A 144,179-nucleotide genomic window follows, 5' to 3' on the forward strand; every position below is an offset into this window, starting at 1 on the left:
TTACAAATAAGCAAAGAGAGGCTAGAATAAACCCTGTGATTATTAGAGTTGGAAACACTGGTTTAAACTCATATTTAATAGATAGGTAGATATGGATGGATGGACAGACATACAAAAAAGGCAAATAGAAAAATATTTATAGATATATGGATATACAAATGTTAATCTACAAACACATATTTCCTAGATGTGTTTGCTGAGTGGGCCTAAAAGCTGTAACATCCTAATAGATCTTCATTTCTAAATACTACTCTCCAACAAGAGGAACTATGCCTCCTTAGGGAAGTTACTGATTATAGTGCTGGGGCAGGGAACATGCAAGGTGAGCCTGGGATATCGTGTCTCAGAAAACAGTAAGTGTTCAAAAACCAAAAGGAAGGGCACATGTCAAAAGGACACACAAGAGCTCAGCTGAAAGAGCTCCAGATGTGTAAATTCAGACCAATTTGAATAACAAAAAAAAATGACATAGTATTGGATTATAACTCAAAATATAAAACAAGTCAACAAAAACAAAATGATATAAATATTGAAAAACAAAAAAGAGATACATCTTACTTACAAAATTCCACATAATATGTATACACTGCCCCCTTCAGGATGTATATTTTAATCCTCTTAATCCATCCCCGAGTGTGGAATGTTCTTAGTGAGTATGGAAAAAGTAGAAACTTTAGAATGGAGAGACCTGGCAGACACTATCTCAATCAAGTGATCAAGTTTAACATCACCAGTGGTGAGTCATGTTGATATCTTATTCCCCATTCTTTCATTGATACATCCCATGATGTGATGGGAAGAGAAGGACATTTCACCTCAGTGCTATTATTCCTAAAATCCAGTCAGTCACCCCAGACTAAACATGAGAAAGCTATCAGACACACCCCAACTGAGAGACACATCAAAATTCCTGACTGGTTCCCTTCAAAACTGTCAGTGTCACGGAAAGCAAAGAAAGATCGACAAACTGCCAAAATCCAAGGAGGCTAGGAAGACACAGATGACTAACTGCAATATGTCATCCTTAATTGGTTCCTGGGAACAGAAAAAGCATATAGTGAAAAAAACAAAAAAACAAAAAACTGGTGATGTTGAAATAAAACCTGGAGTTTAGTAAGAAGTTAGGTGCTATTGTTAATCTCTTAGTTTGACACATGTACCGTAGTTATGTCAGTGTTACTATCAGATGAAAGTAGGTCAATGGCATATGGAAACTCTCTGTTCCATCTTGGCAACCTTTATATACATATGAAAGTTTTGTAAAATAAAAATATTATTTAAACCACAGAAGAGTAATCTTTTTCTCTCTCCAAAGCTCATTTTCCATGCGTTCCATATTCTGTATATTATAAAGTGATATGATATACATAAGGAAACAAAAGTTATTTAAAAAGAAGATGTCTTTGAAATAAACTGAAATAAATTTGGCATTAAGAACATATATCAAACTTGTTTATAGGTTCCATGTAGTGGTGGTGTTGTCACACATACTGTAGTTATAGTACTTCTCTCCTATAAGTACACACTTAACCACGTGTGAAGGAACTTTTTCATTGTTCTACGTACTCAGGTGCTAATGTTTGATTTGTCTTCATTTTAAACGTAACCAGGAATTCTGTGGAATCTAAATTTTTGGAACCCTATCACATTTTTGGGTGGCCTGCATTGCTTCAGAACTTCCTGTCTATTTCCTATCCATAGGATTTGACACCTTGTTGGAAGTGTGGAAAAATTCTCCTTAATTCTTCAGCTAAAATATTACCACCCCAAAGCATGCCCTTTGTGTGTATTTACTGACCTCAGTTAAATGAGATGCTAGTGTTGGGATTTAAACACAGAGCCCATTGAGTCTTTAGCTGCTTAGAAAGGTGGCAAAAATCATGTACAATGCCTCATTGAAATAAAAGGTGGTCTAAGAAGAAACATGAGTGTCTGCAGATGCAGAACACACAGAAGTGCAGATTAACAGGAGCCCCAGGAGACTTCTTCACAGAGGTAGAGAATACACAGTGACAGCACTGCCAGGCTCGTTTTCTAATCTGTTCAATCACAGTTCAAGTTCCTTAGACAGCACATAAAAGTCTGGTCAGCAACTAGCAGGAAAGTGCAAGTTTTCTGAAAATTTTGGATTTTTATGCATTCTACCTCTTTTAGCAACTTACTTTATTTCACTTTAATAGTCATAATCAAACAAATCAACATTCACATGTTCTCTAAAGTCCAGAGAGTTGGAAATGGAATTTATATGATGATTTAAAACTTCATTTTGTTTAGTTTTACCAAGCATAGTCGCTCTATCTTTCTAAAAAGAAATCACCATCTCCATTTATCTTTTCTGTTGATAAAGTGTTTCTAGATGGATGATTGTTCTACTTTCCATCATAGCTGCATACTTGAAAACACCTCTCATCAATAAGTATGAGTCACAGTGGCCGATTGGCTATATATCCATAGCAAAGCTAAAGGTTCTGTAGAATCCTAATGAAGAATGGATTTTTGTAAAGTTTATTTGTTAACAATTATTATCTACAAGCATATCTTTTCTCTTTATCAGAATAGAATACTTATAAAAGAAACATGTGAATAAAAACATAAACTTTTATTTTCTTGTACCCTTCTTTGAAGAGATGTGATTTTTTAAGACAGATTTTCATGATATTTCCTGATGAAATAATCAGGAAAAAAATCAACCTGGTAGATTGCCACTTATTTTGATTATAGTTCTGAGATGTATCAAAGCATTAAATAATTAGTATTTAAAATAATTATGTTAATTTAGGTGAAAAGAACCAAGCAATTAATGACTCTTCCTATGGATTTCTAAATAGCCAGGCAAGATATCCCTGCAATTTAGGTCAGGATGAACCTTTGCATCAGATATTTTAGTTAATTGCGGTAGAATTTTTATATTTCTTAAAATGTTACTCAGTATTTTTCTTAAATAACATAATATATTAGAGTGTTGGTTTTACAGTTTGAAAACTTCAGATAGCACTTTAGAGTAGGAATGTCTGAACCAACCATTTTATTATGAAAGTAATCCAGTGACCCAATAAATCCTTTCATAGCTATATACTCTAGAAACTCTTACATGTGTCCACTGGGAAACTAATACATTTAAAGGAAATGACCTATGGATTCATGAATCATACAAATATATTCTACCTGGAAAAAAGCCAACCCTAGAATTTGAAGCCCTAGAGTATAAAGTCAGCCATTTTTATAATGACTAAATGCAAGCAAAACTAAATAACATATTATTTAAAAGTTACATAGAGAGGGCTTACCTGGTGGCGCAGTGGTTGAGAATCTGCCTGCCAATGCATGGGACACAGGTTCGAGCCCTGGTCTGGGAAGATCCCACATGCCACGGAGCAAGTAGGCCCGTGCGCCGCAACTACTGAGCCTGCGCGTCTGGAGCCTGTGCTCCGCAACAAGAAAGGCCGCGATAGTGAGAGGCCCACGCACCGTGATGAAGAGTGGCTCCCGCTTGCCACAACTACAGAAAGCCCTTGCACAGAAACGAACACCCAACACAGCCAAAATAAATAAATAAACAAACAAATAAATAAATAAATAATAAGAATAAAGGAATTCCCTTTAAAAAAAGTTACATATATAATAAAATTATTAAGGAGAAAAGCAAGAAACTGCTAAACAATTCATATTAGTATTTTTTATGTGGGATGATGCAAGGATGGTGACACCATGGAACATGGAAGAAACACAGAAGTCACTTCAATGACACTAATAATAGTATTGTTTTTTGCTCCATAGGTGTTCAATTCTATCTTATGCTTAATGGCTTTGATATATGTTACACATATTTTTTTGTGTATTTCAAATATTTTATTAAAAAATGTGTTTTTCAAAAGCCCTTGTTTATTGGATTTTCTATTCTAAATACTGGGCTATTAAACCAAAACACACTTGACCGCCAAAATGTATACAAGTGCTGCTTATGATCTCAGAGTTTTTAAAAAGGTTTCCATCATCTCTTCTACTTAAGAGGGGAGAAACACTCAGAGTGTACTTGTTCCCTTACAGGAAAGGATCTTCTTGTTTTAACACCATTATTGTTTTTGTTGCTGCTAATACTGTCATCTACCAGTGCACTCAAAAGGAGTTCTAACTCATTCTAACATCCTTTTAGGAAAGAAGAAATGACCATGCAAAATATCTAGAATGGCTACCTTTCTCAATGCCCTTTGGGATGCCCCCAGTCATTTAATTTTTAGGGAATAGTTATTTATTAATTTTCTATTCCCTGTCATGGGCCTCTTATTTTTCCTTCCCTAGTTTTCCTACTATAACAGATCAGAGTCCATTTGGATCATACCTGAGAAGGAAAAATGAATACTTATAAAGGAAAATACAATTTCTAAATAATCTCCTAGTTAATGAAAATAAAGGGTGGCAACTTAGAAGACTAGTCAATATTGGCATAACATTTATTAATCAGGAGGGTAATGGACAACTTTAAAACTTGACTTTGCAGTTTTATATTGTCATTGTTGCCTGTTCCACACTTCCACTGAGGTAGAGGTATTCATATTTGAGCAATTTAATTATCGTGTCATTGATCACAGTATAGCTGAAATTAACTATACTTATCTCTGTAACAGCTATGCTTTGCAAAGCCTTAATTAATTTCACACACTTGAGATATTAGATATGGATAAAACTGACAATACTGATGTTCTCTTGCAGGATTTTTGAAGCTTTACTTCTCTATTTTGGCTTTAAACATATACCTAGCAGCTGTCATTACACAGAAGACACTTCATCTAACCTTGTATTTCAAAATATTAAATAAGAGCCTAAAAGGATCTGAAAAGACTGGACGTCTCAAATATGTGAAATGAATCTTTATAAAATGTTTTATTCTGGGTTATTATAAAGACTACATACATTCACCAATGTCCCTACACATCCTAGAATTCCAAATCATTATAGTTCCCTGTCATTTTTAAGTAATAAAGAACGATCCACTTTATTACCATGAATGTATGTATTACAAGATTTCATGCAGGAATACAAAGAATATTTCCCTATTTTGGCGGGGGGGGGGGATTATTTTTCTGTAACCAGTTTGCTATAATTCCTGTGCAATTCAGTTCAGGTGGGATTTTCCACAACATTGAGAATCTTGGCTTTTTAAAGTGCAATATGTATGTAGTGATTAGAAGAAAGTAGACAAAATTGAAGTCTGAAGCCAAAGAAAGGTTTTGAATGTCAGGGGCTTTGGACGAATACACAGAGAATATTGTCATTGTTTAAAAAACCAACACCACCAAGGGTATCCAAAGATAGTTTAGTTTTCTCGAATACCATAAAATCAAGGAAGAAGAAATTCCTGGCATTTATTCAGTTATTTAAAAAGGTCACCAAGGACTCCAGCTATTAATATATTTCCCTTATGTTATCCTTAGCCATATTGGCTTCATGTTCACAACTGTTGCCTCATGGAATCAAGATGACTGCTGCAACTCTACACATTATGTTCCACAAATCAAGCAGAAGTATGGAAAGGTGACAACAGCTACGTCACTCCCATTTTATTAGGAAATTTTAAACATTCCCACAAATTTTCAGTAGACTTATGATTATATCTCATTAGCCAAAGTTGTCACAGAGCTGGTGCTACTGAAATGGTTGTTCCCAAATGAATACGTAATCAGTCCAAATATAATTTGTGACCTATTTTCAGTTACAGGCTTTTGTTTGAGATGGAGTTTGTAATGATTGTCAAGGAAAATAGTAATGATTGTGAAGGACTCAAGAAAGTATTTAAGCAGGTAAGAATCAGCTCTAGAACTGAGAGTGGGTAATATTAATCAGATAGTTTTGTTTTCGTTTGTTTTGTTTTGATGGCAATGATAACTTATTGGAGAAGTGGCTAGAGAAATGAAAACTAAGAGAAGGAGGAAATGGCAATTAATAGCTGCTAATAATTTAAATGATATGGGGGAGTAAGAACGGTAGGTGTTAAAACATATAACTACAGTTTGAGATTCACTGATTTGGAGCCTTGTTTGAGCAGTATTAGAAAAAAATAGAAAAGTTACAAAGGAAAGTTTTATGGGAAATGGTGACAGTGAAGGATGGAAAGCTTAGCTCATGAGAGTATCCCAGTTTATTTACAGTCATCTTGAAATGCAGAACTGGATCTTGGGGCAAGAGATGCTGTTCTATCAGCTGGCTGGATACAAATAGTAAGTGAAAGTGTGGCAACAGAAAATAGCCAACGAAGAGAGTATAGAAAACATGTAAGAAATTAGAAATTAAAACAATACTTGATATTCTAGTCTGTAGTTAGGGGTAGCAGAGATGAGGCAAGGGGAAAAAAAAGGAGGAAACACAGACCTTTTATGCAAAATTAAAGATTTATCACATACCTGCTCTGTGCCTAGCACCATACTAGGGGTTAGTTAAGCATGCCAAAAATAAGACAGTTTCTATCCTCTAGTAAGCTGCCCCTTAGAGGAGAAAACTAACAATTAAATGGGAATGACAATATAGTAGGATACAGGCTGTAACTGCAAAACTGTAAAAATATGGTGCTCCCTTGAAGTGACCTTCATCCCAATGTGGAGTCACTAGAGATGAAAAGTTTGTGGACTTAAAGAGGTAGTATCTTAGCTTTTAAAAAAAGATATAATCAAGTTCATGAAAGCTTTAAAGGTAATGTTAAAATTCAGTTGTGTATGTATACCACAAATTCTTTTTTCATTTATCTGTCAACATACAATTACCTTGTTTCCATATCTTGGTTATTATGAATAATGATGCAATGAACATGGGAGTATAGATATCTCTTCTAGATCCTAATTTCAAATCTTTTAGATATATACCCAGAAGTGGATTGCTGAATCATGTGGTAGTTCTATTTTTAATTTTTTGAGGAAAAAATTACTTTTTTCCATAATGGCTGCACCATTTTACATTCTCACCAACAATGTACATGGGTCTCAATTTCTCCAAAGCCTTGCCAACACCTATGTTTTGGTTTTTAATTTTGTTTATTTCTAATACATGAAAAAGTTATTTGCATAAACAATGACAATTATGAAAAAAGGGTAATGTCAAGAAGATGTGTCAATTGACAGAGATGCCAAGAAAATGAAGCACTTAATGGCGTTCCTGCAACTATACATGAATCTCGGAGCTCAATGATATTCCTCAATAAAGCATTTATGATTTGGTGCAGGGGGAAAGAGAATACAATGTAGGAAATATTAAGAACTGTGTGGATAGCAGGGGAATTGAGGTAGCAAATGAGAAGGAAAAATGTAAAGATATAAATGAGTATGGAGGCTAAGAATAGTTAATATTTCTAGGTGCAAGTGAATATTGCTTTGGATATTTAATATATTTCAAAAAAATAAATGAAAGCCTATATCTGCCAGTTTCTTTCTCCCTTATGAAACTTAAACTCTCAAATAACCAAAGCAATATCCATTTATTTTTTTTAACTTCCTTAAAGGTTGAAATCAATTCTATTTAGCATAATAGCACACATTGTAGAAAGTAATATAAATTTGTGCTTCCGAAGTACACAAGTTAAATACATGTGATTCAACAAAGGGCTAAGTGATGCCCCTCTCATATGGTATAGGTATAAATGGCATAGACCACTCAGCTTAACCTTGACTAGACTAGACACTAATACCTTGCAGTTCCCCTGGTAGTTTGGCAGTAACCTACGTGTAAGAATATTACATTTACTATAAGCAATATACATAAATTAAATAGTTTGAATTTTTGTTTGTTTTAAAAATTCTGGTAGTTTAATGGGTCAGGCTATTTTTAGAAAGTCTGAGATGTGTGTGTGTGTGTGCGTGCGTGTGTGTGTGTAGGGAGGTGAACCATGGTGCATGAGCCACATGCAGAGCCACCTGGTACATGCTTTTTTATAGCTGTCTGCCCCTGATTAAGGGCTGGAATACATCACTTGTAATACACTTTATTAGAGTTGTGCAAATCTATTACATTTTGAAACAGAGAAGTGCAGAAGTTATAAAATAAATAAAAAAGAAATTTAAAATACTTTTTACTTTCATTGATTTGCTACTTCTAGGAAAATGTTACCTGCAATATGTAAAGTTTCTATCTGACTTTCCCCCCTAGACTCCATTAACTTAATCAAATCATTGTAACTTGGTGCTTGCCACCTCATTATCATGTACTATGTAGTTGTCTTTAAATTCATTAGACAGAGACCTTCCATTTAAAGCACATTAGTTTCTCCACTCTTCTGAAACCTTTAGCCAGAGGTGGAAATTTATAAGGTCTAATGCAGTATCCAAAAAGAAAGACTTTTGACTTGGGATTTCATATTGGAGTAATAGCTGAAGCAGTTTTACCTATCAAATTAATGAAGCTTATTCTTTAGAGTTCCTCATTTTTCCTGTGTTTAATTTAAAAATTTTATTCTTTTAATTAAAGCAGCATTTCTCAACGGGGGCACTGTTAGCACTTTTGAATGGATAATTCCTTGTTGCAGGTGTAGGGGGATTTGGGCTTTGTAGGCTATTTAGCAGCATCAATATCCTCTACCCACTAGATTCTAGGAGCTGTGACAATAAAAAAAAAAGTCCAGATAGTTTCAAAATCCCCCAGCTGGGTGCCTGGGGATGATGACCATTTGAGAATCACAGACTTAAAGGCTCCCCTTCCCTCAAATTATATAAGCTTCAGCCACACAACACCTGCATCTGGCTTGGAGAGCAGTTATCAAAAAAAACTATCAAAGAAAGTATAATATTATTTTAGTTATAACCCAGAATATTATGTGTGAATGATTTTTTTAAATTTTATACTTTTTTTGACTTTTAACTAGCAAAATATCTTAGGATCTTGATTTGTTTTGTCTAACGTGTGACAAGCTTGCTGACTGGAAGTGATGCAGTTTAAAAAAAAATTCTTTTAAATAAATAGCACCCATTAAACAGAAAAATGTCATTAAAACGACTGTGGGGTATGAATTCAGACTACACACCATTTATGTGTTAGGTGCAATGAAGAGTAAGCATGTGACTAGAAGTGGATACTTCTATAATTGATGAAGTTAAATGTAAAATACTACACCCTTTGTGCTGTGTAACAGACTCTTTATGCCACAAAATGAAAACTTTATGAAGAAATGACAATTTTTGAACCTAATAGTACACTGTTATCAACGCTTTCAGTAGCAATGTAAGAAGATTATTTTTTCCCTTCTTAGAGAATTAATTAGTACCTAGAGATTCATAAAACAACGGTATATGTTATTTAAAAAATTGTTGATAAAAAGACATTTCAATACATAGGAGTTCCTTAATTTAACATGTTTGTAGTATTTTTTTTCTAAAAAACAGATAGCCATTGGAGAAGAAATAAATATTGTGGGACTAAAATGTAAAATATGGCAGGATAAAATAGCTAAATTATTTGCTTTTGAAATAACTGAAACATCAATATCAATGTCAATTTATATCATGATTTCTAAGTTTTGTTATAATCTCTAAAAAGAGTCAGAAAGTATCATTTTCAAACAGGTGTATGAATTTAAATATATTTGCTATTTAATTAAATAACTAATATAATTTTATAATAGTAAGTGTAAATAAATGTGTCTGGCAAATATACACTCTTTGTTTTAGATTTTCTGATTTCTCTTTCAATATAACCTAGAGTTCTCTTAACCTAAAATATCCATAAGACTTTTAAAATATTTACTTTTGGGACAATATATTGAATCTTAATGTCATTGGATTAAAATAAAAGTATCATTAGTTTAAAAAAGAAATGTAACCACAAAGTCTGATTAATGCTACTGTACTGATGAATATCAGCAAGAGTGTAACTGTTCCCTAGATGTCTCTCATTTAAATATATTTCCTGATGTCAAAGGAGACAATATCAAGGGAAGTCATTAGCAACAGTCAAAGATGAAAAAAAGCATCTTTCCACCACATTCTATGCTTGAGAAATGAACAATGCATTTAGGAAAAAGACCGTGCATGTGTGTGTATAAGAGAGAAAGAGAGAAAGGGAGAGAGACAGAGAAAGAGATGGAGAGAAACAGAGAGAACAAAGCACTGGGGTTTATGGGTGAAATATACTGTCCAGATCAGGGTTTCTTGATCTAGATTTCACTGACCTCTCTCAACCCCTCTGGAAGTTATATAATTCTAGAGAAAAGAGAGTGTCTAAGTGGTCATTAGCTCTTTTCTAAGAGAAGGAATTATCAATTTTTTTCTTTCCCCCAGCTTTCCAAAATATAAAGTTTCCTGTGTCTAGAGATGTAAATATAGCTTATAATGAACTGTTTTTGGTAAAATTAACTATGATGGAATAGTGTTTAGTGAAATAGAAGGGAAAAAATGCTATCTAATTTATAGTACACACGTGCTTAACTAGTATGCAATTGACCAATAGGTACATCTCTGAATCTAACATAATTTTGTTCCAAAAAATTTAGAGAATGATTCCTCAATACTTGTCATTATTTTCACTTGCTCTGCAACATGACAAAGATAACAAATATCATTTTCTGCAATAATTAATAGGTAATACTTATTGATAACTCACTGAATACTCAATGCTGGGCTGAGTACTTTCAATGAGATTTCATGTTTCTTTTAATCTTTCCAACAACCTAGTGAAGTAGGAACTATTATTATATGAATTTTATTGTTTGGAAAACATAAGCTTAAAGAGATGAATTGATCTCCTAAAGTTCAAAGCACTACTATATGAAAAGTAATATGTTTCAAGTGTGGGGTACTCACAAGTCCTACAGTGCTATACTTCTCTATCACTACTAGATGTTAATGTGGTATTGAATTACTAACTAAAGTGAGGTTAATCAAAGGGTACCATCAAAAAAATGTATTCAAACTTACATCAGCCATTGTGTCAACAACTTTTCACAGATACTCAACTATGCCAATAATTTCTGCCTTCTAGATTTTGCAGCCAAAAGCCGTAAAAGTATCTAAAAACGTGTGGAAAAAGTTTTTCTACAAACCTGCAACAAAGGTTTTTCTGTTATTGTATAGGATTCTGAGGAAGTCACATGCAGAAATACTAATCATTGAGCAATTGGCGCAACTGCCTTTAACATGCTGGAAGTAGACAAGAAACACTGGAAAAGCTTTGTAAGATAAACGGCATTTTTTCCACTCCACCCAATGAGGGAATTGGTTTCAAAGAACATCCCAATCAAACACTTGCTCTACATAGTAAATTGGCTTAAATAATTCACCCTTTGTGGAGAGCTCTAGCAGAATGTAGAGACAAATGGCTCAGGATCACCAAAATCTAAAAATATAGAGACACACCCAAACTAACACATACAAACACTTCAAAATTGCTAACAGACTAGATTTTAATTGTTCTCGCCATGGAAAAGAAATGATAATTATGTGACATGATAGAGGTGTTAGCTATTGCTATGGTAATAAGCATATTGCAGTATATAAATATATCAAATCAATATCTTGTACACCTTAAACTTACTCAATGTCGTATGTCAATTATATCTCAATAATAATAATTATAATAATAATAAAAACACTGCCAGGCAAGCACTTCTCTTTCAGAAGACTGCCTTGACTCAGCTTATTTTTTCTATGCATGTCACTCATTGCGTATACTCAAACTTTATCTCAATTAATTCAAACTCCCTTAATTTAAGTAAAATCTGTGTGAAATAGATAGTCTTTTCTTTACTTCGTATACATGGAAACTAAAGTTTAAGGACCAAAACACTTGCTCAAAACCTGTTTTCCTGATGCCATCCTCTCACTGTTTTTATCATTTGTTATAGCCTATCCTAAATTCTAACACAGCCATCTAAACAAGCTCTTAATATACTCTATCATTTAATATTGTAAATTGAATCACATAATTTTACAGTTGAATGTCCCTTTGAGAACATATAAACTGGATGCATGATAAAATGATGAAATCACCTGAACACCAAATTAAGATCTCCAAAGTCATAAGCTATCTTTTAAAATCATATGGAATATGTCAAAATGGACATATAGAAGATAAAACTGACTTTATTTTACACTATTGTTCTAAGTGTAAACTTAGAAGAGTAAATGGACTCAATGGGAAAACAGAGTTTGGAAGAATTTTCTAGTAGCCAAAAAGAAATTACTTTGCTTATGTGACATTTAGATGCCTCCATTTCTGGTGTTCCAGCAAATGCACAATGCCTTGGAAGACAGAATATGCAGTCAACTTCAGCGTCTAAATAATTTCTACTAGATTTTTTCAACTACTCACATTCAACTCAGATGTTATTTCAACCACTTTGTCGTTATTCTAATTCAATGAAATTTTAAAAAGACACATTCTAAAAAAGCCAATACAAATAATGTCCTATGTATACAAGAGTATTAGAATGCAAGTTAACCCTGATTATCAAGCAATCCAGTTAAATTTTTAATGTTTCCGTGCAAATAACACCAGAGATTAATCAAATCTTTGGCATGGAATACTTTTGTTCCCTGTCTTAATGAAGTTTAATGTCTTTAAATTTCCAAATCAGGTATTGCTTACTTTATGAAGACCTCTTTCACCCTCTCTACTGTCTTTTTAATCCTGGCTGAGGCAATCAACCAGGCAACCTTTCCATTGTAATTACTTGCTTCCATGTTTACCTCATCTACAGAATAATGTGCTACATAGAGAAGAAAATAAAAAGTCAGTTGGTCTTTATTCTCATCTGCCTAGCACAATATTTTGCAAGTACTAGGTGTCAAAAAAGTGTTTATTTTATAGATGAAGAAATTAATGATTGCATGAATAAAAGTCGTTTATTATTATATAATATGTCAGCCACATATAAGTGTAATAAGGTGTTTATATTAATTTAAGATTTCATAAAGACGCCCAATATTTTAATAATCTGTTCTAAAAGAAATAAATTATCAATTTTTAAAGAAGATATAGCAAGAAATTAGACCAGGAAGCATAAAACTTGGACTTCCATTTTTGTTTTATCCCTTAACTCGAGTCCTTGTTTCCTTCAGCTTTAAAGTGCATGTATGTTATGCCTGCATGTTATCTACAAATAGCCTTTAAATTCACACTGTACATTGCCCTTAAGCACTGAAAATACCTAATTAAAATTTCAACAGATTTAAGTTCTCTGGTTACAAGGGAGCATGATATTTCTAGAGTGAAGATACTATATTAATAGCATGCCATATGCTAGAAAATATACTTAAAGTATTAAGATTCAGAGAATAAGGTATGTTTACTAATTCATTTTCATACTATTAAAAATAATAATGTTATTAGCACATTTGGCACATTAAGATGAATTGTCTTGAAAGACTGTGGAGAAAAGAGTGACTTTCTTTTTCTTTTTCCCCTATATGTTGTAAACATTAATTCAAAATATGGGTATAATGTGTATACCCATATAGCCACATAAGCACAGGTTCAAAGACCTCATAAAACATTACTGATGAATCATAACAGGTTCAAACAAGTTGTTACAGCCTAGTGGGTTAAAACCTCTTTAATATTGATTTATAAAGCTGTAATCATTATTAAAGAACAAAACATGGTAGTATTTTAAAAAATTTGTTTACCTATCAGCTAAAAAATAGTAAATAACAAACATTTTCTAATAGTGTAGACCTGTGTGAAAAGTCTGTATTTCTATACATTACTGAGCAGATATAGCCATTCAGAAAGGGGGTAGTTTTATTTTTGTAGCAAAAGGAAAAAAACTGAGAAAAGATATTAAGGATTTGAGTTTTAAGTCAACCTCCTTAGCTTTAGTTTAGTATATTTTAGAATATATTTTCTTTAGATCAAATTTTTATCTTTGTGTCTCACCAAAGCACAGCTGAAGAAAAAAATATCTTCCATGTAGAAGACAAGGATTTTTAAAAAAATAACTTCTAAATTTATAACTAGGTTCAAAGATGGAGTTCTTAAATCAGGATATGGTTATAATTTTAGGAACATAATTTCAAAATGTCCTTAACTGTACTAAGTAAACTTCCATTTTAAGCTATACAAAGGCAAATCATATTTCCCAAAGACCATAATTTAGCAGCACTTTTTTTTTTTTTTTTTTTTTTTTTGCTGGAAACAGATACATCTTTTTAGAAAACAAGAGAAAAGCAATCATATTATGAGATCATTGCTTTTACATACTGTATGAAAATACATGTAGGATTTTGGTGCATTCAGTCCCATGTTTCTTATTTTTCTCTCTTGTGCAAAGAATTATACTCTTGACAATATATCAAGAAATACTCACTTTGGTTCTTAAATACAATCTTTCTTAAAATTATACCCTTGAAATATATGGACAAAATTTTTTGATTTTTCAGGAATTTTGGTATAAGTTTTACACTTCAAATTGTATATCTTTTATTTGGTAAAATTTGTAACATAAATTTAAGATTCTGAAATCTGAAATATAGTACTGCAAGACGTTTTAGGAGATTTTTGTAATATCACTAAGGTTTACTCTGAATCACTTTAATATCTCCAGATTTTCTAGTGTTTAGTTACTTTGAAAACAGTAAGATAGCTATTTGGGCAGCTAACCAGAGGGAGTTATTTCTATGCATTTTTTAAACAATCCGATAACTGTTAAGTGAAAAGGATAAACTAACCAATCTAAGTCAAAATGTTTTATAAGGTCTCTGGGCACAAAATAAATATTTTCTCTTTCTTTTGCTGCAGTTGAAATAAATTTTTGTTTTTACTCCTTTCATTTTTTTAATGGTTTATGTGTTTGCCCTTAAAAGTATGTGGCAGGTTTGCTCTCTACATCACCATGGTCTATATAGACATACTGCACTATATATATATATATATATGTGTATATATATATATATATATACACATATATATATATACACACATATATATATAAATATAGTGCAGTATGACCTGGTATGTACACGTCAATAAATATAATTCAGGAAATACTGTAAATTTACTAGTTTGCCTAATGGTCAGAGAGAATCAGAACTTTAGGCAATAAAATGAAAAGTTTATTTTAATTGGACATTTTGTATTTTGAGGAATTATAAGAGAAATTATAAGGAATTATAGGAGGAATTATAAGTAAAATAATTTTTTTCAGATCATACATACTTTTTTTTTAACTTGCATTTGAAGAAAGCTATTCTTTTATAATTTTATCCTTTTGCCCAGTGTGACTTTTTTTTTTGCCGTTAAAAAGCAAAGGGTTTTAAAATAATAATGATAAAGAAGTAAAGGCAAAAAATGTTTCAATTAAAAACATTAAAAAATGTGTTAAACATAAAATGTGTTTGTTATTGAGAGCTCTTCCTACCAGCTTGCAAGAATTAATTGTATTAGTTTGTTAATAGTGCATAACAAACTACCCCAAAATTAGTATCTTAAAAAGATACTCATTTTTTTAGCAAACAGTTCTATAGATCAGAAGTCTGACACGTTATGGTTGGATTCTCTTCTTAACGGTATAACAAGGTTAAAATCAGCATGTTGGCTAGACTAAGTTCTTGTCCTGAGGCTTCAGGGGAAAACTGGCTTTCATGCCCATTCTTATAGTTGGTGTTATGATCTAGTAAGTCAAAAGGATAAACTAATCCCCCTAAGTCAAAATGTTTCATAAGATGGTCTCTGCAGAAGATAGATATTTCCCCTTTGTTTGGCTGCAGTTAAAATTCTATTTCCTTGAGGCTGTAGGACTGAGGCCCACATTTCCTTGCTATTTGTCACCAGGTGCCACTCTCAGCTGCTTGAGGCCGTCCTTATCCTTTGACAGGTGGCCCCCTCCATTTTTAAGCAGCAATACTGCTTAGACTCTGCTTAGACTCCTTCTACTTCAAATATCTAACTTCTCATTCAATCAGTGTAAGTAAACTCTGTGCTAATAAAGGGCTCATGTGATTAGATCAAGCCTACCCAGGTAATATACATATCATAAAATGAACTGTACCATTTAACATAACCTAAATCATAAGAGTAAAACCCATCATATTCATTATTCTAGAGATTGTCCATAATTTTTACATAGGGTAGGGGTGAGAAATCTTGGAAGCCGTTTTCTTTTCTTTTTTTTTAAATTGAAGTATAGGTGATTTACAATGTTGTGTTAGTTTCTGGTGTACAGCAGAGTGGTTCAGTTTTACAAACACACATACACACACACACACACACACACACACACGCATATATTTTACGGTGGCCATTTTAGAACTCTGCCTACTACCATCCTCCCCCTATATCCTCACAGGTGCAGAATACATTCACACACTCCCAAAGTTTCCAAGGTTCTCATCCATTACAACATCAGTTCAAAGTCCAAAATATACATTTAAATCTCTTCATTGTAAAAGGTCCATAATTTCATTTTCTAAACCATCTCAGTCAGAAACAGATGAGGCTACTGAGTGTAACCTATTATTAAGTATAACGCCTACATATAATTTAATCTATGAAACTAATGACAAATAATCTGAGCTGAACATTTCCAATATCCAGTGGAATGATGAGAATAGAGTAATATTTTTTGACATTCTGGTTCAAAAAGAAAGAAAAAAAATGAATGGTTAGAAAGGGTCATCAGATCAAAGTAGTTTTGAAATCCAGACAGGAACTCAACCTGTATTTCCTTGATTAGGAGTTAAATCCTGGGAATAATCCTCTATTAGCTTTTGGATCCACCCTCTGACCTCTTGGCTCTGCCATCTGGAATTTTGGTTGTGCATAAATGGTAGCAACTTTTTTTTGAGTCTGAGTTGTATCAGCCTGGTCACTGTAGGTAGAATCTTTGGGTTTTAATAACCTTCTTTTATTTTCTACTTTCTCAGTTCCTATCAGTCCAAGTTGCCAGTGTTGTTGCTTATATAATTTTCTTAAAAACCTTATGGGCCTTTGTGGATTTCACTGGTTTTCATTAGTAGAACAAAGCCATGTCTACAGATCTGAGATAATCACTTTGGTTTCTACAGATATGAATTAGGAGCAATTCCTTTAAATCTCCTACATGTCCTATGGCTTAATCAAGACTCTCATGATGAATCTTTTATTTTTTTCCCCCCTTTTCCCCTGGAAGCAGGTCCTTAGCATTTTCTCCCTATGTAATGTTGCCAGAAACAATTTCTGAATGTTAGCATCTTTGCAATTTGGATAGGCTGAGAATTTCCCAATTCACCAAGACTTCATTCATTTGGTTTAAAAGTTCTTTCTTCAATTTACCTCTTTCCTCTTACACTTTACTAAAAAAGAAACCAGGGCACATCTTCAAAATGTTGCTTAGAAATCTTCTTAGCTATATACCCAGTTTCATCACTTATGATTTCTACTTTACCCAAAACTACAGGACATGACTTTGCTAAGTTTCCTGCCACAACAAAACAAGAATCACCTTTCAGTTTCCAACAACATTTTTTTTTTCACTTCCCTTGGAGCCTTCATCAGCAGTGTTTATGAAGTTCATATTTTTACCAACATTCTATTTATAGTGATTTAGGCTTTCTCTAGTGCTATTTAGAATTTCTTTGTAATGCTCTTTACTTTTTTATGAACCCTCAGCTATAACATCTTTAAAAATCTATATTTTTACTAACAATCTGCTTAAGAAAATCTAGATTTTTTCTATCATGCACTTTGAAATTCTTCTGGCCCTCTCCCACTGTCCAGTTCCAAAGCCATTCACCCATTTTAGGGTTTTCCTAAGGAAGCACCCTACTTTAGGTACCAACATCTGTTTTAATCTCCTATTGTTTTGTAACAAATTACCACAGACTTACTGCCTTAAAAAACACCCGTATAAAAACAAAACAAAACAAAACAAAAAAACACCCGTTTATTAACTCACAGTTCTATAAATCAGGAGTCTGGCACAGCATGACTGGATTGGATTCTTTGCTCAGGCCATAACAAGGCTGAAAATAAGTTGTTGGACAGGCTCTCTTTTCTTCTGGAAACACTTTTCAATAATTTCCTTCCAAAATTAATCTTGTTTTTGGCAGAATTCATTTCCTTGTAGTTTTAGGACTGAGATCTCCATTTCCTTAATAGCTGTCAGCGGGGGTTACTCTTAGCTGGTTGACGCTACCTGCATTCCTTGACTCCTATCCTCAAAGGAGCCACATTGCATGGAATCATTTTTGTGCTTCAAATCTGACTACTATTCCTTTTTCAGTTAGCCTAAGACTCTAACTTTAAAAGGCTCATGTGATTAGGTCAGGTCCACCCAGATGATCTCTTTATCTTAAATTGAACTGTATCATATAAATAACCTAATTACAGGATTAAAATCCATAATGCTCATAGTGGTGGTAATTATGGAGGTCATTACTATCAGAAAATCACGCAGCTGTCTCAAAATTCTGCTTACTGCCACAAATTGTTACATTTTTAGGAAATATATGAGCTATTTGATGTTACTTTGATGGCTTATATCTGCCATTGTGATAGTATTTACACTATAGATATTGGCAGCAGCTAAAGATCCAGGCTTTTGTTGTTGTTGATTATTGTCTTGTTGAATTTGTGTGGGTGTATAGAGGGCTTACTGACACAACATCAGTTTATGTATGTATGAGATAACTCTGTTCATCTATATCTATCTATAATAGATAAATATATATAGATAGATAATTACATAGATAATAGATTGAAACAGGTATACTGATGGACAAGTTGAGAAAAAATACCACACACTACTCAGTATCCTTTGTCTAGATTCACCAAATACAACTTTTTGTCACACTTGCTTTATCTCTCTCTTGCTTTCTCATATGTGTATATCTGCATATTATTATTACAATTCAACAAAAAATGGTTCTTTCCTTGCTTCCCTAAGCTTCTTATTTGCATGTCACCTTTTTGATTGCAAAAACCCTGGCTCCTACAATATCAGTACATTTAATCATTTGTTCAATTCCACAGTACTCACATGAACACAAAAATAGTTTCAGATATCTATGCCCATATCACTACAACAAACAAAAATACTAAGTAGAGTTCAAAATTAGTATACAATTCATTTTATTTTTATTTGGCCAAGGATATATAAGCAAAATATTGAGTTTAAATTAATTTAGATGCTTTATATGCTTATTTATTTATAGTACAGTTAAATTTGTTTATGTCTGTATTCTATTTGAGCAATACTTCTCTCCATCCTTGTTAAATTAAATTTCATTTTTGAATATATGAAATATTAACATGTTTATAAAAGTGAAAATTATCTATCTATATATATACATACACACACACACACACACACACACACACACACACTGAGAAAATTGTCATGCCTTCTTCCATGCCATCCTCTCCGTTCCCACTCATCCACTCCTCTAAGTATTGCATAAGTTCCTGGTTACTTTTTCTGTTTTTTACAATTACTCAAAAGCACAAAACTATTCATGCTGTGGTTGTTTTTTTCCTCTTTCATTATTTTACTTAATATTAATATATCCTAAAAGTCACTCCATATCTGTTCACAGTTTATTCAACCATAATTTATTTAACCAATTTTCTATACAAGCAAGTAAGGTTTTTATTTTCTCTCTGTTATGCAACAATAAATAATAGCACAATTAATCAGATCATACATATATATTATAGTAATTTTTGAGGTTTATTATCTTGGTAAGTTTCTAGAAATAAGATTTCTGAGTTGAAGGGTAAGGGCATAGATACTAATAATACTGCCTAATTCCCCTCCAGAGGAGATTCTATCACTCTGCATTGCCACAGGCAATGAATGTATCAGAATGCCTGTTTTCTCAGAGCATTGACAATCAAAGGTATTGTCAAGCTTTGGAATTGTTGCCAAACTAGTAAGCTAATAATATGTATTTAACTGTGATTAATCTACATGATCTATGTAATGCAATATTTTTAGCATTTATATGCCTTCCATGAATGTTAAAATTTGAACTATGAAAATACAGTAAGTCCTATATACGAACATTCAAGTTGTGAACTTTCAAAGAGGAGAATGAGCTACTACCCAGACATCACTGGATTGTTTTTTCAGAATGGTAGAACTGAATCCAGCAAGGAGCCAGATTCTGTGCCGTCAATGTCAGGTGTGAGCGAAATTGCAGCTTGCCCTCTGTCTCTTAATGCTGATGATCCTTCAGCTCTACCACCTCCCACCTCCTCTCCCTCCTCCAGTCAGTAACTCTTCTTGCCTGTTCACTCGATGCCAGCCCCGTATGCCAGCTATTGTATTGTACTACTGAACTTTCCAAGGTACTGTACTGTAAGATTAAAAATGTTTTCTTCATGTTTTGTGTTTTTTTAATGTATTATTTGTGTGAAAAGTATTATAAACCTATTACAGTAAAGTACTATATGGCCGATTGTGTCAGTTGGGTACCTAGGCTAACTTTGTTGGACTTACAAACTGGACTTACGAACACGCTCTCAGAACGCAGCTCATTCGTATGTAGGAAACTTACTGTAAACTCATTCTAAAGAAATATGCGTGCATACATATTGCTCATTTAGAACAAAGGTCATATGAAAACTTTAGGCTGGCTGGTATTTAACTAGGCATGTAAATGTACTTTTAACATGACCTTTTGCATCAGAGAAATCTTACTAGCAATAGACTTCATGTTCTATAGATAATTAGTATATGACGCTCAAAGACTGAGTATGTGAAGTTTGTTGGAGAACGCACCTGTAGAAACTTCACATAATCACTGACCATCATAGAAATATATGTGTGTGTGTATATATGTAGAGATATATATATATACATATACATAAACATGTGTACATATATATAGTGGAAGTAGCCCCCTTTTCCTTCCTGCCTGACTGCTTAAACTAGGACACTGCTTTTCTGCCCTTGGTGCTCCTGCTTCTCAGGTCTTCCAATTTGGACTGTATGACACTACTGTCTTTCGTGGGTCTTCAGCTTACAGACGGCAGGTTGTAGGACTTCTCTGCCTCCATAATTTCGTAAGCCAATTCTACTAAATCTTTTCCTATAATATGTCCTAGTGATTCTATTTCTCTGGAGAATCATGACTAATAATCCTCCTAAGACCGTGGTCACCAGGAGATTCTCATTTTCAAGCTAGCTCACAGTTCATTCTCCATAAATTTATTAAAATGATCATTTAAGTATTCCTCTAACTTTATGGTTTCAGCAGCTTCTGCTCCAGGCAATCAGATCTTGGCAGTGTCTCTCTGCATGTTCCAGATCTTAAAGCCGGATTTTGGGGTAGTTGTTTGCCCTGCAACCTCAATTCTCTGAAGAAATTGAGAAAAACATTTATTTCCAGCCTATTCAGCTTTTTATTCTTTACAGTTGAGAGTGAGAGCGATGTGTTTCAAGATCTTTACACGATAGAGGTGAACCTGGAAGTCTCACAATATTCCTTAATAAACTAATTTATTAGCGCTCCATACAAAATACCTATTATGAATGTATAACTGAATGAATAATTACAAAGTAATTATATTTGCATAACCATGACCTAGATGAAGTCATAGAATATGAAGAGTACTCCAGAAGTAGCCCCATTTCCACCTCCCAATCACTATGCTATCTTTTCTCCTCAAAGGTAACCATCATACTGACTACATTATGCTACTGCAACCTTTGAACAGTATTGCTCATTTTTGTAATTTATATAAGTGCCATCACTCAACATTTATTATTTTATGTCTGACTCTTTCATTCAGTCATTTATTTTGAGATTTATGCATGCTATTGTATATAGCAGTAATGTTTCTATTTTCCTTGATATATAGTATTCTACTGCCTAGAGATACCAAATCAAATACTTTTTACTATTCAATGGCAGTTTATTCCCCCACTCCACAGTTTTTAATCTGTTTCAGTACTACTGATCATTCTTGAATATGTTGTTACACATATACACACATATAATTTGCTATTATTTAGGAGCATGATTTCTAGGTCAGTTACATGAATATTTAATCTTAATGGATAATGTCAACCCGCTTTTCAAAGTGGTTGCACAAATTTACACATTAATATATTTCATTATATGCAATATATGAATTTGAAACGATTAACTTCTTTTGGTATACAGGGCAGATAAAAATCACATGCAAGATAAGTTCATTCATTATAATTATATTCTTTAAAGTTTTACTAAATCAAGTTTTAATATCTGTTACTGATGACCTGTCATTTAAGAATAGATAACCATCTGCTATTATGCTTAGATGAAATTTGCTGGAATGTTATGAAAAAGATATTGTGATTTTAAGTTATTAATACATTCCCTTACCTATTATTCATCTTTGGTTACAAATCATTATTTTCCACTAATTAACTATGATGCATACCTATTTTATCATAGCAAATTTATAAAAAAGTGTCCTATTTGTATTAATAGGTTTAAAATGCAGTGTTCAAAATGCAGCTTGAGAGAGCAGGAGAGCCCCTGAGAGCAGTGTCCAGAGGGGGCTCCATCATGTAACCCAGCTGTTCTTCCAGAATCGCCACACGCACCGCACGGTCTGCACCCTGACTTAACTGACTGCAGACCCAGAGGATGGGGATGAGGAAGAATCACCCAGGGGTGCCCACACCCTGTGGCCTGAACCCTTTAGTCCAGCCAGGCCTCTGTCACCCGAGCCCTCTGGAGCTGGAGTTCAAACAAACAGTCTGTATGCACGGCAATAGGGAAGGCAGATCTTCTCAGCATGCGGGGACCCCAGGTGTCATCTGTGACTTGTGGTGACTACCAAATGCAAAAGCAGCTTGGGGTGGCATCCATTGGCCTCTGAGGACCTCTGGCCTCTTGGTTCCCGGGCCCAGCCCAGGGCAATGTTCCAAGGCAGTCTTGGTTCCTGACCTGTGGGCGGGTGGACTTTGGGATGGGCAGGTGAGCACCAAAGCTGGAGAAAGGGTATTTACTCCCAGGCTAGATCTGGTGTGCTGTGTCCCAATGGCTCCCACAGGATCTTTCATAAAGGTGATTCCATTGTCCCTGGCTCACTTCTGTTATGATGTCATGCAGATGATTTTGCGGTGGCCTGACAGGCACTGCACCTCTGTTTTAGCCCTTTTCAAGGGGGTGAGGCCTTAAAAGCCGGGTCCTTTCCTTGGTGGGGGGCCTCAGTGGTAGCCTCATGGGGGCTATAAGCGGTCCAAGTATGGGGGTCATAAGCTGAGAAATAAAGGAATTATACTCATCCCCACCACAAATCTACTTCAGTGAGGCAACTGATTCAATGCCAATCTCATTCAGAAACATCGTCACAAACACATTCACAAATAATGTTTAATCTGAGCACTCTGCGGCCAGTCAAGTTGACACATAAAATTAGCTATCAGTAAAGCCCCCACTCTTTCATGGGCTTTACTGCCAGGAATTCCACCGGTTTTCAAGATGAAGATTCCAGAAAGATTCCCTCTTGGTTCTGGCAGAGGGAATAATCATTTTGAAACTCCTTCAGAAATTTCTGCATAACAGAAGCCTACTTTTCAGGGGAAAAGGTGTTAGCAGAGTCTTTTCCCTCTGAGGGAGGAGCATTCCACCAACTACAGCCCCCTTTTACCCTCTTATCTCACCTCAAGTGTGAAAAAAGCTATACCACTGGAGAAAGACTTGTGAAGGTCACACCACAGAGATGCAGGCCCATCAACAGACTGAAATTTGATCATAAGATTCTCCTCCCACATATCTTACTACCATACTAACAGCAGCAGGGTAAAATATAGTCAATTCTCCTTATTTGCAGATTCTGTATTTGTGAATTCACTTACTTCCTAAAATTTATTTGTAACTCTCAAGTCAACACTTGTGGAGATTTTGCAATCATTCACAGATAAGGACAGAGTGGCGAAAAATTTTAGTTTCCTGACATGCATGCCCCAGCTGAGATGGAATTAGGAGACGCTCTGCCTTCTTGTCTCAGCTCTCATACTGGAAATGTATCCTTTTTTAGGGTCTTTTTAGTGTTACATTTTAAAAAAATTGGGGGGCTGGTTTTGGTGATGTTGCTGTTTAAAATGGCCCCCAAGTGAAGTGCTGAAATGCTGTCTAGTGTTTCTAGAGCAAGAAGGTTGTGATGTGCCTTTCCGACAAAATACGTGTGTTAGAGCAGCTTCATTCGGGCATGAGTTACAGCGCTGCTCCTTGTGAGTTCAATGTAAATGAATCACAATATGATACCTTCATAAAACAGAGGAGGAATTTCACTGATCTGTATCTGAGGCTGCTCTGGAAAGTGCTAAAGTAACATCTATAGTGTGTCATAAAACTACTGGAGATATCAAAAAGCGCCTAAATTTTTGGATTCATAAGAAAAAAAAAGAATAAGAAAACAAAAAGCATAGTGGACAGCAGTGTTGTGAGGCTGAAAGCTAAAGAAATTTAGGGTCACGTTACCCAGGGTCAGAAAAGTGCTAAAAAGCCTTCTCGGCTAGTGCTGGCTAGCTCACACGTTTCCAAAGGCAATGTAGCATAAAAATGCTAAACTTACAGGCAAGGCAGTTTCTGCAGACCAGAGCCTGCAGAAAAATTGTTCAAAAATGTCTCCTAAATGTTGTACAGGAAAAGGGTTATGCAAAAGAGCAGGTTTTCTATGTTTTGTGACTGGCTTGGTTTTAAGGATGTTGGCAAATGGACCTACATAACCCAAAGAGCATTTCAGTTGGTGCAAAGGTTCTGATCAGACTTACAGGAACCTCTCCCTGTATGTACCCTAGCAACAACAGTTCAGTGTTAGTTCATTCAGTGTCTCTGGTGACTTTATAGAACACAAACTATGGTGAGGATAATAAGAATGGGTTGTATGATGACAGTGGATTACAGCTCAAAGAGCTGCAAGACACAAACTGTCCCCTGGGAGGAGAGCTCAGGCAAGACCAAAAGCAAAAGGACAAAAAGGAGGACATTGGAGGGATTTGATGTCTCTAACAGCTATAGATACAGCAAACATTAAACACAGCCCACCTCCTAGCCCGATTAATCCAGATCCTTACACTAAATGACTAGTTGGACAAGATCAAGTGGCCTAATATATAAGTGAGAAGTAGAAAAGTAACAGTAGAAATAAAATATATTTGAAGAATAATAGCCAAAACTTTTTCCAATTTTGAGAAAAATTATAAGATCTTACACCTAAAAAAAAAATCAAAAAACTTAAACCCCTTAGCAAACACAAAATTAACATGAAGAAAAATAATACCCAGGTATAACATAAACATATTTCTGAAAAATAGTGATAAAGAGAAAAATCTTAAATTTTATTACATATCCAAAATCTCAATGATTCCCAAGCAGAAGAAATATGAATAGAGCAATACAAGAAACATCATGATCAGATTTCTGAAAAACAAGAATAAAATGTATTAAAACAGCCATAGAAAAATGACACATCACACATAGGAATTTCAAAAAAGAATTTTAGCCAACTTCTAATCAAACATTATGCATGCCACGAGACAATTGAGTCTTTAAAATCATGGAAAGCAAATAAACAAGTAAAAACATAAAAATCCTTTTTCAGATAAAACATTTTTCCAAGAATAAAGGCAAAATGAAATCTTTTACACCCAAAATAAATATGAAAAGAATTCATCAATAGCAGACTGCAATATAATATGTGTTAAAGGAAGTGCCTCATGTATTGTAGAAACTCAGTTTTAGAAAGTGATAATGTGTAAGCTTGTAGAGAGCCCATGATTCTAAAATAGGAACACATACTAATGAAATTGGGTACTGATTATTCCAAAGCAACTAACTAATATTATCCTCAGAAGCAAACTACTCCAAAATGTAGTGGTTTAAAACTACAGCCATCAATAAATAAAAAAATAAAAATAAAAACTACAGCCATCTTTTTTTTTTTTTAATATTCCTGGATTCTCTGGATAAGGAACTTAGACAGTGTACAGCAGAGGTTGACTGTCCTTGCTCCTTAGTGTCTGGGACTTCAGCTTGTAAGACTTGAAGACTAAGCTTAACACAAGGCTGGAGTTTAGTATTAACTGGAGGCTCCTTCATTCATCTGTCTGGTACCTGAGCTGGAATGACCTAAGGACAAACACTGCCAACCAGAGAACCTAAAATTGGCCAATCTGTGTCTGGACCGTCACAGCATGGTGGTCTTAGGATACTCAGATTTCCTACATGATATCTCATGGCTCCCAGTTCAAATATTCCAGTGGCCAAGGAAAAACCTGCCTTGCTTTCACTACCTGATCTGAGGGTCACATGGCCTCACTTCTCCCATGACCTACTACACTCACAGCAGTAAAAAGTTGATGCAAGTCCAGTGCAACGGGTATTGATTCTCTCAATGGGAAGAATATCAAAGACTTTGCTGTCATTTTTCAAAACATACACACCTAACTACCCTCTCTGATTAGCCAACAGTTTCTACCACTATCTTTTTCCTTTTCTGGAACCACAAGGTCTGTAACTTGCTGCTTCTCTCTGAATATCTGCTCCAACTCTCTCCTCATCCATTCTCAACCAGCTTCCTTTTCTTCTTGAATATAGCACAAATGACTACCAATTGTCATTCAACATCGTAACACAGGATGTACTACCTACAATAAGAGAAATTATCCTTTCCTGTCTTTTTGAGAGAGTATATGAATGGCCAAGCACCATTTGAAAATAAGGCCACTTAATTCATGAGTCAGTGACCAGCACTGAATTAGACAGGACCAGGAAAGGGTAGTAAGAAATGGAGTGGAAGAATTTTATGGCTTCCCCTGATAGAGGGAATCTGTCTGATGTTTCTTGAAAGCCTTCCTGGAATGTTTATAGCTACACACTGTGGTAAATGTTTTACCAAGGTCATAGAACTCTTGGTTTATGAGAGCAAATCACCAGGAAATAAAAGTCTGCTGTAACAGAACTTTTAACAGCACAAGTCACAGGACAAATATTTAAAATAGCATTAAATATACAAAATATGACTCAAAACTATCTATATAATCTTCTCTTTTGAAATGTCAAGATTGTTACACATTTGGATAATCTATAGACAAGGTAATTAATTCATTTGAGGTAATGTTAATACAGAACTATTTTTCTGCTCTTTTAAAGAAAAATGAAGTATCCAATATCATACTTTTATATTATAATAAAATCAATCTCCTTAACAAAGAAAATGAAAAAAGGACAATGTTAAATAGAATTTTTAGTGATTTTTTTTTCAAAACTTCAAGTTGGGAATAAATTAGAAAAAAAAAATCTCCTTTCTTATTGAAATGATTTAATAAAAACCTTACTCTCCAAAAACTTAATTAAAATATATCAAACTTTTACCATATAACAGATCTTACATAAGCAGTTCATTTTTCCAGTCCATATTAAAAGTCACAAAAAACCTAGAAGCCAGCTAGTATTATCTCCGTTTTCTAGATAACATTACTGAGACTTAGGGTTTAAGTAACTTAATTGGTACAGTATATCAATAAGGACAGAAGAAGAAATTAGATTTAAATCTATCTTATTCCAAAGTGGGGAAATTTTTAAAAATGCCTGATTGCAGACCTTCTACCAAACTAGTAGATAACAAGTTTAAAGCCTTATTATAATTTTATTTGCATAAATAAAGAGATGTGACTTTTCTTATATCCAGATATTAAAAAAGATCAAGTAGATAGCATAAAAATAAGGATTCTGAAGCTCAAGAAGTTTAAGAAAATTACTAAGTGCACATATCTTGAACCATGGGCCACAACTAGAACTCAAGTCTCATTTCTCCCATGATGTGACACTCTCACCTTTTCACTTTGTCATAATACAGCATTCATTTGGAATTCCTATTGCAACTCCTTTCACAACCTCTGCATAAATTATTTATTACCTGTCTACTCCACAGATCTTTTTTATGTTACTTCACATAAAAGTGACTTCCTACAGCATTTATTCATGTTAAGACTCAATAGTGTATTTGCAGTAGCTTGGTATATATTATACCAATTAATTATCATGGTAGCATCACTTTTGTTAATTTGGTACTTTCAAGAAGATATGGAAATATTTTTTTCAAAGAAGATATACAGATGGCAAACAGTTACATGAAAAGATGCTCAACATCACTAATCATCAGGGAAACACAAATCAAAACCACAATGAGATATCACCTCACACCCGTTAGAATGACTGTTACCGAAAAGATACCAAATGTAAAATAGATAGCTAGTGGGAAGCAGCTGCATAGCACAGGGAGATCAGCTTGGTGCTTTGTGACCACATAGAGGGGTGAGATAGGGAAGATGGGAGGGAGAGGCAAGAGGGAGGAGATATGGGGATATATGTATATGTATAGCTGGTTCACTTTGTTATAAAGCAGAAACTAACACACCACTGTAAAGCAATTATACTCCAACAAAGATGTTTTAAAAATAAAAAAAGAAAGAACAAGTGTTGTCAAGGATGTGGAGAAAAGGGAATTTGTGAACTGTTTGTGGGAATGTAAACTGGTGCAGCCACTATGGAAAACAGTACAGAAGTTTCTTAAAACTTTAAAAACAGAACTGCCATATGAGTCAGCAATTCCACCCTGGATACTTATCCAAAGAAAACAAAAACGCTAATTTGAAAAGATACATGCACCCCCATGTTACTTGCAATATTATTTACAATGGCCAAGACATGAAAAGAATTTAAATGTCCACCGATTGATGAATGGGTAAAGAAAATGTGCTATATATAGATACAATGGAATATTATTCAGCCATGAAAAAGAATGAAATCATGCCATTTGCAACAATATGGATGAAACTCGAGGGCACTATGCTAAATGAAATTGTCAGACAGAAAAACATAAATACTGTACTATCTCACTTACATGTGGAATCTGAAAAACAAACACACAAATGAGTTTATGGATGTACAGAGCAGATTGGTGATTGCCTAAAGTGCGAAATAGGGGATGGGTGAAATAAGTGAAGGGTATAAATAGATCAAACGGTACAAAAAAGGAAAAAAAAAGAGTTGGGTCAATATTACTACACAGCACTTACGAGTGTACCTTTATATGGAAGTTTATTAATGCAAACTAACATGGAAGTTAAAGCAATCTTAAATTGCCAGTTTAAACTAACAAAAACCGTCTCAAGCATACTATACAGTAGTTTCTGGAAACAAAACAATTACCCCAAGAGCAAAATATATTTGCTGAATTATATTAATCTTCGATATTATTTAAAGGACTTATTTAGATTAAGTATGCTCTAATGTGCTGTTTTGTACTCTTAAAAATGTGTTCAATATTTATTTTAACCACTGCAATAATATTATTAATTATAAGAAATTAAGAATATCTTAATAGATGTTATCTTGCCAGTGTTCTTTGCTTAAAGATTGTAAAGAGAATAAGTTATGAGCAACTTTCATCTAGTGCAAATAATCTATCACAGAAGAACCATTAAAATTATTTTCAACAAATCAGTTCTGTAATTCAGAAACACCTGCCTATGAATAGATTTTCCCCAAGATCATTTTAAGTACCTAATTGAAGTTATTCAGCCTGCCTCATCAAGATTTTAACAGATAATTCATTCTAAATTGTTACATACATGTCTCCAGGCACTACAAAAAATTATTTAAATATATTAGAATGAAATGTGTTAAACATTTTCATCATTATCCTGAATTGGAAACAAAAGATATAGACATTTTTTCTAATTAAAAAAAAGTTTGCTCACAAAATATTAAGAAATTCAAATGATTGCTTTAAATATGCCAGATTAATACAATCTATTCTTTAAATATTTATTTTGGAGTAATCAAACATTTGCCAAAGTTCAAGCTTATTTAGGTAAATACACACACACACACACACACACACACACACAGAATGAGAATATCTCCATTAGAAGATGCTTTTGTAACCCAGATAATAATACATCCTTTGAAATGCATACGACTCAGAGACTATTTAATGTTTAATGGGAGTACTACATCCATGCTTATATGGAGAAAGTTGGCAACCATAATATCTTTAAAGCTGTTTAAATTATCCTCGAGTCTGTATGCCTTTTTTTGCTATTGTTGTTCTATTTGATTGGTATCCTGCTCCTTGCTTCTACTTACATACGGAACTCAGTCATTTTGCATGGATTCTTTTAAATGAATTATGTAAAAGGTGAATGGACACAGCCTTTACCTTGTAACATATAATAAATAGTCAAGGTTTCGTTCTGTGGAAACGTTACTGAAATCATGGACGATGGGAATTTGAATTACAACGCAACAGAAAGCATAAACTGAAACGGGGTATTCTGACAGTCCGCAATTCTTTCCACTCTGCTGTTTCCATCCTCCTCCTACACTCCAGCTCCTGTGTCCTCAAATCACACCAGTGCCTCCCCAACCACGAGCACAACCCCGACGCCTCCACTATCACCACCGCCAGTGCCACTCCCTAAGGAAATTTCTTTAAAAAGATGCTACTGTAAATTAAATAGAAATGAAGGGAAAGCTTCCTACTTCTGTAAGCAAAGCACTTCAGCTCTTAATAGACATGCTTTGCCTTGACCCTCCCCTTTCAGACCCTGCCTAGGTCCAATCATTTCAATACCTAAATAGGCCAGCAGGTGTTTTCCTAATTAATTCATGTTTCTCCACTAATAGGTGTCAGCTTTCTAAACATATATTGTCTCAATTGTATGTAGTGAAGAGCAATTTTATATGTAACCATATTAATGATGAATTAAGCATATTGTTTCTATAGGGATTTATAAAGAATGTATTAATCATACAACTCATTTCTTTAAAATGTAACTGAATTTAATCCCTGCTGTTAGTGGTTACATAGGATGCCTAATTTAAGAGAGTTTATAGGTTAATTGAATCTTCAAATATTTTTAATTAAAATTGTCATGTGTATAGAGCTATATCCATAGGTACTTAGGTTAAAGATAATGTTTTTTCATTCACCAAATAGTATTTCAAGGAATAAAGAAATGGCTTAACGTCTTGCTCATGGTATAGAAGAAGGGAAGTGTATATTTTAAAATTAAAATCAAAGGGGTATTCTCTGTCGAATAAGAAAGGAAGTATAAGAGATATTCTTTCTTGCATTTTAGCACAGCATCTTTCTTACAAAACATCTTTGACTACCTGTGATTTAGGCGGCACAATAGCTTTCTTATGACACTTATGTTAATCTTTTTTCCCCTTTCCATTACCTGAACATATCAGTATGTTTTCTTGTTGAAATAATTTGGTCTAGCAATTTGCAAATTTCCTCTGACAGCCGTTAAGGTACAATAAATTTCTCAAATCAGTGGGAGCCCTTGAAATGTGTTTTCAATATCTCTGCTGCAGATGAAACTAGCGAGCTACAAATGTGTAAGTGCACAGAAAATCAGAAAGAATGAATTTTTCACTTACACGTAATCAGATGTTTCCTTAATTATGTGCAACCCCGGGCTATACGGAAGTTTCTCATTTCAGAATTAGATTTTACAACCAGGATTTTTTTTTGTTTATATGCCTGTACTATATTTAATGAGTTTGGATCAGAAAAAACAGAAAGAAAAACTTGACCAAAAAATACATCACTCTTTTTAAATGTTTTAAGGTATTTCCTATAAATAGTGTTACTTCAACATATAAAACTTTACTGAGTGCCCATGGATAACAAAAGGCTATGTCCAGTCTAAAGTTTTGAGGCATGTTAGAGATTTTCTTTCGTGGTTTTGACCATGGCAGGTGCAGGCGGAAGGGGATCCAATATGCTACTGATAGTATTCCATAGCCTCTGTATTTTTAGACTTCTATGATTATGATATATTTTATCATTTTTGGTCTGTAAAAATTTTTGTTCTTTCCCCATTTTTGACAATTGCACTTTTGCCCTTGAGGCAGTATGCTGTGGTGATTAAACTGTAGGTCCTGAAATCAGACATATGGGGTATAAATCCCTGCTCTTCCACTTACTAATTTGGGCAAGTGACTTAGTTTTTGTGGGGTTTTTTTTTGTTTTTTTTTTGTTTGTTTGTTTCTCTACTATGCATGAATCACATTTAGGATTGGTAACACATACAAGTAAACCCATTAGATATCTTAATGTCTTAAATGCCTAAGTAGCTACTTTTCTCTCTTATAGCTTAATTCCAAAGGTCTTGAATTGCTAGGGTGACTCCATTAAAACATAAGGGAAGCAGGTACCTTCTATCTCTACTGCCATCCTCAAGGCTCCATGGTAGTTGTTGGAGCTCCAGCATTTACATCCTTATTTCAGGAGGAAGGGTAGATAAAGAGAAGGACAGACAGTACAACCTAGCCCAGGAGTTTGTTTCCTTTAATGAGGCTTTATGTGATTTCCAACTCCCACTTAGATCTCACTGGCCCAAACTTATTCACTTAACTATAGAGTCAGCTACTATTCCATTTAGTATCACTGACTGGCCACCACAAACTAACTGGAATAAAGGAACAACTATTTTATTACACTGATAGTTTTCATCAGTTAGGGATTTAGAAAAGCCATAGGAAGAATGGCTTGTATCTGGTTCCATGATGTTTGGTGCCTCAGGAAGACTCAAAACCCAGGAGTAACTTGATGACTCTGGGCTTGTATAATTTGAAGGCAACTCACCGACATGCCTGGAAGCTGATAATCACCGTTGAGTGAGATCCCAACTAAGACATCTAGACAACATCAAGATGACATCTGTGTTACCTCCACAAGGTCCCTGGGCTTCCCTAGAAGATGGGCTGGATTCCAAGAGTAACCATCAACATAAAACAGGCAGAAGCTGTGTGCTCTTTTCTATTCTAGATTTGAGTAGCACACAGTGTCATTTGAATACAGTCTTTTCCTGCAATCATACTAAAACCTTCCTTCCTATAGTAAAGAGGAGAATTATTAGACTCCACTCTTAATGGGGCTAGTGGCACATTTGTACTATATAAAACCATTTGTTGTGAGAGATATTGTTTTAAGTCATCTTTGGAAAATTCAATCACCTGCCTTCATAACTGAACTGTTGAAAATCTAATCCTTTATCTGGGTGCATTTTACCCCTATGAAAATTATGGTTTGGCTGCTTCTAAGAAGAAGGAAAGAAAGGATATTCATCAGTCTTTGAAAGACCTCTATTTACCCATTTGCAAAATAAGTAATATAATATTATATAGCTCTAAAAGTTATTATCAGAGATAGGTGAAATAATGCTAGCTATCATTTTGGGGATATTGTAGAGTAATATGGTAACTAAAAGGGTTCCCCACAGCATGCTTTACTCCACATGGATACCATGGGCACTTTGGTGACACACTGACCTTTTACTGCCATGGACATTCTTCTAATGTATTATCAAAACCTAGTGATTCTCAAACTTTTTATATCACATCTCACATAGACAATGACATTTTACAGAAATTGGTGCGTCAAAGGTTGTTCATGGTCTGAGGTGACAGAACAAAGAGCTCTGGGTCACTCAGGCCCAATCCAGTTCACCTGACTGCTGAGGAAATCAATGCACACCTTTAACACACTATCATTATCAACTTTTCTCGGGTCAAGAACCTCTATTCTATAAACTATATAATTTTCGCTTTTACCTCGAAGCTAATGAACTACTTCATCAATCAAAGATACAAAGTTTCATTAGGAATTTGTATAAACACATCACTCTCTCTGCCACAACATTCTTCCTTGATAATGATATGAGAATCAAAGTTGCGGTTTGAGCAAGGAGACTCACCAGAAGGAAGACACCTGGAAGTGTAGCTCTACTGAAGAGATTTGGAGCAAATATACCTGGCCAGGGGCTTCCCTGGTGGCGCAGTGGTTGAGAGTCCGCCTGCCGACGCAGGGGACACGGGTTCGTGCCCCGGTCTGGGAAGATCCCACATGCCGCGGAGCGGCTGGGCCCGTGAGCCATGGCCACTGAGCCTGCACGTCCAGAGCCTGTGCTCTGCAACGGGAGAGGCCACAAGAGTGAGAGGCCCGCGTACAGCAAAAAAAAAAAAAAAAAAAAAAGTATACCTGGCCAATAACTACAGTTTTTCTATGATTTGCTGAGCTGTGCTAATATATTAACTGCATTCCTGGGGTAGAGCACACATGAATCCAAATCGAGCCATAGGAATGTCACCTATGGGTGTCTGATTCAGGGATGACTGACTGTCAAACTGGAGGTTGTAGGATTTGTGCTTATGCATATTTCCGATTTACTTGTTCTTTTCATCCTTTTCTATTTATGCCACTCTTTGTTTGCCTTTATATAGACCATTATTCTCTTTTACTTCACATTATTTTCTATTCATACACACTTCATGAATTCTTTGTCTTACAAGCTACGTGCTTACTCTCCCTCTATGCTAAACAGACCCTATATAAGTTTTCACTTTTCTAAATATTTTTATCATCTTCAGCAGAATTGAATGTTCTTCAATGAGAGAGAAGACAAACATTGCACTTCAGTAATATAATTGTTTGAAACTATGGTTACATTTAATGAAAGAGAGCTTAGGCACCGTGAGGATTCCGAACTCCAGATAACCCACACCTCATTCTGAAACTCAACAATACTGATCCTGTTTCATTGGTCATTGAAATCCCATGAAATTACTTTTCAGTAACTAGAGATAAGGACAATTTGTGTACTTACTGCAAGGGCACTTCTCTGGTTCACTGACAAATGGTGCCTTTAAAAGTTTTTACTTGCCCTTTTGTGAAGTTTGAATGAGGATTCAGGTATCTTCTCAGGTCATTAGTCTTTAGTGCAAGATTGCCAGTAGCACTTAGCAGAAGGTTAATGTGCAGGAAGATACTTCAGGAGATATAAACATCTATTTTTTTCCAGAGACAATTCACTTATTCATATGCATTTATTGACTACTACTATGACCCAGGTACTGTTGTAGGTGATGCAGATAGGGAAGAAAACCTGTGCTTGAATAGGTAGAGACAGTCTGTGGCATTCTTGAAATATGCTTCTCAGATCTCACTCAGGACTCTATTTGCCAAGAGTGTAATTGACAACCAGTACAGCTGTTGCATTATAAAATCTATCACTAGATTTGTGATATATGAGGACATGCTTTCTGTGTGCATTTCCCTGCCAATGACTGAGTGTGGCTGGGATATTCAGGCTCGCCCATTGCTGGGAGATTTGGTACTGCTCTCATGGGATGCTTTGGCTCAAGGACTCTATAGTAGCCTTGCCAAATTCTCTTAGGTCTGTATAGAAATCTCAGGTATTTCACTCCTCCCCTCCCCTCCCCTCCCCTCCCTCCCTCCCTCCCTCCTTCCTCCTTCCTTCCTTCCTTCCTTCCTTCCTTCCTTCCTTTCTTCCTTCCTTCCTTCCTTCCTTCCTTCCTTCCTTCCTTCCTTCCTTCCTTCCTTCCTTCCTTCCTTCCTTTCCTTCCTTCCTTCCTTCTCTCTTTCCTTCTCTCTCTCCTTTACCCAGAGCCAACTAACATTAAGATCTGACAACTTTTCAGACTCCCCCAGATCCCTGCTATTTTTCCTCACAGGCATTGTCCCTTACAGAGTTCTTGAATGACTAATTCTGTCCTGATGTCTGTATCTCAGAGGAACCAGGCTAACCCACAGAACAACAGCAAAGAAACAGTAACAGATAACTGCTATGAAGAAAAGATAAAGCAAGAAAATAGAGGTAGGTTGTACAAGGTAAGTAGAACTGCTATTTTATGTAAAAAAAAAAAGTCTATTTTATAGACTTCAGAAAGTGAAGCAGAAAGTATAGTAGTCCCTGCTTATTTGTGATTTTGCTTTCTGAGGTTTAGTTACCCACAGTCAACAGTGGTCCAAAAATATTAAATGGAACATTCTAGAAAGAAAAATTCATAGGTTTAAAATTACATTCAGTTCTGAGTAGTGTGATGAAATCTCCAGGACTCCTGCTCAGTCCCTTCATGGATGTGAATCTTCCCTTTGTCCAGTGTATCATGACCCTTAGTTACATAGTAGCCGTCTTGATTATCAATCAGGTTGACTGCCACAGTATCACAATGCTTGTATTCAAGTAACCTTATTTTACTTAATAATAACCCCCACATGCTAAAGTAGTAACGGTGGCAATTCGGATATGCCAAAGAGAAGCTGTAAAGTGCTTCCGTTAAGCGAAAAGGTGAAAGTTCTTGACTTAATAAGGAAAGAAAAAATCATGTGCTGAGGTTGCTAAGACCTACAGTAAGAATGAATCTTCTATCCATGAAATTGTAAAAACAGAAAAGTAAATCTGTACTAGTTTTGCTGTCACACCTCAAACTGCAAAGGTATGGCCACAGTGCATAAGTACGTAGTTAAGATGGAAAAGGAATTAAATTTGTACAATAAGATATTCTGAGAAAGGCAGAGAGACAGAGTGGAAAGAGAGAGCACAATCACATTCACATAACTTTCATTATAGTATACTGTTATAATTGTTTTATTTTAATATTAGTTACCATTGTTAATCTCTTACTGTGCCTAATTTATAAATTAATTTTTTTCATGGGAATGTGTGTATAGGAGAAAACATATAATTTATAGGGTACAGTACTTTTTATTTCCCTTAGGAATTGGCATTTTTTAACATTATAAGCATGTATAAATATTAATTTTAAATGGATCTGGTAAGACATAAAACTGTAAAGCTCCCAAAAAAACTTAGGGAAAACTTGCCTTGACACAGTTCCTGACAATGGAAACAGTAAAAGGATTTTGCAGATGTCATTAAAGTCCCAAATTTGTTGACTCTGAGTTCATCAAAAGGAGATTATAGTGGATAAGCCTGATTTAAAACAGGTTAAAATTCTTGAAGAAAGGACTGGGAACCTCACTGAGGTGGGAGACTCTCCAACTGACACTGAAGAAGACAGCTGCTGTAAGTTCTTCATCGACAAGGAAATGGCTTTGGCCAACAACCCAAGGAAGCTTGAAAGCTAACCTTTACCCAGTAGAACCTCTGAGGAGAATGTACCTCTGCAGACACCTTGACTGCAGCCTTTGGATGACATGGCAGAGGACCCAGGTGAGCTGTACCCAGATTCTTGACCAATGGAAAGTGAGATAAAAATACGAGACATTTTAACCCAGTAAATTTTTGGTAATTTGTTATGCAGCAATAGAAAACTAATACAATTACCCAAGAGTGCAGGAGTGCTTTAAGAATAATAGAAAACCCTAATAAATAAATGCCTTTTACAAACCAAATCAAAAAGTGAAAAATTTTCCCTCTGAAAACATAGGTGTTTCATGTATTATTAAAGTATAATTTTAGAAAAAATATCTGAAATAGTGATAATCCCACATATACAAATTTGGACAAAGAGTAAAAATTAAAAGCTGTTAAACTCATTACCTAGTATAATTTGCCCTAGGAATGCAAGAATGGATTGCTATTTTTTAAAAAATTATCACTGTAAATCACATTAACCGATTAAAGAAAAAAAGAAAAACTCTCAGTAGATCCTAAAAATATATCTAATAAAAATAACAATTATGATAAATCCTAGCAACTTGATAAACTGCTCTGCCAAGAATCAAAGCAATATCATACTTGAGAGGGAAGAACATAGTCATTTTCTTTACTGTAAGCAAAATGCCAGCTTGCTCACTTATATAGCTCATAATCAGTAGGGTACTGGAAGTCCTAGCCAAAGAAATATAACCAAAAAGTTGAGGGAAAAAAGTGGAAAATGAAAAAAAAAATAACTTTCTTAAAAATCACATAATGATGCTAAAAATCTAAGAAAATAAATATTAACTCCTCCATAGCTAAGATGTACTTAGCAGAGTAACTGTATCAAAATATGAAAATAATAGCATTCAAACAAATCAGCAATAACAAAGAATTAATATATACAAAAAAACAAGAAAAAGTATCATTGAACCTGACAAGCAAATCAATATATTATATGAAGCTACAAAAAGTTTTCACAAGTTAATGGAGAAATTTGCTAAATCTCATTGCATATAAAATTTTGACTCAAAATTTTAAAGTCTCTGTGATGTCAAAAGCATAATGAGTAATCTAAAACTGTTAAAAAGAACTGGGAAAGATATTCACATATAGGACAAAAAATGCTAATTTAAATACAAAATTAAAAAAACAATAACTATGTAACCCCCTGCCCCCAAAAGACAGACATGCCAGTAAGACAAAAAACAACAAAAAGCCAATATCAAAAACGATAATCAACATAAGAGGAAACCAAAGGCTAATGAACATACTAATTTATCTATAACCCTGAAAATATTTTATTCTATTAAGTTAGTAAATATTAGATACTCTCAAAATCCCATGCATTGGCCAGGATGTGGGAAAACAGAAAAGAAGTAATAATAAACTGCTGGTGGGATTGTAAATTTTCTATTTATTTAAGAGACCATTTCTTTACTATATGGTAAGATTTAGTGTTCATTCTCTACACTCATCAAGAGTGTCATAAGGAAACAAAGATTCCATGTAGCATTGCTTGAAAAGGCAAGTTTGGAAGAATTCTTGTTAGAAATGGAGAAGAATGGATAGGAAATATACATAAATGATAATCCCATAATCTGTGTGTACACTATTCTACCTTTATACTTTTCTGGATAATTTATGTATTTCATAATATACTTAAAAGTAAATAATAATAGTGAACATCTTGTAATGAATTTAAGAAGCCATATACATACGTAATAATCTGAAAAATATATCTACAAATGAAAAGCTGAATGGCTTCATGAAACCTCAAGTCCCCAGATTCTCAGATAAAGAAATGAAACACAAATTTCCTTCAAAAAACAAAGTAACATTCAAGCTAGAGATAATAGGAAGTGTTTGCTATCAGAGTACAGCAACTGATATGTGAGAATACCATCAGAACACAAAGAAAATATGTTAGATTTGGTCGGGAAGACTAAAGGAGGTAAAGCTCAAGCTGAATTTTAAAAGACAATAATAAGATCACATCACTCAAGACCAGTGATTGGAATGAGAACAAAGCTCTAAATGACACCTGTAGGAAAACCTAATTTTAAGGAGTACAAGAACAGAAGCAGACACTTCAAAGAATACAAAAGTACACACTAATTTATCCTGTGCCTGGCCATGTACTAGGCCTTTCACACGTATTTTTTTTCCTACAAAATTATTATAAATAGATATTATCTCATGTCAAGATAAAGAAATTAAGCTTAGAGAATTTAAAATGGTAAAATAAGTTACTCTTGATAGACACAAATAAGACTTTCCTGATTTTAAAATTCCTCTCTAATAACTAAACTTGACAAGCATTATAAAAGTGTGGCTTCACAAAAGGCAATGAAGAAAGACTCTCAAAAGAATTATAGATACAACAGAGGAGTGAAGTGAAAATTATACAATTTGAGGGAGTGACCAATGGCATATACAGTGTCATAGAAGGAGGATGGAGGAAATCAGTATGCGTTCAGTTGTAAAATGACAGAGAAGTGAGGAACAAGGGATAATAAGTGTGCTATTTTGAGTGACTCCACTATGAAAGAAAGAAAATGAGAGAATGCTTATTAAAAATAATTATATGGATTTTTCATCTGAGAACATGTTACAGGTATGTAACAAATGATATTGTGATCTGTCGTTATCATACTGGAGGTCACAACCAGTGCAATAAGGAAAGACATTTTTTAAAAATGTGGTATAAAAATTGGAGACTTGGATGGTAATAAATAAAAGTGTATTTCTTTTACAAATAACAAATAAAAGTGTATTTCTTTTACAACTAATATATATATGAACTACAATTAGACAAATCAAAATAACAGAATTTAGCAATGCAATTTATAAAAACCAAGTTCTAAATATGAGGAAAAGCAATCAGGAAATAAAAGATAACATTTCTGAGAGCATAAGAAAGATAAGATGCACAGCAATAAATCTAGCAGAAGAGGAACATTAGCCCTCCCCTAAGAACAACAAAAATAGAGATATTCCAGGTTCAAGGTTTGGAAAAAACAATACTGTGGACATGTAAATTCTCTCCCAATTAATATACTGACTCAAAGCAACCCCAATAAAAATCCCCACAGGTGTCTTAGCAAAACTTGGTTAGCTGTTTCCAAAATTACATGAAAAATAAAAGTCAAGAAGAGCTTAGACAATCTTGCAAAAGTATTAAAACATTAAAACAATCTGAGGAACTTTTGTTCTCAGATATACAGATGAATTATAAATATATAACAAATATGACAGAATACAATTGTAAACAAGCAGGACCCTATGGGGCCCTCCCAGGACAGATCCCACCCCCCAACCCATGTCCTCCACCTGCCTCTTATTTGTAGAAAAACTTTAGCCCCCAGGCATTCCTCAAGTTCCAAAGAATAAATTTAATTGGAGAAGTGAGAAAATGCAGAAGCAAAGGAAAACAGTCAAGCAAGACAAAATAATAATAGTTTAGCCACTATACAAAGTCAAGGGCCTTTAGTTCCTTCTCAAGGGCTATAGATAATATTCTGAGCAATAGCCTTTGAGCTGTTTTACAGATACTGAAACCCCCACCAGGTGGAAGAAGTTAACTGTATTCTGACCACAAGCACAAAGACCCCAGACTGGTTGGAACCAGAAGGTTGATGATGTTGGTTCCTGACTACCTCACCACCAACCAATCAGAAAAATGTCCACAAGTTGATCATGCGCCCCACAACCCCCTCCCTCACCCTGGTTAAAAACCTTTCCCTGAAAGCCATCAGGGAATTCTGGTCTTTTAAGCATTAGCTGCCTCCACTCCTTGATTGGCACCCTGTAATAAATGCTGCACTTTCCTTCAGCACAACCCAGTGTCAGTAGACTGGCTTTATTGTGTGCAGGCATGAGAACCAAATTTTGTTCTGTAACACAATTAGCTCAGAAACAGACAAGAAGAATCCAATAAAGTGCCCAGAAATCTGACATTAAAAATTTGATATACAGTGAAATGGGGAAGAATTTGGCTTTGGTAGTGTAGTGGGTCCATTGGATACCCATTTGCAAAACTATGAATCTGGAGGTGGCAGCACTGCAGTGGTGCTTTGGACTTGGTCCCAGCACTGTGTGGCTCTCCAGCTGGGGCCCTGTTCCAAGCCCTACCACTGACAGCCTGAGCACAGTGGCAATGGAGTGAGATGAGCAAAGAGAGCAATACAGCAATAAGAGAGCTCCAAAAACAGCAACCCAGAGACTGAAACAGGACTATCTTCCAATTTAGAAAGACTGGTACCTTACATGTGTGCTGAGCTCCTCCTTTCCAATATTCTTGAATGGCACTACAGTTCAGCTGCATCCATAAGGTTATGCACGGCAGATTCAAACAACTACAAATGAAAAATACTGGGGAAAATATTCCAGAGAATTCCAAAAAGCAGAACTTGAATTTGTCACCATGGGGGCAACTATTTACATAGTATTTACATTGTATTTACAACTAGTTACAAAGTATTTATATCGTTATTAGGTATTATAAATAATCTAGGGATGACTTGAAGCATAGGGGAGGGTGTTGATAGGTTATATGCAAACACTACCCCATTTTAAATAAGGAACTTGAGCATCCTCTGATTCTGTGGGGTTTTGGAACCAATCCTTGGCAGATACCAAAGGACTACTGTATATGCGCCAAAGTCCTGAGATGACTCCTTGTGAAAGTAGTTATTATCATGGACAACTAATTTTTTTCCAGAGAATTTTCTTTTAAACCTCCTAGTATTTATACAACTCCCAATGGAAAGTTCAAGTGCAATACAAAGCTGAGTCTTTTCATCATGGATTTACCCACAGACAACCTAGCCTAGTCCATCTCCACCATCCTGCCTGGGCAGTACAGAAACATAGGACTTCAGCAAAAGACAACCAGCAGCACAAAGTTTAATGTTTAACTAAAAGACAACGTCTTTTTTGAATTACTGCTGAAGTCATATAGGAAATTAAAAACATATAGCACAAGACGAACTCAGCAGCAGACCCCAGACTTTCCCCTTCCAAGACACGGTTCCAGAGAGGGACACACACCATGGCCAGAAGGTGCTTCAGCTCTTCCATGTGGTTGGGTGGGCCTAACCTTGCTGGGCTAAAGCAGGCCAATCTGCACCAAGGTCCTGGAAGGCGCCCTGGTGACCTTGTGTGTTATTATTGAGTTTGCAGCCTTGCCTACGCTGTCAAGTAAGTTAATTACATGCTGAGAAGGGACAGCGCAGGAGGAGCCCAGATGTGGCAGAGGTAGTTGGCGATGCTGGGTCCCAGCTTGACACAGGCTGGCGGCACGCACTATCCAGTGCAAGGCAGACCCACCACACTCCTGGGGTTAGCTTATTAAAAACCTTAAGCAACAACAGCAACAAAAACAAAGTGTGAAGTTTGAATTTGAAGGAGATGTGAGATTCTTAGCACTTGGGTGTACATTATCAGGTGTAAATGATGAGCAGTCCTCGTGCTTTGGTTTTATACCTTATCTCCTGTCTTATCTTTTGACCTGTTTTAGTAAATCTGTTTCATTTTATTAGGTTTAGTCACTTAAAAATATAAAACTTGGGGCTTCCCTGGTGGTCCAGTGGTTGGGAATTCACCTTCCAATTCAGGGGGTGCAATGGTCCACATCAAAAATATCTTTAAAAAAATATAAAACTTGGTACCTATCAAAATATCAGATATAAACATTTCTAAGTATTAAATGAAAGAAACATTGGTTAAAGTACCTAGCAAACTAAAGGCACCTAATAATGTTTGTTGCTTCTCAAACTGAATGACTTTACCAAAGTAAAGTAACAAATGCACCTGTATGTAACTATTTTATAACAAACAAGTGTAAGTTATTTCACAGATCCTTTTAAATACTTCATCCTTAAGAGAAAGTTTGGGACTTCCCTGGTGGTCCAGTGGTTAAGACTCTGTGCTTCCAATGCAGGGGGCACGGGTTCAACCCCTGGTCAGGGAAATAAAATCCCACATGCCCTGCGGCGTGGCCAAAAAAAAAAAGTTCATTAACCATTAGCAAAATATTGCTTTCAAAATATTTTAAGGCACTGAAATAGATGCATACATGCCAAATTTTCAATATAGTAAAATGTAATGAAAAGTATTCTGAATTAGAGAAGTATATAAAATAAATAAGATCACTTTTATAACCTGGATAATGTATACCTAATTACTCACTGCATTCACAAAAATCTATTCTAGGTGCATTGTAGGCTTAAAGATATAACATATTATCTAGAAGAATATATATCTTGATATCTAAGATCTTCATGATATTGAGGTAAGGAAATATGCATTATATGGACTAAAAAAGATAATTTGATGTACATTAATCTAACCAACTTTTATTCATCAAAAGATATTAAGAGAATGAATAGGCAAGTTATAGACTAACTTACAGTTCATATTACTGACAACTAAAACCCAGAGTATATATTGTACTCTTTCAAATCAATGAGACAGTGTATTAATTTGCTAGGGCTGCTGAAACAAAGTACCATAAACTGATGGTCTAAATAACAGAAAAATGTCACCTCAGTTCTGGAGGCTAGAAATCCTAGATCTAGGTGTCAGTAGGGCTGCATCTTCCTAAGGGCTGTGAGGGGGAATTCTGTTCCATATCATTCTCCTAGCTTCTAATGCTTTGCTGTCAATCTTCATCTTCACATGGCAATTTTCCCTTGTATGTATGTCTAAATGTCCCCCTTTTTATAAGGACAGCAGGCATATTAGATTAAGGTCCACCCTAAACCAGTAGGACCTCATCTCACCTAATTACATCTGCAAGAATCGTATTTCCAAACAAGGACACATTCTGAGGTACTAGGAGTTAGGTCTTCAACATATGAATTTCTGCAGGACACAATTCAAAGCAAAACAGACAACCCAATAGATCAAAACATGTAAAACATGTAAACACTGGAAGAGATTCTTATGAGTCAGCTAATAAATGTGAAAAAGTACTCAACTATTTAGTCAGCAGAAACCTGCAAAATAAAATTAAATTTCAGTATACCACCACTAAAATGGATGAAATGGAAAAGACTGATAATATTGACATCAGATTGGAAGTCTTATATGCTGATAATGGTAGTTTAAGTCAGTCCAACTGGTTTGGAAAACTCTTTGGCATCCCCTACTAGAACTAATTATTCGACAATTCCATTCCCCAGCATGTGCTGCAGCAGCACTGCTTGAAATAGATAAAAACTTTAAAAAGCCCATTAAGTGTGATTGTATGTATTTATATATGTATACATATTTGCATATTTATATATGTATATATATGTTTTTGTAGATTTATATAAAGTATATCATAATAAGGAGATAAAATAAATATTGTTTGGATGCATCTCACAAAGAAGTTTGAGTAAAAGATGCCAGACACAAAAGAATATATATAGTAAAATTCCATTTGTACAACATACAAAAACAGACCAAACTATTTATGGTGTTAAACATCAGAGAGATTATTATCTTGGTGGAGAATTGTTAGTGATTGGGAGGGAGCCTGGGAGTGGCTTCTGGGAGCTCATGATGTGTTATTTCATGAACTAACTGCTGGTTATATAGAGAATTCATTTTATAAAAATCCATCCACCTGTATATTTATGATTTTTGTTCAGTTTCTGTATTAATGTTATATTTCAATAAGAATTACTTAAAATAATGGAAAGTTACTATCTACTGTAATATCCAAAATCACTTACAAAAGAATCACAGGATAAATTACATATTTCTATATATTCGGTTGAAGAATAAATCTGTTTAAAATGAATGAATTTGTTTTTAATAAAAAGATGAACAAACATGTAAAACAATATATGACATTTCTTTTTAAATAATTTTTGTGCTTTAGTTGCAAGAAACACTGGAATAAAAAACATACAATTTCACACATGAGTTCTTCAAATTTTTTCACTCCTTTATCTTGTATCATTTTTTAATGAATTCACTTTTTGGCTACAAAGAAACAATGCTTTTAAATATTGGGAAACTAACATACATTCATTTACTAAAGTATGTTTTTCATCTCAGTGCATGTACTCTCTATATATACCCACTGAAAACTTCCCTGTGGTTCTTAGATTATGGGAAATATGCTTAGGTTTCAAATACAATTTCTGGACTCATTGATGAGATTTTGTTGTCTATTTTTTTTAATTTTTAAACTTTTTTACCTTTCAACCCCCTATTGTATCTTTAACATGTTTTATTTGAAAGTTGTTTAAGCCATTTCTGTTGTTCCCACTATTTGGGACAACAGAAACTATACTCAGATCTGTTTGTACATTAGGATATTTATACTTAGATTCAGTTTTGGGTAAAAAAAAATCACGTAACTATGAATATTTAAATAAACTTAAAGACAGGAATCAAAAATACCTGTAAAAATGTAAATGCCTTTGCTTTATCCATCACCAATGACTAATACTAATTTTCATATTTTGATGATAAGCCTAGTTGTAATTTTAAAAGTTTTCTTAACATAATACTACAGAAATAAATATAAAAAATTCAGAGTTGGCATTTAGATGAAAACATTATTCATTTGAACTTAAGAGTTTTATTTTAATTTCAGTAAAATATAATAGTGTATATATATTGTTTTATTCTTGTGGTTAAAATCTCTCTTAGTATTATACTTTTTCCTAAAGTGAATTATATAAAACATTTTTTAGTGAAGAAAGAAAATTAGGTAGCCAGAGCCCTCATTTTATTGTTGTATTTTAGAGTTTAGGTTAAACATTGAACTAAAATATTATATAAATATATATGGAATATATATATATATATATACACATACATTTGTGCTATATATCATCTGTATATAGAAATATATATTATATATATTGTATATGTGTCTATATTCAAAATAGGATGCATAAAGCACCATAGCTTACTTATCCTTGTGAAGCTGACACAATTTTGTCATGTTTCCAAAGACTTCTAAATCTTTGGGAAAAGGAAGAACAAAGACAATTAACTCAAAATATAGCTGGCATTTTTAACTCTTCCACTCCTCATAACTACACATCTGTAGCTTAACCTGACTTAATTTGATAACTATAGTTTTATTTTTTTTAACCATCTATTCCATTTTTTTAATTCTTTGCTGGAAACCTGATAAAATGGGTTATTTCTTGCGGCAAGGGTGACCGAAAATCATGTTTTTCTGAATTATCTAGGTCTAATTCATTACTGCCTTAATAGAAGTAATTTTCCATTGGCCAAGTCTACTGAGCAAAGGAATATTAAGAATTCTAGTGGATTTCTACTTGTCCTCTTTGCTCCCATTTTGTAACCTCCTCAGGAGCTTCCCTTGTGTAATCTGAAACCTGCCCTGTACATGAAAGGCAGGGAGAGACCTAAGAAAGAGGCAGCCCACTCTAGATTGGTAGGTGGCAGCTTTAAGAAGCAAAGGAACTTTCAAGGCTTGTCTTGGGCAGCTGCAAGACCAGTAACTTTTGCACCTGCCTACCAAATCTTAAAAGTTTATACAGACGCTTTAATTGGGTTCAATCACGTACACAGTCCAGATGGTCTCAACACCATATTACCATTATTTCAAAGCTGTGTCCTTGGGTAGCTTCCAGCTTGGGGAAGACAAGCAGAGCACACACTAAAAGGTGGGGCGTGGGGATGGTGGTATGAACAGCCTCCAAATGCTCTGGTCCAGCTTGCAGGTCAAACTGAAGGTCGTGTCTTTTTGATGACCTTTCTCAACAAGCAGCATCCCAGTTCATGCTTGGTAATCAGAATTATTCACCTTGGCTAGTAAGTACAATGACCCCTTTTTCTGCCTGTTGGTTCAGTGGTATGAGATTTCAAAAATGTTAGTGAGTGAGTGAGGAGTCAGCATCAGTTTCTAAACCACTGGAGATATGAAACTTTTCCTAAGGGAAATAGTTGTTCATTGAGCACAAAAACATCCAAATACTCCAATCAATTTGATTCAGGATTTGGAAGAAAAATATCTTAAGTAGATAATTAGTTGTAACAGTGAAAGGGACCACATCTCTGTCTTCTGCCTGGTTCTTGGACCCATGTTGTTTCGCTAAGGAGTAGATGTTATCACATCTAACCTATTAGGCATGGGTCCTATTACTAAGTCTTTAGTGTATTCCATTATTCTATTAAACCTGCTTCTTCTAACTGTGTATTCAAACTAATGAATCCGGTACATGTTGACCTCATTGTTGTACTCACTTTCCCATAACTAAGCAGAGATATTCTATGGGATTACATGTTGATGTATAAAGCTCTTTGTAAGATCATGAATGATGATGATGGCCGAAGCACTGCAGACAGGAAGGGGATTTAATATTCAGAATATATCTAAACCCATGAGAACAAACCTGTACTCCCTTCATGATAAAACAGTCCAATATATTCAGCTTTCTTGCAGGTGGCTGGCTATTACCCCTGAGGAAAGATCCTCTAACGTGGCTGCATGTTAGTAGTTCAGGCACTTATTAGTGACGGTAAACAGATCATTTATGGCGAGGAGAAATCCATGTTTTAGTGCTAATGAACTGCCTCTGTCTTTACCACCATGGTCAGTTTGTACATGGACCCACAGTGTAAAAATTAGAGCACCTACGGAAAAGGGCACACAGATGTCCACAGATTACTCATAAATAACCACTATAAAATTTCTATTCTCCCTGAGTCTTTGGATTTCTTCTTCAATACTCCAGAAATATTATATAGTATCTTTCTCATTGACTAAAGGTCATATTGGAGTTCAGGATGTAATTAACTAACTTAGTTCACACAATTACCTGCTGCTTAAACCCATCCCTAATACTGATTTGGTGTATCCACATCAATACATTTAGCCTGCCTAGTCTCATATTTTGTCCTCTTTGGTCAAACATCTCTTAGCCCACCCCCATATATGTTCCCGTAACTCCTGCTGGTACAAATTGGAAAGGCCATGTTATTCTTTTAGTGTGTAGTCTACTTTGTCCCAGACTACTTCTTGTACTTTTCCATTTGGGCTATGCTGGGGTTCCAATTCTTAAAGGTCTTGAAGGCCGACGGCAGAATGAATAGTTATAGTTTTGAATATTGAGTAGACTAAGCAACTCCTCATGAAGAAACTCTCTCTTGTGAAGTCACTGGAAGGATTTTATGAAGAAAAAGTCAATTTCCTCAGACAGAGAAGGGTAAACTATTTCTAAGACAAGAAACACTGAGTTATTTTGGAGATCAAAATTATCACCTTCATCTGTGTCTGCCCAAATGTTTTTATCCAGTATCTCAGTATTCTACTCTTTCTCCTATTTATTTATATTCAAATGTGAGTTTAATGGACTATCAATTCTGCATCCCTGAAAATAAGTCTCTTGGTTTGGTTCATAGTTGCAATTAACAAGTTTTCTGATTTTTCAGGTGTGTTCTAAATTTTGTATTCAAGACCTTTATACTGATTCTCTTCCACTCCCTTTAGGAAAGTTAAAATAAGCTAGACCATGTAGAATGTTTATAACTGCCACAACTACTGCTTCTTTTAACTCCTTGCCTCCACCTACACTCCATTCCATGCCGATAGTAGTGATGTTTTTTGTATCAATGCTGCCACTATCAGTGTTCCATTTACTCCTGGCATAGAGGTTATCCATGTGCGCTAGACAAGTATCTGATAAGAAACAGGCAGTGTACTCAGAAGGAGTAATTTAAAATACCTTAATGAAGAGATGGTTTATAAAAGTATAAGCAGGAATGGTGAAGTACCCTGAGGCTATCTACAGAGAAGCACCATTAATAGAAATACCCCGTATCCACTATCCAGTATCTGCCATGATCGTTTCATCTAAGATTCTAATTGTTAACATTTTTTTATAAATTAGAAACAGAAATTACTATTATATTTGTTAGATATATTATAGTAAACTATAACAAAGATTGTGTACTCCAAGTGTGTAGCAGCTAAAGTTAGGTTTTTTCCTCAGTTGCATATATCTAAAATATGTGACTTCAACAAGACAGAGTTATTTTTCCCTCATAATATGCAAGACCTAGACAGCCTAGTGGTGATAACATGTCTAAGTCCAGAAGCCTTTAGAGACTGAGGTTCCTTTGTGCTCAACAATTCATCCCTCATTAAAGATGCTGTCCACAGCTCCAGGCAATAGGAAGAAAAGAAAATAAAGTCTTCATTTGAACTGTCTTTCATGGAGTGTTCTTAGAAATTTCCTTGTGACACTTTCTATCACTTCTAATTTGCTAGAACTTACTCACAGGCGAGATCGCATGAAGACAGACTGAATACTATGTATTTCTAATCGTTGGTGGTTATATTTACAGCTAAAGAGTTTTCTTACCATATAAAGGGGAACACCTTTATTGGAGTTCACTTAGTTGTCTCTGACTCACAACAACACTGACAAATTCTAGCCTAAGGCAACATAAACATAAGTAGGAAGAGATCTAGATAAATATTTTTGAGTTTTATATTTGACTCAGCCAAGCCATTGAAATATCATTCAGGAAATATCAGAATAGGGAAAATAATTTTCATACAAATAGTCTATTATAAATATACTCATACTTGAAAGAGAGCCTTAGAGTCATTACTTATAAAAATTGTAAAAAATAAAATGCTTGAATTGCCATTAATATACTTCTTTTCTTGAAACCATCATTATATTTTTCATAATAAGATAATTTTCTAATTCACTAACATTCTACATTTTGTGCAAGTAAAAATCTAACTTTGCCTATGGAACTTAATACTTAATATTGGTTACATATATAAAATTTGGTGAGTTTAAATTATTTCTAAATGATTTAATATTACAACATCATTTTGACCACTCAAGGGTATAATTTATCTATTGTGAATAATAAGAAGAATTAAAATGAAATCAATAATGTCATCATGATTTAATAAAACAAATAGTATATAATGGAAAAAGTCTTTACAGTAGGATTCAAAATATTAAAAAATCTTCAATATCATTAACAACATCGTTACACATGTCCTTAATTATTCTAACATTAGATAATAAAATTCTGCATTCTGGTGTTTTTCTGCTTCTATTTCTTCTTTTACTCACTAATGTTTTCCAAATGAATGTTATTTCCCAGATTAAAAAAAAAAAAAACATTAAAAATTGTCACGTGATAAAACTTAGGGTTTCCCTTTTTTTCCCCCATAGAGCTATCTCTCCAACATTGGGTTGATTTCTTTTCAGGGAAATAAATAAATAAACAAACAAATAAATAAATAAATACTAGGAAGGGCAATATTTAAGGAATTAAGAAGGTTCTGTAATCCACACATCATAAAACCATTAACTATAAGTAATACTGTAAAAATGAACCAAAAAAGAAAAGTGGCTATTTCTTAATGAAAACTATGAAATTTGTTTGTTTGTAAAAATTTTTTTTGCATAAAGCAATTAGGAAACTTCATTTACCAATTAAATAATATGTTATTCAAGTGTGATTTGTTTCAGGTAAATTATCAAGATAAAATTTGAAAAATAAACAAGTAAAGCAGAAATAAGAAATAAAAACAACCAGGAAATAAAAGGCATTTGCTCAAGAATTAAACTAGAAGTCATCACAATATACAAAAAAAAAACCCAAACAGTTATATCAGACAAAATAAAAAGGCCATATAATTTTTACTGAAATATGCATCAGATACCATTGAAATATGTAAATCTCTAATAATTCACCTTTGAAGTAGTTTAGAAAGGATGGATCTATCAAGCTATAAAGAATTTGAATTACAACACATTTTATAATGTGTGTCTACTCATTGAAAAGTTTACAAAACGGAAAGTATTAGGAAGAATTTACTCTAAAAAACTGGAGACTTGATCTTAGGCAAGAATCAAACATTTGCTTAGGTGTGATTCAAAAAGCTAATTAAATATAAATCTTTTTTATCTTTAAAATAAAATAAACTCATTCCTGTATAATTTTTTCATATTTTGACTGAGGGATAGATCACAATGATCTCTGAGTTTTCATATTTGAAAATGGTCTTGCTCTCCTGATATTATCCTTTATGTTAACTTCTTCAAGAGTAATAGTCTGAGTAATTAAACAATACACACATTAAAAATCACCTCATTAGTATACACTGTAATGATTCCAGTCGATAAAAATTGGTAAGTCCACATGAAAATATTCATAATTTGTGGTTAGGTGGCCTTGTATACGTTATTCACTGATTCCTACATTCATCCTTTTATTTGCTCTCTTATTTCTTAATTCTTAAAATTCTTAACTCATTCCATGCCACACTCAGTTATCTTATAAACTTCTTAAGCGTCTATTCTTTATTTAGCCCTATATGCACAGGTATTAGATATTTTGCTTATGTGCATTTTATTCAGGAAAAAAACCCTGACTATTGAAGGGGATGACAATCAATTCCACCTAAGTCCACAAAAAAGAATTGGACTCAATATTAATTTTGGAAGCTGTTGGTTTGAGACATGATAACCACTACAGAAAATGCAGGAAAGTAACATATAAATGAATATGAATAAGCAACAATGCTGAATGAATAGACTATAAAAATAGACACATTTTTCACCAGCATTTTTATGGAAATACTGTCTTGTGTTTGAATATATTTGATATGGAGAGAGAATATAGAGCAAATAATTTACCTAGAAATTGCAAATAAAAATAAAATAAACAATAAAACATTTACATAAAATGTTTTTACATATTGAAATATTACTCTAAAATAAAAACAACTTTTTGAAAAGTTTAACTCTGTTTTCAGAAATGGTTTTAGATAGACTTGCAAGTAGTGAATTCAAGAAAACTTAGACAAGGTACGTAACTGCAGATTACTAAATTTAACTGGAAAATCAAATTTCTTAATGTTGAATTTAAATGTGATAATAATATCTTACTTAATAGTCATTACATTAACTTTGTAGAATTTTAAGACATTAAGTTCCTCTTTCCAAATTCCTCTTTCACTCTACTTTTATTAAGTTCTATTCCAGCAGCCACTTTTGATAACTGTTTTGATGATTTGTACTCTTTCTCTATAAAAACTGAGCCATCATTTAGCAGTAGATATCTGTGATAAAATGTCATTTTCATTCAATTGCTAGTTTCCTCCTTCACTTTGAGGTTGAAACTACTTTCCTGGGAGACATTCTTAATTCAACTCTGTCTACAGAAGTCCTCTGCATTATTCCTTTTTCACTTCTAGCACAAAGCACCATTTCCCCTATATTGCTTTTTTAATACTTATTATCATTGGCTACTATCAGCAAGAAATACAAACTCTTCAGCACTGTTCGGTTTTCAGGTGGTACACTGACACAATATATTTTAAATACACTATTAATTTTAAAAGAAATATATTCAATTGAATGAAACCAAGTATATTGTATTTTTTGCTCTTTAATGCCTTAACATCTTTATTTTCTCCTTAAAGAATTAATGTGATGAACTGCAGACCTTTTCAGTTTATCATGTTCAAAAGATATGTTTTAGCCCCATTTCATATTCTAACCACAACTTTACACAAGGATTTGTAAGGAGAGTATCTGGGGCAAAGTTGTCCTTATCGTTCTCAATGAGTTGAATTATGTCCTTCAAAAATTCAGATGTTGAAGTCCTGTACCCCAGGATGGGAACTTATTTAGGAATTGGGTTGCTGCAGATATGGTTAGCTAAGCAAAGATGAGGTCATACAGGATTAGGATGGGACTTTAATCCAGTATACATGGTGTGTTTATAAAAAGGGGACATTAGGCTTCACACAATGCCATGTGGAGATGAAGGCAGAGACCGGTCTGATGTAGCAGAAGCCAAGGAATACCAAAGACTGTCAGAAAACCACCAGAAGCTAAGAGAGAGGCATGGAACAAAATTTTTATCACAGTCCTCAGAAGGAAACAATCCTGCCAACACCTTAATCTGAGATTTCTAGCCTCCAAAATAGTGAGAACATAAATTTTGGCTACGTCACCCATTGTGTGCTACTTTGTCATGGCAGCCCTAACAAAGTGAAACAATTGCTAGGCCTTAAAATCACATGAAAATACTATCTTTTTATTTAGTCACTTATATAAATGTCACTTTAAAAGATTAGAATTTAATCAACTAACATTATAATTTTTACTTTGACAGTGTGTTGGTTTATTAAACATCTGTCCCAAATGCTCATTTTCAATATTGTAGATCATTCTGTATAAATATAACATGTAGCAAAACAGTTAAACAAAGAAGTTTTATTTATTTTTCTAGTACAGCCACCCTACATGCCAGGACTTTATCTGACTAAAAATGTTCCCCCTAAATTAAGCAGTTATTGTCTTAAAGTCTATTTAAAATCTATTAATTTATATATTTCTTCTCAATAAAGAAATGGTCAATATAAACAGAGTCTAAACACAGACTTTACATTCTCCTCAAAAATTAACTCAAAATGGATCACAGACCTAACTGTATAACACAAAACTATACAACTCTTAGAAAATAACACACAGAAGAAAATACAAACAATCTTGAGCATGATGATAACTTTTTTAGTTACAACCTCAAAGGCATTATCCATGAATGAAAGAATTGATAGGTTGGACTTTGTTAAAATGAAAGTGTTTTGCTCTGTGAAAGACAAAGAGAATGAGAAGACAAACCATATACTACAAGAAAATACATTCAAAAGACATGTGGTAGGGTTTCCCTGGTGGCGCACTGGTTGAGAGTCCTCCTGCTGATACAGGGGATACGGGTTCGTGCCCCGGTCAGGTAAGATCCCACATGCCGCAGAGCAGCTAGGCCTGTGAGCCATGGCCGCTGAGCCTGCACGTCTGGAGCCTGTGCTCCGCAACGGGAGAGGCCACAACAGTGAGAGGCCCAAGTACCGCAAAAAAAAAAAAAAAAAAAAAGAAGTGAGGACCAATACACGAATGGTTGATTTAACATTTGTAAATTTCTGTTTAGATAATAAAATGGAAAATTTAAAATAAGACAGAATGAGTCTTAACATTAAATAACTGTAAATGAAAAATCCTGAGATATATTTAAGAAAAATTTATGTCTACTTTGTAAATTATCCTCTTTTTTTATCAACAAACTATTTAAAAAGTACAGTTTGCAATAACTGAATAATTTTCGAAAAAGTTACACATACACTACGTATCCACCACTGTTCTGTAAAACAGTAGTTTTACATCAGAGAACAAAACAGAAATTCTCAAAGTCACAGAGCTTACATTACTGTAAGAGAACATAAAATAATAATAAACATAATGATTGACTAAATTTTAGAGCATTCTGGAAGGTGATAGGTCTTATGTCTATGAGGTTCTTAGATCTTCATTTCCCAGCATTTTATGTCTAGAGATGGCTGAATGTACAACTGTATTTCAATGGACAATGTGTACATTCCTTTCCTCAGTTGGAAGTTCTTATTCTAATGGACTATTTCAAATTATAAGAGAAAAGGAAAATTCATTTGCAAACACAACTAAATTATTTTAGTTACAGTTAAAAGGAAGTATTTGTTTTTCAGTCTCAAGAGCATCAATTAAAACTATTACACAATATAAGACAATGTGACTGTTAATACAAGAATTTTGCTTTTATTCTGCATTACCTTTCTATATCTAACAACAGATAAACTTTATTACAACACTATTACCAGGGAATATTTTAATGCAATGTGATTATTCTTTTCCTATTTCCTTGTCCCTAACAATATCAAGAATTTCTATTTGACAGTAACATGTGTGTACTGAATGGAGTTTGTGGAAGGTAAGAGAGAATAGAGTGAAAATGAACCAGTACATTCTGATAGTACTTGATCTCTCCATAATAAATATAGACATAGGAATGGACCCAAAGTGTTACTGATATATGTGTGTGTGTTATATACATATTACATATATATGCATATATATAAAATTGTTATATAATATATACACATTATATATATATACACATTATAATACTATATATGTCTATATATTTTATATATAGAAACTATTTTTTTAACATCTTTATTGGAGTATAATTGCTTTACAATGGTGTGTTAGTTTCTGCTTTATAACAAAGTGAATCAGTTATACATATACATATGTCCCCATATCTCTTCCCTCTTGCATACAGAAACTATTTGAATGAAGTTGTCACAACATGTAAGAAATTTGTGCCATTTACAGATATAGAAGTAGGAAAAGCAAGGCAAACCAGGTAGACAAAAAGTTTAATTTTGGATATGTATACAACAAATCCAAGCATAAATACCCATATGAATTTGAATTAATTTCATGGACACAAAATTCACAAAAGATAAAAGCCCTTAAAATTGATTTTGATTCACAAGGCTTATGTTGTAGTTACCATTATAAGAGTGAAGTAGAATGGGTATTGGGGATATAAATTGACTAATGATAGGATATTGAAAATTACAGCATTTGAAAAACTGTAAAAGAGAACACTATTATTAAAAAATATATAAAACATAGCAAGTGAAGGGAGAAGGGCAGGATACCTGGAAAGGAAATAGACATGTTAAATAAAGTTCTACAAATGGCTAATAGTGTTTAATTCTAGAAGAGTACAATTATATAAGGACAGGAAAATCTCCATTTTTATTTTGCTACTGGTATGATCTTGGATATATTTGCAGAGCAACTTAATAGAACAAAAAGATAAAAAAAAAACAATGCATTGACCAGTTTCTGTATCTGAGAAATTAGAGGCGGCAAGTATAAAGTAGTCTTTCTAGAAGTGTGAGTGTGAGGGTAAGCAGGGAGGTAGACAAGTTGCCAGACTAAGGAGAGGGTAGCTTATCTGTTTGTACACATGTATTGTGAAAAGTGATACTCCTGCATAATTTAAATGACTAAAGTGACCATACAGAGAATGAAGTTCAAGACACAAGACAAATGTAAACCGACATTTGGAGAAAGGTCCTGTTAGAAATGAGAAAAGAAAGTGCTTCAGGTATATATAAAAGAGGACAAGAGATTTCTTATCATTAAAAAAAAATAAAAATAAAAAACCTTTCAGAAATAAAATCATTAAATATATTTTTTTGAAAAAGTATACACTTTCTGATTTGAGAATGGGGGTAGAAAATGGACTTTCTTGCAGAGAGAAGGCATAGCTGCCTTGAGATACACATAACACCAAATTTCATCTAGGTCTGTTTCATATTTTTATTTCTTTGGCCATAATTCCTCTGCATTTATCCTTTTCCTCCTTAAAAACTCCTATTTATTTTATAAAATAGCAATAAGACATAATTTCCTCTGAATATTTTTCCCCTATCTTAACACTTCAAATAAAATGAATCTCATCCCTTATTCTCCTTTCACTCTATGTATCCACCAACACACAACATATATTTTGGTAACTGTAACTGGTCAGGTTCTAAATTAACTGGGAAATAAGGCAAACATTGGCTGACTCTCCATTCCTTTGCAGCCTTGCAAAAATAGTCTAAGGTATTACCTTTATTACTGATAATTATCTAATTTGTCTTTGTAGTTTATTATAAAAGAAAGACTTTTTTCCCCAGGAAATACAACACTGGACCTGGATGGAATTCAACCTCTCTATACTCTTCAATTTCCAACCCTTCAGAGGAAGAATTTTCCTGAAAGATCAGCAGAATGTATTTTCTCTGCAAATAGCTTGCTTCCAAGAACAAAACGATGTCAAGAATGTTAGCTTCATATACTCTACACAGCCATCATCTACTACAGTCACTCATCTGGCCTTCAAGCCATTGCTAAGACCTACATGACTTTGGAATAGGTCCCTCTCTATAGCAGACCAAAATCAAGACCCACACTATGTCAAAACTTAGTCACCTCTCTATATGACAGCAATCCAAAGAAGGCCAAAGAATTCTCTAAGAACAACCAAGGTCAAAGTGTAACACCTTTATGTTAAATTTTTACCTTTATGGGTAAATGCTAGTAAATGCATAGTTACAATTAAATTATTTCTACTATTTCTCCTCTTGTTGCTTAACTTTTCATCAGTAAATTAAAAACAAGTTTATCAACCAAGAGTGGTATAAAAGAGGAGCTCTTGGTTGTTTGAGGAGAACAAAGAATATTGAAGAAAAAAAAGTAAGGTACTAGCAATTATGTTTCCTGTTTAATTTTCAATATTCACCTGTAATCTGTTAAATGTTGGTCTTTCCCCAAAAGAAGAAAGAACCCTGCCCCTTCATAAATCTTGTAGTATAGAAGAGTATAATGTTGAGCAATGCTCTAGCAGACCTGTTTTAAAAATATAATAAAGTGGTGCTTCAGGCAGAAGAAATATGGTCCCAGAGGGAAACACAGTAATGTAGAAATAAATGAAGAGCAACAGGAATGTAACTACACAATTAATATTCACTTAAAACCAAGTTAATGTTGTATACAGTTTAAATATATATAGATACAGAATTAATTAAAACAATCACATAAATGTTGAGGGGGTAAAATGTTTTAAGGTAATAATATTATCTGAAAAGTGGTAAAATTCCTCATTTAAATGAGGATCTAATATGTCAAGAATTCACATTGCTAGGGTAACACTCAAAGAGTAAAGAGTGTACATTAGTACTAGTAGAAGGGAAAATAGAGTTTTAAAAATCTTGATTAATCCCAAAGAAGTTAATATAGGGGAGAAAGAAGGCAAAAAGTCAAGACAAATGGAAAATAAAATGGAAGACAGTAGACATAAATCCAAATATAAGAAAGATAACAATGTATGTCAATGAATTATATATTCCAATTAGAAGACAAAACTTGTCTGTCCTAGTATCTTCAATTAAACTAGAAAACAGAACTAATAATAGATTTTCCATTGTTTCTTACGAACATCTTCATTGTCCTAATTTTCTGTTTATTCTTTTCTCTATGCAGATTTCCTACCACATGATGATGAGATTGATAGGGAACTGTCAAAAGACACAATATATTTTTAATGCTGTTATATGAATATTCAAAGATTTTGACTCAAACCAGACTTTAGATAATCAGAATTCAAACGTTCCATGCTATCCAGATTCAATTGTTCCCATCAGAAAAAGCCCATTTTTCAAAATAAAGATGTCCCATGCATGGTATTCTAGCCAGGGTCACTCTCTTAGTCACCCTACACTTGAGATTCTGGCCACATGTTACCAATTCATCATACACAAGTAACTGGCCCCAAATGACCCTAACACATCTCTTTTTTTTTTTTTTTTAAAGGCAAACAAGATAGCTTTCATTGGCAAATATTTATCAGTAGTTATTTTATACAAAACACTGAAGCAAGATTGACATTGGACTATTCAATGGACATAATTTTGTCACGATGAAAATATTTCTGAGAGTCTACAATAAGCCTGGGAAAATCAAAGGTCAATGTCTTCATTAGGCCATTCCTTAGCAAAACTAGATTTCAACCTTGAATGTGATTTATTACATCAAGCTTCTCTACCTTTTTCTCAAGTTCTGCCTTGAGTCTTTGCCAGACTGATTTTCTTTTTGTCTAACTTATGAAGTTCCTTTATAAAAGCCTGTTAATTTTACCCTTAAAATTACGTTATACCTATCCTTCCATTTTGTGGAATTAAACTAGGTTCGTTCTTCTAAGAGTGATCTGCTTGGTGATCTCCTCTTCCTTCATCTTCTATCATTTATTTTGTTGCCAGAGTAATCTTGCTTACACCAGTACTGTTTATCTCATCTTATCCTACCTCATCTCACCTTATCTTGTCCTCTGCAAAATAAATTCAAAAATTATCTTTTCCTGAATTTGGTTCTCTTCATAATCAGCTTTCAACCTGCTTTCCCACTTTCCTACTTTTACTTTTCCTATACTCCTCCATCTTACCTATGATGTGTGAAAATTGGAGTAAAATTGAATATGCTCCCTTTACTAGAGTTGAACAACATCTGATGCTACAACAGATTATATCTCAAATATCAAAGGTTTAACACACACACAGATTATGTCTCACTCATATAACTGTCCATCATGGATATTCACTAAATGGTGTTTTCCAAGCAGAAGCATCATGTAATCAGGGTCTTTCCATTACACAGTTCCACAGTCTCTACAGCTTTGAAACTTTCGCTTCCAGCAAGAACTTGAAGGAAAGTAGAAGGACAGTTTTATGCAAGGGCCTGGATATGTTCCCCAGGCTAAAACTCAGTAATATGGATACACTCAACTGCCAAGGAGGCTGAAGTGTGCTGTACTCTTCCTGGGTACCAAGGAAGAGTAAGAATGTGATTTCTGTGAACACACTGCATTTGTACCACAATGCCATGTTCATATGTTCTCTCCATAAAATATGCTTCCTCCTAAATCTTCCCCTTATATTATCCAACCTCATCACTTTCATAAATCTAACTTGATACTTGTAACAGATTGAAATTTATTTTTGTATGCATCAGATCTTTCCTAATAAATTGTATTATTCCTTAGGTCAAGTATTGTATTTTAGCTAGTTGTTAATCCCACACATCATTTACTATATTTATTTATGCATGGTAGGTATACAATAAAAATGCTTATTAATTATTCTTCCCTAAAAGCAGAATTTTTCCAGGCATATCAGAGAGATCTTTGTTTCAATTAATTATTTTTGTATGTTTGTTAATGACAAAATAATTAGTAAAAATATAACAAATATTCAATGCATCCTGAACAAAAGTAATCTCTTAATTAGAATATGTTTTTTTTTTTCCACAAATGAATTGGCTACAAAACATTTTAAAAGCCACTGGAAAAAAATCCCCATTCATTCTTGTTCCAGATTTTTAATTAGTTCTGCCACTTTTGTTTTCTTCAGTTAATTTAACTCTCTACATATTGAAGCAATTATTGCTGCCTACTCAAGCACATTTGTAAAATTGCTACATATTATGAATATTCATGCCAATATATGAAAGTTAAACTGGCCAGCAAAGGACTTGTACCAGAACATTTACCATTAGACTGATGTCTCATACATAAAATATAACGACCCATTATCTCACAAACATACACACACATACTTTATGTATGTACAGAAATAACTAAAATGTATGAATATAAACGTGTAAATATTAACGCAGCCATTCAAAGAGTTTCGAGAAGGTATAGTTTAGTTAATGCCATGACATTTACTCTTAAATAAATGTTGTTAATCATCCCCTTAGATAGCTCCATTATTTATTGAAATAATAGAATGCAAAGCAGAGCAAAATTGTGATAATATTCATACAAATGAAAATATCTAAACAAAACTTGACTTGAAATGTGAGCCAGGTAATTTGAAGCCTCTGTTGAAGATGTTCAATAATATTAGGAAAAAGCTCAATTTTACAAAAAATATTTTATTGATAGAAAAATCTTGACATCTAGTAAATAAAATCACAAATATACACTCATTTTTAAAAGGTTAATTTCTAACAAGATGTATAAATGGTTGGAAGGATAAAAGAATTTGATGTGTGTAATAATTCACTAGGACAATTAACAGCAATTGATTTTAGTGTTAAACTAGAAAATACACGGTATGAATTTTCAGGAAAGAAAGTTTGGGAGTCATGTATCATATATTAGGGTGTTTTATTTGTTTGCTGACCAGTAAGCACTTAAAAGTGGATATCATCAAAAAACATTAATCGTAGAAATAAAATGATCACATCTGTGGCAAGGGTACCATCTGTGGAAGAAACAGGAATCAGAAAAAAACGGAAGAAAGGCCTACGAATACGGCAATACTAATAAGTGTTCAAAATAATAAATGGCAGATTGCTATCAGTAGGAAATTGTCAGGCAGAAAATGGCATTATAGATAGAAAAGAATAATTGTGAGTTGGTAACTCTAAAATTGGGTAATAGGATCAGCACTTATATTTTTAACTGGATAGAAAATTGAGAATTAAGAAGTTTTTAGCAGGAAAAGCGATTGCCACTCTGTTAGCCTTGTTGAAGTTACTGTAGATCATCATCTAGGAAAGGCAAAACTATGGAGGAGACAATAAAAAGATCAGTGGTTGCCAGCGGTTGGGGGATGGATGAATAGGCAGAGCACAGATGTGCTTTAGGGCAGTGAAAATACCCTGTATGATATTATAATGAAAAGTATATGTCATTTTACACTTACCCAAACCCTTAGACTATACAACACCAAGAGTGAACCCTGACTTTGGGAAAATATGGACTTTGGGTGATTATGATGTGCCAATATGGGATTATTCCTTGGTAAAAAATGTACCTTTCTGGTGAGTGATGCTGGTAACAGGAAGCTTTGCATGTGTGGGGGAAGGAGGTATATGGTAAATCTCTGTACCTTACTCTCAATTTTATAGTAAACCTAAAACTGCTTTAAAAATAAAGTCTTAAAAATTAAAAAATTTTAAAGGTATACACTGAGCTGTTATGGGTTGCTACCTCTGAGTAGGGAAATGGAAGTGGGGGTGTCTAAGGGAATATTTTAAATGTGGAGAAACAAAACTAAGAACAATGATTCTGTATGGTTTTCTTTTTAAATTTACCTGCTACTTGTGTTAACACAAATACAAAAGGGTTTTAAAATGTTCTAACACATTGCACAATGGCACTGACTACAGTAGTTAAGCATTCAGTTTTAGACTCAGACTGAACAGACATAAATTCCAGTTTCAACTGTCTTAGCCTTGTTTCTGCAGGCAAACAGCATCTTTAAATCTGTTTTCTCAACTACAGAATAAAGATAATAATCACACTTTTCTCAAACAGATGACCTGGATATTAAATCAGTAAATCATGGGAAGAATATAATATAAAACAAATATTCAAAAATGTTAGTTATTGTTATTTATAATGTATAAAGTAAATTTTCATGTAAATAAGTATTCAATATGTTAACATTATTGTAATGTATAAAGTACAAATTCTGAATGTTTAAGCCTATTATCATTTTAAAAATTCATTTGAAGTTGTCCTTTCCTGCCCAAGTAGGTGTCTGCTCTCAGTGTTATTTTATTATGTATCTGTTACGGCATCAACAAAGAGCTGAAATAAATTCCCCATGTCACACATTTGGCGAGTTGGGGTTAGAATCTGAATTCAGTATTTCATTCCATAACCTATGCTTTAACCAATACATACACAGACATACATGTATACAAGTATACACATACTTGCACTGTTCTGCCTCAAATTATCTCTGGGTCTTTCTTATACATCCTCTCTTTATACATCGCAACTTAAATGTCACCTACCTGGCTAAACAAATCACAATACCCTTCCTATTTTTTCATAATACTCATCATGAACTGTACTTTTCTTATATTATCCTTACTTTTTGTTTGATTCTTCATCTTTTCCACCTAAACATATCTTTATAAAAGAAGGGAGGAAGAATATCTCTCCACTGCCTATACATGAATCTGGCACAGAGTGGACACTTGGTATATCCTGTTCCATGAATAAATACAAGTACATAAGGGGAAAGTGAAATTATTCCTTTAGTGGACTGCATTATTATCTTCACTTATTTACCTTCCTGCAACCACTCTTTGCCATGATACCATGTAGACCCTCCTTAGAAAAAGGCAGTTCAACTTGGTATGCAGCTTGGGCTATTAAAATGAGACAGGTCTGACAGGGTGCCAGTTTTCAGCCTAGTTCTTAAGAGATCTTACAATTTTTCACTTTCAAGTAAAAAGTATCTGCCATCAGCTGAAATCTTTCTAAGGACATACATTTAAATTCCGGTGGACCTCAGGGTTTTTGGCCTGAGCACCTGGAAATGTGGGGTTATCAATAATTGAGAAAGTCTGTCAAGGAGCAGGTTTTGGGGAGGAGTTCTGGAACTCCAGTTTGCAGATGTTATAGTTGATATGACTATCATACATCCAAATGAAAATGTGGAGAAGGCAGCAGGATATGTAAGAGTTTGAAGTATTCGAGAAAGATTCTATCACCATGTCTTTCCAACTTTGTCTCCTAACAGTTTTCCTCATTTACTATCTTCTAGAACATGACTTAGCAAACTATAGACTACTATCCATAATAGCATGTAATAATTATAACTGTTATAGACCTATGTTTCATATGACATTGCTACTAAGAGACGGAGCAAAATTTTAGTTGAGATCTTTTCATTTCAGTTTTGTGTTTTCTCTAAATCTCCAGGAATTTGGGCAATGTGGATTGCTTATGGTTGTTGTTACTGATTTTGTTGTTCATACTTGCCCCCACAATAGTGCCTATAAGTCTTTCAGAAACATTTATCTCCCTGGGATGCTTTTATGATCATCAGGGAACAACCTCTCTATGTTACCCAAACTGATGGTGTCCAAGCTGTCTGACTGGCTTCTCTGCTCTACTCTCTTACATTTATTTCTTATGATAATTTTTTCATGAGGATACTGGCTTATTTCTGAACCTCAGTTGATAATCTTGGGCAGACTGACTCAGTCAACAAGTGTTTCTGGTCCCACTTTCTGAGGCACTATTCACGTTAGCTAAGATGTGGAAACAACCTAAATGCCCATCAACAAATAATCGGATAAAAAATGTGGTATATACTTATACATACAGTGGAATATTATAAAGCCTTAAAAAAGGAAATCCTGTCATATGCGACAACATGGTTGGACCTTGAGGACATTATGCTAAGCAAAATAAGCCAGTCACAGACGGACAAATACTGCATGATTCTACTTATATGAGGGTCTAAAATAATCAAACTCCTAGAATCAGAGAGTAGAATGGTGGTTGCCAGAGGCTGGAGGGATGGAGAAAGGGGAAATTGAGTTGCTGTTAAACTGTATGTTTCAATTATGCAAGACGAATAAGATCTAGAAATCTGCTGTACATTATGCCTATTGTTAACAATACTGTATCATGCAATTAAAAATTATTACGAAGGTGGATATCATCTTAAGTGTTCTTACCACAACAACAACAAAAAAAGAGAATGTGTATGGAAATTGATGAGCACATTGCTTGTAACTTTAGTTCCTTTTGTTTCTTTTTTTCTGTGGACTTAGATTTGAAGCATTTCCTCAACCTGGAGAGAGAAGATGGTACCCCTGCTATCTTGATCAAACTGCACCAGCCCTGCCTTTAAAACTATCTGGTTTGATCTCAGCTGAATAATAGGCAGTATGCTGCAACAAAATTTACTATATTTGAAAGGGAAATAACATAAATTCTTATGGCAACAGAGCTTAAGGCTCTTCACGTAATGATTTGTACATATGGCAGTGGTTTAAAATCATTTTAATCAATTATTATATCATTGTAAACATAGGAATAATTAATTTAGCCTTGTATTTTACTCTTCCCATCTAGGGAATTTATTTACCTTTAGTATCATTGTAAAAGTACTGGTGAACTTGAGGGTAGAAGAGGATATGTTAGTGGAAGATACTTTATTTTAGCTGACACTTTCTTTGGACTCAAAAAGCAGGCCTTCAGGCAATAAACTTATACTTTGACCTTTGATGAAAACTCAGTCAAAGCCCAAACATAATAAAAAAAGGAAAAATCATAATGGAAGAAGTAATAGCCTTAGGCGCAGTTATGGAGTCCCTAGAGACTATAGTACCTGTAAACACCAAAGAGGGCTATAGATGACTTTGTGTCCATGCTTACTGACACTTGAAAATTGTCATCAATTCAACATCTAACAATAGAAGGATGATTGTGTTGGTTTCTACCACAAAAGATTTTTTTTTTAAACTAAAACACCCTCTCTTTCTTTTGCCTTTGGTGGAATGCTACAGAGAGGGCACTCTCTTCCTTTACCCTGCCATTCCCCATCTTTGTTGAACAATTTTCAGCATATACTGAACTGTGAAAATAACATTTAAAAGAAAATACATTCATAATTTAAAGAACAATAAATTAAAATAATTGCTAAGCTATTTTTAAAATTTCTAACACTTTTTAAAAGGATACCAAACAATGAGGTCTTAAAATTTCAGAAATTTCCTCTTTAGAGAATGAAAGATGTTTACAGATAATGCTGCTTGACTCAGAGCTTTTCCGTGATAAAAAATTCCAGTTACTTCTAGAAGAAATAACTTCTATGAAATAGATTATTCATAAAGTTTAGCTCTAGAATTTATCACTGATTTTTAGAATACAATACATTCTTGGGTACTTACATTTACAGAACGAGCACATTTTGACACTTTGATTTCGGAAGAAGGAAAAAAGATATTTGTGATACTAGATATTAAATATGCACTTATTTGTATATTTTTATGTATATAATATACATAGGAATGGTCAGCTTGTAAAGCAACATATAAATTAAATATTATAAATTTTAATATCTGATACAAGATGATTTAATTGATGTAAACTATGTACAGTTATTATTAAAGTAAGTATACTAAGTTAAAATTACTTAAGTTAAATTAAGTTTACTTAAGTATACTTAAGTTAAATTACATGTATATTTATTAGGGAAAGTATGTATATGTAAATATTTATGCACCTGTAATAATGATGTACCTCACTTATCCAGTGATATTTATTTGCTAGACTTACTGTGATAGTGAGAGTTATTTGAGTAGAGGCTCATATCTCTATTTGCATAATTACCATCCCTGGAAGCTCCATCTGAGGTTCTCTCATTCTTTTCAACACATAGTCTACTCTAGGGGCACCCCACTGGCTCCACAATATATTCCCATACTGCAAAATCTATCTGTGTGTGCAAATTCCAGGGGCTACCACTGGATATTTGTGCCATCACTTGCTCTCTACACCATTTCTGTCTTCAGTCCATTTCTGCACAGTGGCAGAGTGTTTTATTTAAATTCTGCTAATCAATTTACTTATTTTTCACCAAGCAAGTTGTGCTTTATTGTTCATGTTTTTTAACATAAATTGGATATTTGTTTTCATAATCCTGTCCTGACTATAGGATCTTTGATATGAATAAATGTAATTTTATGACACATATCAAAAATTTCCAGAATTTTCAGAAAGTATATAGTTTCCAGATCTTTAGGAATTTCAATAATTTATAGGAGATACGGTAATGAGAGATTGTTATGTAAATATCAAACTCAGATTCCCATTTTAACTTATGTGACACCATGAATTTCTTTCTCTTGGCTGACAAAATTAAGTAACTAAAGACCTTATGGACTAATAAAATTGGCTCTACTTTAGGATACAAAGTTGCCAATTATTATTTAGATTTAAATATTAATATTTTGAAGACATATTACATACATTAAATCACACATTAAATCAATTTGTTTTAGTTATAATCCAGCCTTACATGATAACTATAGAAAGATTCTGAGTGGGATTAAGAACTATTTAATAACTAAGTGCATGGATTTTCATTATAATTTTAGAGGATAATACCCATGAAATAAAATGATAAAATTTTTTGTAACAACTGATATTTCGACAGCTTACAAAATATGATACAATTACATTTTTCTAAACAATCAGGGATATTTATTCATAGGCTCTACTGTTGAGCATGTTCATTGACACTTTTATATTAAACAAATTAAATCTTCCCAAATCAAACACTAAAATTCTACTGTCCATATGTTAAGAGAAGAAATAAATTTCTTATTATGAAAACCTGGGGGCAGGAGTGCTGTAGTAGAATCTACAGCATGCTAAATGAGGGCCAAGTTAGGAAGATAATTAAATTCGATCTAACAAACATTTAAACTTCAAATTACATGCCCCAAGAAACTGGGGTGAGTTTTTTGAGTACTGAAGTTGCACTATCAGATCTCTCCATTAGATAGTAAATGTGGAGGCAATATGCAATACATACTCTAGCAAAAGAAAACTGAATGAGTCTAAGGCAAGGAAAGCATGTTCCAAAACAATGACATACTCAAGGAATCAACTCTTAAAAAATGATGCAAAGCTGTTCTTTTGTATCACAGAGCTTGCCATTAACTAAAGTAAAAGGAAAACCTTAATATCTTTTTAATGTTTGCCAATATGATCAGCCATATATTAACATGCAAATAATAGAAAAGTAAGCAAATAATCAATAAAAGAAAACTAATATATACTAAACACTATGTGCCAGCCTAAATACCTTGCATTTATAATCTCACTTAATTTCGACAGAAAGCTTTAAATTATGTATATTAATTTTTTTTTAACATCTTTATTGGAGTATAATTGCTTTACAATGGTGTGTTAGTTTCTGCTTTATAACAAACTGAATCAGCAATGTATATACATATATCTCCATATACATTCCCTCTTGCGCCTCCCTCCCACCCTCCCTATTCCACCCCTCTAGGTGGTCACAAAGCACCAAGCTGATCTCCCTGTGCTACGCAGCTGCTTCCCACTAGCTATCTATTTTACATTTGGTAGTGTATATATGTCAACGCTACTCTCTCACTTCATCCAGCTTCCCCTCCCCATCCCCGTGTCCTCAAGTCCATTCTCTATGTCTGTGACTTTATTCTTGCCCTGCCCCTAGGTTCATCAGACCACTTTTTTTTAGATTCCATAAACATGTATGAGCATATGATATTTGTTTTTCTCTTTCTGACTTACTTCACTCTGTATGACAGACTAGAGGTCCATTCACCTCACTACAAATAACTCAATTTTGTTTCTTTTTGTGGCTGAGTAACATTCCATTGTATACATATGCCATATTTTCATTATCCACTCATTTCTCGATTGACATTTAGGTTAGTTCCATGTCCTGGCTATTGTAAATAGTGCTGCGATGAACATTGTGGTACATGACTTTATTTGAATTATGGTTTCTCAGAGTATATGCCCAGTAGTGGGATTGCTGGGTCATAGGGTAGTTCTATTTTTAGTTTTTAAGGAACCTCCAAACTGTTCTCCATGTATCAATTTACATTCCCAGCAACAGTGCAAGAGGGTTCACTTTTCTCCACACCCTCTCCAGCATTTACTGTTTGTAGATTTTTTGATGATGGCCATTCTGACAGGTGTGAGGTGATACCTCATTGTGGTTTTGATTTGCATTTCTCTAATAATTAGTGATGTTGAGCATCCTTTCATGTGTTTGTTGGCAATCTGTAAGTCTTCTTTGGAGAACTGTCTATTTAGGTCTTTCACCCCTTTTTGGACTGGGTTGTTTCTGTTTTTGATATTGAGCTGCATGAGTTGCTTCTATATTTTGGAGATTAATCCTTTGTCAGTTGCTTCATTTGCAAATATTTTCTCCCATCCTGAGGGTTGTCTTTACATCTTGTTTATAGTTTCCTTTGTTGTGCAAAAGCTTTTAAGTTTCATTAGGTCCCATTTGTTTATTTTTGTTTTTATTTCCATTTCTGTAGGAGGTGGGTCAAAAAGGATCTTGCTGTGATTTATGTCACAGAATGTTCTGCCTATGTTTTCCTCTAAGTTTTTATAGTGTCTGCCCATACATTTAAGTCTTTATTACATTTTGAGTTTATTTTTGTGTATGGTATTAGGAAGTGTTCTAATTTCATTCTTTTCCACGTAGCTGTCCAGTTTTTCCAGCACCACTTATTAAAGAGGCTGTCTTTTCTCCATTGTATATTCTTGTCTCCTTTATCAAAAATAAGGTGGCCATATGTGCGTGGGCTTTCTATCCTGTTCCACCGATCTATATTTCTGTTTTTGTGCCAGTACCATACTGTCTTGATTACCGTAGTTTTGTAGTATAGTCTGAAGTCAGGGAGCCTGATTTCTCCAGGTGCATATTTCTTTCTCAAGACTGCTTTGGTTATTTGGGGTCTTTTGTCTTTCCATACAAATTGTGAAATTTTTTGTTTTGGTTCTGTGAAAAATGCCAGTGGGGGTTTCCCTGGTGGCGCAGTGGTTGAGAGTCTGCCTGCCGATGCAGGGGACACAGGTTCGTGCCCCGGTCCGGGAAGATCCCACATGCCGTGGAGCAGCCAGGCCTGTGAGCCGTGGCTGCTGAGCCTGCGCATCCGGAGCCTGTGCTCCGCAACGGGAGAGGCCACAACAGTGAGAGACCTGCGTACGGCAAAAAAAAAAAAAAAAAAAAAAAAAAAAATGCCAGTGGTAGTTTGATAGGGATTGCATTGAATATGTAGATTGCTTTTGGCAGTAGACTCATTTTCACAATGTTGACTCTTCCAATTCAAAACATGGTATATCTTTCCATCTGTTTGTATCATCTTTAATTTCTTTCATCAGTATCTTATAGTTATCTGCATACAGGTTTTCTGTCTCCTTAGGTAGGTCTATTCCTAGGTATTTTATTCTTTTTGTTGCAATGGTAAATGGGAGTGTTTCCTTAATTTCTCTTCCAGATTTTTCATCATTAGTGTATAGGGATGCAAGAGGTTTCTGTGCATTAATTTTGTATCCTGCTACTTTACCAAATTCATTGATTAGCTCTAGTACTTATCTGGTAGCACCTTTGGGATTCTCTATGTATAGTATGATGTCATCTGCAAACAGTGAGTTTTACTTCTTTTCCGATTTGGATTCCTTTTATTTCTTTTTCTTCTCTGATTGCTGTGGCTAAGACTTCCAAAACTATGTTGAATAATAGTGGTGAGAGTGGGCAATGTTGTCTTCTTCCTGATTTTAGAAGAAATGGTTTCAGCTTTTCACCACCGAGAACAATGTTAGCTGTGTGTGTGCCATATATGGCCTTTATTTTGTTGAGGTAGGTTCCCTCTAGGCCTAATTTCTGGAGAGTTTTTATCATAAATGGTGCTGAATTTTGTCAAAAGCTTATTCTGCATCAATTGAGATGATTATATGGTTTTTCTCCTTCAATCTGTTAATATGGTATATCACATTGATTGATCTGTATATATTGAAGAATCCTTGCATTCCTGGGATAAACACCACTCGATCATGGTGTATGATCCTTTTAATGTGCTGTTGGATTCTGTTTGCTGGTATTTTGTTGAGGGCCTTTGCAACTATGTTCATCAGTGATATTGTTCTGTAGTTTTCTTTTTTTCGAGACATCTTTGTCTCGTTTTGGTATCAGGGTGATGATGGCCTCGGAGAATGAGAGTGTGCCTCCCTCTGCTATATTTTGGAAGAGTTTGAGAAGGATAGGCATTAGCTCTTCTCTAAAGGTTTGATAGAATTCACCTGTGAAGCCATCTAGTCCAGGGCTTCTGCTTGTTGGAAGATTTTAAACCACAGTTTCAATTTCAGTGCTTGTGATTGGTCTGTTCATATTTTCTAATTCTACCTGGTTCAGTCTCGGAAGGTTGTACTTTTCTAAGAATTTCTCCATTTCTTTCAGATTGTCCATTTTATTAGCATATAGTTACTTGCAGTAATCTCTCATGATCCTTTGTATTTCTGCAGTGTCAGTTGTTACTTCTCCCTTTTCATTTCTAATTCTGTTGATTTGAGCCTTCTCCCTTTATTTCCTGATGAGTTTTATCAATTTTGTTTATGTTCTCAAAGAACCAGCTTTTACTTTTATTGATCTTCACTACTGTTTCATTTCTTTTTCATTTATTGCTGACCTGATTTTTATGATTTCTTTCCTTCTGCTAACTGTGGTTTTCTTTTCTATTTTTCTTTCTCTAATTGCTTTAGGTGTAAGGTTAGGTTGTTTATTTGAGATATTTCTTGTTTCTTGAGGTAGGATTGTATTGCTATAAACCTCCCTCTTAGAACTGCTTCTGTGGCATCCCATAAGGTTTGGGGACACTGTGTTTTCATTGTCATTTGTTTCTAGGTAATTTTTTGATTTCCTCTTTGATTTCTTCAGTGATCTCTTGGTTATTCAGTAGCATATTGTTTAGCCTCCATAGATTTGTAGTTTTTACAGTTTTTTCTTGTAATTGATATCTAGTCTCATGGCATATGGTTGGAAAAGATACTTTATATGATTTCAATTTTTTTAAAATTTACAAGGCTTGATTTGAGACCCAAGATATGATATATCCTGGATAATGTTCCATGAGAACTTGAGAAGAAAGGTATTCTGTTGCTTTTCATTGGAATGTCCTATAAATATCAATTAAGTCCATGTGGCCTAATGTGTCATTTAAAGCTTCTGTTTTCTTATTTATTTCCATTTTGTATGATCTTTCCATTGGAGAAAGTGGGGTGTTAAAGTCCCCTACTATGATTGTGTTACTGTCAATTTCCCCTTTTTGCTGTTAGCATTTGCCTTATGTATTGAGGTGCTCCTATGTTGGGTGCATAAATATTTACAATTGTTATATCTTCTTCTTGGATTGATCCCTTGATCATTATGGATTGTCCTTCCCTGTGTCCTGTAATAGTCTTTATTTTAAAGTCTATTTTGCCTGATATGAGAATTGCTACTGCAGCTTTCTTTTAATTTCCATTTGCATGGAATATCTTTTTGCATTCCCTCACTTTCAGTCTGTTTGTGTCCCTAGGTCTGAAGAGGGTCCCTTGTAGACAGCATATATACAGGTCTTGTTTTTGTACCCATTCAGCTAGTCTGTGTTTTTTGGTTGCAACATTTAATCCATTTACATTCAAGATAATTATTGATATGTATGTTCCTATTTTCTTATTTGTGTCGGGTTTGTTATGTAGGTCTTTTCCTCCTCTTGTGTTTCCTGCCTAGAGAAGTTCCTTTAGCTTTTGTTGTAAAGCTGGTTTGGTGGTGCTGAATTCTCTTAGCTTTTCCTTGTCTGTAAAGGTTTTAATTTCTCCATAGAATCTGAATAAGATCCGTACTGGTTGTAGGTTTTTCCTTTCATCACTTTAAAATATGTTGCCACTCCCTTCTGGCTTGCAGAATTTCTGCTGAAAGATCAGCTGTTAACCTTACGGGGATTCCCTTGTATGTTATTCATTGCTTTTCTCTTGCTGCTTTTATTTTTTATTTGTATATAATTTTTGATAGTTTGATGAATATGTGTCTTGGCATGTTTCTCCTTGGATTTATCCTGTATGGGACTCTTGCACTTCCTGGACTTCACTGACTATTTCCTTTCCCATGTTAGGGAAGTTTTCAACTATAATCTCGTCAAATATTTTCCCAATCCCTTTATTTTTTTCTTCTTCTTCTTGGACCCCTATAATTCGAATGTTGGTGCATTTAATGTTGTCCGAGAGGTCTCTGAGACTGTCCTCAATTGTTTTCATTCTTTTTCTTTATTCTGCTCTGTGGTACTTATTTCCACTATTTTATCTTCAGGTCACTTATCCATTCTGCTTCCTCAGTTATTCTGCTATTGATCCCTTCTAGAGAAATTTCAATTTATTGTATAGTTCATCATTGTTCATTTGTTCTTTAGTTTTTCTAGGTCCTTGTGAAACGTTTCTTGTATTTTCTCCAATCTATTTCCAAGATTTTGGGTCATCTTTACTATCATTACTCTGACTTCTTTTCAGGTAGACTGCCCATTTCCTCTTCATTTGTTTGGTCTGGTGGGTTTTTACCTTGCTCCTTCATCTGCTGCATATTTCTATGTCTTCTCGTTTTGTTTAACTTACTGTGTTTGGGCTCTCCTTTTTGCAGGCTGCAGGTTCATAGTTCCTGTTATTTTTGGGTGTGTCCCCAGTCGGTGAGGTTGGTTCAGCGGCTTGTGTAGGCTTCCTGGTGGAGGGGACTGGTGCCTGTGTTTTGGTTGGTGGGGCTGGATCTTTTTCCTCTGGTGGGGAGGGCTGCGACTGGTGGTGTGTTTTGCAATCTCTGTGAACATAGTATGACTTTAGGCAGCCTCTCTACTAATGGGTGGGGTTGTGTTCCTGTCTTGCTAGTTGTTTGGCATGGGGTGTCCAGCACTGGAGCTTGCTGGCCATTGAATGGAGCTGGGTCTTCATGTTGAGATGGAGAACTCTGGGAGAGCTCTCGCCGACTGATATTTCGTGGGGCCAGGAGGTCTCTGGTGGTCCAATGTCTTGGACTCAGCCCTCCCACCTCGGAAGCTCAGGCCTGACACCTGGCCAAACAAGACCCTGCCAGCCATACGACTCAGAAGAAAAGGAAAAAAAAAAAAAAAGTGAACAGATAGAACCCCAAAACAAATGGTAAAAGCAAAGCTAAACATACAAAATCACACAAATAAACATACACACACCCATAAAAAGAAAACAAAGAAACAACAACAAAAAAGAAAAAAAACGAACAGGCAGAACCCAAGGGCAAATAGTAAAAGCACAACCTAAACAGACAAAATCACACAAAGAAATGTACACACACACACTGACAAAAAGAGAAAAAAGGAAAAAATAATAAAAGAAATTTAAATAATAAAATTTAAAAATAAAATAAAAAATTAAAAATAATAATTTAAAAAAAGAGAGCAACTAAACTAGTAAACAAATCCAGCAATGATAACAAGCACTAAAACCTAAACTAAGATAAACATAAAAACCAGAAACAATTCAGACACAGAAAGCAAACCCCAAGTCTACAGGTGCTCCCAAAGTCCATCGCCTCAATTTTGGGAACATTCGTTGTCTATTCAGATACTCTCCAGATGCAGGTTCATCAAGTTGATTGTGGGGATTTAATATGCTGCTCCTGAGGCTTCACAGAGAAATTTCCCTTCCTCTTTGTTTGCACAGCTCCTGGGATTCAGCTTTGGTTTTGACCCCTTCTCTGTGTGTAGGCCGCCCTCAGTTGTCTGTTCCCTGCCCAGACAGGAGGGGGTTAAAGCAGCAGCTGATTAGGGTGCTCTTGCTCACTCAGGCCGGGGAGAGGGAGGTGTAATGTAGTCATAATTGGAATGCAAGGCGAGCCTATGGTAGCAGAGGCAAGCCTAACATTGTAACAGCCTGAAGCGCACTGTGCATTCTCCCAGGGAAGTTGTCCCTGGATCTTGGGACCCTGGCAGTGGTGGGCTGCACAGGCTCCCGGGGGGGTGTGGGTAGCGACCTGCGCCTGCACACAGGATTCTTGGTGGCAGCAGTGTCACCGTTAGCATTTCATGCCAGTCTCTGGGGGTCCAAGCTGATAGCCATGGCTTGCACCCATCTCTGGAGCTCGCTTAGGCGGTGCTCTGCCTTCTGTGGACACATGGAGCAGGAATCCCCTCTCCTCGTGCACCCCAAAACAATGGTCTCTCACCTCCTCAGCAGGTCTAGACTTTTTCCCTGACTCCCTCCCAGCTAGCTGTGGCGCACTAGCCCCCTTCAGGCTGTGTTCATGCAGCCAACCCCAGTCCTCTCCCTGGGGTCTGAACTCTGAAGCTCAAGCCTCAGCTCCCAGCCTCCATCCACCACAGTGGGTGAGCAGACAAACCTCTCAGGTTGGTGAGTGCTGGTTGGCACTGATCCTCTGTGCGGGAATCTCTCCACTTTGCCCTCTGCACCCCTGTTGCTGTGCTCTCCTCCGTGGTTCTGTAGTTTCCCCTCTGCCTACCCCCTGTCCCCATCAGTGAAGGGTCTTCCTAGTGTGTGGAAACTTTTCCTCCTTCACAGCTCCCTCCCAGAGGTGCAGGTCCCATCTGTATTCTCTTGTCTCTGTTTTTTCTTTTTTCTTTTGCCCTACCCAGGTACATCGGGAGTTTCTTGGCTTTTGGGAACTCAGAGGTCTTCTTCCAGCTTTCAGTAGGTATTCTGTAGGAGTTGTTCCACATGTAGATGTATTTTTGATGTATTTGTGGGGAGGAAGGTGATCTCCACATCTTACTTCTCTGCCATCTTGAAGGTTTCTCCAAATTATGTATAATATTTAAATGACTATTTAAATGACATATAATGATTTATATCATACATAAGTCAAGTTGCTTGGTACTCCCAGATATAAATTACAATGTCCAGACTTGGTCCCACTTGCTTTCAAAGCCATTCCTCTGTCACTCTCTGCTAAACTGCCTCCCTGTAATTCCCTGAGACTTTGGACAAATAATAGTAAAGACCATGAACTCAATCCACATCATTTCAACTGAGCACTTGAAAAAAGTGATAATTAATTCTTCCTGATTCATAAATTCAACAATTCCATGCCTTTATTTCAATATTCATTTTGCGCTACTAGCCTTTTCTTTCTTACGTTACCCATTATACAGGACCTGTTGAAAGATCAGTGTATTAATTAGTCATATTGTCTCTTAAAACAGTATTATTTTAACTAAAATAAATTATAAAAACTCTGAATTCAGTATAAAGTAATTAAGTAAAGAAAACAAGATTTTTGTAGTAAATCAAACTTTAATGGTACTATCTAACCTTGATATGGGGGGGACATGAAAAGTATCATTTTGGATCAAAGATACGTAGTTTGAAATAGTGCACCTACATCATATCTAGTTTGCATGAATAACAGGAAGCTGTAAAAGTCTTCCAGCGCTAATTACACAATCTAAAAGTAGGTTTAAAACCTTACATTCATTTTCTGAATAATTCAGAGTTAATTTCCATCACTGAAAATCACCTAATTTACAGTAAACTAATTTCCCATTAATGCTAGGACTGCTTATGTCACTAAAACCTCAATTTATTTTTCATTTTTCATACATATACATTAGCTTCTCTCTTTCCTCAGTCTCACAGGTTATCAATTATCCAAAAATGTATTTTTTCTGAGAGATCACTGGGGTCTAGAATAGCTTTTAATATTTGGTTCTGGTCTTCACTGTTCCTAACACAGAGGCACATGGGAATCATATACCTAGGTCTTTTCACTTTTGAGATACTGAAAATACCTTTATTATTCTTCAACATTCTTCAGCATCTTTTGACATTAGAATTGATTTTTTCTAAGCAGATATAAGTATCTCACAGACCTGTAAAGCTGAGACTTGACTTCTTTAGAACATGATTATACCAGCTTCTGGACAGGCTGGAGAAGGAGAGTTACTTTCTCTCCCACCTAAGAAGATTAGCCATCATGTGCTTTAACATCTAGCACCTCATCTTCCATGTCTTTACTGTAATTTTTATTATTTTTCTTCAACTATATAATTCCTAGTTTCCTCATCTATATACATAAAATAAGTATTTCAGAGCAGTGTTACGAATTGAATGAGACAAATAAATTTTCTAACAGAGTAGCTAGTATATAATTGTATTTGTTATTAAATCCCAGATATACTCTTAATATTTATGAATCAGAAACTGTCCAAGAGGGACTTCCCTTGTGGCACAGTGGTTAAGACTCTGTGCTCCCAGAGGCAGGGGCCCTGGGTTCCATCCCTGGTCAGGGAACTAGATCCCACATGCATGCTGCAACTAAGAGTTTGCATGCCACAATTAATGAGCCTGCCTACTGCAACTTGAGACTCTGTGCAACAAAAGAAAGAAAGAAAGAAAAAGAAACTTTCCAAGAATAGTGAAATGGTTTCATTTATGTTTGATGAAATAGTGCATGTGTTCAATAAATATTAGCTATCATTCCTATTTTGTACACGGTCTCAAAGAAATTTATGCTGGTCAAATGATATCAAAAATAAAGATGAGTGCATAAAAGTACAGAGGTAGTGCAAAGTAACTGATAGAGCTAAAGAAAGAAAGATAATATAGAAGACAACAAATTTCCATTACAGAAACTAACTTTAATTAGAAGCAACAAAAAGATGAGACAAAAGCTGACTGGTAACAAAATCAGTAATCTGACAGAAAACTGTATAAATCAAAATACAGAAAAAGGTAAATAAAAACTGATTTGAAAGAAGCTGAAAGATATGATATGGGAAAGAAACAAAAGAGAAAAAGGAGTGCTGTCCCTGAAGAAGAAATGATTACAAATATAAGAAAATTTATACTGAAGAAATATTAAAAGAAAACACTCTTGAAAGGAAGACTGAATTAAACATTCATAGGGAACACTCAATTATACTTTTTAAAAAGATACACATATTAATAACAATTCTAAAGAACTGATATTGCTCATCTGCATAGGGAAAGAAAATAAAATCACCTTCATAGGTGGATTACCCATGAAGTAAAATGCTAGCTTCAGAGTTCTCAAAAATAACATTCAATGTCAGAACACATTAAGATCTGTAGATTATAATTCTTTATTTTATTTTATTATATCTTATCAAAGGACCATACTCAGAACTTCTAAGAAGAGTAGAGAAAGCCAATGAGACAAATTGTGCTCATCTACTATAAAGCAAGAGCCAAGAGTTTTCTGTTAGAATCACTGATTGGTAGACTAACCAGCCCAGTTTTGGAGGTGTGAAAGGGGGTGGCAGATCAGAGAAGTTAACAACAGGAGAATTTAATCTTATATTGGAGATAATTGTTCAAAGCAAAATCCTGGAGGAAAAACATCAACTAAACCAAAGTTTTTGGTTTGAAAGTTCAATGGACCAAATCAAGTCCACAAGTGCTTAGCAAGATTGAAAGGATCAATAGAGTGAAATACCTCTGATTTTAGCTCCTTTCTGAAGCCTTTAAAATGCCAGAGGATTTTTTACTCAATTTGTATCCTCATTCATACAGTAATCAAATGAAAATGTTCTCAAGAATTAAAGAACTCAGGCGATATCACTTCCATGAATGCCTCCAATAAAACAAACAAACCGATATATAACAACTCAAACAAACCAAGTAAAACAAAGAACTGATTGATTACAGTATCTGCACAAACAAAAGATGATTCAAAAACAACCAGAAACACAACTTCCAAAACACTTGTTACTTCTTCTATGGAATTTACTTAGTGATAATGGATTAATAATTCAGATCCTCCATTTTGGGGGGTGGTTTTTGAGATCATATAACATTAGGAGATAGAAAAGTTGGCATACTGCAGCCTGTAGGCCAAATCTAGCTTGTCATCTGAATTTTTTTTCCCTGAGCTACTCAGTTCATGGTGGTAAAATTTAGATTGTTTTACACAGAGGTCATCCAGGTTTGTGAAAAAGCAAAGAGCTTTATTTTGTCCATGTCAAGTTAAGGATGCCTAGGAAAGAACAACATGAGAAGTTAAGTGGATAGTTGGATATATGAGTCTGAAATTCAGGGGAGAAGCCATTGTTGTTTTTAAACAACTAGTGGTTCTTTAATTAACACATCTTATTTTTCAGAATGTGACCCATATGTGTTATCACTTCAGATTTTAAAGTGCTTTGCTTTTGTGAAGTTTTCATTTAAATTCAGTGTTTCCTTATTTGATAAAGTTAAAATTGTTTATGAACCCAGCAGTTTGATTTGACGTATTTAACAATAGCAACAGATAATAATTTCTGCGTGATTTTATCATTTAGTTTTAGAGAAATTCATTTTAATTGTGACACAGAACAGGTACATTTTAAAATAAAAAGCAGGAAATATCCACCCATCATTACTAAATAGATCACTTTATGAGATTATAAACTTTATGATATAGACATTAATCAAATTACCTTTAGAAATTTTGTGTCAAAAGTATTTTTCTAGCTATTTATTTTCTACAATAGACTTTTTAGATTAATTAATAACATTGTTTATCAAACTTGTGGGTCAAGAAAATTTTTAATTTTTAAAAATTTGAAGGCATAGAATAACTTTTTATATGGATTATGTTTATCACTATTTACCATATAAAAATTAAAATTTATAAAATATTTACATATTACTTTAACAAATAATAGTAATACAATTATTACATGTTAATATAAATAATGTATATATATGCAAATTATTATATTTCCCAATACAAATATTCATGAACAGAGTGACATCACTTTACATTTTCACATCGTCTGGCTTAATAGCAAACAATCGGATTATCAAATCTATTCCACTTTAACTTTGAAATGTCACAAGTCATGCAGAACCTCTAGAAAACCTTATTTTTTCTCTTGAGATAATGAGTGTGAATAATGTCTCAGTATCATTATGCAAATAGTTTTGAGTTTGAGGTACTCTATAAGTCTCTACTTCTGAGACCTCAGATTTATAACAGTACACCATTCTCTTTTTGCTATTTTTCTTTATTTTTCTTTCCTCATTTTAATCTTTTTAAAATGTATTTCTGCTTTCAATCTCTAACATGCTTGAAGTGGTCCAATAACCTTTGGGTCAACACCCTAAACCTTTTCCATGGACATTGTCAGAAGTGACTTCAAAGTGGAGATTCATCATCTGTGGTTGTTGACATCAAGGACATTTTGGGGGTCACCCAGGAACTTGCCTCATGGAGAATACTTTTAGGAAGGATGCTGACTTTTACTGCATGCGTGCGTGTGTGTGTGTGTTTGTGTTTTGCCTAAATTCTAAATAACTGGATGTTGCCAACTAGGAGCTGCTCATACATTTATTATAATAATTTAATGTTGTAAACTGCATTCAAGAATGAAGGAAGATTTTCAACTGCATGCATAGAGGCTTCATGAACAATGAAATATTTGTAGTAATTATTTCAGAACCATCTCTCTCTCATTCTGTCTCCATCACCATTAATTCCCACCTTTCATAAAAGTTATGAATAAGAGAATTTCAAAAGCAAATAAGAAATGTACTAAGCTGAGAATTGCTTTAGAAATGCAATACTTGAGGCTACATGGAAGGAATCGAGATACACAAATACAGTCAGTTTGACAAAAATGCTCTTTTTGAAACCACAATTTTTTTTCCCACATGATTGATATATTAGTGAAAACTCTGAATGCAATGGGAATCCTGTGCTTGATTATGCATGATTTAACTGGTGAGAAATAAGTAGGTGAAGACAGAAAATTGCACTCAGCTGAACCAAACTGTGTAGGAAAATAAAAATGCACACAACTCAAACGTCTACCAGCTACTTCAGTTCACTGTATGTGTTATCCTATAAGGTTTGTTTTACTATGCTTTCACGTTTGTGAATATATATATATATATATATTCCATATATATATAGTTTTGTTTTTGTTTTAAATCACCAAGAAGTGGGGAAGTAGCGAGCAACTGGAAGTGCAGTTTATTTTATAAGGGCACAAAAGGAAAGAAAAAATCATCTGAAGATATTTTGCTGTGCAATTTACAGGAATTTGTACAGAGCTGTGGTGTGTGCATAGGTGTGTCTGTATGCAGGTGCTATGTATGTTTTTCTTATATAAACACATTCAAATGTTTTTTAACATACTAATAGATGACATTCTCATGTGAGAAGCATTTTTATGTTTGCTTTCCACCATTTCAGTGGCTACAGACAGAAGAAATGAACTGTCATTTCCTGAAGTAACAGGAGCTTTACTCCTTTCCTGCTGACTGACCCAAAGTTGACTACCATCTTATGATATTGTGGTTCTGACTAGTGCTCTATACATATGATAAAACCAAAATAACTATTTTTGTTTGAAAAGAAGTGAAAAATTTGTACTTTTCCATAGTTTTTGCTAATATTTCCACCTGGTTTCATGAAAAAAAAAAAAAAGGAAATCAGTGAGCTGTCAGTAAAGAGAGATGAGGGGAGTGAACTTTCTTGACTTAAGTCTCCTGGCTATTGCATTTGCCCATTGCCCTCTCAGTTTGAACATATCACAGGAATATCGGATTGCCTGACACACATAATAATTAACTCATATTGGTTATTCTAATGTTGATCATCTCTTTTTCTGCAAATGAAAATGCTCTCCAACTACTCGCAACAAAGAAAGAGGGAAAAAATGAAGGTGAGTTAGTAAACTGGGAAAACGAGTAATCGTAATCGACATGACTGATTTTCAACCCATTTCTGTTCTTTTAACATTATTCCACACTACACACAGTACAACTCAACTCTGAAAGAAAGCCCTGCATTCATGAGTTCAATACTGTAACATTTAATTTCTCATTCTTTTCTCAGTTTACTTGTTTTTGTTTTACTTGTTTCCTTCTTCCGATCACGAATCTCACTGTCTCTCTTTTGCCCATTGCCAGGTGCACGGTAATTAAAAATGCTTATTTGTCAAATGAAGTACTGGACAGTTGCATTGCTTATCCCCTGTCCTTAGCATGGAAGTCCAATTATTATTACTATTTTTTAAATAATTATAACTCCTGAATTTCACATTCTGTTTTCTGTGTAACCAGGATGTTCTTTCTGGCCAGGCATACCATAGAACTTTCCGTAAGTAATGGAAACTACAGGTAACAAACACTGGCACCTACTTTAGCTCTTCTCAATTATCAAGGTAATTTGATTGAGCCCAATTAATTTTGATAATACCAAACAATGAAAAATATCAACCGTATTCTTATTTGAACCTGCTCTTGTGCACTTTCCAAAGTAAATATTAAATTTCCCTAAAAGTCATTTCAGTAGTTGCAGGTCATAAGTTAGCTGGCTGTAGGTTAAAATTAATAAATGTTTAAAGGCATCATGGATGAAATAATGGATAATACCAACTTGAACTTTAAAGTTTGAAAATGAAATTCAGAAAATGTAGAGACTACTGCTAATATAAATCTTCCACATTGGGCTAAGTTTTGCAGTTATCCTTTACTTTAGTCATTTTCTTTCTAGCCATGTAATTTATTTAATCACCCAAGTAAGCTGAACTTGGACTTTAATTATTTTTCAATTTTAGTTTGAGCCTTTATAGAAAAGAGGGTTTAATGATAGCACAAGATAAAACTGAAATGGTATAAAAATCCCAGGCAAAAGAATACGGTACTTTAGTCACTTTTCACATGTGTTTCCAGGATATAATAAGATGTAGTGAAGGACAGCTTGATATGAAAACACTCAGATAACTGAAGATTATTCCTTATAGAGAATGGAAACTTTCTCAAATGCTTTTGTATGTCACCAGAGTTAGTGACACTGCTGTGTGTGTCACATTTGTTAAGAAAAAAATAGATTTAAATGCCCAAATATCACTCTGGGGCAAAAACATAACTGTTCTTTTGTCTAATACAGAGACTATTTTTCTTAATTTTTAAAAAATGTTTCAGTAAGGCAGAACTTTTAATAACATAATGATGATCATGCCATATAAGGTAAATGATTGCAATCTCACTATGCAAGAATACTCAGTATAATTATTTTGGAACCAAATTCAGAAATCAAACAGATGCTCTACAAAGCTATGCCTATATCCATATGTAATTCATTTTCCTCCTCCTATTAAGAAAAGACATACTTAAAGTTTGACTCAGCAAGTCAACACTGGCAAAGCCTGGTCAGTATATTTCATTCTAATTGTTTTACCTTTACAGTGGATACTTTTTTTTTTTTTCTCCTATTGCCACTTTGGCAGGTCATTTGTCTCATCGGTCACTTAAGCAAAACTGTGCTTGTTAAGCAATCATCAGAGTAAAGTCAATACTAAGCATTATGCTCCCTGCTCTGTAAAAGGGAGAGTGGATAGGATAGAGCTTATCTACGCAAAACTTGGTGATGTTTTGACCTTATCTCTAAAGGTTTTTCAGGGCAAGACAAGTTGCCTAAGAGTTGCGTGGTACTAGATTTCCACTCTCCTTGTCTTTATTTATGCTTCTTGACTCTCCACTATTTGTCGTCCACTCACATTTATCGTGCATTCTCAGGTGCCTGACATTGAAACAAGTGGTTTGAGATTTACAGTTTTTATTTGCTCCTTGCCCTTAAAAGGCAGTTTAATGGAACGAACAAACACAGGCAAACAGATTACACTGCTAGGTTCATATGCTTAGACTAAGAAGTAAATAAACAAGAAAACATTTACAAACTAGGGATGAGGACTGACTGAGACTTTTCGGTAAGTCTGAACAAGCCGGGCGCCAATATATAGGTAGGGCTTTGGCATGAGATAAGTGCTCATTGCCCCAGAAACAAGTAAACTGTTTCAAACGTGGACCCACAGAGTAGACCTGAACACATAAGAAGATATATTTTAGGCAGAATAGACAATTCATTCACAGTTAATCTAGCAGGAAAACAAACAAAAAACTAAAAAAATTAAATAACCAACCTCATAAAGATTAAAAAGATTTAAGTTAAATTATATATAAGGTATAGTAACATCAGATATCTCAAAATCAAGAAGTACATCAAATACTGCTATTCTCATTTCAAATATCCATATGTAAAATTTAAGTACATCTCATTAACATATATAAAAATCCCTGATGTGAGTAGAAAGTTAGAAGCAAGGAGAGTACTGGTACTCAATTTTTCTTTAGACATCTGGATGGTTTTGAACTCATCTGATGCTATCCCCCCATCTTCTCTAATTTGCTATTCCTTAACCTCTGTCACTTCACTGTTTATGAAACAATCAAATATCATTATTACCATTATTTTGAATTTAAGTGACACAAAACATATACACATAAATACTTATAAGTAAATACATAAAAATATATAGCTTCTGAAAGTAGAATTACATAGAAATTTGATTTGAATCATATTTAAATCCATGGTCTCAAGGCAGACAGATTTGAAATTACAGGTTAAATCCACCACCACCAAGTTGTATTATCTTGGAAAAATTGTTCAACTTTTCTAAACCTCCATTATCTCACCTGTAAAATAGTAATTTTTAGAATACCTTTCTCTTATGGTTGTTTTGAGGACTGAATGTATTGATTTCAATAAATGAGACAAGAACAGTGTTTGACACATAGTAAACCCTCACCGTAGTCAGTTTGGGCTGCTATAACAAAAATACCATAAACTGAGTAACTTATAAATGATTTACATAAATGTATTTCTCATAGTTCTGGAGGCTGCAAAGTCCAAGATCAATGTGTGGGCAGTTTTGGTATCTGGTGAGAGCTCGTTTCCTAGATGTCCATCTTTTCACTTTAACCTCATATGGCAGATCCCTCAAGGGATCCCTCTGGGGTCTCTTTTATAAGGGCACTAACACCTTCATGAGGGCTCTGTTCTCATAAACTAATGACTTCCTAAAAGCCACCTTCTAAAACCATCACATTGGTAATTAGTTTTCAACAAACAAAGCTGGGGGGGGGTGGACACAAATATTCAGTCTGCAACAACTCTCAATAAATTTTAGCAATTTGTGATATTATCATTATTTTTAAATTTGCTCATTACTTTTATATATTATTTAATAAATTCTGTTATTTATCATGATATCAACTATATACGATATGTTACCATGTATCAACAACTTTCTTCCATGATAGTATCTGATGTACAGTAGGACTGGAAAAAGAAGTAAGTAGCACTATTGTCATGGCAGGTTGTAGGTTTGAAGAATAAATCCTTGAGTGTCTAAAATTGGCACTTTATCTTACTTCTTCATTTGATACAAGGTACCCTGACTGCTCATGGTATATCTACTTGTCTGATGCCTTCCCTAGTGCCCAGAAAATTTACCCATGAACTGTCATAGGCTCTTTAATCTTCGTGTTGCCACTAAGACCATCCAACTTCTGCTACTTCCTAATCTACTCTAATCTACTGTGGGAATTCTTTCTTTCCATTCCAATAATCCTAAAGTCAGACTCACAGAGTAGGTGACTCTACACTATGTTTGCTTATATCCCTCACATAGTCATTTTGGATTATTAAAATAATATAACTATATTCTGAGTGGCTTATATACAGAAATTTAATTTTCACAGCTCTGGAGGCTGAAAGTCCAAGATTAGAGCGCCAGCATGGTCAGGTTCTAATGAAAGCCCTCTTCTGGGTTGCAGACAGCTGACTTCTCCTTGTATCCTCACATAGCAGAAAAAGCTAGCTAGCTCTCTGGCCTTTTCTTGTAAGGGTATTAATACTATTCATGAAAGCTCCACCTTCGTGACCTAACTCATTTCCCAAAGGTCCCACCTCCAAATACTGTCACATTAGGTTTAGGGTTTCAACATATGAATTTGGGGGGGGGGTGGACACCAATTCTGCAGCTCACTGCAGCTTCCAAGGCACTTCCCAAAACAATGCTGCAGTATAGATACTACATGGTGATATTTCCTTATAACCTGTAATTGTATGAATATATCCATATTTATTTCCTATTACAAACAATTCTCCAATGAATAGCCAAGAACACATTTCCTAGGAGTGGTTTAGGTAAAATGCAGATGTTCAAATTTTCAGTTTTACTAAGCATTGGCAAATTGATTTCTAGTCATAATATTTTCATTTCCAATTTCAATGTAAACTATATCAGGTTTTAACAATCTCAGAGTAGTTTCTAAGTAAATTCCAATTAAAATAAGGTAAAATAATTTTGTGAATAAAAAAAGATAATGTAGGTATGGTGGGTGAATTAATGCAAGGTGTTTAATGTCAGGTTTATAAATTTAGATTTTGCTGCTAGGTTTCTGACTTATATGATATAAATATAAAACATATAAAAGTGAGAGACATATTGTCTTGTAAAGTTGATGTACAATGAAAATGAAAAAGACAGATGTAAGAGTTTATTAACTCATATGTAGTAGCAAAAATCCAGACAGGAAATTAAAATAAGCTGGACAAATCGGTCTGTGCAAATGGACATGTGTTGAATAGGAAGGTTCTAGCTGATGATGGTGAAAGTGATATTGATATTGAAGACTGACATTTATCAATATCTACCACATGCAAATGATGTTAGTCGGTTTTATACAGTGCTTTATTTCTAGTATCTTATTACTTCAGATAAGGAAACTGAGACTCAGATATGCAAGAAAAAGAAAAGAAGGAATAAAATAGTTTTCTAGAATAAGGTCTATATGGTATCAGATAAATACTCTTGCCATTGACAGGGATGAAGATTTGGAGAAGAGGTTCAAGTCTGGATACACTGAATTCAGTTTCTGAGAGGATATGTTTTGTTAGTTATCAGAACATCTATTCAATTTCACATTGAATGAGTTCCCTTAAAGGATTTAGATATACCTATTCAGTTTTCAGCATTCTTATTGGAGCTGAAGTAAAATCATATTTACTTTAAGAAAGATTATACTCAGTTCAGTGTTTCTTATCAAAATACTAACAACAATCTAACTAGAAAATTGAGTGAAGAAAAAAAATGAAGCAACAGCAGATGGATAAAAATCAAAAAAAGTATTTAATATTTAAATATATAGAATTATGCCCTTAAAAAGAAATCACAGTTAATGCATTTTAGATGCACTTATATTTATAATTCACAGTCTTGATTTCAATGCAAAAAGCTGACTTTCAGAAAATAGATTCTCACTATATATTATGTCTGTAATTGGTACTATTCTTTCTACACTGTTAACTTTTTAAAGCCAAAATGTTATTTTCTAGGATCATTAATAATACAACATACCAAATTGTACTGTTAAATTCACTTAGCATGAAGAATTCACTAAAAACTGCAAACTGAGGTAATATTCTAAAGCTTCTTTTCCTTTCCATACCTGATATATATAATCTCAAAGGTTCATCTATTAATTCAGCCATCCATTTCTTTTGCTAATGATTCTTGGCACAGAAACTGTCACTTGAACAATATTTCTACTTAAAAATATGTAAACATACACAATTTTTTAGTGTTTGACTCATTTTTAATTTCTACACACACTTGCATTTTCTAGGCATTCTCAACCTGAACACCCTAAGATTTGCTGATCCTCAGATGGATGCTGCACTTTCGTTCTATCATTCAAATTAATGATTTTTTACTACATAAAAATTAATTTAATATAATTCCATTTTTTTCATTCTTTCTTTCAACATACTTATTGAGCCTATGCTTTATGCTATACACCTTCTTGGGCGGTGAAAATATAAAAATTAATAACACTATTTGCTTAGTGAGCTAAACGTTTACTAGGACAGACACTCAAACCATGAATTATGATACAATGTCAAATTTTGAATCAGAGATAAACACAAAGTGAAATGGATACACAGTGGAGGAGAGAATTGAGTCTTCTGTAGAAGGAGTAAGAGTAAAGTTTAAAGCAAGATTCAATCTGAGATAGCAGAATCACAACTTTGTGTCATTCCTTCTCTTTCCAGTGTCTACCCTGCTGCCTCAGACATGTGGTCTCAGATCAGGTCCCAACACATTCTCCCCACAAATGAATCATATGTGCAAGATATGATCTCTTTGTCACCTGTAGAGTGAGAAGCATGAGGAATGTAGATTGAAAGCACCAAGATGCCATAATAAATGAAGGTTGACTGTACCAGCCACTACAAGATATTAAGTAAGTAATGGGGAAGACTTGTGAAAATTGCTTGGAAACCTGATTGTAAAAATATATTATCAATAGAAAATTCATATGAAAGAGGAAATAAATATCAGTGGTTAATGTCTTGTAAGCAATAAGACATGAGACAGACATTTTTGAATGAGGCAGTGGGGTGAGGTGTTATCAGGAACCACGGTAGACAACCATAGTCATGAATCTTAAGCCCAGGATGATGTAGAAAAGGAAAAATGCCCTCTTGAAACTGTAAGACACTTTATTCTGAAGTCATTAGTGGCTGCTAAACATACATAAGGATTTTTGTTATGTAACATATCTTATTTTTATCATATAAGATTACTAAATAAATAGGAAGTTTGAAGTGAAGAGGAACTGAAATATGTACCACATTTAAGGGATAAATTTATTTGCTGTTTCTTAGCAAATGAATGATAAATAGCAAATAATTGCATCATCGGTTTTCTGTTATTTTAACACCTTTTAATAAATAAAAAATTATTTTCTTGTTTTTTGTTTTGTTTTGTAGATTTTATTGAAAGGAAATAGAAGATGGTTAAGAAGTCAAAGAGATGCTTGTGTGAGCCTTCTTCTTGATATTATAAGATATATATCTTATAATATATATGATATATATATATCTCCTTGATATTGTAAGAGCATGCAGAAGAATGCAAAATACATTTAAAACAAATTTGTGTTTCATTTCCATTATTTTATTTCTATTCAAGGAGAGTTGATTTGTAGATTTTAGAGAGAGAATCATGTAAAAGAGATGTTCCTGCAGAAAAATGTATAAAACCTTTGGCTATATCTGGTAGAAACTGATATACTGTAAAACAAGAGGTCCAGACTGAGAATCAGGAGTCTTGGGTTTGATCTAGATACAGTCACTAGTTACATTACTTACATTCAGTTATCATAATTGGAAAAGTAAGAATTCTGAATTAAATCAGTTTTTTTTTTTTTTTTTAAGTAAATGCTGTGGTTTCAGAGTTTACAATCTGAGGGCTATTTGCATCCTGAAAGTGTTTCAGAAGACAGAAAAGGGTCTGAGAAACACAGGAATACATCTCAACTAATTGAGTTCAGAAACCAAAACATGCTGCAGGGTATAAATTTTGGGTAATTTGCCTTCCTGGTGCCCAAAAAATAGCACCATATAGATGGTTTCTGAGTCCTGCCTACTTATTAAGTTCACTCCTAAGATGAAGCAAATAGCAAAAGCAGTTACTGGAAGTTGGAAGTCATTTTCAGGAATGTATTTAATAGAAATCACTCAAGTTCAATTTAGTAATGCAATTATTATTGTATAAAACCTCCTTATTAGTAAAGAGCCAAAAATTTTTCCCATTATGACACAAAGGAAAATTAAATACTAAGATTTTATTACAAAGTATTTTATAGTGAAAAAAATGACACAGGAATGTATGGAGAATAATGTTTCCAACAACTGTGAAACAACCATCCAGTATTAACTCATAACGTTTCCATTATCTCTCTTCAACTATTAACAGATCAATCTTTACAGGTAAAATTTATGTCCACTTTGCTTGAATCTCTCAAACTTTTATATTCTTTTCTTACCAGAAACAATTACTATCAATAATTTTACATATAGCTATTCAGTCTTTATTTTTATATTTAATTATAAAATGCCTCTAAGTAGATTCAGGCACAAATGGACATTTGGTATATGACATAGTAAGTCTTATACATTAGAAGGAGAAAAACAGACTCTACATTAAATCACAATGGGACAACGATCCTACTGTTGGGATCCTACTGTCTAACAGTCATAAATTCAAACTGCATTTTAATTGTGTATTTGAAAAACAAAGTTTTAAAACTATTTAAAATAAAAGTAAAAATTAAATAATATAGCTTATTTCTGCATTTGTATTTGCAAAGAAGTTATTAGACAATTTATGAAAAGCAAAACTCAACACAAATATTGATAACTGTGGTCACTTGAGAATTTAAAACTCAATATAGTTTTCTACATCGGTTTTATTAAAAAAAAACACATCTACTGAAAAGAAATAATAGAAAGTCATGTAACAGTGTATCCTTTGAATATTAATAATATCTTTACATAGAAAAAAGCTTCTCCTTTTTCATTATGTAGTAGAAAGAACTATATAGAATTGGTGAAATTCCTTAATCTCTCAGTTCTAGCTTCCTCGTTACCAAAGTAAGTCTAATAACATCAATTTCACCAATTCTTGTGAGGATTAAGTGAGATAACATGTGCATAGTGCTCCATATATCTTGGTTGTCTCACCCAGATGGGTGCAAAGCACTGTTAAGAGCTGTAACTTCTATCACTAAAAGTTTCTGGAACTATCGATACATATTTGCTGCTTCTCCTCTGGAGGAGGCTGGGCTCCTAGTTAAAAATCAATGTGTAGTTTTTCAGGCCTGACTAGGCAATTACAAAAAGTCCTTTCCTGGCAGGCCCCAATGGGGGAAAGCTGCCCTCCCCACAGTGACCTGGTGAACAGCTAATGCCTTGCAGTCTTTGAAGGAAGTTGTGGTCTAGGACTCAGAACCCCCCCTCTCCCCCACCTCCTCCCCACCAGTCACAGTGGTGCTCTTCACAAATCTGCATTCCTAGCCCAACGGCCTTCACTCCTAAATCTCTTTATCTGAGGTCCACTTTAGGTGCCTTGCCTTCGCCAAAAGCTCCTGGGGTTGGGGGAGGGGAAAAGGGAATGAGAGAAAACCCTGTTTCTAGTTCTAGTCCTACTCCCCTGCCTTCTCTCAACTCAGGGTCCTGGCTGTAAAACTGCCACAGCCTTTTATTTGGGGCTCCCTCAACAGTGAGACAACCTCATGTCTGTGTTGATTTACCGGACTCTCCACTGGAGCCCTGTCCCTTGGGAGAAAATGGAACACAGGGAGCAACTGCTTTCTCTAGTTTAGGCTTTCTTTTTTTTTTTTTTTGCGGTACGCGGGCCTCTCACTGTTGTGGCCTCTCCCGTTGCGGAGCACAGGCTCCGGACGCGCAGGCTCAGCGGCCATGGCTCACGGGCCCAGCCGCTCCGCGGCATGTGGGATCTTCCCGGACCGGAGCACGAACCCGTGTCCCCTGCATCGGCAGGCAGACTCTCAACCACTGTGCCACCAGGGAAGCCCCTGGTTTAGACTTTCTTACACTCTCAGAGTAAGGGATTAAAGGGTTAACTTGGAGATTTTTATGTTCTCCTTATTTTTCTGCCTCTCACCTCAGAACTCATGAAGTTATTAAAAACCTAATTTTTCTTTCTATAATAAACCTTAGAACCATATTGTCAGGCTATGGAAATGAACATTCCGATAATACTAATTTTATAACAATAGCAGAGAAAACATTCCAGGAACAAGAAGAAGTCTCTCTCCCTCTCATTCCTCATTTATCCATAATTTATCAATCATCTATCTATTTACCTACCATCTAACTATCTCTATCTATATCTATCCACATACACATATAATTATATAATTATTGATATTTTCCTTTAATTTATAACCTTATCTGTTCCTTCTGAAATTTCAAAATTTCTGTAAAGAATTTGTTACCATATTCTTAACCTTAACCTTTACTGTTTATAACACTAACACATATACTATATGTGTGTCTGTGTGTGTGTTTATACTTGGAAAGAAAACTTATGAAATTTGGAATCAGAAAAGTTTGATGTAAATCTCATATCACCTGTCTTACTTTACAAGGTTTTCATAGCCTCTCTAAGCTAGTTTCCTTATCTGAAAAATTGGAACAATGTAACCTTCTTTGAATAATTAAAGAATTAAATGAGAAAATGCAATCACAAAGTGCAACACCATGTAGGTTTAAGGTGTTCTTTTCATGTTACATCTTATATCCAAACATGTATCTCTTATAAAACAAAGAATTACATGAGTGTCATGAACATTTTCTGTAACATTTTATCTCCTTGTAAATTACTTCATATCATCAACTCTGGATATCCTAAAGGTTTGGCCATAATCATGAATCCACTACTGTGTTAAGGCTGAAACACTCAGTAGAGCAAGAGTTCAAAAAAGGCAAGTTACCGGATTGCTCCAAACTTTGGTCAAATCACAGAGGGCTACAACCAATGATCTGTTTGAGACATCAATATTAATGAATAAAATAGGTAAGCCGACATGTATAGACGACTACCAGATTAAGTAACTGCGCACATGGTTCTCAAACTATGTGCCAAGGCACCCTAGGACGTCACAGAAGAGTCACAGGCTATTTTAAATTTTTGAGAGAATCACAGTGATATTTTTTGAAACTATGCATATTACAGTGTTTAAGTTACCTAATGTCTTTCAGTTATAATTTTGTTTTTTGCCCACGAGACATGTGAAAAAATTACCGAAACACTAAGGTGCTCTGAATCAAGAAAGTTTGACATGAAAATTATCATAAAAATACCGTTTATTCAGGGATGCAAAGCTTTGGAGTAGTCTGGGCAAGGTTACTATTTTACACACAACTCAAATTATTTTTTTCTTATTTCCTTACCTTTTTTTCTGACTCATCCTCTACTCCCCTAGTTCCTTACATTTTCCTTAATCGTGTGATACAGGTCACACCAGTTGTCTGTAGTTTTTCAGATTAAAATGCCATCATTATAGACAGTAGTGTTATAGTATAATTTTTTTACAGACCTTAACTCCACTTGGTCAGATTCATCCTGTGATAATAGGTTTATCTGCTCTCGGGATATTTAAAAACATGAAAACCAGTCTAAAACTATGCCTTTTTCTTTTTGTTTTTTCTTTATCTCACCCCATTGAGGTCTAATTCTCTCTCATCAAAATCTGCATGTCTTTTCCAGTTTCTTTTAAATGTAACTTTTTTGTGCCGTCCTCTCCTTTATCATAGATCAGTGCTCCCACTCTCAAATTCCAACTTCAACTCAGTATTTCCTCTCAAAAAGTTCTCTCTTTACATATATATTTTCTAAAGATAGACTTTATCTTATAAAATGTCATTCTGTAATATTTTCATCTGTATTTCTTATTGCATTTATTTTTCTCATATATTATGTGGCTACTAATTATGATCATAAAGAAAAATAATGATAACCGTTGTAATATTTCTTCACAATAAATTACAGAAAACAGCCCAATCACTTTTCTAAATTATCTTTTTAACCAAGCTCAATCAGTACATGCAAAAGAAATCTCTCTTAAATTCTGTAGCTATTGTATCTGTTCAATTTTTAAAAATTTTTAACATATTTTCTAGCCACATACCTACTTTGTGATTTGTTTTCCCCTCTACTAGTTGTAATAGATGGTCACTGTGTAGTTTCCTAAATGTCATATTCTAGTATTTCTTCAAACAAAATCTCTATTTATTTGCAAATGGAAATTAGATGAAGGATTTAGCCATTTAATAGCACCTTGTTCTATGTAACTGTCTAAACTATGAGGGGCCAACATTGATTTTTTTGGGATTTCAGTATCCTTGAATGATCTCAAATGCACTATTTAGAATTACTCTTAAAATTCTAAGGACACAAGTAACATGTGCTCTCTTGTCGCCAAAGAAATAAGATCACAGCCACACATCCCTTGTTAGCTTATCCATGTCTATTTATCATCTTGATCCATCCCCAGCTTGCTCTCAGCTCATTGTACACCAGGCACCCAGTATTAGACACATATATCTAAAATAATTTTCTTGCTTCTTGTTAAAAAATGCATCACTGTAAATGCTTACTCAGAAAATGTGAGGTGGGGCCCAGGATTCTTCAATGAGGTATTTCAGACACATTCTGAAGGGCACTCAATTATCTACAGTATCCAGCTCTTCCACTAATAATGTTCCCAGAGTTCTCTACGCCAGGTAGACAAAGTCTAAGTAGTCCACCAATAAAGAGTAAACCAATCACCACAGAACAGATAGAGCAAATACAGTGAAGAACAAACGTAGAGCAAATACAGTGAAGGAAAACATGGTATGACTTTTCGAAACTAACATGGTAGAGAAAAAAGTGGCCTCCTCATGTTTATTCTGTTCTTTCTTATGTACACTTAATTTCTGGTCTCATGTTTTCAATGAGCTATCAAGACAACAAGACAAAATTAATTCCAATTATGGAAAAACTAGGACTGTTTACTTTCATAATGTAATTCTCAATCAACTGAACTTATTATCCAAAATGTAGTAAATAAAATCATGAATGTGGTAGAAATTTTTAACTGTATTTAATAGTATTATAATTACTATTGTCAATTGCCATCCATGTAACTTTTTGTTATTGTTTACTTCAGGGGACTACTCATAAAAGGAACCTGAGCTGCATTAAAATTTTTGTGTTTATTAACTAATGCTTTAAACACATTGAAGAATAGCAACCTATTTACCTTATACTCTACTTTATTATCCATGTTTAGATACAACTCTGCAGTAACTGAGATGCCACTCTTGCCACTACAAGCTGATAGTAACAGCATTACAATTTAAGAGAATAATATAAGCATATAAACATAAAACATATCACTAATAGCATCTAACACTCATCCTTAACAATAATATTAATATTACCGCTAATAATCCAGAGAAGGCTAAAGGTGAAAGAGAGGCATATTTGCACATTTAGGACAAGATACTTATATCCTCTAAGTTCCTATTGGTTTAATAGAAATCCACCAATGCTTGATATCTGAACTAATTATTTTTCATACATCTCCAAATTGATTAGCAACATTTGGAAGGGATAATGTTAAGCATTTAAAGATATGACAATGGAATTCCTGAAGAGAGTTCTTCCTTTCATAAGAATGGATAAGGGTGACTGTTTTATTACACAACAGTTTTGTAACACATCTCTTACCTACTTATACAAGGAAATGAAAAGAAAAGAGCAAATCTAATAATATCTTTTTAAACACTGACGAAATAAATTATTTTCCTTGAGATAAAACTCACAGAATTTATGAAGTTTGCTTAAGAGAACAGAATCAACTAACAGTACAATAAGAACAGTAATACATAAAACAAACTTTCTGTTAGCTACAAAACTGCTAACTCATGTTTGATTTCTTAGAGATTTATACATTTCAAAGAAATGTTTTGCCTTATAAGATACAATCAAATGTATTTTCACTGAAAAAGTAACAAGTTTATACCACACATACTGTGAAGACATATAGAAAGGCTTAATAATTTAAGGCAAATTACACATTAATTCTACTCTATTTTATTCCATGAATTAAAATCAACATATGGTTTTGTCTTAAACTGTGAAGGTTCTGTGTATTTCTATATTTCCTTTTCTTTTCAGCTGGAATTTTAATGAATTCGAATAAGCCAAGTGTGGGGAGACAAAGCAGTTTAAAATCTCTGGAAGTTTCATAATTAAAGGCTGTTTTTATATATCATTAACTCTTCTGTGGCCACTGCCAATTGCTCAGAAGGGAGATTGTGGCAGAGCAAGAGTCTTGAGAACCCTTGTTTGTGGCAGAAGTATACAGTGCCAGCCAGACTGTTAAGGGAAGAGCATGAGAGTCTGAAGAAAGCTGTCTGAGATCCAAACCCTGCATAAATACAGGTCTTAGTGGAACTGCACTAAGCAATTTCTTAAAAATGGCAAGGAACTATTTCTTATCTAATATGATAAAAAGGGGAGGCACTCCCAATGAGAAAGGAATATATTTCTCACCTGAGACACCTATTCTTTTTTTTCTTAGAATGTTTCTAAGAAAATGACCTGGATACTGGATGGGTAGTTCTTCAGAGTCTGTCAACTATTCTAGGAAGAAACATGAAAAAGAGGGTAGTACTGGGAAAATAAGAAAACGTACATGCAGTTCAAACTTATCTTTTAGTAGTAACAAACTTTACCGCAAAGAGGAAGAAAATTAGTAGTCTCTTATTGAATTTGCACTCCAGTTCTTATATTTGAGCCCCCAGTTTATCAGTGGAGTATAGGATAAATTATATTAACTATCTGACGTCACTGAGCTATCAGACTTTGGAAAGTGCTTTAATTCTGCGAGATACAGTCTTGTATGCACAATATAGATAAATTACTTTTTTCAGATGGATAGTAGATACAAATTTGCAAATATACACATTTCTCAGAGAATAAATTGTAAATATATAGCTGTTAGATTTCTTTATGCCTGAATGGACTTTGCAAGTCCCTCTTGGAAATTATTTTCTTAGTCTGGAAGCCCCACCATTAGTCTAAAAGAAATGCTGATTCACTACCGTTTGTAGTTTCAATTAAAAGCACCAGATGATAGGAGTAACTTTATAGGAGCACCTCTATACATGTAACAGACCAATTAGCTAAATTTCTAATAGTTTTTAATGTAGATTGTCATATAAATAATGGGAAATACACCAAAGTTCAAGCCATGAAACAGTGATTCTTAAAGCTTTGGAGGTATATATTTCAACCTACTGCTAATGGGAATCTCGCAAACCAAAGCCACAAAATTGATGGGCAGGGATCAAGCACTTAAAAGCTGTTAGAGCACTCACCATCTAATGCTAAGACTCTCTTGCTAGGATAAGTTGGTCACAGAGCAGGTTAGTTTCACACTAGGTCACCTGCCAACCTCACGAAAATGTCTGTGCAAGGAGGTACACTGCAAAATCCCACAAAACCGCCATCCAGCAGCACATCCCTCTTAGGTATTCATTTGGCTCCAAGAGGCCCAAGGCTTAGCTAAAGAAATGGAATCCTCAAGTTTCAAAGAACTGAGTGCACCACTTTCTGTGCACTTTCAGAACTGTGGTGTGGAAGCTGCAGGTATCTACAGAAATGACAAAGTCTTACTAAAATAACCTAGAATTACAGTAGCCACTATGGGAATGTTCCAATTAGACAAGATTGTTCATTTAAGAAGTATACTTAAAAGCAAGGGCTTCCAAATCTAACAGAATGGTATACCTATTTTAATTGGCATGCAGAAGCTGTCAAAAGGCTTCAAGATTCCAAAACAGCTTCATTGAATGATTCATTGTAAAAGGCTAATAAAAAATTAAAGACCCAGGAGGTACCCAAAACAAAAGACTATAAAACTTACATGACTACTCCTACTCTCCTCTATTCTCTAAGGTACCTAGCCAGGTGTGTCTAGCCAGGAGTGATTAAGGGAGTTTTATAGGTACTAAAATATTTTATATTTATTAAATGCTTACAAATATATTATGTAAGAAAGTCTTAATAACCTCAAAGGTATAGATCAGGGCCGACATTTATACTAGATTTCATGTGTTAACTCTTTTTATCTCATTAGCAAGTTTTTACATAAAGTTTTAAAACTCACATCGCTAATACTTTTTCTTTAAAAATAAAATTCACAACTTATATAGCAAAATACTTCACTAACATAAAAGTGAGATAAATTTATATTGTTTTTCAACCTCTTTTAATTTGTTTTTAATTTAATGTTTTATGAAAACTTTCTTGTGTTAGTACATACAGATTTTACAGAAAATTTCTACTTTTCTGATCTTTATCCCACACCTAATCTTCTAAGAGAATAATTTGTAGTGATTTTGAACAGTTTATTCCCTATACCATATCCAGTGTCAACAAGATGGTGTATTCAGTGACTCTAAGACTTATTTCTTATATATTTCTTTCTCTAAAATAGAACATCCAGGGGACTTCCCTGGCAGTGCAGTAGTTAAGACTTCGCCTTCCAATGCAGGGGGTGCAGGTTCAATCCCTGGTCGGGAAGTTAAGATCCCACATGACTTGCGGCCAAAAAACCAAAACATAAAACAGAAGCAATATTGTAACAAATTCAATAAAGACTTTAAAAATAGTCCACAAGAAAAAAAAAATAGAACATCCATATTTTTCTCAGACCATCTTGGCATGGTTTTGTTTATTTGTTCTTTAATCTGCTGCTTTGATTTTCAAACTGTAACAAATGTGTGTGACAGAAAAGTATATTTTGAAACATTAACAATTATCCTTCTCCAGTATTTAGTTTCCATTGTTGATCTCCATTAGGCTATTCTGAGCTTCCTTTTTCAGAGAAATGATGTGACAAGATATTAAAGAGGGAAAAATCAGGTGTAGCCTGGATTTTGCTCTTCAGAGGTCTAGATTCTTTCAGAACAACAACAAAAAACTTTTTAAAAAGATGTGGAAAGGTAAATGATCAATAAGAGCAAGGCCTCCCAGTGTGCTCTCCTCTCTCTCACCATCCTCTCCACATCTGACGGGAGAAGGGACGATTCAGAGGAGTAGTAGGTTGGGGAAGGGGACAGAGATGACATGTAGATATGCAACCTTAGAGAGATGGTGGTTTCCTGCACCACATCCTGACCTCAGTGATCACAGTAAATCCCATGTCCTCCAGAGGACGAGGGGCAACTGAAAAGCTATCAGATTAAAAAAGCAATGCAATGGAGAGCAAAGCTATGCTGGCCCTAAAAGAGAGCCCTAAGGAAACTGGGAATAGTGATTTTAGGCAAATTAAGATTTCAATACTCCAGTAAAATGAGGACTTGAAATAGTAATGACATTTTTTTAAAAGACAAAGATTATGCTTCTCATTCTCTAGGCTTTAGGACTAATGTTTTCCTTATTATACAAGTAAATTAATCTGTTTCGTCTAAGTGAACTTGAATTCAACTGTTATTTGTATCATTTATTTAAGTCTATTTTTCTCCTGTTAATCTGTCTTGTGTCAATTTTATTACTAGTCCAGCCACAAGAACTCAAGAGAGGTAGAATGAAAATTTCTTCTTCCCCAACAATCAAAGTTACTGATACTTTCTTCATCCTGAAAGATAGTAGTGCATTCACTGGTTAATAACTTAGATTAGGAGCCAGCCTGTAGGCTCGAATCTTAGCACCACCAGTTACCAGCTGGGTACGTTTGAACAAGTTACTTAAACAAGCTGTTCCTAATTTTCCTTATCCACGCAAGGAGGATATTAGTAGTGCCTACCTTATAGAGTTGCAGTACTAAATATATTATTTAATGCGTATCAAGTGTTTAGAACAGTGTACTGTCTGACAAATATTAAATGCCCAATAACCATTAGCTATTAGACTGATCATTCTACTAGGTCTTACCTGGCTTCTACCTCTGGGGAATTCATAAAAATGACTGTGAGGAAGCAAATTCAATCTGGCCCTTGCCTCATGGCTGCCTCTTAAAACAGAGAAAAGTATTCCTTTCTCAACATAGAAAGTGTGTTTAAAAGAGAAGCTTCAAAGCACAAAAAAGGAAAAATTTCTTCTAGGTTCCAATCTACCCCAGTTTTATTTCCCTACTACAGTTAAAACTAAACTCCATCTAGAAAACCATTATCCCATCCATTTTAAATTTCAGGCAATAGGTAGAAAGGAATTCCCATCAAACCAATCCACGTCTGAAGAGGATACCTGAAGTCTGATATAATATCTTTCTAATATAATGCTACTGAAACTGAAAGTAAAAACCATTACACCAAAAATCTTCTTTCCTAATAAGTACTTTAATGTTCCAGATGTTATTGAGCCAGATTTTCATTCCCTATACCTCTCTAGAGCAGGAGTCCCCAACCCCAGGGCCAAGAATTGGGACACAGCAGGAGGTGAGTGTCGGGCAAGTGAACGAAGCTCTATCTGTATTTACAGCCACTGCCCATAGCTTGCATTACCGCCTGAGCTCCACCACCCGTCAGATCAGCGGGGGCATTAGATTCTCATAGGAGCGAGAACCCTTCTGTGATCTGCGCATGCGGGGGATCTAGGTTGCGTGCTCCTTATGAGAATCTAATGCCTGATGATCTGCGGTGGAGCTGACGGGGTGACGCTAGCGCTGGGAAGCAGCTGCAAATACAGAATATCATTAGCAGAAAGGTTTGACTGCACAGAGACCGTAATAAATCAATTGCTTGCAGACGCATATCAAAACCCTGTCAGTGAGTGGCAAGTGACAATTAAGCTGCATCTGGTGGCAGGCTTTATAGTGGCAAGTGAGTTGGTGTACTTCAACTGTACAGCTGCATCCGGTGGCAGGCTGTAAGTCAGAATCCGACACTTATTTTAGTCCGTGCGTGGCCCACCGATTATTTTCCATCCACGCCTCTTTCCCGCACTACGCACTTGTCTCAGTCACAGTTTTGGTAAGCGAACAAGCTAACCCCAGACAAAATGAGTACAAAACAAATGTCGCTGGAGAGCTTCTTTAAAAAGGGGGAAAGACCCAATGACGAGGCAGCAGAAGACTCTAAGACTGCCAACAAAAAAGGAAGCTGCATTTAAAAGAAAATACTGAGTCCTATTTAATTATGAGTTCATTGCAACCAGTGATTGACATTCTCCAAGCCCACTTTGTATAATATGTGGCAACCAGCTATCCAACGAAGCCATGAAACCTTCAAAACTGCTTTGCCATGTGGAGACCAAGCACCCTGCATTAAAAGACAAGCCTTTGGAGTTTTTCAAAAGAAAAAACGTGAACACGAAGAACAGAAGCAATTACTGAAGGCCACCACTTCATCAAACGTGTCTGCACTGAGAGCATCATTCTTAGTGGCTAACCACATTGCTAAAGCTAAGAAGACCTTTACTATTGGTGAAGAGTTGATCCTGCCTGCTGCTAAGGACATTTGTTGTGAACTTTTAGGAGAGGCCGCAGTTCAAAAGGTGGCACATGTTCCTCTTTTGGCTAGCACCATAACTAGACGAATTGATTAAATAGCAGAGGATATTGAGGCACAATTGTTAGAGAGGATTAATGAGTCACCGTGGTACACAATCCAGGTTGACACATCTACTGATGTTGACAACAGGCAACAATGCTTGTTTTTGTGTGATATATTTTTCAGGAAGATGTGTGCATGAGGATATGTTATGTGCACTTTTGTTGCCAACCAACACCACAGCTGCAGAACTATTCAAGTCTTTGAATGATCACATAGCAAGAAAACTGAACTGGTCATTTTGTATCAGTATATGCCTGGGTGGAGCGGCTGCCATAACTGGATGGCTTTTTGGTTTCACCACTTGGGTCAAAGAGGTCGCTTCTGAATGTGAGTCTACGCACTGTGTCATCCATAGAGAAATGACGGCTAGCCGAAAAATGTCATCTGAACTTAACATTTTCCAGGATGTCATTAAACTTATCAACCACATTAAAGTACATGCCCTTAACTCACGTCTGTTCGTGTAGCTCTATGAGGAGATGGACCCAGAGCACACACGTCTTCTCTTACACACAGAAGTGAGATGGCTTTCTAAAGGTAGATCACTGGCCAGAGTTTCTGAGTTACGAGAGCCACTCCAGAGATTTCTATTAGAAGAGCAGTCACCACTGGCAGCACATTTCAGTGACAAAGAATGGGTCAAAAAACTTGCTTACTTGTGTGACATATTCAACCTGCTCAACGACCTCAATCTGTCACTTCAGGGGAGAATGACAACTGTGTTCAAGTCGGCAGATAAAGTGGCTGCATTCAAAGCCAGACTGGAATTATGGGGGTGACGAGTGAACATTGGGATTTTTGACATGTTTCAAACATTAGCAGAGACTTTGAAAGAGACTGAGCCAGGGTTTTCTTTCTTCCAGCTGGTGCATGATCACCTATCTCAGCTTTCGAGAGTTTGAGCATTACTTCCCAACCACAAAAGTCCCCTGAACTGGGAAGGAATGGGTCCATGACCCATTTGTGAATAAGCCAGGTGAATCAACTTTGTGCTAGAAGAGGATCAAGTGCTTGAGATTGCAAATGACGGTGGCCTTAAAAGTATGTTTGAGACAACTTCAGACCTCCATACGTTCTGGATTAAAGTCAAGGCGGAATATCCTGAGATTGTCACAAAAGCACTGAAAAGCCTGCTTCCATTTCCAGCATCCTATCTTTGTGAGGCAGGGTTTTCTGCAGTGACAGCAACCAAAACGAGATCACGGAGTAGACTGGACATAAGCAACACACTTTGGATGTCACTGTCTCCCACCACCCCCAGATGGGACCATCTAGTTGAAGGAAAAATGCTCAGGGCTCCCAATGATTCTGCATTATGGTGAGTTGTATAATTATTCCATTATATATTACAATGTAATAACAATAGAAATAAAGTACACAATAAATGTAATGCACTTGAATCATCTAAAACCATCCTCCCCATCCCCAGTCCGTGGAAAAATTATCTTCCATGAAACCAGACCCTGGTGCCAAAAAGGTTGGGGACCGCTGCTCTAGAGGATCACGCACACCACCACCTATAAATGGCTTACTTGTGCTTTTGGTGAATAATTATACTCCTCTGTCTAACTGATGACATCTCAGTCTTGTGACTTGCTTTAGCCCATGAGATTTGAGTCATTAAGCTTTATGCCATAGTTATATGTTAAATTAGAGCAGAAGGTATCACTGGAATTGCACGGTTTAACTCACCCTCTTAATTTCTTTCCCTTTGCCACAAAAAGGGGGTGTTCTTCAGGTTGAATCTTGGAATGGAGACAATTTGAGCTAAACTGAGTCAAAGCTCATGTTTGATCATCTATAATGTGAACAAGAAATGTGTCATTATAAGCCACTTAGATTTTGGAGTTGTTTGCTAGGTGAATGATAGCTGATAGAACTGCTAAAATGAAAATCAGAGAAGTTCCACATTTCTCACTATTCCAGACCAGGATACAGGGGTTCTTACTTTAATTCACCATACTTTTACTCGGCTTATTCTGAATTGTTAGAATGGTTATTTCCATTTTTTGCCTTAGTACTGAATTTTTTGGATTGAAGTGACAGAAAATCTAAGCCAAACGTACTTTGAAAAAAAGTGGGTGGAATTTATTGGTATACATAACTCACAATCCCTGAGCTTCAAGCAGAAGTGAAATCTGAGATTCAGATAGTTTCCCCAGGACAAATTCTTCTCTAATACTATTCTGTTCTGGATTCATTCTCATTCTCCATGTGGTATCTTGGTAGCTGCCAACTACTCTTGGCTCATATTCTCAGAAGTACAATTACAATTGTAATAGTCAATCTTTGAATGCTTTCAATGTGCCAGACAACACTGTAAGGAATTTACATGAATTAACTCATTTCATTTTTGCTGTTATTCCATGAAATAGAAACTAATAGTATCCTTATTTTACAGATAAATAAATAAATGCATAGATATTAAGGTGCCTCATAATAGCTACAATTAATAAAGACCTAATAGAAAAAAATTAAAAGTATTTAAACAGAAGTCTTTTTTTTTTTTCTTTTGCGGTACGCAGACCTCTCACTGTTGTGGCCTCTCCCTTTGCACAGCACAGGCTCCAGATGCGCAGGCTCAGCGGCCATGGCTCACGGGCCCAACTGCTCCACGGCATGTGGGATCCTCCCAGACTGGGGCATGAACCCGTGTCCCCTGCATTGGCAGGCGGACTCTCAACCACTGCGCCACCAGGGAATCCCTAAACAGAAGTCTTAAATGTCATTTTCAACAATCCAAATTGTGTCATAATTCTATCATTGGTTTAACTTCTATGTTAAATAATACTCTAAATTTCCACAGCTGAGATGTATGTTTTCTGTTTAGCTGCATAGAATTTTTTCACCTGAAGAATATATAAACAAATTGATGGGGAAAAGTCTTTCCTCAGAGAAAAATAAGGGTATTTGTATTAGGTGAAATATTATGTATGCAATGTCAAGAAGTTTTAAGCATCTGAGATATTATGCTTCAAGTTAGCCTGCCAAAGATTCATGGATATGGAGAAAAAACATGACATTCCTGGTTCAACTACAAAGAACTTTGTTATGACATAGAAGCAGCATTAACTTTGTATTCTCAGAAGTTCCATTTGTCCCAAAGGGGTGAGACAGACCAGTCCAAGTGCATCATGGGAATTTAGGCTTAAAATAAGTGGGCCAATCATTGGCTTATAAAAGCTATATAGTTAGTCCTTCTACATTGTGGGATTTACCAGTAAATCAGAACATAAGAAGACACATTTAACAAATTGCTAGTTTAAGTTCACATTAATAATTAACTAGATAAGTATCTAGAAGGGTGTTATCATTAACATCATCATCATCATTTTTACGAGAGATTTTATGAATAGAAGTTATACAAAATATTATAGAAAATTTTGTGTCTGATTTGGGTGGAAAGGCAAGTGTTACACGCTGTTAAATATAAAAAAGTTATTTTATAAAATTAAGACACATGATAGTCCCATTACTAATATTCAAAATCAAACCTAGAAAAAAATTTAAAGAAATAGGCTGTCACATTTATTGACACTTAAAATCCAGTTTCCTAGTTTAAATTTATTTTCTTAAGTAGGAGACAAAGAACATACTTTTGTTGTGGTCTGAATCCATAGATCTTCTTCGCCATTATTTTTGTGCTTACTCTAAGGCTCTTTTCAATACTGTAGTGCCTCTTACAGAGATGCTGTTCCTGATAATTTATAAACTTGCTAAACTCAATTAACCATGCTTCCGTTAGCAGATTGAGCTACAGTCAAAATGGCATAATACTTAGGATATCAAAAGTATCTTCCTTTAAAACTTGCCTGTGGACAATCTTTCCCATCTCAGTTAATGGTGACTCCAACTCACTCAAAACGTCCTGAAGTAGAATTCTTTTTCTTTTTTTTCTCCTGCATCACACATTCAATACGTTGCAAAGTCATTTTAGTCCTAAATAATATCCAGAATTTAAGACCTTTTCCAATTACAGACACCATTCTCTCCTGCCTAGAAGCCAAAGCCTCCTAACTGACCTCCCTGATCCTACCCTTTCCAATGGTCTATATTCAAGAAAGCAGCCAGAATAAAATGCTTTTAGAATACTATGATCACATTACTTAAATCCCTCCAGCAGCTTCATGTTTCACTCTGGATAAAAACCAATGCCATTTAAATGGTTCCAAAAGCATACATATTCTAGACCTACATTACATCACTGTCCTTTCCTCCAACTTCCTACTCTTTCTTCTGTTCCAAGCTCTTGACAGTCAAGGGAAACCTGTTCCTCACATCCTTGGTACTTTCTACTTCTATTGCCTGGAATGTGCTTTAGTCATTCATTTGGGCTATCTTAAAAAATCTATGTATAGAATGAAATGAGGATAAAAATATTGGGTAAGCAAAGGATGGCTTTTGGTGGATACCATTTTTTTTTTTAACTGGACTTGAATGTTGGAAGATATGGGGCTGAGCCTGCTGGCAGCTATTGGGCCACTACACAGACCTGAGAATAAACCACTTTGGATAAGAGTAGAGCCAAGAGTTAGAGAGAAACCAGATCTTAAGATTATAATTTGAGCTCCTGTATTTACTGCATTAAAACGTAGTGAATAAGGGTTTAATTAATTAAACCCTTAATTCAACAAGTAGTTTAGGTGGGGTTTATATTTATTTCATAATTTAAAAAAAACAAAGCTAACAAAATAAATTCAAATAATAAAGTATTTTCATAAGTATTTCATTTGTATGTTATCTTCTATGCTGATGTTAAAATTTAAGATGAACATCAAGTAGAAGTTAACATTAGATAAAACATGTATCATTTCTAGTTGACAACTATCCACAAAGAAAAGGTAGATTCAACTACATTCTGATAATTGGACAAAAATAATTTATTCATTTCCCAAGTTAATTCAAGATAAGGACTGCTGTCTTATAAAATTAAAGTGAAAGTCTTAAAATTAATATAAGAACTGGGTGGAAGTATAAGAGCGGGGTGAAAGAATGAGGTATTGAAACCTCTGGTGAATATGAAGCTATGTTAGGATTCTTTACCTTTCAAACAGCTAGAAACATGGGAAAAGTTACTCTGGTTTCAAAATTTAATATTAAATCTTAAAATGAGGGAATTTGCTACATTTCAAGAACAAAATGTAAATAAAAGGGAAATATCAAGTAGGAATTCAAATCTCAGTTTTTCAGTGAACGTAAAAGATTAAAATATGAACTTTGAAAAAAGGAGGGGGGGATTAATACCGTCAAAGAAACAAGATAAAATCTATGATTTAGGAGAGGCTAGGAATTGGAAAAGAGATTATACACAGAGCCAAGTGCCTTAGTAGATTGTCCTACACATAAAAATTATTTAAAAATCAGGAAGATGAAATAAGAACACATTAATTAGATAAATCATGAAAGGACCTAGAATTTAAAGATGATTTCTGAAAGAAACAGAGGTTTAGCTTTCAGTAAAAAGAACACTGAGCTGAGAAAAAAAGAAGTGAGATGCAAGATGCAAAGGTAAGCAAAGACACTGCCAAACAGAATGATAAAGATAAAAAGTGTTGAGCGTTGACAATTACATACACTAATTTAAGTGCAGAAAATAATTAAAAGACAGGTAGAAGTAAAATAATAGCTTCTTTTCATTAGGGATGGCAGGAGGGCAGAAATCTGTGTAAAAATATAGAAGTAAAAAGTAAACCATTCAAACAGGAAGAAATTTAAAAATTGGGAAGAGACAACCACAACCACATTGACTCCCCCAAAATATAAAAATGATTGAAAGTAGAAGCTGAAAAAACCCACAAAATTAGAAGACTCAGAATAAGTTTGCAGTAATTAGTCTAATGATCAGTAACTATGATATATGTAAGGACTTGGTTTAGGTATTTTTAAATGCAGCTATAAGCATCTCCAAAAACATGATGATATAGTAAAACTGGATATGAATGCATAAAAATTAACAACAAAACTCCAAACTGACAAAAAGATGGTGTCAAAATATTAATATCAGAGAAAACAGATTATAAAATAAAAATGTTTTATGAGATCTAAATAGTCACTATTTAATCATAAAAGTGACAAAAATCACTAAGAAAATAACACCATAAATGTTTATACATTTCACTTAATCTGTAGACTGATGTATTAAGCAGAAAATGAAAGAGTAGAGACAGAGCGAAGGAACGGACATATGATTCAAATAACATAGTATAAGCTTAGTCTAGTACAACAGTCACTTAAAAGCATACTTTTTCTAGCAGACATAATACATTAAAAAAACTTAATCAATAACTATACTAAAGAAATATATGTGTAAAATATAATAAAAAAATAAAAATATTTAAAATATTTTTATTAAAATAAAAATATTTAAAATAAAAAAATAAAAATATTTATTTTCACATAAAATATATGTGAAAATACAAAATGATAATATATGGTCACATTTCTCTAAACATATTAAAATAAAATAATATTAGAGAGCAAAACCAAAAACATTAAAAGAAATCTAATTTTTTCAAGAATTAGAAAATATAGTGCCTGCTACTCCATAGTCAGAGATAATCACATTGCATGTTTATAAAATATTTAAAACTAAACAGCATATGAAATACTGCATTCCCTAATTATGATTTGCAGTTAATATACTAAATGGATGGAAATTTATAGGTTCAATATAAAATTTGGAGCCAGATATTTTCTGAATTCCAAAAAAAGGTATTTCAGTTAAAAAAATAGACAAATGGCAAAACTGAACAAAAATAACAAATAGGAGAAAAAAGAGAAGAACAAGATATAATGGCGATAATAAAGAAAAAACTGAAATAGTTTTTTGAAAAAAATTAATACCAAGAGAAAACCTCAGGAAAGAATATTCAACAGCAAATTGAAAACACAAATAATGTGAGGAATTATAAAAGAAAACAAATGACCAATATGGAAGAGAATAAAGTAATACACTAAATTTATTCCAATATTCTAAAAGAAATACTAAATTCTCAATCTTGGAAAATATGAATTACCAAAATTATTTAAAACATATATACCTGAAAAACTTAAGGAAAATGAAACCTAAGTCCATAATTTTCCCACAATTCAGGCACAGTAAGGGCACCACCCGAAGGCAATTTAAGCAGAAAATGAAAGAGTAGAGAGAGAGCGAAGGAACGGACATATGATTCAACAACTCTTTAGGCAGTATGTATTACCTATCTTATACTGTCTATCTTACCAAATGGAAAAGGAGGGCAATCTATAAGAGCATTCATACTAACAACATAGTATAAGAACTTAGAAATATAAACTTATCTCATTAAAACGTAAATGTCTTGGATAAAAATACTCCCTAACTAAATCCGTATGATTGAATTATATATGTGTGCATGTGTGTGTAATATAAATTCAACATGTGTGCATGTATATGTTTAGTGTGTGTGTGCATGTGCCATATATCTTCTCATCATTAGGATTATCCAAAAAAAGCAATGACGTTTTATCATCAGAACATCTGCTAACATAATGCACTGCATAAATTACAGGAGAAAATAATTATCTCAATAGATACAAATGTACACTTGACATTATTCTACTCTAATCTATAATAAAATAATTTTAGATCACTTTAAAAGATTTTTAAACATTTTACTATGGGTAAGTAATAAATTCCACAAAATAAATCACTAGAAAAACATTAGAAGCATTTTCTTTATAAGTATGTATGAAAAAAGGGCTACTATAAAGTACTTTATTCAAAAGTATAATATAGACACTAGGTAGTACAAAAGAAGAGTAATAAAAAAGCAGAAAAACTGAAAGAAATAAAGCAAAAACACTCTTGTTGGCAAATGTTAAAATGCATACAGATAATTCTTAGAGACTCTACAGAAAATATTTTAAGTAAGACAAGGATAGCTTCAAGATGGCTGAAGAGTAAGACATGGAGATCAATCTTCCTCCCTACAAATACATAAGAAATGCATCTACATGTGGAACAACTCCTACAGAACACCTACTGAACGCTGGCAGAAGACCTCAGACCTCCCAAAAGGCAAGAAACTCCCCACGTACCAGGGTAGGGCAAAAGAAAAAAGAAAAAAAGAGACAAAAGAATAGGGACGGGACCTGCACCTCTGGGAGGGAGCTGTTAAGGAGGAAAAGTTTCCACACACTAGGAAGCCCCTTCATTAGCAGAGACGGGTGTGATGGGAGGGGGGAGCTTCGGATCCATGGAAGAGAGCGCAGCAACAGGGGTGCAGAGGGCAAAGCGGAGAGATTCCCACACAGAGGATTGGTGCCGACTGGCACTCACCAGCCCGAGAGGCTTGTCTGCTCACCCGCAGGGGCGGGCGGGGGCTGGGAGCTGAGGCTCGGGCTTCGGTCGGATTCCAGGGAGAGGACTGGGGTTGGCTGCGTGAACACAGCCTGAAGGGGCTTAGTGCGCCACAGCTAGTCAGGAGGGAGTCTGGGAAATAGTCTGGACCTGCCTAAGAGGCAAGAGACTTTTTCTTACCTCTTTGTTTCCTGGTGCGCGTGGAGAGGGGATTAAGAGCGCTGCTTAAAGGAGCTCCAGAGACCGGCGCGAGCCGCGGCTAAAAGCGGGGACCCCAGAGACGGGCATAAAACGCTAAGGCGGCTGCTGCCGCCACCAAGAAGCCTGTGTGCGAGCACAGGTCACTATCCACACCTCCCTTCCGGGGAGCCTGTGCAGCCCGCCACTGCCAGGGTCCCGGGATCCAGGGACAACTTCCCCAGGAGAACACATGGCGCACCTCAGGCTGGTGCAATGTCACGTTGGCCTCTGCCGCCTCAGGCTTACCCTGCATTCCGTACCCCTCCCTCCCCCCAGCCTGAGTGAGACAGAGGACCCTAATCAGCTGCTACTTTAACCCCATCTTGTCTGAGCAAAGAACAGACGCCCTCAGGCGACCTACATGCAAAGGCGGGCCAAACTCAAAGCTGAAAGCCAGGAGCTGTGCAAACAAAGAAGAGAAAGGGAAGTCTCTCTCAGCAGCCTCAAGAGCAGTGGATTAAATCTCTACAATCAACTTGACGTACCCTGCATCTCTGGAATATCTGAATAGACAACGAATCATCCCAACATTGAAGTGGTGGATTTTGGAGAAATGATATATATATTTTTTTCTTTTTTCTCTTTTTGTAAGTGTGTATGTGTACGAATATTTGTGTGACTTTGCCTGTAAAGCTCTGCTTTTACCATTTGTCCTGGGGTTCTGAGTGTCCATTTTATTTATTTATTTATGTCTTAGTATAGTTTTTAGTGCTTGTTGTCATTGGTGGATTTTTGCTTTGGTTGCTCTCTTCTTTCTTTTCATTACTTTTTAATTTTTTAATTTTACTTTACTTTTTTCTCTCTTTCATTTTTTCTCCCTTTTCTTCTGAGCCATATGGCTGACAGGGTCTTGGTGCTCTGGCCAGTGTCAGGCCTGTGCTTCTGATGTGGGAGCGCCGAGTTCAGGACATTAGTCCATCAGAGACCTCCCAGCTCCATGTAATATCAAACAACGAAAGCTCTCCCAGATCTCCATCTCAATGCTAAGACCCAGCTCCAGTCAATGACCAGCAAGCTACAGTGCTGGACACCCTATGCCAAACAACCAGCAAGACAGGAACACAATCACACCCATTAGCAGAGAGGCTGCCTAAAACCATAATAGGTCACAGACACCCCAAAACACACCACCGGACACAGTCCTGCCACAAGAAAGACAAGATCAAGCCTCATCCACCAGAACACAGGCACTAGTCCCCTCCACCAAGAAACCTACACAACACACAACCAAACTAAGCCACAGGGGGCACACACCAAAAACAATGGGAACTACAAACCTGCAGCCTGTGAAAAGGAGACCCCCAACAGAGTAAGTTAAGCAAAATGAGAAGACAGAGAAACACACAGCAGATGAAGGAGCAAGGTAAAAACCCACCAGACCAAACAAATGAAGAGGAAATAGGCAGTCTACCTGAAAAAGAATTCAGAGTGCTGATAGTAAAGATGATCTAACATCTTGGAAACAGAATGGAGAAAATACAAGAAACGTTTAACAAGGACCTAGAAGAACTAAAGAGCAAACAAACAATGGTGAACAACACAATAAATGAAATTAAAATTTCTCTAGAAGAAACCAATTGCAGAATAACTGAGTCAGAAGAACAGATAAGTGACCTGGAAGATAAAAGAGTGGAAATAACTACTGCAGAGCAGAATAAAGAAAAAAGAATGAAAAGAATTCAGGACAGTCTCAGAGACCTCTGGGACAACATTAAACACACCAACATTCGAATTACAGGGTTCCCAGAAGAAGAAGAGAAAAAGAAAGGGACTGAGAAAATATTTGAAGAGATTATAGTTGAAAACTTCCCTAATATGGGAAAGGAAATAGTTAATCAAGTCTAGGAAGCGCAGAGAGTCTCATACAGGATAAAACCAAGGAGAAACACGCCAAGACACATATTCACCAAACTATCAAAAATTAAATACAAGGAAAAAAATATTAAAAGCAGCAAGGGAAAAACAACAAATCACATACAAGGGAATCCCCATTAGGTTAAAAGCTGATCTTTCAGCAGAAACTCTGTAAGCCAGAAGGGAGTGGCAGGACATATTTAAAGTGATGAAAGAGAAAAATCTACAGCCAATATTTCTCTACCCAGCAAGGACCTCATTCAGATTTGACAGAGAAATTAAAACCTTTACAGACAAGCAAAAGCTAAGAGAATTCAGCACCACCAAACCAGCTTTACAACAAATGTTAAGGAACTTCTCTAGGCAGGAAACATAGGAGAAGGAAAAGACCTACAGTAACAAACCCAAAACAATTAAGAAAAGGGTAACAGGAACATACATATTGATAATTACCTTAAATATAAAGGATTAAATGCTCCAACCAAAAGACACAGACAGGCTGAATGGATACAAAAACAAGACATGTATATATGCTGTCTACAAGAGACCCACTTCAGACCTAAGGACACATACAGACTGAAAATGAGGGGATGGAAAAAGCTATTCCATGCAAATGCAAATCAAAAGAAAGCTGGAGTAGCAATTCTCATACCAGACAAAATAGACTTTAAAATAAACACTATTACAAGAGACAAAGAAATACACTACATAATGATCAAGGTATCAATCCAAGAAGAAAACATAACAATTGTAAATGTTTATGCACCCAACACAGGAGCACCTCATTACATAAGGCAAATGCTAACAGCCATAAAAGGGGAAATCAACAGTAACACAATCATAGTAGGGGACTTTAACACCCCACTTTCACCAATGGACAGATCATCCAAAATGAAAATAAATAAGGAAACACAAGCTTTAAATGTTACATTAAACAAGATGGATTTATTGATATTTATAGGACATTCCACCCAAAGACAACAGAATACACTTTCTTCTCAGGTGCTCATGGAACATTCTTCAGGATAGATCATATCTTGGGTCACAAATCAAACCCAGGTAAATTTAAGAAAATTGAAATTGTATCAAGTATCTTTTCCAACCCCAACACTATGAGACTACATATCAATTACAGGAAAAAAAATCTGTAAATAATACAAGCACACGGAGGCTTAACAATACACTACTCAGTAACCAAGAGATCACTGAAGAAATCAAAGAGGAAATCAAAAAAATACCTAGAAACAAATAACAACGAAAACACGATGACCTGAAACCTATGGGATGCAGCAAAAGCAGTTCTAAGAGGGAAGTTTAGAGCAATACAATCCTACCTGAAGAAACAAGAAACATCTCAAATAAAAAAACCTAACCTTACACCTAAAGCAACTAGAGAAAGAAGAACAAAAAAACCCCAAAGATAGCAGAAGGAAAGAAATCATAAAGATCAGATCAGTAATAAATGAAAAAGAAATGAAGGAAACAAGAGCAAAGATCAATAAAACTAAAAGCTGGTTCTTTGAGAAGATAAACAAAATTGATAAACCATTAGCCAGACTCATCAAGAAAAAAAGGGAGATGACTCAAATCAATAGAATTAGAAATGAAAAAGGAGAAGTAACAAATAACACTATAGAAATACAAGGGATCATGAGAGATTACTACAAGCAACTATATGCCAATAAAATGGACAACCTGAAAGAAATGGACAAACGAGAAATATAGATCAATGGAACAGGATAGAAAGCCCAGAGATAAACCCACGCACATATGGTCACCTTATATTTGATACAGGAGGCAAGAATATACAATGGATAAAAGACAGACTCTTCAATAAGTGGTGCTGGGAAAACTGGACAGCTACATGTAAAACAATGAAATTAGAACACTCCCTAACACTATACACAAAAAGAAACTCAAAATGGATTAAAGATCTAAAGGTAAGGCCAGACACTATAAAACTCTTAGAGGAAAACATAGGCAGAACACTCTATGACATAAATCACAGCAAGATCCTTTTTGACCCACCTCCTACAGAAATGGAAATAGAAACAAAAATTAACAAATGGGACCTAATGAAACTTAAAAGGTTTTGCACAACAAAGGAAACCATAAACAAGATGAAAAGACAACCCTCAGAATGGGAGAAAAAACTTGCAAATGAAGCAATGACAAAGGATTAATCTCCAAAATTTAAAAGCAGCTCATGCAGCTCAATATCAAAAAAGGAAACAACCCAATAGAAAAACAGGCAGAAGACCTAAATAGACATTTCTCCAAAGAAGATATAGATTTCCAACAAACACATGAAAGAATGCTCAACATCACTAATCATTAGAGAAATGCAAATCAAAACCACAATGAGGCATCACCTCACACTGTTTAGAATGGCTATCATCAAAAATTCTAGAAACAATAAATGCTAGAGAGGGTGTGGAGAAAAGGGAACCCTCTTGCACTGTTGGTTGGAATGGAAATTGATACAGCCATTACGGAGAACAGTATGGAGGTTCCTTAAAAAACTAACAAAAGAATTACCATACGAACCAGCAATTCCACTACTGGGCATATACTTTGAGAAAACAATAATTCAAAAAGAGTCATGTCCCACAATGTTCATTGCAGCTCTATTTACAATAGCCAGGACGTGGAAGCAACCTAAGTGTCCATCAACAGATGAATGGGTAAAGAAGATGTGGCACATATATACAGTGGAATATTACTCAGCCATAAAAGGAAACAAAATTGAGTTATTTGTAGTGAGGTGGATGGACCTAGAGTCTGTCATACAGAGTGAAGTCAGAAAGAGAAAAACAGATACCGTATGCTAACATATATATATATGGAATCTAAAAAAAAAAAAAAAAAAAGTGTTTGAAGAACCTAGGGGCAGGACAGGAATAAAGACGCAGACGTAGAGAATGGACTTGAGGAAACTGGGAAGGGGAAGGGTAAGCTGGGACGAAGTGACAGAGAGGCATGGACATATATACACTACCAAATGTAAAATAGATAGCTAGTGGGAAGCAGCCGCATAGCACAGGGAGATCAGCTTGGTGCTTTGTGACCACCTAGAGGAGTGGGATAGGGAGGGTGGGAGGGAGATGCAAGAGGGAGGAGATATGGGGATATACGTATATGTACAGATGATTCAGTTTGTTATAAAGCAGAAACTGACACAGCATTGTAAAGCAATTATACTCCAATGAAGATGTTAAAAAAGAACTAAAGAAAGTAAGATGAACATTATGAGACCAATTATGTAAAAGTTTAAAACAAACCATGTTGCATTTATTTTGTGGATGCACTTTGTGCTGTATTTTCCATTGTCAACCTGGCACCTCATCATGTTATTGAAACCTGGGGACTACATTTCCTAGAATAACCCTCTTAATGTGTCCTCTTAAAGTCTACCAAAGAAAGGAGCTCACTGATTTTTAAGCTGGAAGTAAAGTGGTACCAGTAGTTTCAGATTGTCCATACATGGTTCCCAGTGACCACTGGAGGGCCAGCAACATCTCAGGCTGCCCTAGGTCTTTCCCTTGACTGGCAACTTCTCCACCACCACTCTCACTCCAGTGCTTCAGGCTAACTTAATAATAATTTATTTTAAAAAGACTTTATTTTTAGAGAAGTTTAAGGTTCACAGCAAAATCAAAGGTAAGGTACAGGGAATGGTTATTTCACTGATTCCCTGGCTTTAGCTCTTCACACACAGCTGTCCTGTTTCCTGTGTTAAAGCCCACTCACATACCACCTGCTGGTGGTTCTGATATTCTGATTGACATGCATACATACATAGTGGAACTGAAATAAATGGTCTGGAAAGATAAATAGCAACATCTAAATACCAGTTACTCTAAGGCAGAGGGAAGGAGAACAGGACCAGCATGGGATGCAAAGGTGACTTCCAACTGTGTTAGTTTTATTTTATTTACTAGGAAATACACTCGGAAGAAAGTATGGCAAATGGACTAACACTTGTTAAAATTATATTAGGTAGATCAGTGTGTGTTAAAATATTTTAGGTATTATTCCAGATTTTAAAAATATTTCCTTAAAATAGAGGTTATAAACTGGTCTTTCACCTGAGCCCCTTTCCAATATTTCCTTTTAAGTCATCAGATTTCTTCTTTAACATACTCAATTATGGCCAAAAAAGTATAATTATACTGATGGATATGGCAGATATAAAGCACGGAAATTATCATCATCTCATCTGACATTAGGTGTCTAGACACTCTGCTATTAAAATGATATATTATTACTGTAAGAGGATTTCATGAATAAACTTGATTTCCATTTCAAATTCAAATTTTTAGTCAACCATGAAATATTACAGCAATGTTTGCTAAATCATTTCATTGAAGTGCTATTTTAAACTATCTCTGAGGAAGCTTGAAATTTGAAACTTCATTGAGAGAGGGAATGAGCACATCCCCATTACTTTTCCAAATGAATATCACTAGGTTCCTTCACCATGTTCACTTTACAGCCCAAATGAAGAAAATAAACCTCTTCAAACGCTGGGTTGAGTGAATTATGCTACAGCTACCCAATAATCTCTTCACAACAAAAAGAACATGGACATTAGTTAAATCAAGTTCACTTATAATTTTCAGAAAAGGATAAAACATTTTTATGAGTTTTATCATTATTATGGTTTTATTGAGGTAAGAAGCATTAACATGGAGCAAGGGCATCAAAGTGATTTGAAACATACGGCTGCCTATGCCTACTATGGTGGCCTTGGTCTTACCCTTACTAACACCCTTACCCACCCCCCTGTCATTTCTTCTAATAATTAGTCTTTCTGTATCTCATCTTCTCCAAAAGAATACTGATGTAATTTTTGTCACCTAAAATTGCAAATAAATTTCATCTCATGTTTAAATGCTTCCAGATGAAAGACTCGAAACACTCTGAGGGTTGTTTAAGAGTTTTCAGTCATTAGTAATGTATTAACCCCATCCTGTGAATCAGTTAGTGATATGCTCACAATCATACCTCATGTGAGCACACCTGGATAACTCAAAGCTATTCTTAAATGTACCTTTCATAAGTACCTTGAAGAACTGCAAATACAACTTGCTTTCTCTGGTGCTTTGGGATTAGGAGACAAAATGCCCTGTTCTCTCCAGAAATGCTTCCAGATATTTATTTTGACAACTGCCAAAATGGGAGAATGAGAGCTATATTTTAGCCCCTGAGAGAATCTGGGAATTGCATTTTGACCCTTTCTCTTCTCTAGCCTCTTTCTTCACCCAACACAATTAAGAGTCAGTGAACTGGCATCAGCCCACTGAAGTTGGCCTGAATCATTCAAAATTTCAAACAGCGTAGATGTTACTCCATAGTACAGCTGCTTCATAGAATAATTTCACTTCACAGCCTAAATATTTGAAGTGATATGACCATTCAAAAAGGAAAATCTTATGGTTGAAGAGTAGACACTAAGAAATTTGTTTCTCTAAGTCAACATCAACAGGATTTAAAAGGATCTTGAAAGAGCTGAAAGTGATTATGGAGAAATAGGTACTCCAAGCTGAGAAAAATGAATTGACCTTCAGTAAATGAGATCTGGTCTCTGACTGAGACACAGGGAGTTGGGGAATGCTCATTGTGAGTGTCCTTAGTGTTCCTGTATCATTGTGTCATGCAAATAGTATAGGTATTTTACAGATTAAGTCATTTATAAAAAATTACTTTAATTCATATCCACAGTGTCCCAATCAATGGGTTGGGAACAGAAGCCTGTTGAAAAAGTCCATAAAGTAGTATATAAATAAGTAAACAAGCAAACAAATAAGTACTCCTTCAATACAGTATGAGAGTGTATGAATGGATTACCCATAAAGAAAGAGAGGGGGTTAGCCAAGTTCCTTTCAATCTTAAAATTGAAGTGAAAACCTCAGTGCATTGTTTCTTCAAGTTATGAATTCAATTTGAATATTATGTGGAAGAAGCTACTGAATACATTTGCTAGTTAATTTTACTTGCAATCTTGATAACTTTTTGACTGATGGATCTGTAGGACGCCTGGAGAATCAGGAACAGGGCTAAATAGCGACCAAGATTAAGGTATTTAATGTAGTGTAGATTATTCAGAATAAACTGAATAGAGCCAAATTCTCCATTTAATAACCTGATTAACTGTTCTCCCTTTTTTTTTTTTTTAAATGTAGCACTAACTACTCATTCTATGGAGATGAAAGATTCTTGAAGCATCTGACTTAACAATTTGTGAGATTTTTTTATTTCTTGGGCTTACCCATTAATATATTTTGTGAACTAATTTGTGACAATTAACTTCTATAATAAATGTCTCCACTATAAATAATCATTCCTTTCCTCCACTCACTCACTAAATGGGTGAGTGCTGAGGTCAGAAAGAAATATTATCTCCTATTTTGTAAGACACCTAAAATTTCTTCCACATATAAGTAATTTACTGCCACTAACTATATTCTTTTTTGAGCAAAATTTTGTTTTTTGTTTTTTTTTTTTACTTCTTCTACACAAATTTATTAGGCACCTACTGTGTGCCACACGTGGAGACAGACTGGAGAGAGTAACAGCATGGCGGCTCTGGCCATCACCTTGGGGTTCAGTCTAGAAGAAGTGGAAGGCATGGGCAGCAAACAAGCATCCAGCAAAGAGGCCAAGACAAGGGGGCTGTGACACCCAGTGAGGCCTGGATGGTCAGGGGGGCTTCCCAAGGGTGGGGAGGGTTGGCCAGGCCAGGTAGCCAGCCAGGGTGAGAGTGAGAAAGACCCCCAGGAGGGGGGGAACAGGCCAGGTGCAGGTCTGCAGGCAGCTGTGGGCTAAAGAGCATTGGGGGCCTTTGGGGAGCTGCAGATGCTCAAGGCCAAGGTCGGGGTGGGTTGCATTCCAGGTGGTGGGGAGACACCGGAGGCCTGGAGCAGCAGAACAACAGGCGGGTTTTCACCTCCATGCTCACTGGCTACCACGGGGTGGCTGACTGGGCTGGGGCCTCCATGTGGGGAGCAGGCAGACGACGTGGTGGCGCCGGCCTTTCCCTTGTCCAACTCCCCAAGTCCTATCTCCTGAGCACACAGCCTGTGGGTGCAGCACTCCTCAGATACTATTGTTCTTGTGGGCTCTGCTACTGAGACTACTACTAACATTACTTACTGTTATCATTGTTGTTGTTATTTTATTTCCTGAGTGAAGTATTGGAATTGCTCAAATAGACATTTGTTTTGATGACAAATTGAAATTATAATAAAGTAATTGTAGTTCAGGCATACAAAAATGGTAGCCATTGAGGATCTGGTCTCAGACATGTTCCTGCACCAGTGAGAACTCGAATTTTCTCTGAACTATATCAAACCCAAGGACAACACCAAGTGTTTTGGAACATCTGTCAGCTGCAACTTTATGGTCTCAAGGCTCCCCCTTGTAGCTATGCAACCATTTCAGACCCCAACCAATCCTTGCTTAACAAGCACCCTTGCTTCTTGGTGGCTCCAATTACAATTCTTGACAAACAACTTTTGTAGCTAACTGCAGCCTTTCAGCTTTTGCCTTTGTAAGCTTCGTTCATTTTGTAGTCTGGCAGAACACAATTCAAATGTTTCTTGAATCTGTCTCTCGAGATACAGTCCTAACAAACCCCAAATAAACATCTCTTTATTTCAATCAGGCCTTCATTTCTGAAATTTTGCTCAAGAGTCTGTTTGTTTTGCCTTTGGTTTTATTTTGGTTTTGTTTGTTTTAAAAGGAAAGATGTAAATGTTTCTAGTAATGTGTATTGTCAAGTTCCTTTTCTTTGAGAGTGACCAGTGGTTGGTGCACATAATCTGTGAGACTCTATTTGTTAGACTGATTCAGAAGGTATGTCTGAAAAAGAAATGTCTCAGGCTTCTTGCCACAAACAAATCATGACAGAAGATGGAGAGATTATCTGGTCTCCTAGAGCTATCCATCAGGAGAGGCAATGCATATTTTTCTTACATAGCTTCCTATTTGCAAAAAACTTCTACCATATTCTCACTCTCTCTTTATTTATATATATATATATATATATATTACACACACACACATAAATATATATGATGCAATAAATACATTTAAATTATACGTATAATTTTACAGAAACCAATACACAGTTAACATAACTATCATTGAGTTTTATTTTGTAAACTGAGTTGACTAAAATCTTGGCATTCAAAAAGTATTTTATGTATCAGACCAGAACTAAACACTCTGGGACCTATACAGATAATTAGTATATACCTCATAGTGTAAGCCTTGATATACTTAATTTAAAGTACTTCCAAATCTTAGGTCAGTCTTGAAATATCTGTAAGGCAATAAGATATATCGAGAAGTGTATATATATTTATATACTGAGAAGTGTATATATTACACTTCTCAACTTTCTGTGATTTTCCTCATTTATAATCTCTTTGTCTGTGTCACATTTTGTTACTTGGTCTTTTCAGCACTTCCTTCTTTTTTCTTATATCTGAGTTGTGAAAAATCACAGAGTAGGAAACCAGGAATTGTAAGTATAAAGGCTTTTTTTAGACAAAGGAAGTAGTATCACTGACAAGGCTTAAAACTGAGTAAGGCTCAGAGTCACTGACAGGGGAAAAGAGTATGAGAGGTTAACTTGCACTTGTTCTGAAGGCTGGATGACTATGCATGCTCTGCTGTGAACTTTGGATTTTAACCTGCAGTGATGAGCAATCATATAATGATTTTAAGTTTTTTGAGTAGGATAACTATCACATCTGAGTTATAGGAAGATAAATTTGAATGCAAAATAAAGACTACAGAGAAGGGTTGTCAAAATAACTTAAAAGAGAAAAACTGTGGCTTTAAATAAAAGATTTTGATATATATCATAAAAAGATTTTGATATGGATGTCAGATAAAGAATGATTAAAATTATTATGTACTTATTGTCTTACTCTAGGTTCCCCAGGACACAGAACCTGAGTAAAAGCTATGCGCTACTACTTTATAGGTAGTGCAGTCCTAGGGTTCTGGGTTGAGGGAAAAAAAGAAGACAGGAGAGAAAGAAGGAGAGCCAATAAGAGGGCACTTTAATAATCAGGTTGTGTGCTTGTGCTGACAGAGAGACTATGAGATAAGAAGATGAATACATATCCAGAGTAAGTAGAGATACCAGTGAGTATGTACTGCTGCCCTTTTCAGAGCATGAAGATATTTAAGATAGGTGACATGGCACTAACCATATAACTAGTCTTTCTGAGGGATGATGTCATCCTGAGACCCATCATTGGTCTCTGCTAATGGCAGTGTGGTTGTGCAGCAGTAGCAATTAGCTAGATCAGCCTACAAGCACTAGTGCATATATTATGACTCCCATGCATTGATTTCATCATTTACATAATTTTGTTGTTCCTGGACTACTGCCCAAACTTGGGTGGGATAAGAAAGGCTTATGAAAATCATAGTATTAGTCATTCTGGTACGCATGAACATGGAAAAAAAGATCCTTATGCTGTGTGCCCACTCCCATGTGTCTACCCACATGTCTCTTCCCCAGAACTCTACCTTCCAGTCTTCCTTCCTTCTTTTTTGTTTTTTTTTAATTTCCAAATCCAGATCAATCAGACCTTTTACTGCTGTCCCAGATTTCATGTATACCCATACTTCTGGCCACTTCTCATCCACAGAAAGTGACAACAAGGTGACCTCACACATCTTGGCCCACTGGAATAATGTCCCTCATAACTATACTTTAGTACCACCCCTTTGTAATACAAAGCTGTAGTGAGGCAACAGTCCCTTTTCACCTAACACAAACATACTGCAATAATCCATCTGTGAATAAGCTGAGATTTATCCTACTCCATCAGTTGGTCAAAGGGAACCCCCATCAACTCATAGCATGAGTTGAAGGAAATTCATTTGTACAGAGCCAGGTAACTTGGGCAGCAGGGTTACATGTTCATGTAATTTAAATATGTATTTGATCTGCCTAAGACAAGTCTCTACCGTGACATTCTAAGTTCACAATAAACCCTTCCTATCCTACCTGGCATTATGCCAAAATGAATACACTAAAACACACCTCAAAATGGACAGTTCCAATCATGGAAAATAAAGATCCACATGCTTTGTGCCTACCCCCTGGGCAAAGAATAGTCTATACTAGGTGCATAACACCCCCTCTAAATTCATTTCTTATTGCTTTATTGAAGAGAGTACTATCTAGGCTATTCTGGGTTCTTAAATATTAAATCCATTTTACCTTCCCATATTCTCTGAGTCTTCTGATTTCATTCTCACTACTATGTCAAAGAAGTACCAACATTTATTCCCAATTTACTGTAATTGAGTGCAGGATTTAAGTAGCCAGATTAATAGGTCATTAGGATATTTTACAGTGGAAATAAACTCTCAAAAGTAATTAAGTTGTCCCCTTCTAAACCATATTTTCCAACCCCTGGATGCATACACTCAAGATCTATGCCTAAATATTGTCCAATAATTCCTGCCAGCAAAAACTAGCTAGGTTCTTTACTTCCTTTAATGTGTACACTATTTCCTTATTTCTTCCTTATGGAAGAGGGATTTTATTTCCCTGTTTGGACCGTGCTTAATCTGATGTGTGTAATTGCCTTAGCGTCAATGAAGGGAGTCAGGGAAATTTATTTTATGGAAACGATTTTCATCTCTGTAAGCATCTGATTCAAGTGAGGTCATTTCAAAGTCACTATTCAAGGGGAGGCTGTTTTCCTCTAACAAGGGGATGGGGACAGCTTCTGCTGAAATAATGAATTCAGTGGAATTCGGGAATTCAAATATATCAGACTTGTTCATCCATATTCCTCATCATAAATTTCACAGTTCTACTCTTCTCCTATCAAAGTCCTAACATTGACAAATGAGACTTGTTGAGATTTCACACTTAATTATGTTATACAGACCCTTACAATTAGGCTCTGTCCTGATACTGCAGCTTCTGAAAAACTTTATAGAAGCTACTCACAGTATGCCATGAGGTAGTATTTGATGCCCAGGTACTGGAAGAGTTAGCTGTTGAGAGTGCCCTCATTCATATAATTGCCATAGCCCAGTGCAGTCCTAACACCACAAACATCACATATCCTAATGCCCTAGATTCCACCTGTAACTTGTTCAAAGCATTATTAATACTTTTGGTGCTACTGAATGCCAGGAGTTATAATCACTATATTTACTCTCAGCAATGTGGTCTTTATCAGAACTATAAGCATTTAAGCTCCTTGCTCTTAATCTGAGGGTCTGCTTTCTAGGGCCATACTTAGTTATCAATTGTCTGAGCTTGGGTTCTCCAGAAAGTAGAGCCTGAGAAAAATGTGTATATGTTCTAGTATTTTATTAGGCAAAGCAATCCTGGCATGAATGAGAGAAAAGGGAGAGACAAAAGTAAGAATAAAACACCAAACAATATATTGGTATTATGTTTTCAATTGGCCACTGCATGATATGAAATAAAACTGATGACGTTCAGGACTTTCTTATAAAACGCTGTATAAAGTACAAAACTCTAATGAACTAAGTCAAAGAGGAACCCAATAAATGGAGAGATATTCCATGTCCGTGGACAGGAAGACTCAATATAGTCACGATGTCAAGTTGTTCCCAATTTGATCTATAGATACAACGCAATCCTAATAAAAATCCCGGCAAGTTATTTTATGACTAACATAGGATAAAATCTAGATGACCTTAGGTATAGTGATGATCTTTTAGAGATATATCCTAAGAGTAAGTTGAGATATTTTGGCCCTTTACTATAGGTAAACATTGTAGGACAGTCGCCCCTTGGTATCTGCAGGGGGTGATTGGTTCCTGGACCTCCCACAGACACCAAAATTCATGGATGCTCAAGTCCTGATATAAAGTAACATATATAGGTCCTCTGTATCTGTGCATTTAGCATATGCAGATATAGAGGGCTGACTGTATTAAGAAAAACATGGATCCAATTGGTTTCTTAGTAGGGGCTGCTATTACAAAATACCACAGACTTAGTGGGTTATAACTGACAGAAATTTACTTCTCATAGTCTGGAGTCTGCAAGTCTAAAGTCAAGGTGTTAGCATGGTCAGTGAGGGCCATCCTTCAAGTTGAAGACTTCTTACTGTATCCTTACATGGAAGAAAGGGCTAGGGAGCTCTGTGGGGCCTCTTTTAAAGGGCACTAATCTCAATCATGAGGGGCTCCCCCTTCATGACCTATTTAGCTCCCAGAGGCCCCCCTTCTTAATATCATCACTTTGGGAATTAAAATTAAGGGAACACAAACATTCAGACCATAATATTTTACCCCTAGCCCCCAAAATTCATGCTTTTTATATGCAAAATATATTCATTCCATGTCAATAGCCCCCAAAGCCTTAATTTGTTCCAGCATTAGCTCAAAAGTCTAAAGTGCAAAGCCTCATCCAAATATCATCTAGATCAGATATGGGTGAGACTCAAGGTATGATTGAGTCTAAGGCAAACTGCTCTCCAGCTGTGAACCTGTGAAATCAAACATGCTGTGTCTTTCCAAAATACAATGATGGGACAGGCAGAGGATACACATTCTCATTCCAAAAAAGAGAAACAGAAAGGAATAAAAAAGAGTAAAAGGTCTAAGGTAAGTCTAAAATCTAACGGGACAAACCACACTAAATCCCAAGGCTTGAGAACAATGCTCTTTGGCTCAATGACCCACCTTCTGGACACACTGGGCAGGGGTTGGGCATTCCCATCCCCACAGCTTTGCTGGGTACAGTCTACTCCTCAGCTCTCACAGGTTGGAGTGGAATTTCTGCAGCTATCCCAGGATGGAATCACTAACTGGTGGCTCTACTGGTCTGGGGCTGAGGGGGTGGCCCCATCCGCAAGGCTCCACTAGTATTACTCTAGTGGGGATTCTCTGTGATGGCCCCACACTTGCAGCGGTCCTCTGCCTCAGCTATGTGTTAGTGGCTCCACGTGGCTCCAACCTTTGAAATCTAGGTGAAGGCAGTCAGGTCCCCCATGCTTTGCTTGATACAGTGCAAGCCATACCAGGACTCGCTGGAGCTGCACCTGCAGTGGACGAGGAGTGTGGTGCTGGAATGCAGGGAGTGGAGTTCACAATGTAAGCAAGCATCAAATAGATGCAGCCCCTCCTTCAAAATCGTTGTGCCCATAAACCCCTGCAGCACTCTAGGCTTGTGACAGGAAGGGCAGCCCAGTGATCTCTGAAATGCCTGTGGGGCCATTTTTCCGTTGTCTTGGACAATAGGCCCAGACTTCTGTTTACACGGCTGACCAATCTCTCCCACTCTCTTGAGGTAGCTCCTAGTTGCTGTTAAGATGGCCAATCCAGAAGATTCTTATCAAATTTGGCTACAACCTTCATGTTAACTCACAAACTTTTTTTTTAAATTCCTTTTACTATGGATAGGCCAAGATGCTTCCAAAATTTTAAGTTCTGCTTCCTTTTTGATTAACAACTCCATCTTAAAATTGTTTCTCTTCTCACATTACTATAAGCATTCAAGAGAAGCCAGCTGCTCCTTCAACATTTTGCTTATTTTCTCAGCCAAATAGCCAATTTCATCTCTCACAAGCTCTACCTTCCATAAAATACTAGGTCACAAACATAATTCAGCCAGGCTCTGACACTTCATAGCAAAGGATCACCTTTCCTCCAGTTTTCATTAACATGTTCCTCATTTCTGCCTGAGATCTCGTACGAATAGCCTCTACGGTTCATATTTCTACTAACATCCTATTCACAAACACTTAAGTATTCTTTAAAATGTAGGTTTTCTCTGTAGCTCTCTTCCTTCTGATATCTCATGAGAACTGCTTTTACTGGTCCATTCATGGCAATAAAGACTCTTTCTAGCATGTACTTCAAAACTCTTCCAGCTTCTACTCATTACCTAGTTTTAAAACCGCTTCCACACTTTTAGGTGTTTGTTACAGCAGCATCCCCACTTCTCAGTAGCTATATCTTTATTAGTCAAGGTTTTCCAGAGTAACAGGATGATTAGGGTATACAGAAACATGTAAGAGGAGATTCATTATGGGAATTGGCTCAAGCAATTATGGAGGCTGAGATATGCTACAACATGTCACCTGCAAGCTGAGAAACCAGAAAAGCTGGTGGTATAATTCAGTCTGAGTCAAAAGTCTGAGAACCAGGACCTCCAATGTCCAAGAGCAGGAGAAGGTAGATGTTTCAGCTTAAGAAGAGAAAGTGAGACTTCCACTCTTCCTTTACCTTTTTACTCAGTTCAGGCCCTCTATAAATTGGATGATGAACTATATATTCAGTGGTCTCATGCATATCCACTCAGAGGAATTAAGCAAAACAAATTTCTCTGGGAAGGTTGTTTTAATTCCTTTCCAACATAAAAAATAATTGATATTGTCAGGTCTTTAACAAAAATATAAGTAGCGTTTTGGTAGAAACCTACACTTTTGTCTACAGCATTTGTTTAGAATACAAACTAAGTAAAAATATTGATAGCTCACTTTACAAAACTTATCATAAAACATTAAAATCCATACTGTACTTATGTATCCTTCCACCTGTTCTCCCACGTATTTCATTTTGTAAATCAACTTTCCTGATCTTTTCTATCTAACTATCTGGAATTGCTATATAGAATGAAATGAGCAATACTATCATACTTTCTAGTACTCATAATTTAAATCTTAAAACAAAAGTTATGGGCTTCCCTGGTGGCGCAATGGTTGAGAGTCCGCCTGCCGATGCAGGGGACACGGGTTCGTGCCCTGGTTCGGGAAGATACCACATGCCGCGGAGCGGCTGGGCCCGTGAGCCATGGCTGCTGAGCCTGCGCATCCACAGCCTGTGCTCCGTAACGGGAGAGGCCACAACAGTGAGAGGCCCACGTACCGCAAAAAAAAAAAAAAAAAAAAAAAAAAAGTTATTTAATAGAAGAAAATATAAATATTATCCACCTTAAGAAGACAATGCTAAACTTTATCATGAATTATGTCTAGATTAAATATTATATTTAAAGACAAGATGGTTTCTGAACATTCTAACAGTTGTTCTTAAATTTTAAACGTCCCCAAACTTAAATCTTGTCCTTTCTTTATGACCCAGGTAATTTTTCTTTACCTTAATACTTTGGTTTGTACATTTATGCTTGGCTCTCATTTGAACTCCTTCATACCCATAATTGATTCATGAGGGCTCCAGGGAGAATTACACTTACATTTAAATAATATTGCTTATGGAAAAGTCACAACTTTATAAAGTGATTCCAATAATTCCCTTCTCTTGCTTTCACGTAGAAATCCATGGATAAGTTCTCACAAAGTTGGCAAATTTGACCAAATAAAGTCACACAACTCCTGGATGATAACTGAAGTATAAAGGACTAGGACTATATATGCAACATCCCTATAGCTTTATCTGATTCCTTGCTCTGGATCCAATCAGGAAAATATGGTATTCTTAGCAAATCCACTTATCTGTAGACTTGTAAATTGCACTTGGTACATTTTTCTTGTGAAGAAACTAAGACAGTTTATACACTGGCTAAGCCAAGAGCACTGCTTGGGGAATTTAACTGTTTCACCCAGACTACAACTGGCCATCTGTTATTGAAAAGAGCTCTTTAAAGCCTGAGTCATCTACTTAGGTTAAGGCTATTGATAAAATTGCCTGACTAAATACTCGGTTTTCCACTTCATTTTTTAAGATGCATACTGTATGAGGAAGGAAGAACAGGTTTTATCATTTCTTAGCATTGATATTGCATGTCTATAAAGTTATTCAGTCATGGTAGAATCTCTACATTTCAAATCTTTGTGTGTCAGTGAGTGCGTGTGAAGATGTTGCTGCCGTGGCTGGAGTTTGTTTATTTTTTTAATTCAATTTATGATTTACTTGCTCGGTTTTGAATAGTTTGAAAAACACCAACTGAAAAAATATTGAGGAAGTCATTTAAGAAAATAAATATTTGGGACAGTGTGCCCTGAATTTTGGTTCAGGTTCAAAGTATAAAAGATTAAACATTTTGGAGTAGATATGGCTTTTTTTTATTATCCAATTTACTCTAAGAGAATCTGAAACTCCTAGCTCTTTTCTTTGTGATGAAAAAGAGTCTTTTTTAAAAAATTGCCCACATAAGAGTGATGGTAAAGGTGAGTATTAGACTAAAGTTAGGTAATCAACTTTGCTTTTTGAAAATCAAAAGCAGAAAAATAGTAGAAATAAATTAACAGGTTATCAAAAATAAATTGTCAAATAATTCATTACCTTCACTAAGAAATCTTTGATGAATATTTATAATGATATAAAACATTGTTTTTTAACACCTAACATGTACCAAGAAAGGAATTAAAATGCTCCATCTAAATAAACTCATTTAATGCTCCTTAAAACTTATATTATTATAAAGTCAGAAAAAGTACCTATTTTATTGACTTTCCTTCTTATAACATAAGTGAGCATACATGTGAACAGCAGTCAACCAGATGTTCCATATAAATGGATATTTTGCCTCAGTTTACTGATTATCTATCAAACATCTACAAGAGTGCTTAGGAAAATAATTTTGAATAAGTTATCTGAATAAATAAATGAAAAGAACACAAGCATTTTAGATATTACACTTAACTATACTGAAATATAATGATTATATCATTTTCTTTGATGAAATGATTCTGTGCAACTGTAAAGCAGCCATTGCCCACCTACACTGGCATTTTCCACATGTAGGGACTGTCCTCCCACATATACCAAGAGGCAATGGTAAGGGGAATAAATAGGAACATGAAGGTGGATGATGACATTTCATGACAAATTATTCTGATGGTCTCATTATTATATCCAGTCATTGCAATCATGCCAATCCTTAATAAAATTTCATTTTCTTCCACAATTAAGGTAATGGACTTTACATGATAGTTAAATTAATGATTTATTTAATTGGAAAGTTTATAGCAATATATGCCAATGGAAAAAAAGATATAGGTGTTTTGACCTTTTTATTCCTCAGAGAATATATAAGGATTCTGATGTCACTTTAAAAGTTTTAAACGGCATTTTTATGTGATAAAGAATTTTCAATATTAAGATCTCATATTTTATGTTAACTTAAGCTCAGAATGATAAATTTACAAAAGTTGAGAGATTATTTTAATTAAAGGCTTTTTAAATAATGTAGCTGATACAGTTCAAATATCCTTCAGCCTTTTGTGGCACCACATTCTTGTTTGTTTTGTTTGTTTGTTTTGAGATTTAAGCTCACACGGGCTGTTCAGAAAAATAATATGTAAGGAAGCATAATGAACTTATGAAAAATATTGTTTTGAACAGGTTGAAAGAATGAAATGATCTGATATGCTTGTTATAACTGCATATGATAAATCAGTCTTCCAGACTTAATAATATGCTCTATCCCTTTGAATTAAAACTATTACATTCAGATTTCAAGTACTTTTTTTTTTTTTTTTGGTCCGCAGGCCTCTCACTGTTGTGGCCTCTCCCGTTGTGGAGCACAGGCTCCGGATGCGCAGGCTCAGCGGCCATGGCTCACGGGCCCAGCCGCTCCGCGGCATGTGGTATCTTCCCGGACCGGGGCACGAACCCGTGTCCCCTGCATCGGCAGGCGGACTCTCAACCACTGCGCCACCAGGGAAGCCCTCAAGTACTTTTAAAGATGGGCAAAATGTTTTGTGGACAGGCAGAAAAATGATATTATCATTGCATTTCATTGTCAATAACAGTATCTTGTATTATTTCAAAAGCTGAAAGTTCAACTCTAGTTTTTAATTTATATTGCAAATCATTTTATAGGGTTTAAAACACTGAATTTGTGGTAAAACATGTGAAATTAATCTTTAAAACATAGGAAATATTATATGTATAAAGATGCCATGTGCTCCTCCCAATTTTATTAATTTAAAACACTTCTTAAATTGTTGTACTAAAATACTTTTGGGCTATTTGACATCTATCTTGAAAGAAAATGAATGTCTACAGGTGGCATTTTAAAAACAAACAGACATACACTCATTCTTTGAGAGGGTTGAATACTGAAAGAGAAGAGGAAAAAAACACAGAGTGCAACTGTGATCCAAATTTAACAGCAACAGGACAAACTAACTTTACTTAAGGTGGTATATACAGATTACTAATATTTATAATGAAACTAGCATATATTTAATGGCATTATTCAAAAGCAACCAATTAGAGAAGTATATTTCAAACATGAATAGCATAGAGTATTTTAATAATATTGGATATTTTAAAGGGACACATTTCTGAAATTCCCTAAATGTAAACGTAGTTCCCCCAGGTGTCTACCACTTCCAATTTTCAAATACTAACTTAAGAAACTAAAGTCTTATTTTATGTAATTGGCTTCCAAATGAAAACTGTAACTCTAAATTTGAGAAGGTCTGCCTTTGCACTTGATTTAAGTAACAGCAGCAACAAATGTAAGGGCCCCACCAAAAAAATACAAGAGTCATTTGCATATGGGGACTCACCTGACTTCAAGATTGTTCTTGTGAACCCTAGAGTAAGATTCATTCCACATATTCTGTATTGTTCCATTTTTATCATCACATCCTTATGCTTTTAATAAGATATTAAGTGAAACACTCTAAGAGAAACACTTCAGGGGGTGGTGGTGGTGGGATGAATTGGGAGATTGGGATTGACATATATACACTAATATGTATAAAATAGATAATTAATAAGAACCTACTGTGTAAAAAAATAAAATTCAAAAAAATAAATTTGAGCATATTCCTATAATAAAATTCTATTCAGCAATAAAATAAATGAACTATTAGCTACTCACAACAAAATGGCTGAATCTTAAACATGCCATGTTGGGAGAAAGAAACCAAACACAAAAGAATACATAGATTATAATTCCATTTAAATAAAGTTGAAAATGGTCTTAACTAAAAAAAAAAAAAGAGAGAGAAACTTCTTTTTTTTCTGAAAAAGACATATAGAAGAGAATGTGTGTGTGTGTGTCTATGCTGGCTGATCCCTTTATAATGTGATGTTTTACATGTTGATAGAAATACATTATTATAAATTGAGCATCAAGATCAGTAAGAGCATGGGACACAGGTAATGATGATGACATCTGTCAAATTGTTATGGGCAATCTCCTTTAGGGTCATTGCATGACGGGTCACAAAGGAAGCAGGGCAAGAGAGAAGGAAGTATATGGAGAAGGATGGAAGTCAAGGACCTCATTTTATATTCAAGTATCAAATCTATAATATAGGTATAATTTTCATTTTAAAGAAAAGGGAAGTAAAGTTCATGAAAATTAAGCCATTCATCTAAAGTTCTAGTATAATATCAGAAGCAGGATTTTAACTTTTAACATATGACTCCATTGAAAGTACTCAAATATTTAGAGAAGATTATAAACTGACAAAATCTTCCTTCACGTCGGCATTGCTTCTCTACCCTAGATACATCTTCCATATTTTCTCAACAGCAGTCAACTAACATGCTTTATTCCTGATTCTTGTTGTCAATTAAACCTCCTCCTCTGTCTACTGCTTAAAATATAAAACTATATTAATTATCAACAGCTTAAAACATGCCATAATTTGGAGTTGTAGGAAGGGAAAGGAATCATAGTTTGACAAACAACAATTAAAGAAAAACCATTTAGAAAACATACAAGTGCTAAGGAGATGCTGCAATAAATATTTCTCAATAATATATTTGCATAGACATCCAGGAGATAGGAAGAGAAACATATATATATATATATATATATATATATATATATATATAGTAAAATTATTATTTCAGATATCCATTCCCCTATTCTCTTAATGTTAGATTTCTCTTTATATTTTCATAAAGAAATATGGCTTCACAATGTATTTGGGGTATAAGACAAAGTTCTTATGATGAAGGCCTTGGCTTTGTGCCCCCTTCCTACTACTTGCTCTCCACTACTCTTCTCCTTGCTCACTGTTTCACTCTGGCTATACCGGTCTCCTTGATGTTCCTCAAACCTGCTAACCACTCTCCCACTCCTCCAGGCTTTTGTACTTGCTCTTCTCTATATCTGGATAGCTACAGGATTCACTCCTGTACCACTTTCAACTCTGTTTAAATGTAGCTTCAGTGTCTCTGTTAAAAAGAAATATGTTAATTTGGAAAAAATATAACAGAGTTATTTTACAAAATATTTATTTAATAGCAATAACTTAGAAATTTTAGTGTGCTTATTGAGAGCTTGTTCTATTGCCACTTCCCTCTACAGTGTGATAGTACAGAAATGATCTGGAGGCTTGCCATTTGCAAAAGGAAAGGTGGCAAACCTATAAGAGTAATCTCTTAATTATCAAAAATAGAATGCATAAAGTGACTTTCACACTCTTGAGTATAAAATACATCAATGATTACCATTAGACATCCTCTTACAGCTATAATTCACCCACTTGATGTTACAGGTTTTCAATGTGCCTGATTTGCCTGGCCTGTTTCTCTCCCTGTCACTCATTATCCCTATTTTCCTCTCCCACTGACTCTTCAATTGGCACATTTCCATACTCCCCATTATGCTTACAAATAATCTCATTAAAGGAGTTCAGCTCACCAAAGAGCACTTGTTACATCAAGGGTGGAACTGATATTAAGACTCATTTCTCCATGAGCAACATTCAAGTGTTTTAACAGAAATATACCCTCACTTCTGGTTGCTGCTCAATGGTTAAGTGTATAGCCTCATTACTGAGATCGACTATTGCGTGAGTTAGTAAACAGTTTACAACATGATGACAAGATGAAAAATACAGTCTTCAGTGAACCGGTCATTGACTGAAATATCAAGTACCTCTTGTGTCAAAGTGCTAACAATTTATAATCTAACAGAAACAGTGTTTCAAGATCACACGCTGATTATTTAGGGGTATTTATTCAGCATAATATCAAAAACCTGTGCAATCTTTGTGACTGCTGGGATCACAAAGGCCCAGTTAGCAGTGTAGCTAAGAAATTAAAGACGACAGTTTTGCATAATTAAATTTCCATTTCCCATTCTTGATTCTGTTTACTATTTCATTTTGATCCATTTTTTACTCACACATATTAATATCAGGGGAAACTGAAGATACTTGTAAAATGATGATTTGAGTTTGAAATGAAAAACACACCCACCCCAAAACTTGGTAGAACAACAGCTAACTATCAAAGAAAAGGACACATACACCTCCTCACTCAACTACCTTCTGCCAAGAGAACCAGGGCTCCCTGCCTGCTTAGATAACAGGTTGGCACATCACGCACATGCACTTCTGAGGAGTGGGTGGTAGTGAAAGAACACAGCAGGGGTGGACGGGGTAGTGGGAAGGATTCCTGATGGACGGGCAATTGCACAAAAAGGTCAAGAGAGCAATTGTTGTTCCAACATTGAATATGCCTTCACAGGGCCTGAGTTAGTGACAGAAGGCAGACTGCACAACTCTGGCAAAGTACATTTGTAAAATTACATAAAAGTAAATTTTATTTCACAGATGCCTGCTGCCTAATATTAAATTTGGTTTCCATGCTCAAAAACATAACTTACCCCTTCATTAAGCCCTTACTTTTTGAAGTAACCATTTTTATAGTCTGTCACTTGAGGTTTAAAATACAATGATTTTCCTTTCCAGGAAGAAAAGGTAACATCATGGTGAAATTATTCTAGCACGTAAACATGCTAAAAAAGCCAACATACTAGACCAATTCCAGCAATCCTTTCTCATTCATGTAAGTGGAGAGCTACATTATTCTTTTTCTAGTTACCTTAAGGGAGTCTGAAAATTATACCACTACCTTAAGCAACAAATAAGATCATTCCTATGTCTCATCAATCAAGCAATGCCAATTGATAGGCATCTTTACAGTAAATCAAATTCTGACAATTAACAAAAGATTTTCAAAGAAAAATCTGAAGTGGATAATTCTCAAAATTATGTATTTATAAAAACATGATATAAAGGTGAATTAGCAACTGACTACAAGTGACTCTTTTAAAAAAGATTGACTTCTTTAGTTTCTTTGATCCATGAATAATTTTTAAAGTAAAATTTCTTGTAAGGTTTAAATAATATATAATAAAGTTAAACTCATATACTATATCTAAATAACATTAAGCCTATAAAAACTATACAGAACACAGTATAATACCCAATATAAGAAAATAAATTGGTGATATTTTGATGAGAAAGAATGATGGCATCCTTTCTTTATGTAAAGTTTTCTATTTTTTAATAAGGCATATTTTTCATAAGACCAATGAAACTTCCAGTGTAATAATTAATTAAATACTGACACTGACAATGCTACTGGGTAGTTGTGTTTACCATTCCTTCCAACTACCGTTAGGATATTCCCTAATGATTATTTAGGAAAATACAATAATGCTGAGCAAATTTCTGTTCCAGAAGACAATCTGCTAATTTTCTCCTCTGAGAAAGCTCAGGATATGACAGGAAACCTCAGGTATAATTAGAACAAATACTAGTGCAAATCCTAATGGACATAAGCATTCACTGTAACCAATGCCCTTCAAAATTCTGATTAAAAACAATCTAGGAAACTGGATTATGAAACAGTTGTTTTTTTAACTTTAAATTATCCCTTCCATTTTAAAATTCAGTTGCTTCTAAGTCAAATACTGTGGTTAGATCATTTTACCCAAATGAAGCAGGTGCATCTCTACTTATTTGTATAATATCAAAGAAACATTTTGAAAATAATTCTTTAAAATTAAAATTATATATTTATTAACATGGAGTTAATAATCTCACAAAGTATTAGAATCAGGAGTACAGTAGGTCCTGGAAGTATTGAGTAATAACCCATCATCAGCACACTCAGGAAGCAGGGTGCCTGAAATGAAGCCTGTGCCTGGGCATGGCATGGAGCTATGGCTTTTCTTTAAATGTAAGGGCCTCTCCAAACCAAGAGTCTCTCTGGCTGTCCTAGAAGCAAGGGATGAGACTTTTGCTCCAGAGATAACATACGAGCTCATAGCAGCACTAAAGAGAGTGATAATGGAAGAAGATCCTACTGTGTAATCATGAGATACACCATGCTTTTAACATGGAAGCACCATCAAGGTGGTTAATAAAGTGTACGTGTGTGTGTGAGTGCGTGCACATTTAATGTTCTTTTTCATAGGGGTACTGTGTGATTTCTTACTAGGATGTAATTTCTTTGAGTTCCAAAAATATATCTGATTTATACTGGTAGTCTTTATACCGTCGAGGTCAGATCTGAAAGAAACAAAACACACATATATGCATGTGTGTGTGTTTGTGTGTGTATGAATCATTACTGAAACAAATATATTTAAGGGCTCCTGTAACATATATTTTTAAAAATACTCTCATATACCCATAATTTTTATCTGTATTCCAAAATAGAAATCTTTAGAATGATAGCAATTATTTTTATTTTGTTTGTATCTTGTTTGACAACAATGCACTATATAAGTATAATAGTAACTTGATTGTTTATCATTTTGCTTGAGTTCTTAGATATTACACACACTATGTAACAATGTATCAGTGTTGATTATGCATTTAAACCATACAAACTACTTTAAAAAAGAGAGAAGCATTAAATATATTGTTAGAATAAGAACACAGTTTAAAATCAATCAATCATATCTCATTTCTTAATTTTCATTAAATTTCTTTCATATTGTAATGGCTAACAATGATAGCATATTGCAAATTAAAAAATAAATTTAAATTCAATATCATCCCTATAATAAATTCACTGTTTGTTAGCACCTTCAGTTTAGTTCATATCAAGATTTTTTTCCTCTATGGATTAAGAGAATGAATGGGTCATGTTTGGTAGTGGGAGCGTGGGTTAGGGGCAGGTTGGGGACAAGAATTAAAGCAAGTAAAATAATTTTATAAAACTATGTATAATTTGTACATTTACATTTGTATCTGCATGCTTATCTAACATTATTTGTAAGGATTTCCTAAATCATCAAACTTCAAAAGTAACATTTTATAGTGCACCTTTTAAAAATATGTTTGTTATTATTTTTTGATAAAAAATAATAAAAAAAAAAACTCACTGGAATTATATCTAAGATCCCAGAGTATTTTTTAATTCTCTATATATGTGATAAATAATTTCCAGTATCTTCTCTTCCTGTAAATTACTAACCCCTAAGCTTCAGTGCTTTCAAAATCTAAAATACTACTCAGAGAATACATACTTCTCTTTAAATTAAAAAGAAAATTGTAAGAAAGAACTATAACCAAACATGCAAAGTATGTAGAAACACAAAACAAAGGGATAGAAAGAAAAGAAGGAAGGAAGAAAAGAAGGAAGGGATTGAGAGGAAATATTAACAAATCTAAACATATAAATAGAAAAAGCTTAAAAGGAACATATGTGGCTGTGAAGTATTTAAAGAAAAAATATCTGTTATTTTCTACTTGCCATCACTAATAATTATTGCTGAATTATGTAATAAAATAATACATATATAAAGAAAACTTTTCAGTTTTTCATCCAGCATATTCAGTATAGATAGGTTTGCTGAATAATCTTTCTAGCTTAAAAAAAGGAAGAAAAGTAGCAGTTAGAATGCCCCACCAAATGATTTGTGCCAGCTAACTTCTGATTGATACAGTAATTTGAAAAGCCATTACTCTAGGGTAGATAGCATTATCATGGACAGTTAAAATTTAAAAGTATTTGACAAGCTAATCAATAGATTGCTTAATAATTGATTTAAATTGTAGTTCATTTGAAAATTAAATTTGAAGCTTATAACCATAATATTCTATCTTCCACTGTAGAGTAATAACTAAATAATCATTGTAAACTTTGTAAAATATAACAATTATTTTTGCCTTTATTTTTAAATATGTACACATAATTTCAAAATTATGTTTCCCTCCTTCTCTCTCTCTCTCTCATATATATATATATATATATATATATATCCCAGAAAATGCATGTGCATGTGTACAATTTTACAGAAATATATATAATAGATAAAAAAATATATATCTATATCATATGCTTATACCAGATACACATTGAGGACTGTGCTCAGATTCCAACTCTATTTAAACTCAAGCTATATCATCCTGGTAAAGTTAGGCAAGTGTACCTCAGTTTCCCTATGTTTACATGTGTATAATAATGGCATCTAACTCACAACATTGTGGTGAAATTACCATGCTTAATATGAATTTTGTATAGAATGAGTACTTTTTTGCCATTGATTTCCTTTCCAACTAAGCACTTCAGAAAAACAGTCGGGTCTATATGATTTGTTATTTCATAAATAGTCACAGTGCAGTAACGTGGATATTTTGGACAATCATTTCTTTTTAAAAACATTTCATGATGTTTCAAAGTATGAATCAAGCAGTAAAAATCATAAACATATAAAAACAAATCCTTTGTTCTATATGATTTGATAGCACTTATAACCTTAAAATATAGTACCCCTGACAAAGAACCTCAATACACTTCTTTTATTGATTTTAAATTCCTAAAACAAAGAGAAAGTAATTTAACAGAATATCTACAATTAGTGAACACAAGAGCATAGTATGCCATTTTAAAACTCATCCCACTATTTTATTAATTCAAATTACTAAGCAACACCTTCAGTATATTGTTCTTGCAAGCCAGTAATTCTTTTATATTTTTTAATACTGGAAACTTATTAAGTAAATTGATTTCCAAGAATATTGACAGATTACATAATCATATTTTAGTTTTCAAATCCAGATACTAAAGATATGTTATTCTTTTTAAATAATTAACTCTTATTTTTCTTAGTAAAGCAAGTTATACTGCATAGAGAACAACAGAAAAGGACATAGTTGCAGAGCATTATTTCTATTGAAAACTTAAATGTATGACAGGAGCCCAGAACTAGTTACTGTTAGAAATGGAGAAACATTATAGAAAGGTAAACATGAAAGTTTGCTAATGTGCTACCTTTTCTGTAGTGTTTCTGAACTTAAGTTATTATGCAAAGTGACACGTGTCCTTTGGAACCCTGGCAAAGCAATCTCATGGTAAGGAAAATTAATCTCATGTCTATTTCTAAAGCTACTTGATTATGGGAATTTTAATTTCTTTAGAGAGAACACATTTTCTTTCTTTGTTTATACTCTTTGAAACTCCTAGGTATGCTAAAATAGTCTCTGTAAAGCACATAAGACCCCCACCCCAAAAAGGCTAACCTGTACAGGAAATTATTGTACAACTGTATATACATAAACACAGATTTTTTTAACAGATTAGCATTTGAATAAATACCATAACCAGTAGAAATATTTAGCCTTTTATTCCTGTTGAATCAAAAGTTGACATTTCTGTATATTTTAGAAAGTAGAATATTTAAATGTTTTCTATACAAAAGTATACTGTCTCTCAGCATAAAACCTGACCTTTTGTACCAATAAACATTAACATTAATTTACAACAGCATAATGTATTTTCCTTGGAATTTTTATGTTCTTCTTTTTGTAAATAGATGGCTTTCTTTTCTGTAAACAACAAATTAGTAATTGAAGAAAGAATGCATCTAAAAATTATTTCCATTATCTGAAACACTCCTGTTCAAGTAAATAGATTGGTAAATTAGTTATTTTAGCAATAGTACTTTTCTAAAGTTCATATAGCATAATTTTATAGGTATATTGCTAACATGGAATTTACCAAAAGAGATAAAATCTCTCATACATGCAGTAAATCATCTTTAGAAGTGGGCATGGTTCTAAACAGTTGAAAAAGGGAAACTGTGGGGTGTAGCAGAACCCCTGAATAAAGGAATATGATCTCAGAGAACTGGACAAGGTGGTCATAAAGGCTCATTTCAAGGTTTTAGTAGAGGAGATTTATTCATCTATTTATTCATCAAGCTATTCATTTATATATCAATTCTTTCAACAAAAATCCATGGTGGTTCTACAATATGACATGCACCACTCTAGTCCAGGGAACAGATGATGTAGATGGTAGACAAGTCCTGCTGTCTTTTGAGTTTAGACTCTTAGAGGTCACAGGCAAAAAACAATCACCAGATTAATAAGCGTTAACTGTAGATGGTAATATGATTTATTTTACACATGAAACTGTGTAAAATAATAGTGTGTCATGGGATATGACTATTAGAAATGGAGGTCAAGACTTAACCACCCAAGGAAATGGCATTTCATCTGGGGCCTGTATGAAAGGAGAGAGCCATGCAAAGAACTGATGGAAAAATGTTCCTGACAGAAGGAACTGAAAGGGCAATGTATTCAGTGAACACCACAGTCTGTGTCCAAATGCTGCATGTATAATCACTGTGCTATGCTGTCTTCTTTTAAGTTGTACAAAACCCACTTAAAGGCTATATGATGAGGAGTTTATTACAGGGTTTAGAAGTAGAAGCAAGGCACTATGGACTGAATATCTGTGTCCTCCCCAAATTCATATGTTGAACTCCAAATACCCAATGTGATGGTATTTGGAGGTGGAACACTTGATAGGTAATTAAATCATAAGTATGGAGACATTTTAAAGGGATTAATGTCCTTATAAAAAAGGGTATGATAGAGATGATCCCTATCTTGCTTGGCCATGTGAGGTTACAGTGAGAAAGCAGATGTCTATGAACTAGGAAGCAATACCCTCACCAGACACTTAACACTAACTTGGACTTCTCAACCTCCAGAACTGTGAAAAATAAAAATTTGTTTTTTAATTGACCCAGCCTATGGCATTCAGTTACAGAAGCCCAAGCAGACTAAAACACAAGGATACCAGTCAGCTATGGTAGTTTCTTGGCTTGAAGTCACATCATATTTTGGAAAAAATACTGCTAGGACTCTTAGGTTATTGTAATGATTTTGGCTTAGAGAATGAATAGAGTACTCAAGGATAGCTTTTTGTCTCTGGGGCTTAAGCAAGCAAATATATGGTAATTCTACTAACTCAGCTTGAGAAGACTAGGGCATGTTTGGATGCAGCGTCAGTTTTATTTCAGAAATGCTGAATTTAAGGTGCTTTTTAGACATCTTAGTGGAGATATCAAGTCAGCAATGGACAGAGGACCCTGGATATTATCAGCATATTGATGGAGACTAAACTCATGGCAGTAGAAGGGATCACCTAGAAAGAGAATAGATGAAATAAGAATTGAGTCTTGATCAAGAAATATTTCGAGATTAGTCTGAAAGGGAAGATCCAATAAAGGAGACTGAAAGGTTTGGGAGTAGGAAGCAAACCAACAAAATATGATATTATTAAACACAAATTAAGAAAATGTTTAGGAAGAATGAGTGGTCCTCTAAGAAGAAGACTGAATGTGAATAAGATATATAGAAAGAAGCCATGATAAAGTTGGTTTGATTGACAGGGGATATTTCAGTCGACTGGAAGATATGAGACACAGTATTGAATTACATATGGACAGAATGGGTGATGGGAAGGCAAAGACAGGATTTGTGATGGGAAGGCAAAGACAGGATTTATAAATGCCTATTATAAATGTCACCATAAACATGGTGGCTGGTGGGAAAGTAAATCTGATGGAATGTGAAGTTGAGAAAATATTTTTGAAGAGAAATACCAAAGTACATTAGATGCCACTGGTATTAATTCTGTAGAGAAGGAGAAATTAATGATTGAGCAGAGACAGAACACATGCTGGAAAGAAGTCCTCGAGTCATCAATTCTTAAATCAATTTTTTAAAAGAATAGCAGCCAACTTGAAAGTGGTAAAAGACAGGAATAGGCATTATGTAAGAAAAATATATTCAAAAGCCTTACAACATGCAGTGCTTAACCTCATACATTATTAAAGACATAATGAATTTAAGAAATGTTACCTACCACAGTAGAAAAGTTCAAAAGTTTGATAATAATGTTAGCAAGTGTAATAAGACGTAGATACAAGCGCACACTGTACGAGTTTAAATTAGTGAAGCTTCACTGGATGGCAAAGAACCAATATCTTTCTAAATTGAAACTGTAATACCTCTTTTTTTCAGAAATTCCACTTTTAGAAATTTTAGCTTAGGAGGAAGATTCTTAAATGTATTTTTGCTGCTTAACTTTTAAACATGTTTAGGGTACAGTTATCTCTTTTTGAATTAAAAAATACCTACAAAGTATTAAAAATGGACCTATCATATTATCCAATAATCCTACTTCTTGGTATTTATCCAAAAAGAACTGAAATCAGGATCTGAAAGAGATGTTCATTTAAGCACTATTCACAATAGCCAAGATGTGGAAACAATGTAAATGCACATCAACGGCTAAATTAATAAAAAATACGGTGAGATTTATATATATTTATATATGTATATATTTATTCAGTCTTACCAAAAGAATACAATCCTGCAATATGTGACAACATGTATGAACCCTGAATACATTACACTAAGTAAAATAAGCCAGTCACAAAAGGACAAACACTGCACAGTTCCACTTATATAAGGTATGTAAAACAGTGAAACTCATAGGATTAGAGAATAGGATGGTGGTTTGGGGCTTTTGGGGATGGGGAAATGGGAACTTGCTAATCAATGGACAAAATCCAATCACACAAATGTGTAAGTTCTATAGATCTGCTGAACAGCACTGAACATAGCTAAGAAGGTAGATCTCATTTTAAGTATTTTTACCACAATAAAATTTAACTGAAAAAAAACAAAGCTATAAAAATACATGCCTTTCTAGAAAAAACAAATGCAACAAAAGGAATGCAGCATGACCATCTGGAAAAAAAGAATGCCTTGGGGTTACTTCTTCTATCTTGATGACAGACAGATGGAGGACAAATAGATGAATGGATGGATGGCTGAAGAGACAGAGATGAACAAGGGCTTCTTATATATTTATGATCATGTTATGTTTAATATAATGTAGCTATTATTTTAATAAACTTCATGTGGTGATAATTTCCCCATGTCAATCAACCATTTTTCAGAGGATAATATTTATGGCTGAATTATATTGCAGCCAATAGATGTACCATAAATTATTTCATGCCTTTGAAGTAAAAAATGTACTTTGCCAAATATCATTCCAAGTAGATTATGCAAATCTAAATTTCCACTAGCTTCATACAAATGACCGTTTTACTGTAAAAAAGCCAAGTGGAGGGTTATCATTTTCAAAGGGACTCTAAGTTTGGGTGATTTGGACTGAAAATAATACCACACTGTTGTTATAATTTTATTTTTTAAACTATTAGTTAGGTTAAATATGTTTTCAGAAGATAATCAGCCATTTTTCCCTTTTCTCATATTTGTTTTGGAACGACCTCTTCTCATTTTCTTGATAACTTGTTGTCTCTCCTTGTTAATTATAGGCCTAATATTGATTACTCATTATTTGTTTTTATAATTTTTACTACATGATACAATTATGAAAACGATTCATTTTAGAAACAATGTTTACATTTTATATTACTGTTTCATAAAATAATACTTTAAAACATTTATATTGTATGATTATCAATATATATTTTTAATTTGTTTTATGCTCCATTCATCCTTCAACTTTCTGAAATCAGATAGATGTTCAACTAGCCTATTCATTATTAGTCCACTGAGAAGATTTCATAGCAAATCATTTTGCCTAGATTATCTTACTTGTAAATATAGAAATTTAAACACAGAAATTAACAAGGTGAGCTTCAATAGAGAAGAAAAACCACAATGACTTAATTTTTAAAGAGCAAGTAGCAAAGAAAAAATATCCTCTTTCATATATTGAAGAACTATATATTTTTTCACAACGTGGCATGTTTTTCCTGAAAAAGTACATATTTGACAAGAAATAATCCACTGAATCAAAAAAATTAAGGGCAAGATGATAACAATATAAGCAGGAATTAGAGATAATAGATGAGAGAGAGATTTAAGAGACAGAAACCACACAATTAACTGGAGTCAAGTACAAATTAACATTGTGCCACTTTGAAATGTAAGAGCTGTGGCGAAGTGAAAATATTCCCGAGGGTCAATGAAATGAAATCAGAACACAAGCTATTTGAGGTAGGCACATAACATCTGGACATGCTGCAGTGAAAGTTTAAACACTTCTTCAAATTCTCATTTGTCTGGCAACATTGACTGGTTTCATTGCCATTTTAATAAGGCAATTGGAGCTACTCTTTTCAATGACCTTCCCTACAATGTGCATGAGGGATTATTGCATCTGAGCACTGACAAGGCATTTTAAATGAATTTGGGCCTTGTCTTTGCTAAATATGTAAACATCCTATGATTTCTGACTGCTGTATGCACGTTATCCTCAAGTATATGTGATTCTGAATTGAGTTCCTCTGCAATTAATCTAACGTAGTAACACTTACCATAAACTCACTGTCTTTTAGTGAGAGTCTAGCCCCTAATAAAAAAGCAATCAAATTTTGTGCAGTCAGCCCAACGTATTTCTCTAAGGCCTTGCATTTATGTGGTTCCTTAGGTATATTTTAATTTCTTTTAGTCCATAAAAGAACATTATATAATGAGATGAGATGAGATGAATAGAGAAAGAAAAAATAACACTATCCTAGATAGGGAACAAGATCTCAAAGACATTAAACAGCTTGCCTTATTTCAAATGACTAAAAACAAAATAATCAACTGTGATATCCATGTCCTCCAGCATTATCTCATCTTTGTTTAAAAAAACAAACAAACAATGAATTCACTAGTTTTACCTGCCCTTAACACTTTTAAATATCTTCATAATAATAACTACTACTACTACTATTACTGCTATTATTATTACTATTATGATTATATTAAGAACAGCTAAAGAACCACACTTTTATCATAATATACAAAGTTCTTTGTGATCTGCCTTCTGGGCTCACTGTCCATCATTATTGTTTATCATTCCCACCCATTTCCCAGTCATACTCTATTCTCCAGCTGTATAGAGCAACTGGTCATACTGCTTCACACCTCTTCAGGCTTACACAGGCTGCTATTTCTTTCAGACTCAACCCTCTTTTCAAACTCCTTTAACTCTATATGTTAATGATTTTTAACATTTAAATTAAATGACCTCTAATATAAAACCTTTACTGAACTCTGAATTTGCATCATTACCCTTTTCCCCATAGCATTTTATGGAACCTATCAACATTTAGGGAGCATTGGGAAATTTACTAAAATATTTATTTCAATCACAGCTGGGTTTATGAAGTTAATAAATCTTAAGTTTCAAGACTCTTTCTTTGCAGTGGAATCTTTCAGTGGGTCCTAGCAATGTGTTCACACAGTACTTTAAAGGAAGATCCAACAAACAAGAATAACTTATTGAATTGAGCGCAGTATTCTGCACGCTGCTTTTCCTCTTGGAGAATTTGCCAACTCTTGTCTTACAAGCTATAAAGGAGATAGCTGCTAATATGCAGAGTACATCACAAGGTTAATCACAGTCACATGGACATTAAAAGTGGCACTCCAGGCTTTCTAGAGTGCTAGGACATAAATATCCAAGGTCTTGGATAGAAAAAAGAAGCAGAGAAGGGAGACAGGTACTTGGATTTCCCAGAGACATTTGCTGATTCCTGAACTTAGAAGGACATGGGGAAGAAAGCCAAGTAAAAAGTAACAGAAAAAAAGGTAAAGCAGAATTTTCAGCAGTCATATGTTGCTAAGGAAACAAAAATTGAAATTTAGGACTCTGAAAGGAGGGTGGTCCTGAATTTAAACAAACAAACAAGTAAATAAATAAAGAGAAAAATGAAATACAAAAAACAAAACTCAGATGGAATCCCAGAGGACACATTTAAAAAGTAAAAATGAACCAGAACTTTATAAAGCCAAACTTTATAAAGACTACAATTCAGAAAGAAGTCATTGGAATGAGGTGAGTCACTCCATTGCTTGGAAGAATACAGCATTGGGAAAAATACTTCAAGCTAAATATATATGTATATATAAATTCCATGTTACGGGAAAACCCGAACGAACTTTCTGGCCAACCCTATATATATATATATATATATATATATATATATATACACACACACATATATTTAAAATTGTGGATTGATTCATTTAAATTTGCTAATGCTACTGGAAAGGTATTTTCCACTCCATGCATTTTTGGCAGTTGCATAGTAGTATCATTTCCCAATAGGACAGACTGTTAAATATAAATGCAATAAAGGTATGTTACAGTTAACAGACATAAGTATGGAGGAGACCCCAAATTAATGTTGACATGGGTGTTTAGAAAACATAAACTAGAAAAAAATAAATGTAAATCTTTTAATTACGACTTTAGCCATCACAACAATGATATTCTAATGAATTTGCATCATGACTGAATCCACTGTTGGGCTGGTACAGATGTTTCTCACATCCTGAGAGCCCATTTGAGGTTATCTCGCCACAACTCTGAAGAGGCGTCAAGTTGGTTGCATGACATCGGTCATGGGAGGGAACTTATATACATAAAATGGAAAAGGGTAAAATTCAATAAATTTACATTAGAAATTAGATTATGAAACACCAGCACAGCACTGGATGCAACTCTTTGATGATTTGGAAAATATGGAGCTATATTTACTTTGAGTGTCTTATTTAGAAGTAGCATGAAGTCAAACAAACCAAATAGACCTTTATTCTATGACTCTATACATGATAATTTTTCAAACTGTTTTGAAGGTTAGAAAGCCATGAAAAATATTATCACTGTTCACTCCTTTCGTTCTAAATCAAATTTATCTACATTAGGAATTTGCTTATACATAGAGTAGAAAGGCTGAGGAAAACATTCCTGGCCTCTTATAGGCCATATTTTCTTTGTATTTCAAAGGTTTTGTGTGATGGTTTAATATCCACATTTTAAAATATCCCCTTATTAATCCATTCCATACATTGTTCAGTTAGGGGAATTCAACTATGTAAAAAAGTCAATAAAAACAGTTTGAAAGTGCTCCTCAATGTTTAAAAATTAAATATTTGTGTACAGAATCTTCAATTTCTCATAGCATTAGCAAACTCCTTTCCTGTTTGTGACTTCACTGATTCTTGTAATATTCAAAATAGGGGAGGTAAATTTGCTGTAAAAGCATACCTATTTCTGCAGCAGAATGCAAAGTTTTCATGTACTGTTGGAAGCATGGCAATCACTCTCAGAGAAATTAATTGAGTATTCAAGTATACAGCACTGGCCTATTGGTCTGGAGAAATTAAGAAGTCCTAAATAAGGTTCATAGAATAAGGTCAATAAGGGCAATATTTTAGTCTCAAGGAATAATTTGATACCTAACAGGGCACAAAGAAGACATTTATGTCTAGAACTCACAAGCTTATAAAAAACTCACCCTTTGCTTATTTATGACCTCATTTCACCCTAATGTTACATGAAAAAAC

General features: G+C 34.8%; 1 pseudogene; it reads left to right on the top strand.

The window, feature by feature from the left end:
* Positions 1-40,866: 40,866 nt before the first annotated feature.
* LOC111174916 (ubiquitin-conjugating enzyme E2 J2 pseudogene) lies at positions 40,867-98,384 on the top strand (annotated as a pseudogene).
* Positions 98,385-144,179: the final 45,795 nt, after the last annotated feature.

This window comes from Delphinapterus leucas, chromosome 4, assembly GCF_059928025.1.
Source record: "Delphinapterus leucas isolate spDelLeu-1000000601 "Yukka" chromosome 4, BTC_Dleu_Yukka2, whole genome shotgun sequence".
NCBI classification, from domain to species: Eukaryota; Metazoa; Chordata; class Mammalia; order Artiodactyla; family Monodontidae; genus Delphinapterus; species Delphinapterus leucas.